We start from the raw sequence: 137,350 nt of genomic DNA on the forward strand, positions 1-137,350 counted from the left end.
TCAGTAGTATGTGTGCACGTCTGGCACACACATGAAGCAGACCGGTAGTAAAACCGGGAGCAACCCACCTCTGTCCAGGATCCAATTAAATCCATTAAGTTTCCATCTTTGTTTCTGGCCAGGACAGAACTCCAGCATGCAGAATTGACTCATAATCTAGAGATAATGTATAGTCACAGTTCCTGCTCAAAAAGAAGATGGGAAGCAAGAGGTTTTTACCTGCTTCCAGCTTGTCTCCCTTTTATGGTAATTTCTGCGTCAGTAGGCTATGCTAAGAGGCTTTGTCACCATGTCTTTTATTATTGCAATGTATTCGACTTGTCAGGCAAAACTTGATTTATATATGCTGCTACACCTACATTTAGAAAATTGCATTGTTTGCTATTCAATTAGTGGCACATTTCAAAATGCTAGATATCACCTTTAAAGTCACATATGGCTCAGGAGCTGGCTATGTATGAGATCACCTAATCCAGGGATGTTAAACTCGCGGCACACGCCCCGGATGCATCATTCGTGGACACACCCACGCCCAGTTTAGCAAAAGGAGGAAAAGTCACATTATGTCATGTGACGCGACCATGAGACCACAAGTTTGATACCCCTGACCTATCCAAGTATCAAACTCCCCCAAAATGATTGCTCTGGGTGTAAATCTCTAATAGCCATTGTGATTGGGGAATATTTGGCAGATCTTCTCTGTCACTACTACTCTTCTTTAAAACAGCATATGTCAGAGATTAGAGCCCTATCCTTGCTATGGCTCTTAAGGGCCATTAGGATCCAGTGCTTCTAAAGGGCCTCTGAGCGTCTGATATGAATATTTCTTTGTCTTTGTCACTTTTGTTTTGACTGGCCCTTAGTAGCTATTTTATGATTTTAACCATTTTGTTGGACATTGGAGTTTAAGTGGCTCTGAGTCCTTTGTGACAGGAGCAACACATAAGTCACAGCAAATAAATAACTCACCCAATGTCTAGTTTCAAACTAGTTGAGCATTTGCTTTGGTACCAGTGAAGGAGATACAGAAGGATGTTAGAGGTAGAAAGAAAAGGCTTATTTAACTGAACAGCACAGATCACAGCAACAAATTATCCTAATGTGAAAAACATTTGAGAGGAAAAGTTAATTAATTTGATGTATTCATTGTTTCGATATTTTGAGTTTACCAACATTCTTTTTAGTCCAGTTGTGTCCAGATCTGCAGCAAAATGATTACAGATACTTATCTTAAATATAAATGGTCACAAACAATCATAGTATCAAATTTACCTACAAAAATCATGTAAATACTATTTATGTCGAAATGTGTGACTTGCCTTTTATTTTCACTGTAATTTTAAGTTAAGCACAAATCATTACTGAACACTGTGGAAGTTCAGAAAGTACTGTAGTATTGTAGCACTTTTGTCTGCTGATCCAATGAATTAGATGTTGCATGCAGATATACTGAACTCTTTCCCAATGCCTTGGATTTTGCCTTTTCCCCCTCTCTTCTCCAAGGTCTTATCAACAGACAACAAGAAAGCAACCTGACATGGAATAGTTAACCATTTTCTGACAAGTTCTTTTCCATGTGGAAGAAAAAGCTGCAATTTGGAGGTGTTAAACTGGAGCAGAAAAAAGTCTAATCAAGAAATGGCAAAGTCTATTGGTTCCTGTCCCCGCTGCCCCAGTGGGTGGGTACCAAAAAGGTATTAAGAACAAGTTGCACACATCTATCAGAAATATCTATTTTTGTTAAAATTTTTATTAGACTAAAACTAGTCCCCAATGGTCTGAAGCCCATTACAGCAATAGAAATTGCCTACACATGAAGAAAAGAAGAGGAACATAAAACATATTTTATATTAGGTCATGTTAAGTAGCTAGTACATTAAGCCCTGCATTATAGCTAGTAAAAAATTCCTAGGGTACTTGGCAAAGTCTTTTTTTTTTTAGCTCTCTGGCCACTTGATTATTTTAATTGGAATCAATTAGACTGAATCAGGAATTTTCTATACAATATGTAAAGTATGTACTTTACTAGTCAATTTACTAGTTATCCCTGTTGCTAGACTTTCAGCTGCCTGGAGTTCTGTCAATGGACCAGTTTGGAAAAACAAGCATGTTGTTCATAACTTTGTATGCATTTTTGTATAATAGACTGCAAATGCCATCTAAAATCAATTTTAAAAGTTATTAAACATGAATAATTTATTCCAGATGGTTATTTCTTGTGTATGATAAGTAGTATCAATGGTGTTTTCTTTGATTTCTATTTACTATATTCATATAAAAAAGCAATTAAATCAATATAACAGGCAAATTTTTGTACAAAAATACAGCATTTTAAAAGCTTTAAAAGTATATTCTATATTACTGATCAGAACTGGACTATATATATTTATATATAAAATTTATATAAATTTATACATGTTTATTTATATAAATTGCCAATATTTGGGAATTTAGCAAGTGGCTGTTTTGTTTACACAGTAGCTTTGTATTTTTTTGTCTTCCTAGAGTAGTAAAGTCAGAACTTGTAATCAGCTTGCTATTTTCTAGTTCTTACCAGAACATATCTTCTGCTTAATGACTGAAGAGATCTACAGGTAGTTTTGTCCAATTACATTTTCTACCAACATGTTTGTGCAACAGGTTGTAAAGCCCCTGAAAAATTAGAAAATGTGGAAGACAAATTGTGCTGATGAAGTTTATTCATCAAAGTTCTCAGTGCTCCTTTTCTTATTTGGGTGATGGTTCAGTCCCAGATGAATTTCTTTGCAAAGAAAATGTCAATCTCTTGGCCTATTACAATCCTGGAGGCTGAGCTGGAGTGAGAAAAGAAAATTAACAAGTGTTACAAAGGTAAGAATTGGCTTTAAAATCCAGAAACGAATGCCAAAGTTGTAAATTGCATTGGTAAGTACTGCTTTCCAAATCTGTGTCTGACCATAACCAGTCAAAATGCAAATGGTATGATAAAGGTAGGAAGATATTTAATGTGAAAATCAGTTTGTACTAATTACAGGTGACGAAAGAAAGATCTCCAGTCTTTCTACGTAATGTCAATTGCCATTTGCCAATAAATCCCAAGGGCAGATCAGTCGGTTTCACTCTTGAAATGCAGACGTAGGAGGGGAAAAACTTTCAACCCACTGAGTCATCTTTAGAGGTAATCCCTCTCCACCCCCCACCTCCATAGTCTTATTAAAAGACAATTTTGGTTCTAAAAAAAAATCACCTACATGCTGACTATTGTTAACATAATGAAATATTGGGTTCTTTGGAAAGATTGCTGTACCACCAGAGAAAAGACTTGTCTTTATTTAACATATCTTAATTGCATTGTATACCGTAGTTGTTTAATCTTCTCAGAGGGGCGGTTATAAAAGGAAATGTCATGCTGTTAATCATGTTGTAAGGTAATTGAAGAAGGGGCAAGGGAGGGGATCCAATAGGGACCAGGAATGGAGTGCTGATGTAAAGGTCAGGGGAACTAACTCTTCTTGTATTACTTCATTGTAGAAGTTATTTACTTTGTAGGAAACAGCACCAAGTAAACACAAATAGATTTCTAACAATTATTTTTCTAGATGTTATACAGAATACATTTTGGTTGCAGCAACAACATGTTCCAGATATTAAAAACTGCTGAAATTTAAACACACATGAAAGTTCTAACTGAAAAATTCTCCAAAGCACCTGAGGGCAGAACAAGAAGCAATGGGTGGAAACTAATCAAGGAGAGAAGCAACTTACAACTGAGGATAAATTTCTTGACAGTTAGAACAATTAATCAGTGGAACAGCTTGCCTCCAGAAATTGTGAATGTCCCAACACTAAAAGTCTTTAAGAAGATGTTGGATAGCCATTTGTCTGAAATGGTTTTCCTGCCTAGGAAGGTCCCTTCCAACTCTGTTATTGTATTGTATTGTAAATTTAAATTCAGGTAGCATATTAATTTAATAAAGAAGGAAGGCTGATTCAAGAGAGCCCTATGTTTGCTGTATATTTTTCACTTTCTTTTCTGAAGAAGTTCAGATGAGCACTTCATCCTAACCCCAGCTTTCTTGTTAGGCTGAAAGGGGGAAAAAGCAGAATAATTTGCCCAAAACATCCAATGAATTTTATGGTAGAACTGCCCACCCCCAACCTCAAACCCTTGGTAATAAATTAACCTAAGGGTCATATATTAACAATTTATCTATATAATTGATAATAACAAAATACAAAGGCAGAACTGCATCTCGTTTTTCAAGTTTTCATTTTCATGTAAGGTACAGAAATGATTAATGAAAGGAGAAGCTGAGCAATAACATCTGACACTTCATCCATTGTCTTTGACTATTCTTATGTGCTATATCTTGGGCTGCTCTTTCAAGTTTGGTTTTTAATAATACTTTTAGTACAGCAGTATTTTAATGAGATATTTATCATTATGGCTCTAAGTCGAGCTGTGGTAGTGCAGTGGTTAGAATGCAGTAGTGCAGGCTACTTCTGCTGACTGCCTGCAGTTTGGCAGTTCAAATCTCACCAGGCTCAAGGTTGACTCAGCCTTCCATCTTTCTGAGGTTGGTAAAATGGGGACCCAGATTGTTGGGGACAATATGCTGACTCTGTAAACTGCTTAGAGAGGGTTGTAAAACACTGTGAAACGGTATATAAGTCTAAATGCTATTGCTATTATTTGGGGGAGGGAAGGTTGCATTCCACTTCGCTTTATTTTCACCAGAAAGGAAGTGCATCACTAAATATTCTTTAAAAAATCTTCAGAACATTAGGCCCTATTGCTTATAGCTTTCAAACTGCGTTTTTGAGTTCTGAAATTGCATTACTATCTTTTTGGTGTTAACTGGGAAAAATAAATTAAATTTAAAATTAAAATTTAAAAAATAAATAAAGCATTGCTTTTTTTCAGAATTAGCTGGGCATGTTTTTGAACACTGATTGTCAAGTGTATGTTACCTAGGAAGAATACTGTGTAATCTTGCCAATAGTTTAAAACTCAGTGGCCTGAACATCAGAAGCAGCTAGGGAGAATATTTATACACAGATACTAATAAAGATTAATCTCAAATTCTCTTCCAAGACCTTCTATCTGTATGAGTAGGATGTCCAATTCCCTCTCGTCCCAGCTGCGGAAATTTGATTGGTAATAAACCTTTGTAATAAATGTGAATGCATTTGATTCAGAAGCTTACCATACCTTTTTCTACATCTTGTTCACAAATAAAACTATTAACATCTTCACAGTGAAAGTCATTCCAGAGCCCAGCATGGATTAATCCAGCACAATCTTCCCCTGGCCCATGTCCATGTTTCCAGTTATCAGGCTGTCCAGCACTCCAGTTTCTTGCAATAAAAAAAAGATCATTTCATAACTAAGCCATCATATGACAGTATGACAGAAGAGATTTGTAATAGTAAAAACAAAACAAAAAACCAATCTCTCCTAAAGCAAAAACCATATTCCTTAACAAATAGTGCATGACTTTTTCTGGAAATTGAAAACAGCTGGGCTTTAGAGATGGGAATCAATTGGACAAACTGCCAAAGCTCAAAAGTCTAAAATTGGACCAAAATTTCTGTTCTGGTTTTGGACTGCACATAGACACATGTACAGAGTGTAATCTTTCAATGGGGTTGTATTTGTTTGTTTCGTCTACAGTTGCAGATGATCTACTAGGATATAAGCACACCTTCCTGTTGGATTTATATATGCATTTCCATAAATTTGCATAATTAGAGCTACCAGATCTAGACTGCAAAACTCCAGAGCAGAGATTCTCAATCTATTAATTGCCATCTAATGATTCTTCAGATTTCTGTAGCCTTTGTATTTATTTTGTGATGTATCCTCCTCCTAGTAAATTATCCTTTGGTTGGGTTATGAACAATCACTTTAAGATTTCGTAAGGTCCTTAAAGATGCAATTATTTAAGTTACAAATGTGGAGATTTCATCAGGATAAGAAGGAATTAGCCAAAGATATCAATAACATTTCCTTAACCTAAGCTCCAGTGCTTAACTGCAATCAAACTGAGAGACTGGAGAAAAAAGTAATAATTTCATTCAGTGGGAATGACAAATCTTAGTCTCCTTGATCTATTGCTGATCCAGTTCATACCCTGATTCCCATTAAAAAGAATTTGGCTGATATTTAGCTTCAATGATAAATGAAGACACAAATTTGGTACCAGCAACAATTTACAACTGATGCAACACAGAAGTCTTGTTTTCTGTAATCAGCCAAGCAAAATTGACCCTTTCTCTTTCTTTATTTGTTCTCCCTCCTCCACCCACATGTTTATATAAAAGTTGTTTAAAAAAACCTGTGGTTTCTCTAGTCTAGTTTGCTATTAACTCTGTAATAAGCATCTTAAGGTGCTGTATTATCTTCTGTTACTGGTTATTCAGGATTTATTTTCTGGCAATAAACATATTGAAATCAAAGAAGTATTAATGTTTATAACCGTGATGATGAACCTATGGCACTCATGCCACAGGTGGCACACACAGCCCTCTGTGGGCATGCAAACTGTTGCCCCAACTCAGCTCCATTTTGCATGCTTGTGCCACTCCTGCTGGCCAGCTGATTTTGGGGTCTCTGCCACACATGTGTGAGGCACATGAGAGAGATGCACATGCATGCGTGGGGGCAAGGGTTCAGTGCAGCCCCACACAACCCGTTTTTGCTCCAAAGAGGCTGCACAGAGGCCTACTATGCCCAAAATGGGGCATGGGGGAGTCGCGTATGCAAATATGGGGAGAGCGCAGGGAGGGTTCATGCGTGCATGCACAGGGGGCGGGTCACACAGGGGTGTGGTCACACACATTGCACATGCTTTCAGCATGCAGCGACAAAGAGGTTAGCCATCACTGCTTTATAAGGTTGCTGCACTGTTTCCTACTGGCAGATGCTTAGAAACAGTTATAGCAGAAAGCAGTGAATGTCCTTCCTGCACTCACATGTATTCTGGTAGGGTACCATCCAGCCACCGCCACTCATCTTCTTTCACTGAGTCAGTGAGGCCAATCCAGAAACTGCCTTTTGCAATAACTTGTTTTTTCAACCATTGCTGTGTATAGAAGAAGGAATCGGTCACATTATTTCACATTCCAGGGTTTTTGGCTCCCTTAAAATATGTTAGCCTCTTGAAAAGTGTGACTGAGCATTAACATGAATTTATGGGCAAAATGAACCTGGAACTATTTCTGAGTGCATCTCATTTGATCTAAGCACCCTTTCAAACACATTCTTCCTTTAACGCTCCCAATCTCAGTCCAATTTCCTTTTCACCATCCACCAAGAATTTCTATTTCACAACCAATTTTCAGGTTAAAGAAGGCACATTGATAGTAGCAATAGCCAGCTATTGGATATGAGGTGAAGAGAGGGACTTTTTAATGGAAATTCTGCAAAGTAGATTGTGAGAAACGCTGCTAACCACAGGGTCTGTTTGCCACGTGGTAGGCTCTGCAGCCAGAATGAAAAGGGATTATCAAAGAAACTCTCCCTTGTTCCTTTCCCCTGCTTGCTGTCACAAGAGCATCAGCTCAGTAAATGCTGACCAAGCATTTTAGTTTGTCTGCCTCAATACAAAATGCTGTCATTATATTTACAGTGGCTCTTTGTAGCATGATGCAGCCATAGTTGCCCTGGGATCAAATTTGAAGATATCTAATAAAGAGCTATTTCAAATAAATAGATAAAATAGTTTGTGGCTCTGAGGTTAGGGAGAAGGGAAATTGGAGGCTGAATGGGAAGGCTTTGTTAAATTAAAATCCATTGGGGACAGTATTTGATTAGTATTCATAGGATCAAACCAGGGGTGAAATTCAGCAGGTTCTCACAGGTTCTGGAGAACCGGTAGCGGACATTTTGAGTAGTTCAGAGAACCAGCAAATACCACCTTTAGCAGGCCCCCAGAGTGGGGTGGGAATGGAGATTTTACAATATCCTTCCCCCAGGAGTGGGGTGGGAATGTAGATTTTGCAGTATCCTTCCCCTGCCATGCCCACCAAGTCACGCCTACAGAACCGGTAGTAAAAAAAATGTGAATTTCACCACTGGGTCAAACTACATATTGCTTATGTTGCCTTCAACTTTGTTTTGTCATGTAGTAAAGCCTAGCTATCCGGAAATGTCATTTTATTAAAATGACAAAATGGACAGGAAGAAGGTATGTATTCTTTTTCCAGTCCTCACCTTTGTTGAGTCAACCTCCTAACCTGCATTTTGCTTTAGAAAAGAAAATCAATTTGGGCGGGGGTGTGTGGGGAGGCATAGGCCTCACAATATCAGCCATGTAAGAAAGAGAGATAGATCCTCTTCTTCTCATGGACTGCTCTGAACAAACTGGCAGCCTCTGACAGCTCCATTTCAAGAAAGAAAAATCAACATGGATTTTCAGCATAATATTCAACCCAAGTAACAGCATCATATGCTCCTATAACAAGTGATGGCTGGTCTTCCATGCAAGTACAAGTAGGAGTGGCAACTCCGCTGAGGACCCAGATTGTTGGGGGCAATATGCTGACTCTCTGTAAACCGCTTAGAGAGGCCTGAAAGGCCTATGAAGCGGTATATAAGTCTACTGCTATTGCTATTGCTATTGTTAAGCAAAAATAGTTGCTAGTGAAACTGCAACTGTGCTTATAATCTTACTACAACTTTCCTTTGCTTAATAGCAAGTAAATGCAAGGATTGGTCACAACGTTACATTTTCATCACCATTGTAACTGCAAATGGTCATAAAATAAGGCAGTTTCTAAATAAGGAGACTACTTGCATTTTTTGTCAACTTTTTACAGTAAGACTGAAATCCCCCGATCATCCCTCCTGATTATCTTTAGTCAGATGTTTATATTTATGAGACATTGACACCTATAAAATGAATGAAGGCAAATATATGTGTGTCAGGGTAATGTTAGAGGATCCAATCTGGGTTGGTCATGGGGACCAGCGGTTGAATCTTCTGTGGTCACACAAATTCTGGTGAGAGACAAGTTCCTGAAGATGGGCTCCAGCTTGAGTCCAAAAGCTTGTAAGACTAAACCTCTGGTCCCAGAGGATCAGATTGGATCCTGCAATGTATAAGATGCTTTCTTTCTGACTGTCTTGTCTAACCTACTCAATTCCAATCATTGTCAACTGGCATGGCTGGAAGTAATGATGTTCCATACTTGCTCTTTTGTACTTTAAATCTAACAGCATGCTAAATGGCATTTTATACCTGTTCCTCTTTGCTATTGATGAAAACCAAATGAGATGATTTTTCGTCGCAGAAAAGCTTTGCATCATCAAATATGGCTCTTTCATTTGAAAAGTAGTAGCAGTTGCCTGAAAAGTTCTTCCAGTAAGCAGGACAACCTGTAACATGAAACACTTGCATATAAACCCTCACGAGAATGAAAATGTAACCTTCCCCTTAGAAATTAGGGCTCTGCACACTTTGAAAATGACTTGAAAGAAATGTTTCAGACCTCAGGGACATACAGCAGCATTCTGTTGTGCTATATGTAAAGGCAGCCTGATTTTTTTCTAGGCTTTAGTATGGCCTGAAAAAGATGCCTCTATTTTAAGAACCAACCCATTAAAATCAATGCCACTATTAAAACACCAGCATATTTTGTTTTCAAACTCACACAGAAGCCTGAGAGTTTTAAATAAACATCAGGGACACTATGCTCATGTGAAACCCAAGAAACGACTTTTGATTTACTCTTGAAGCAATCATAACCCTAGTAGATATAGTTTTGAATAACATTATTGGAAGCCAAGTAATTTGAAAAACTATCTATTCAGAATATTGTTGAAATGGAATTTCCATTATTGAGAGTTGCAGCCATCATTTTCTATCAAATTGGCCTTCAAATCATTTCTATTTTATAAAAGAAAAAGGAGCTCAGTTTAATAATATTACTGCAGGATACATTTTGAAAAGATTTTTCCAGATTTTTTTTCATGTATCAAAATCATTCTTCTAACACCATTCTGAGTAACTTTGTATGCAAAGTTTGAAACAAGTATTAACAATGAGATTTGAACAATCCTACACAATTACTTATCAGGTTTTAACAGGAATACTGGCAATATACTATGTTTTGCTCACTTTCTCCATATAATACATAACATTTTCCATTATTACAAGAGATAGATATTGGTCCTCATGTATGTATATGGGTTCTGCAGCAACATGGAAAATACTTTGTGAATTAAAAACTAAGGAGAAAAAAGCCCAATGAAAAATCAGGATGTTCAATGAACTTTAGATATCACTGAATGTATATGACAGTTGAAGGAAGAGAGATAAAAAGATGGGGAAGAGGAAGTGGTCAACATGAGGTTCTACTTTTTTATATATAATAGTACAACATACTAGGACTTATAACAAGGGTCACAATTACTTATTGTCTTCTTAATACTATAGAAAGAAGCTTTAAAAGGTGAGCGAGAAAGACAGAAAAAAAATGTGCTTCATGGCCCCAGACCATCTCCCTGTGTATAATGTGATAGATTAAATGGCTGGATTTAATTAACTGCTGTGAAAGAGAATGTGAGGAATTCTGACGGGAGGGGGGAGGTAACAATTGCTTTCTGTACCTCCTTAGAAATCATGGATTTAAAAAACATGATATTCATTTCATGCTTCTTGGAGGCTTGAATAGATAAACTTCCATTGCAATGTGCACACAGAATACAATACAATCCAATAGTCAACATACCGGTAGTTACAAACTGTACTTTTATATATTGGTAATAAATATACAGTGAAGCATGCAGACAGATAGCGGGTTTGTTAACAGCTTACCGCTAATTTCGCCTTGTAGTGCCATAGCTATTGCTGGACCTGGCGGTCCAGGAGGACCAGGCTCGCCTGGAAGACCACGTAGTCCAGGTACACCTGGGAAACCAGACAACCCACGAGCACCAGGTATCCCTGGTTCGCCAACAAATCCTTGAAGACCTGGGGGTCCAGGTGGGCCTTGTGGGCCAGGGGGTCCATCTTTGCCAGGTGGGCCAGGGAGTCCTGGATCTCCACTAGGACCGGGCAGCCCAGTCTTCCCAGTTGAACCTCTCTGGCCTTTAGATCCAGGTGAACCTCTGGAACCTTTTCCACCTTTTTCACCTGGTATTCCAGATGGGCCACTTGGTCCCTTTTCACCTTGAGGTCCTGGAGGTCCTGGTTCTCCTTTGTCTCCTTTTTGTCCCTTGGGCCCAGTAAGTCCAATTGGACCTTGGGGTCCTCTGTCACCTTTGGACCCTCTTGGACCTGGAGGACCTACAATAAAATGGATATGTGGAGAAGGTCAGAAGAATAATAAAATAATATACTGTAATAAAATTAATAAACTGCAGCACCTGTTAGTACTAAGAACATATACCTACTTTAAATATAAATCAATTTCAAAGTATTTTTAAAAAATACTGGGCTCCTCCAAAGAACTCAAGAAAACTTAATCTATAAGTATGCCTTTATCACAAGTCAACAAAAAACTAAAACTTGATAGATGTTTACAGCTTCCTTAAAACATTAAGTTTCTTCAAGTTGTTTAATTGTGTTTACATGATTGTTGTTGTTTACATGATTCAGTGTTGCATCAAAGAATGTCCAAAATCTTACCAAGCATTCCTCTTATTTATATTTTTGTTATTTTGAACAGGTATGAGGGTGATTCAATATCTATATTTTAATTTTTCCTTGCTTTTCTATTCATTACGTCACAAAACAAAACAAATTTTATTAACTTTCCAAATTATGAGAAACATTTATAGAAGAAAGTTTTAAAAATGATGGAACTATTATAAAATTCATGTTCAAGGAAAAATTGTATTAGGTTAAAAAAAAAGTATTAAAACTATTAGAAAAGCTTTAAAAAATTCTAGATCTTTCCATGTTCTCTAGCTTGCAAAGATATCTAGAAATCTCAAAAAGAGAGAAATCTCCATTTCAAGAAACTGAAGAAGTTTTTGAAAGTTGCACTAAATAAAAAATATCTCAATTTCATGAAGTTGTCAAAGATAAAAAAAACCTTTCACTTACAAGGAAAAAAAACTTTTGCTAAGTGTCTTCAAAACGTTAAGCTATTTTTCAGATAGTGACACATTCTATTTATGGCATATGCATAATGCAATATATACATATACATATACGTACGTACGTACGTACATACATACATACATACATACATACATACATACATACATTTATAGGATAGTGAAAAATTGTAATGGAAACTTTAGAAATAGAAGATATTTACATTTCTCTTCCAGAAATGGGGGAAAAAATAGAACACCAATAATGATTGACAATATATATGAAATAAAGAAAGGCATGCCAAACACTAAAGATCAGTTCTGATGTGATGTATGTTTCCTATTTTATTTGTTTTATTTATTTCATTTTATCCCACCTTCATTATTTTTATAAACAACTCTAAGAGATTGACATACCTAAAGTCCTCCTCCTTTCTATTTTGCCCATGACGACAGCCCTGTTGGGCTGAGAGAGAATGACTGGCCCAAAGTACTTTCCCCTTAACACTTTGGTGATTTAATATAAAGCCTTCATATATTTCAGTATGCTTTTCCATACAGTGACCAAAAAAATCACTCCTGGAATAGTTTAAAAGTTTTCATTAAAGCTCTCCCTATGTGTCTGAGGCCACAAGGACTGTAAAGTTCTTTTTAGAAGCTGGGCTAAAGGTAAAAGTTCTTGTTAAGACAGCTAAGATACAACACAAGTATGCAGACTAGGCTATGTCAGGAAGTTCTGTCTAGTTGCAGCCTAATGCAATGATTTTTTATCTGAGAGAGACTAGGGGGGAAAAGAGGCCCATTAATAAGATAAAATTATTCCACCTTCCTGCTTGTAACATAAACCACTGATTGGTAACACCAAGGCAAGAGTATCTGAGTGTTATCCACCAAGAATGCAAATTTAGTTGGGTGTGAATATGGATTGGCTGGAAGGTATAAGCATTAAATGTATAAAGTTAAGTTGTAAACAATATTTAATGATGACTCATCAATGCAATGACTATTCAGCATTTGTATTAATTATCTAGAGGAGGACATAAATGGAGCACTTAAAATATTTTGTGATGGCACATATTTCCCTGGAAGATTAAAATAAAATTCAAAATAATAGGTTAAAAATATAAGCTAAAAATAATAGGATGCAGTTTAATAGAGAAATATTTGAAGTTATGCATTCAGGAAAAGAATCAAAATGCTGAACTACAGGGTGGGGAATAGCTGGCTTACCAGTACTGGAAAAGAACTTGGAATAATAGTTTTACATTCCGAGTCAATAATATATGAATGCAAATAAGAAAATGCAATTTTAGGCTGCATCAAGTGAAGTATAGTTTTCAAATCAAGGGAAATATTACTTCCTTTTCCTTCCTTTGGCAATCCCACTAGAGTATTTTGTCCAGTCCTGGGCACCACACTTTAAAAAGGATTCAAGTGAATTGGATAATCAGAGATTAGAAACCAAGTATTATAAAAGAGAGATTGAAGGAGCTAAGAATGTTTGGGCTTGATGAGAAAAGACTGAGTGGGAATATGATAGCACTCTTCAGATCGGATATTACAAAAGTTTAGGATACTAAACTATTCTCTGTTGTTCTACAAAACCCGATAAATTTTACCTGGACTGAGTAAAATCGAAGTTCTTTGGGGCCAATCATTCAGCTCAATACCTCAGCACATTGTTGTGCGGAAAATGAAATACAAACTTTTATATATATATATAGTGTGTGTGTGTGTGTGTGTGTGTGTGTGTGTGTGTGTATATATGTATATACACATACACATACACACACACACACATACATACACACACACACACAAACCCCTTGAGCTTCAAAAATAAAGGCAAAGATATAAATATATAACAGGTAAATAAATATCGGCCATTGATGCTTTAATTTGGATTCCTGGTTTGAGGAGTGGACAGACTTGATCACCTAAATAACATTTTTCATCTATAATTCTAAGATATTTCAACATAATCAGTAAACCAAAATGTCACTTTAAACATACAATGGACTAATTTTACCTTGCAGTTATTTTTTAAATTGATAATGTTATAAAAACTAATTTGCAGGATAATGTTATAAAAACTAATTCAATGCAGCATTCTTCTCTTTAATAGAAATTGGCATTTTAGACAATACTAATCCATTCAATTATTATATTTTGTTTTAGAAATTAGTTCCGAAAGAAAAGTCAGATAGAGGAATATAAACTTAAGAATAGCAAAAAAATAACAAAACCAATCAGCCCTAACCATACTACATTAATACTACATGTTCACATAATCTGTATTTTAACTATCCAATGAATAGCTTATAGTGTACACCAGTGTTTCTCAACAAGTGGCATCCAGTACCACAGTAGTTTAAGACATACATTTCTCTTCCAAAATCATAAAAAATGCAAGCGAGGAAAATAGGGCAGAGAAGGAAGACTAGAGAATTTCAATTGAAAGTTTTGAGGAAATTCCAAAGGTGCTTTATCAAGAGGCAACTGGACTTTCTGTTGAGGTGGGAGGGATACAACATCATCTATCTCCAGTCCACAACACAATTCTTTCAACAGTTCCAAGAAGGCTCCACACTCATTTGAACTACTCAGGTGACCACACAGGTAGACCTCCAAGTTGCCTCAATGACTATAAAAAATGAATGCAAATGACCAGCTGTCTGCAAAGAATATAAATCCTTTCATTCCCTGCCATCTAGTTAGAGTTGAAGAAGCTTCTTGGATGAGGAGCGAAACTTCTTCAAAGAAAAACCAGAAAGTCCAGTTGCCTCTTGAAAAAGCAGCTTTGGGAAAACCATGACCAGCATGACTGAGAATCTCTATAGACATATTGAGGAATCCAGTATTTTCAGTGTTTCTTAGAGCCCAGAATTGCAGCAGCCTCTTTGAGGACAAAATAACATTTATGCTAGTTTGTTTCTTCTCATTATTTAATTATTTTTACTTTTATTTATTTATTTATTTATTTATTCATTTATTTTGGCTTAAAGAAAACTTTCCATACTGGCAAACACTGCTTCAATCCCCATGAGATTACTCATTAACCTACCTATTATAACAGGAAGTTCAACAGTATTATTGCAATGTTTAAGTCCATAAGAATACCAAAACAGATACATATAGTAGCAGAATATTTGTCAACATATTATTGTTTTCAAAAAATAAGATTTTGTGGTTCACAGTTTTCAGGACCCAGGTTCTTTGATATAGGAAAAATAATAATGTGAAAACCATTGGTTTTGACCATTGTAATTTGTACTGCTTAAATGAAATGTTGACATTTGTGTAACTTTTTCTATGCGGCTTTCAAAAGTATCCATATATCAACCCTTGTTCAACTGTTCTTCCATTATTACTAGATCTTCCTTAACTTTGGAACCATCACTAAAACGTATGCTATCTAATTCTATAGCTAAACTACATGTGTTTCTTTATATCTATATATATAAAAGTGAAAACCACTCACACTGCATCATGAAATCTCCAGAACCGTAAAGCCTACAAACTTGAAATGTGGCACATATGTTCCTCTTGGCTTCTAGGTGCTCCCTTAGAAAGGATTTTTCAAAATGACCATCAGATCATTAATATTTCTTATATTATTATTAACATGCTCTGATGCCAAGGAGTTAGACATTCCACTCCCCTTCCTAACCTGAAAACTTCCTAACTGAAAGCGTGGCCAGCACGTGACTCATCCAGCCTGCTGGCTGGGACTTTGGAGAGGAGCCTGAGGGAGAGAAGGTAATAAAAAAGGAGGTTTCTGTGGGGTAAGACTGAGGGAGCGAATGGGAGAGGAGAGGGTGACTGCTATCTGCAGTTCGGAGGTTCAAATCTCACCGGCTCAAGGTTGACTCAGCCTTCCATCCTTCTGAGGTGGGTGAAATAAAGACCCAGACTATGGGGGCGATATGCTGACTCTGTAAACCGCTTAAAGAGGGCTGAAAGCCCTACGAAGTGGTATATAAGTCTGCTATTGCTATTGCTATCATAACTACTCATTATTTTTCAAGCTGTGTCAATTTATCAAGCGCAATCACATAGTTTCATAGCAGAGTACAGGTATTCAGCTACTAATATGATATCAGAAAAGAATAGCTCTAATGAACCTGAAAAACTGACCTACTATTTCTCTTTAAACTTCTGTTCCCTAGCAACTTTACAGAAAGCTAGGAAGTGGAGTGATGTAGTCACCATATTTATTTTCCTACACTGCTTCTGAAAGCCACATGGAGCTGGTAATCTCAGACAATATCTTAGACAATTTGAAAATCAATACCAATATCTATTTTGGAAAAGTCATCCAATACATTTCTTACCTTGCAGTATTGTGAAATTTTTAATCAGCTGGCCATGTTTAGAATCCACCAGCTTCATTTCTTCCATTATTACTGATAAATTTGCTACTTCAATATCTAACCGTGTCCGCATCACATCCTGCTGCATTCTTAAAGTAGTAGCATCAAAACGAATATTAGTTAATGTGTTGTTCATAGAAGTCAGCTCATCCATATGCTTACTAAGAGTATCTGTGCACGTTGTCCTGGCATCATTGAGATTGCTGGTTAGTGTCCGTAACTGATGGGCAGTGTAGCTAATATTACTAATAATGTTGACAATATCTGTCTCAAAGCTATGAAATTGGTCTTCTTGCTGGTTAAATTTGGCAGATGTTCTGTTTTCATATTCTTTATAGTGTTCTTGGAGATCCTTCAAACTTTGTTCATTGGCTTGAGCAATAGTAGTGATATTCTCCATCTGTCCACTGAATGAGTTTAACTGACTGCTCACATCCTCAAGTGTATCATTATTAGCTTTGGTCATAACTGAATTGTTAGCTGCTAATACTTGTAAAATCTGCACCTTCTCTTTAAGCCAATCAGTATCTTTCCGTGCTTGGAGGGCAACCTGCTGAAGGTTTTGAAAGTCATTTTTGATTCTTTGAATAGCCTGACTTGTGTCATCCACCGATCTCTGCAAAGCACTGATAAGATTTCTTTGCTGAACCTGTGTCTGGTTAAGATTATTTAAATTCAGTATGACAACATTATGTGAGTGCATTTGACTTTGCAAGTTTGTTTGAATGTTATTTGTGTCTTGTTGGAGATCACTGATGTAGCCATTGTAAGCTTGAAGAGTTTTGTTGATATTTTTGATCATGAAAGAGTTGCTGTCCAAAACACCATTCATTTGACTTTGCCTATCATTTAACATGCTACCAGATTCTTGTAACTTTTCCAGTGTATCTTTGTTCTTTGTGGTTTTCTCTGAAATCTCATAAAATTGCTGGCGGAGGGCTACAATATCATCTTTGAAACTTGAAAGCTCTGTGTTTGTGGTCATAGCTTTCTCTTCAGCTTGATAATCTGAAAGAAGCAGGAAAGTGATAAATATTCACATTTGTTACTTATCAGAAGAACAGTTTAACAGAGTTTATTTCATCATACAAACAGAAGGATAAGCCAATACATAAACAAACTTATTTGAGGAATTGCTAATGAACATCAGTTTTCATTGGGCAATTCTGAATTAATACAAACTAATTTCTATTTACAAGGCTGATGGAAGGGTCACTGAAACACAGAAAATTAAAGGCATACAAAGAGCACACGAATCCCCTTTTAATGAGAGACCATCAGTAAACCTAGATCAGCATCTGTTTTCACTCTCAGAAGCTTACCATGATTTTAGACAAGAAGAAATCTGTCCTATTGTATGTTTCCAGAAGGGTAAAAACTGTGTTTGCTAATATCCCAATTACCCAAGAGATTCATCTTAGCTTTAATAGTCTTAACTCATACTTTAGTTGGTTTCATAGTGAGTAAATGCATAATTCGAATGTGGATTAATTCAGTATAACACTGTATAAAGTGTAGGATTCAGAATTTGAAATTAGTTTAACAAATTAAACTAATCTTTTAAACAATCTATTACCAGCTACTGTAAAAAAATTACTACTGGTTCCAATTTTAGTATGTTGATGACTTCTATGACAAAGGTATAATAATTTCACCATTTACTTAACCAGTTCATTTATATTAATTACCCAGTTTCTTTAAATCACTTTTAACTTCTGAAAGCTTCTCACTGCATCGTTGGCGTGAATCTTCCATGTCACCAGAAACATTGTCCATTTTTTCTACAACTAGAACAAAAAAAAATTCTTAGCAGTGATCAAGATTGATAGATGCAATCCAACAATCTATGGAATGAAAATTCAGGTTTTCCATTCCCAATTATATGTTAATGTATGCCTAAAGAAACCATAATAATCTTTCTACTGGCATATAAAAATAACTATAATGAGATTGTTAATGCTAATAACAATATTAGCAATAACAATATACATTTATTATGTGCTGTTTTTTAAATGATGCTAGCAAAGTAGCATGCAACAAAATAAAACCATATAACATGGTCCATAAAAATGTTTAAAAGAAACAAAAAAACAGAACTAGACCGAAATCAAACAATAGCAAAAGGCAATTATGTTAGATTAAAACTAACAATAAAACAAGGGATACACATTAAAGCCTGTAGAAATACATGGTTATTCATAATTTTAGTGAGATACACAAAGAGGAAATCCAGAAAATTTGATCTAGGACGACATTATAGGTTTACTCATACCACTTTATAGACATGGGCACCTGTCTCTTATGAACTTTCATTGAATCTCTTAAAAATGGAACTGATAGAAAAACCTTGAATACTTAATGTATAGGAAAAGCCTATTCTGGTTGAAGGCAATGCAGATAGTCCTTGACTTATTATCACAAATGAGCCCAACATTTCTATTGTTAAGTGAGAAAGTTATTAAATGAATTTTGCCCTACTTTATGGCATTTCTCATCACAGTCGCTAAGCAAATCACTGCAGTTGTTAAATCAGTAACATGGTTGTTAAGCAAATCTGGCTTCCCCACTGACTTGGCTTGTCAGAAGGTCGCAAAAGGGATCACATAATCCCAGGACATCGCAATCGTCAGAAACTGCAGTCAGTTGACAAGCATCTGAATTTTGATCACATGACCATGGAGATGCTGCAATGGTCGTAAGTGCGAAAAATGGTCATAAGTCACTTTTTTCAGTGCTGTGGTTTAGTGACTTTGAACAGTCACTAAATGAAGTCAAGGACTACCTGTACCTGTACTGTGACTTTATTGTTTTTTAGTTATTCATTAAATCAAAACAAAAAAAGCTAAATTCCTTGATGCCTTCCAGACAGAAACATAGAATTGAAATAAAAACAATATAATAATATTCATAAATACATCAATTGAAATTTGCAGTTATTCTGATGGAGGGAAATCTAATGACATGTGCTGGTATTATAATAAAACTACATGTTACACAGGAAAAGCCTGTTGAAAATTGTTTTGTCCAGTGGATTCTGTACTTTTTGAGACTCTATAGCTAATCTTAACTGTTTTAATGTCACATTCACTATGAAACTGTGGTAGGGCTTCCCCCCCCCACCTTTTAAATAGTTGCAAAGTATGAGAATTATCAGGTTTGCTTGACTTTTCATATCAGTTCAAAGCATGCTGCTGCCTTACACCATCCACAATGGACACACTGGGGCTTGGAGCCTTCCCTCTGGCTCACAGAGGAAGGTGCACACAGGGTACTTCCTCACAGAGGAGGGCACAGGCAATGTTCCCTCTAATTTTTTTCCAGTGTGAGCGGAAATGTATAGTGTTTGAGCTGCACAGTTTCATGCCTGAGCACCTAAGAGAGCAACAGTTTGAACTGCTGTCATGTCTGCTGGACATTTGCGCAACATTCCAAGCATCAAGCGCCGATTGCGAGCGAGGTTTCAGCCTGATGAATGCCAGGCATGAGAATGTGCCACTCAAACACTATACTTTTTCGCTCACACTGGAAAAAAAAAAGGCTCTCTGCTCAGCTTTTACATTGTTAGACTGGCTAGAGAGAGACATGGCACCAACAGCCTGGGTCCTGGCATTTTGCAGGCAACCTGTCCTCTCACATTCCTTTGGAATGCAACCCATCACATTTGAATTAGATTTTGCCAATTATCCTATTAAAAGATAATCCCATTATTCTAAAATATGACTAACTCAATATTAAAAACTGTAAATATTTAATGCTGATAAATAATAGCAGTAATTGTTATTTAGTATGATTAAAATCAGTATTGATGTATCAATATAATATATATCAAAATTGACAATAAACACTAAAATAACAATACAAATATATAATTTGGAATATAATTGTAATAAATATAATATATAAATGCAACATAAATGTAATAAAATAATTTATCATGAAACTCTCCCTCTTTAAAGTAGTAAAATCAATTAAATAGTCTAGCAAGTTTGGACTATATGCTATATGTTATGTTACTTAAGAATATATATATACCTCAGAATCAGATACAACATCCACATCATTTCCAACTGAGTCAATAAAATCATATGCCATGCCAAAACTATTTTAAATAAAGATATGAAATTAATCAAGTATTGCATTTATTTTTCAAAATGAATGTACAATTTTTTATTATTTAAGTTTTGTACCCCATCTTTTCATCTTCAAGGTATTCAAAGCAGCTAACAGATTTTTTTTAAATTGAAATCTACTTAAAAACTGGTGTTAATTTAATTCAAAAAGCCTGGCTAAAAAGGGAATTATCCTTTTCTAAAACCAAAAAAGAAAGAAGAACTGCCACAGGATTGTATTCCGTAGTATTTAATCAATGCATAGCTTTCAAATGTAATCCAAATTATATATCTAAACAACATTATAAATCATTTAAATATCAGAAGATTCGAGCATTGTTTTTTTCTGATCTCTTGGCAGAAAGAATTTGTACTGGCATTTTATGGAATTTAAAATGATTAAGTCCATGACACAAATTGCACAATAGGAAATCCAGGCCAGAATGCATTTAACTCATTGTATCACCAGGGACTAGAATTTAGCAGGCCCAGGAAAAAAAAGTAGGTAAAGCCACTTTATAGCTAAATTTGATACCATTAAAAATTAAATAGGATTAAAATCTGTGGTTTATAATTTACCAGTTGTGCCATGTAGTCCACCCCACTCCTTTCACCGGCGTTAGCCCGCTGCACCAAGGGGGCATGTAAGAGGAAGGGGAAAAAACAAGAGGAGATACGGCCACAGCTAAGCACGCAGCAACCTCGACGTCTAAGTGGGCGAGTCCACAGCATGCGCGCCTGCACGTCCGAGACAGGGCATAAAAAGGGAAGAAAAGGCATGATGACTGGACCCAGCTCTGTTTGGGGCGCTGGCTTGCACGCAAGCAAGTCCCCCAGCGCAGAGTGGAGAAAGGCTTTATTGAAAGATCCGAAGCGCAGAGAATCAGGAAGTGCCACCCAGGTGCAGCTGCATAATAAATCGCACCAATTCCGCCCAAACTTTTTTAAAAAAATGTTGACAAGACTCCTGTTTAGCTGGAAGGGGTTTCGTTCACGATTCCACGGCCATTCTGCAGAGTACAGAGACTGCAGTCAATGTCTAGCAAACGATACTGCGCGGCAGTGGGAAACTACTGTGCAATGTTTACTTGCCATGTGCGCGGCCGCGCGGCCACGTACCTTAGAGGGAACAGTGAGCACAGGTGTTCACAGGGTACCTGGTAGCAATTGTTAGAAATGTTGAATTTTATATTTGACTTAAGTCACAGGCAATTTTTAGAATCATGAAAGTACACAATGCAAAGTGGTTGAATTAAAAAAAAAACATAGACAACTGCAGTTGGATGAAGAAGTGATAGAAAAAAGCAAAAAAAAAGGTCACAATGAGATGACTGTACAGCTATCTGTTAGGCACACTTAAAACCTTGTTGAATATAGTGCTTTTCATTTTTATTTAATAAGACAGAATTTGGCAAATATTCTAGTTTTTGATTTACTACTGGTCTTTTAATGACTGTTCTAAGTTATGTTGGACTCCACACCACCCACCCAAAATGTACTTATGATCTGGTTTAGAAATTCTGGTGGCCAGTACCATCTCTCATAGTCTCGTGACCACATTTTGGGTGCTTGGAAAGTAGGCTGCAATTATGATGTTTGCAGCATACCCCACAGTAATGTGGCTGCCATTAACAATGCTTTTGATGGAAACCGGCATTTACCTGCAAACTCCCCATAACAAATAATATATTTGCTTATCGATCATGGCACTCACTTTATGACCATCATGTTTGATTTATGATGGCCACATTCATTTTATGATTGCCATGTTTGTTTTAATGACCTTGCCAAAAAAAAAAGTAACTTTAGGTCAATCATGTATTTTATGACCATCACAAATTATGACCATAATTGCTGGGCTCAGTTATGGTCGTAAGTCAAGCATTACCCATATAAACAAAATAACAAATTTACAATCAAAAGTCAATCCAGGGTAGAAGCCAGATATAAAACAGAAAGTAACTACTGGAGAAAGAGCAATTTTTTTTTACAAAATAGGCTAAGGAATTTCAGAGAGCACACAGTATCATACTGAAATAGTGCTTTTGAAAGTTAAAATGCCTTTTCACACTTTAGCAAGTACTTTATGCCAGATTCTAATGGCATTTAATATTAAATAAAGCCCATTGCGCCACTAACCATAGCTCATAAAGGCTTAAGATAAAATAAAACAATTAAAATAACTTTGCATAAGAATAATTTACATAATTATTGGGCCACTGTATTGAATGTCTTATCAATTTTATGGATAAAATATTCAATTAAGAAGGATTAAAAAGAATTACTTTCTGGCAAGGTAACATGACACTGGAGCCAGTCATGGCATGGGTATAAAATGAATAGAAAATGAAGATCTTGTTAATTATTGCAAAATGAAGAAAAGGGGTAAGGAATAATAAGCCAAAGAAAACTAAAGGCATAAAATAAGAAAAACAAAACGAAACATTGGGAAAAATATCTTAACACCAACACATTCTCTATACCTTTCTGTTTCCTACACTGCCTTTTTTGTTCTTTAAACTTCTTGCCTCCCACTTTCTCAAAACTTTACTAACTTCATACTTCTTTTGTCTTTCCTTTCCCTTTGATCCATTCATTGTTTCTACATATATTAACTCTGCAAGTCTTTCATTGTGTTATTCAACACCCTTCTTTCATATCCTTCTCTTTCATATTCAGTGCATCATCTGTATTTATCACACATTCTGAACTCACTTATCTTGTCCCAATTCACGTCAACTAGTGGAATATTTTTTTCCTGAATCATATTCATTTCTAACATTATATACTTTTTCCAGAAATAATCTCTCTTTTTTAAGATCATTGTTTTTTTATCATTTACTGCGGCATTAACATGTAACTATGATCAATATATAATTCTTACTTTCCCATAACAATTTTCATAATGACATTTCATATTTATGACATTTATTTTAGTTCTTTCATTTATTCATGTAATTATGTTGTTGTTAGTTGCGAAGTCATTTCCGACCCATTGTGACCCCACGGACAACATTCCTCCAGGCCTTCCTGTCCTCTACCATCCTCTAGAGTCTCACGCCTACTGCTTTGGTGACTCCAGCTAGCCACCTTATTTTCTGTTGTCCCCTTCTTCCAAGGTGGCGCAGTGGTTAAATGAAGCACTGCAGGCTACTGCTAGATCAGCAGTTCAGCGGTTCAAATCTCACCGGCTCAGGGTTGACTCAGCCTTCCATCCTTCCAAGGTGGGTAAAATGAGGACCCAGATTATTGGGGGCAATATGCTGACTCTCTGTAAACCGCTTAGAGAGGGCTGAAAGCCCTATGAAGCGGTATATGTCTACTGCTATTGCTATTTTGCCCTCAATCTTTCCCAGCATTAGGCTCTTCTCTAGTGAGTCTTTCCTTCTCATTAGGTGGTCAAAGTATTTGAGTTCCATCTTCAGGATCTGACGAGCAGTCACGGCTGATCTCCTCTAGGACTGACGGGTTTGATCACCTTGCAGTGCAAGGGACTTGCAGGAGTCTTCTCCAGCACCATAGTTCAAAGACCTCAATTCTTTGGCACTCAGCCTTTCTATGTAATTATAATGACTTTATAAGCTCAAACCTCCTTCAGTCAGATCCACTACATCATTTCCCTTTCTATTAGACTCACATTATGCAATATATTTATTTTTCTTTTTAAACCATCAATTGTGGCTTTAGTCACTTCAGGATTTTACATAATGATTTTTTACTAAAATAGAAAAGGATTATCAGCCTTAATTGTATGCATATCATATGCAGCATCCCTAGCTAATACAGGTAGTCCTTGACTTAAGATCACAAATTGAAACTAGAGTTTCCATTGCTAAGCAAGATGGTTGTTAAGTGAGTTGCACCTGATTTCATGACCTTTATTGCCATGATTGCTAAGCGAATCATTGCAGTTGTTCAGAGAATCAGGGGCTTGGTAAATGAACCCAGCTATTTCTACATTGATTTTGCTTGTTGGAAGCTGGCAGATGGTGATCACAAACACACACATCACATGACTGTAGATATGCTGCAACAGTCATACATACCAGGACCTGTCACAAATAACTTTATTCAGTGTCATTTCAAGCAGCTGAATAATTGTTAAATTGAGGACTAACTGCAATATGGAGAGTACCTTCCAGTATTGGTATTTTGGCCAGAATGCAAACCTTGCTTTTCTATATATTTTTAAAAATGGGATCTATAATAAAGAAAGGTAACATTATGTTTACCTGCATTTCAACAGTAGGCAATATATGTAGAGTACTGACACATTAAGATTTTCCAACCCTATTGATGTTTAAATATTATCCATGTTGTATGTGTGTATTCATCCAGTCCTTAAACTGAAATCAATGAATAAGCTACATTTGAAGTAGTCAGTGAAATTTAACTGAAATACTGAACTTCTGTTACACACCTGTTTTCTAAATACAATAACATTATGAAAAACTGATGTATGAAATAGATTGATGGCAAAGAGCAACTATCCTTGTTTTTCCTAAACATTAAGAGTTGCTTACATTTTTATAATTTAATAATCTGAAATTGGTAATCTTACCCTATTTAAGTAGTTATTTAGGAAGATGAATTAACTGATAGGCTAGCATGGAAAATAATGATTAGAATTTACTTTTATCTGAGATATATTCTGAAATCACACTGATTTAATTAAACAATTACTTTTTTGTGGTCAATTTTTCTTGGACTCAGTACACAGCTACTGTTATAGATACGGAACTTACCTTTGTATCCCAAGACAGCTACTGTTATTGCTAGCAAGGCACATAATATATATAAAAGTATGATAGAAAATTTCAGTGCCCAGTTACTTTTACACTTGGTGCATTGTGTTCCTTCTTGAATACCTATAAAATAAAATTAAGAATTTAGATTCCTGTTTATATTTAATTATTTTGTAATTAGTTAATACAAAGATTTATTTGCAAGTCTGCATAAGGCTAAAATTAAATGTGGTTTACCAATAACCCATAATCAATTTATTGGTTTGATAAGAGACAGTCATGCATTATATTCAATGTAAAGTCAGCCAATTAATCAATCAGTCTATCTATTTAGAATAGATAGAGATAGTTATTCATACATAATGTTCCATGTATATACTGCGTATACAAAATTTTATTTATATTTTATGTTTCTAAACTACCCATCTCCCTCAAGTATGGACGATGTATGAGTTCATACTAAGATTCCTGAATGATAGATAGTCACATATTAATTTGCATACCAACAGTTATTTCTTCACCTAAAAAAGGTATGGTAAATTACTATCCTTTACAGTGTTTTTAAAATATTCAGGTTCCCACATGAATAAATGCCACATACACACTTTTTAATCTTATGCAGTGTTTTTCAACCACTGTGCCGCGGCACACTAGTGTGCCGTGACATAGTGTAAGGTGTGCCGTGGGAGAATTACTTTATATATAGTCAATATAGGCACAGAGTTAAATTTTTTTAACATTTTCTAATGGTGGTGTGCCTCGTGATTTTTTTCATGAAAAAAGTGTGCCTTTGCACAAAAAAGGTTGAAAAACACTGATCTTATGAATAAGAGTTTTGATTCAATCAACTAGAAATAAGAAACATCATGGGTTTTACCTAGAACTGAGCTTTTCAGAAAAGTTTATGTTCTTCTTAAAACATTCAAACTATAGGTTAACTACTTACCTAACAGTTAAAAGAAATACAGAATTAACCAACAAAAAACATTAGTATTGGACTTTAGAATTGAATATATGCTAATTTGGCCAAATTAGGAGCAAACAAAAGTAACAAAAAAAATGAGACAACTGTAAGAAGGACACTTGTAACTGTAAAAAGGACACCTTGTGCCCTGTTGCAATTTATTTGTCCTTCTTATGGTCATATATTGTCTCATTTTTGTTATTACTTTTTTTTCCTCCTATTAAAGTGAAATATGTCAGTCCTGAATCATCTCTGCAAATGTAAATAAAATGAATGGAATGTAAGTGAAAATGGGGAGGGCTTTAGTCCCTGTCTGCTTTTGTTAGGAGGAAAAGCTGTACAGTGAATTTCCCAGTATTCATTAGTAGGTCAAATGTTAGTAAGACTATTCTGTAGTCTTGAAGTCTAAATTATGCAAAATTAAGTTTAAGCTTAATTGGAGCTTTATCTGTTCACATTGGTTTGGTTTGGGTCCTTCCTTATGTAATCTGAGCACCCAGCTTTAATGATGGGCTGCTTCCAATCCTTTGTCACCAGTTGAACATACCAGAGTGTCCGGGTCATTTCCGGATACTGCACATTTCTCCCTGCTGACTTAAACAACCCTTAATAAATATCAGATGGGATACAATGAGCCTTCTTTCACCAGACACACTTTTCAGTTTCCTGGCTTATTATAATGCAAGATCTGTTTTTTCTTTGTCCCTGTTGGAAGACATCTGGCTAAACAGACTGAACTTTAGTACAAAGGGTGTATCCAGCTGATACATATGTTTTGGGGGACCCCTTTTCTCCAGGAGCCAAAATGGTCACAAAAAATCCAAGCTTGAAAGACATCCTCCTGCTAGTAGCCTTTGTAGTATTTGTTTTTCTTGGATTACATTCCAGTGACTGGGGACTTGGTTCTCAAATGAGGGTCTCCATCTGCAGATTTTTTTTGAGGGGAGGGAGACTGCAGATAAACAATTTAACTACTGAGGAATGAAAAAAAATATTTTTGCCTTTTCTTTTTTTTCAGTAAGGCTTATCAGTAATTCTAAGAGCTTTTATTTGCATCTTTGAAAGTAATCCTATGTATTTTTTTACTTACTGAATAATTGCTAAGACTTTTCCACCAAGCTATTTCTTTATTATCTTGGGTGAAAAATCTGTTCCTGTTTTCCACAAAAGAAAAAAATTGAAGTAAAATTATCTAAAGTACTTTTGAAATGGGACCCATATAGTCATCTATCTTACCATTAAGTTATTTGAGACAGCATACAACAATTAAATAAAACAATATAAACACAATAATAAAAACTTTCATTATAAAAAGGGGAATCATTATTAAAAATTAAAATATAATCAAACATTTAAAGTATACAAATGGGGAGAGATATAGCAACCATGTGTTATTCATATTAGGGGAGCCATCATAAAATGTCACCAGTTTCCTGGGACTCCCAAATTTGGAGACATAATCAGGTCTTGGGGGGGGGGGGGGCTTCCCAAACATTAACAGGGATGGAATTAATCTGACTTCTTGGGGAGGGGGCGTAGAATGTTTCTCAAGATGGTTGATGTAATCAGAGAGATACTATCCATCAGATCCTTGTCCCATGACATGAAAGGCTTTAAAGGTAAAAATCAGTACTTTGAATTGGACCAGAAGGAAATTGGCACCCAATGCAGCTCTTGTAGGTGGTGTGTGATATGCGCTGTTCTGGTGGAACACATAACTGCCTTTGTCACTGCATTCTGCATCTATTTCCAGAAGCTTCCAGATACAGTAGAACCTCTGGTCATGAAAGCTTCTGACCACGACCAAATCGAGTTCCGACCAAAAAATTCACAATTCCTCTCCCCCCCACCCCCACAGCTGATTTATCCTCCTGCACCATTTTTTGGGAGTAAGCACCAAATTTCCAAAATTAGATTGGGGTCATGACCAAATCAGGTTGTGACCAAAGTTATGGAACTAATTATGTTGGTGACCAGAGGTTCTGCTGTACTATGCAAGACCACACTCCAATAATCCAATCTCTTTCCCAGGTAAGACCCAAATCTAAGAAGTCAGTCTGCCCTTTCCTTTATCAAAGTTAGAAAAGGTAATGACAAGCAAAACACTCACACAGATTTAAAAATAAACTATAAAACTGAAATAAATAAAATTCTCTTTAATAGGCAGTGATTTAGTAGGCTTTAGCATGCAGCATCAGTTAAATCCAAAAATGATAGCATCTGGAATTAATAAAACTGCTCCATTATCTCTTATTTCTTCCCCAAAGTAAAATCTCTTTTTCTACTTAATTGGAAAGCAGTAGGTGTGCGTTACAGAGCTGCTAATCACAATTTAACTATATGAAACTGTTTCAATTATGCTTACATTTCCTATAAAATGTGAATTATCTAATCCATTATAATAAACAGCAACAAATTAATGTAAGTAAAGATTTTTTCCTATGGTTACATCTTTATAACTGCTCTATCAACATTTTATTTTTTCCAGAGAAAGACTTGAAAAGCTTAATTGTTTTAATTGGTTAACCAGAAGTGGTTGAGACCTTTTGTTTCGGTTAACAATCTCCTACCTTCTGCCAGTATCTATACTACATAACAATACTTTAGAGTTATTATAAAATAAATGCAGAGGGTGTTTTTATGATTTGGGACATGCAAAAAACAAGGCTTTAAGCACAGATGACACCACTAGGTGTCAGCCATGAACACTAAAATAAAATGGCTGAAAATCTTGTAATTGTTGACCAGAAAGTGGCCAATAATCACAAGATTTTTGTGTTGCATGAGATCCTCTGAGATTATAGTGGTTTAATTTTTTTCACTTTTTTAATTAGTACCCATTACATCATTTCAAACTTTTATTATGCTCAAACACCAGCATAAACCCATATGAGGCAAAATAATGCACTGCTGTCCATTACATAAAAAGCTTGATAATTTCTGCTAAGAATTAAATTTTAGGCTGCAATAAATTCAAATATTTACATTTGGAACAACCTTGGAATAATACTTCTACTGAATATCTAAGGTATTTTTAAAGATATTATTTTCACAAACTCTTAAACCCCTTAAATACCTTGTAGCCTTAATTTTTAAACTAATTCCTTGCTTACTGCACCTATTGTAATTTTCCAAATTAAATGAGGCTCTATTCAAAGATAGAAAAGATAGAAGATTTCACTTAAAAGCGTTCACAATAGTACTGAGCTGTGATGTGGTAGACAGAGGAACTTTCAAATGAGATCAACATCATGAAATATGAAGTCATGTGTTACCTCAAAATCTGAGAGAAAGACAGAGAGAAATCTTTTACGAAATGTCCAGGGTTTAGAGCATGAAGAGTAGACTTTCTAATTTGTAGAGATTCTGCTAAAGTGAGAGTAAAAAAAACCACACACTACCAAGAGCTCCTTAGCAAACAGTTAACTACTATAAAACCTTCCTGGAGTTGGCAGTTAATAACTGAATGAATGAATGAATGAATGAATGAATGTCCTGCACAGCATAGCCATCTGGATTTCTATAGGATATGTGAAAATATTGGTTCCATTTTTCCCTTCAAAGAAAATAGAAATCTCTCTCAACAGTTATGTGTCTTCATCAGTGGTGGGTTGTAGGCAGTACACCCTGGTATGGGCATACCGGAGCCTGCCTGGAGCACCGGATACCGTTCTGGTATGGTGCTCTGGAGGGCACACCTGCGCTCCTTACCTGTCTTTAAAACCCTTTGCTGCTTCCGTGCACGTGCATGGTGCATACAGCGCTTGTGTGATGCTCCGCTGAGCAGCTGGACCATCGCAGCGGCTTGTGGAGGCATCGCTGGATGGTAAGATGCATGTGTGTGTTGTGCGAGTATGCGCGCGCTGTGCGCGCTCATGTGGAGGACGCTGGGACCTGCTGCAACCATACCAGTTGCAATGGGATCTGGAACCCACCACTGGTCTTCATTAATTCCTTCTTTAGAATCCACAAAGGCCTCCATTATTCTCAACAAAGGGTTTCAACAAATATTTTTGATTGCATGCAATGTACACAAAACAAGTAAAGATTGTCTTTAACAGAATGCAGCTCCTGGTGACTATTAAGGAAACAGCCAAGCAGTTTTCCTGGCATATGTATGGAAGCTTGCCATTGCTGTCTTCAGGATATTTTTTTTCAATTCCAATCTAGCCAACAAGCTTTTTCATAAAGAGGTAAAGAATCCTCATTATCAAGCTTGGTCATAATCTTTATAGCACAATCACTTCATTTATGGTTTTGTTTTTGCTCACAGCAGGCTCAAGGATTCAGAATGAATTGTTAAAAATCCTAATTACACACTTCAATAGCCATGGGCATGTAATTAAATGGAACAATGTCATACTGTGATTAACAACAAAATACAATATTTTAACCGACAAGAAAGAGAAGATAAATTGCAAAAAGAGGAAATAAATACACACATGCAAACTAACAAGAACTTTTCCCCTGTATACTTGATGTATTAGGAACTGAAGAGTGCTTTTGGTTCATTTTCTGACTTTTTTTCAGCAATATATCTGGCCACAAAAATAGACCAAGACTCTTTAATTGCTGGAGCTTATTTTCCTCCTTGTCTTCTACTTGCTGCCTTGTAAACTGTTAAAAACAAATAATTATAAGCAAGATCACATAAAGAAGCAGGGGGAGGGAAAATAGACTCAAATACCCAATAATAGCAAAGTCATACATCTTCCAAATACATATAGAAAAAGGTAGGTTTTTAAGTGAAAGAAAAAGTTTAAAAGGTAAGCTATTTATAAAAGGTATTTATCAGTTCTCTGAACTACTCAAAATTTCCACTACCGGTTCTCCAGAACTGGTCAGAACCTGCTGAATACCACATCTGATCCTTTTTGTGATTACTTTTTAAATACAAACTGCAAATACTTTTTGTAATGAGAGATGTAGGGATGGAACTAAACACATTTTCATGAAGAAAACCCTGTGCTTACTTTTACCAAACATTATTGTTCCTCTGTAACTGTAATGTTTGAAACTTACTATATTTGTCAGAATATAAGACACATCTTTTTCCCTCAAAAAAGAGGGTGAAAATCTGGGAGGGGTCTTATACACTGAATACAGCATTTTTTGCCTCCTGAAACCCCACCACCTTCACCAAAATATCCGTGCATTGCCTTTAGAAGGCTTTCAGAATGCTCCTAGGGGCTGGAGAGGGGGCAGAAATGAGTGAAAAATGGGCCAATTTTTTGCTCACTTTTGCCCCCCCCAGCCCCCAGGGGCACTCTACAAGTCTCCTAAAGGCTATTCATGCCCTTTTTAAAAAAAAAATGGGCCATTTTTGGGAGGTCTGCAGAGTGCAAAAACTTTTTTTAAAAATTTGCCTCTTCAAAATCTTGGTGTGTCTTATATTCCGGTGCGTCTTATACTCCGAAAAATATGGTATTTATGAGCAGCCCTCTTTATAATACCCCAGAGAGCATAATGTGGTGGCAGCTCAAAACACTTGATAGCTCTGACCAGCTTCTATCTTCTATTGAAAGACACAGGAGAAAGAAATACACTTATTAGATTGCAGCTTTCACCTGAGACGCCAAGACAAACTGTAAGCTAACAAGTATAACTGGCGCACTTTCTGGGCCCTTTTTGGTCAGAATAACTAGCCACAGCCAACTCACCTTTTTTAATTTAATTTGCCACAGCCAATTTGCCGTGGCCAACTCACCACAGCTAATTTACCACAGAAAAACTTGACATGGCCAACTCACCATGGAAAAACTTGCTGTGGGACTATTTAAAAATTCAATTTAATTATTTAAATTGTATATTTATGGTTTAAAAATTATTTTATTTTTTGTCAGTCACATTTCCTTTTGTCCCTCTTTTGGCATCCATTCGTTAATGATTCTATTCCACTATTTCTTCAATATTAGCTAACTCTTGTCCAGTGAATTTTCCTGTGGCAAGTTGGCTGTGGCAAATTGTCATAGACCTCCTTTTTAGTATCATCCAGAGTCCTCATTATTCCTTCAGTCCCTTTAACATGTGCTATAATTCTATGCCCCCATGTAGCTTAACACTGCATAATGGTTAAGGAAGTCAAGTAGCACTGGGGTAACCAGGATCTAGTCCAACTCAATCATGGAAATTCACTGGTGACTGTGGGTCAGTTGCTTTCTCTTTCAGCTGGTCTCACCATATAGCATTGTTGTGAGGACAAATGGTAAGAGGAAGCACTATGGACCAGTGGTGGGATTCAAAAAATTTTACTACTGTTTCTGTGGACGTGGCTTTGTGGGCATGGCTTGGTGGGCGTGACAGGGGAAGGTTACTGCAAAATCCCCATTTCCTCCTGATCAGCTGGGATTCGGGAGGCTGATAATAGATGGGGGCAGGGCCTGTCAGAGGTAATATTTACCAGTTCTCCGAACTACTCAAAATTTCTGCTACCGGTTCTCCAGAACTGGTCAGAACCTGCTGAATACCACCTCTGCTATGGATACTGCCCTGAGTTCCTGAACAAAACTAGGATATACATTTAACAAAGAAATATCACAAAAGCCTTTTGGAGTATTTCTTGTTTTGCTATTTTAGGTGCCTGTTTTAATGACTAACCTTAGCTTTTATTATATTTAGGATTTATCAAGAATGCTAGTTATTGGTACTCCCAACTTGAATAAACCAATTAATAAATTAATATATATTCCTTTAATCCAAGGATCTAGAATTTATCTCCTAAAGAGCATTAGAGATTTCTGAAAAACCAAGCAAATACTTGTTCTACTTTATAATCCTGCACTTAACAGAGTTGTCTTCAAAGTACTTAAATATTTCATGATGAATATTCCATTTTGACAGATTAATTTATGTTTACTAGACTGATTGTATTTTGTTGTTGGATTTTTTAAACTAAAATCTTATTCACACCATAAGTATATGAACATTTTGCTTAGAAACAGAAAAAGAAATATAAACATATGTTGCTATTTGCCCAAAGTACTGTTGAATACTAGCAGTATTCAGCAAAGTACTGTTGTTCAACTCATTTGATTCAAACAAATGGCTGCTGCACAGCTGTCAGAAAAGGAGCATCATGCACGGCCACATAACACAATATATTATGCACCTTTTCTTCATCCACATTTCATGATGCTTGCCCTGGCATTTTATATTTTTCAGTTCTCTCAGAACTGGTGTGGACTTTTCCAAATAACAGGGCAACCTATTATGATCCATGAAAAGTCAACCTTTGTGACTTTAACTTTACCTCTAATTAACTGACATTAAAAACCTAGAGGGAAATGTTCACTAAATAGTCACCTAGAATTCTTTCTGTCATTTAATTTAATATTTCAATTTTGAGGCTGTTTGATTCCACAGCGACTCTGGGCTGTTCACAATTAAAAGATAATTAAGAGGAACACACATCTATCAAAGAAAGAGAGTATAAGATAGTAGGTTCCAGATTCTGTTCCAACCGGTATGGTTGGAATGGCCCCAGTGTCACCCACATGGACGCGCGCAGCGCGCGCAGGCCTACAATGCTTCTGCAAGCCTCTGCGATGCTCCAGCTGTTCAGCGGAGTGTTGCGCAGGTGCCATACGTGCTATGCACGTGTACGTAAGCACCAAAAGCTTAAAGGACAAGTAAGGAGCTTGGGCGGGCGGGCCCTCTGGAACACCGTACCAGAACGATACCTGGTGCTCCGGGCAGGCTCCGGTACGCCCGTACTGGGGTGTACCACCTGCAACCCACCACTGGTATAAGAGAATGTACCCCCGGTCATATAAATTTAGCAGTGACGTGCAGTCAGGGGAGGCAGGGCCTCGCCCCTGTCATCATGAAAAGAAAAAAAAAAGAAAAGGAAAAAGGCTGAAGTAGTTGCTGCCAGAGTCACAGTGGATGACTCTGCTTAGTGCTTAACTGTTTAAAAAAGGCTCTAAAAAAGTGCCCTCTGCAGGAGAAGGTGGGAGAACCATGTGCCTCATTTAGTCTATCTTTATGAACACTTGAGCAGAGTTAAGCAAGGGTTAAAAGCTGAAAAATTCCTTATGTAGATGAGGCACATGGTTCTCTCGCCTCCTCCTGTAGAGGGCACTTTTTTTAGAGGCTTTTTTTAAACAGTTAAGCAGAGTCATCCATTGGAGGCTCTGGCAGCAGCTAACCCAGCCTGGCCTCAGCAGCTCTTGCCTTTTTCTTTTTACATTTTTTACATTTTCATCATGGCAAACAAGAGCAGAGTTGAAATCCTCTGACACGGCTGGAAAAGGTATGTGGGTCGGAGGGAGGAATTCAAAATTAATGTAATTTATAAGTAATTGTAATTTGTATTATTGTAAGTAATTTGTGTGTGTGTGTGTGTTTTACCCGCCTTTGCTGGCGCGCAGGCTGGCACTTTATTTTTTATGTGGAACATAGCGACCAGCAGGGTTTTTGGACATAGTAGCAGGCCAGGACTTTAATTTGGACATAGCGGCAGGGCAGCTTTTGCCTCTAGTGCCAGGGCGGCAGGGCGGCTTTGGTTCCATCCAGCATTGATTCTTTGAAGCTTTCCATAGGTCCTCTCTGCTTTTAAAGTCTGGTTTTAAAGTCGTTTTAAAGTCTGCTTTTAAAGTCGTTAGTCTAAGGAGGTTGTTCCTCTATGGTGGACATGGTGCCAGGACTTTAAAGCCCTGCCGCAGTGTCCGCCATACAGCGGGACATGTCCTACATGGTATCGGACCTGGTTATCTGAGAGACTGCCTCCTGCCAGTCACCTCCCAAAGACCTATTAGATCCCACAGACTAGGCCTCCTCCGGATTCCATCTGCCGGCCAATGTCGGCTGGTGACCCCCCTGAGGGAGGGCCTTCTCTGTAGCTGCTCCGGCCCTATGGAACGATCTCCCCATTGAGATCCGGACCCTTACTACCCTTCCGGCCTTCCGCAAAGCAGCTAAGACCTGGCTGTTCTGGCAGGCCTGGGGCTGTTGAATTATCCAGCCCCATCCTATGTTATGACTGTTGCTGAATTTTTAATTGTTGTTTTTATTTTTGTACCCCCCTTCCCTTTTTATTGTTAGCCGCCCTGAGTCTTCCGGGAGTAGGGCGGCATATAAGCTAAATAAAACTCAAACTCAAACTCTATGGTGGACACATCCCGCTCTAGCGGACACTGCGCTGGGACTTTAAAGCCCTGCCGCCATGTCTGCCATAGAGCGGCTTTTGCCTGCTTGCCTCACCAGCCATAAATCTCACCGCACGTCACTGAAATTTAGATACACTTTTTTGCCATGGTAAATGTGTTGCCAAAACAAGTATTGTCTGAAACAAAGCACCATTCTTGACAAAACATTTATTTTTATCCCAGAAAATCTCCCCAACAGAGACAATTTTAATTTATCTTATCTTAACATGTATTTTTTAAATTTCACTCCATGTCTTAATATAACCAGTGGAACAACTTGTCTCCAGACATTTTGAATTCTCCAACAATGGAAGTTTTTAATAAGAGTTTGGACAACCATTTGTCTGAAATGGTATAGGGTTTCCTACATGAGCAGGGAGTTAGATTAGAAGACCTCCAAGGTCCCTTCCCATTCTGTTATTCTATTCTGTTCTGTTCTTCTGTTCTATTCTAATTATTTTGAAATAATCTACAATTCATATTTATCATAATAATATCAACATATTTTACTTTTTCCCAATCTTAAAATTTGTTTTTTCTATCCGTTTTAACTTCTAGTTTTGTATTTTTAGTTAAAAACTGTGTCATCTGATTATTAATCTTAAAACCTGCTAATATACTAAAGTCTTTTAATTTTCCAGTAATGCTAACTCCCTCTAGTGGATCTTCTAAAATTAATATCCAATCTTTGACAAATGTCCTTAATTTATAAAAATATCAATGCAGCTTGTTTTTCATTATGTTCTAAGAATTCAAATATTTCTAATATTATCTCACTGTTGTAGTTTAGGCAAAAATCCACACTGATCTTCATGAGTAAATTCTGTAAAATTATTTTAAATCTTTCAGCCCAAATCACAGTAAACAGTTTATAATCATTATTCAATAATGATGTGGTTTGATAGTTTCTTGTTAAAATAAAATCTTGTCCTTCTTTAGCATTAATTTTATATTATCATGAATCTATTCTGCAAAACAATATTCATCATTTGTTGTAAAGGTTTTTAAAACTCATCTTCAAAACATTTATAATAAGACCCAGCAATCCATCTACGCTACATACCTTTTCAATTTTCAATTTTAGTCTTTTGGATAGCTGAGCACAGCTCTCTTATTATTATAGTTCCATTCAAAATTTGTCCGTCTGTAGTCTTTAGTAAATTCTATTTGTGCAAGTATTCATCCATTTTTTTCTGAAGCAGCTTCTGTGCATCTGTATAAAGTAGTATAATACTGATGAAATATTTTTCACATATTCAGATTATCTACTATTATGGTGTTCCCTTCTTGTACATTTAATACCATTTCTTTTCTTTTTCTTTTTGCAACTAGTATGACAATCATCTCCTTGATTTACTTGCAAATTCAAAATTACCATATTTTTCGGACTATAAGATGCATTGGTGTATAAGACACACCAAGATTTCGAAGAGGTAAGTAAGAAAAAAGGTTTTCTTACTTACCTCAGAGAGGGTTCGCAACTTGGGAGTCCTCCTGGATCCACAGCTGTCATTTGACCACCACTTAACGGCTGTGACCAGGGGGGCATTCGCCCAGGTTCGCCTGGTGCGCCAGTTGCGACCCTACCTGAATCGGGAGGCTCTCACAACAGTCACTCGGGCCCTTGTGACCTCTAGGCTGGAATACTGCAATGTGCTCTACATGGGGCTGCCCTTGAAGAGCATCCGGCGACTTCAGCTAGTGCAGAACGCAGCCGCGCGAGTGATTGCGGGTACACCTCGATTTACCCGCATAACACCTATCCTCCGCGAGCTGCGCTGGCTACCTGTCGATCTCCGGATGCGCTTCAAGGTGCTATTAGTCACCCATAAAGCCCTACATGGCAGTGGATCTGGATACTTGAGAGACCGCCTTCTGCCAATTACCTCCCTGCGACCAATAAGATCCCATAGATTAGGCCTCCTCCGCATTCCATCGGCCAGCCAGTGTCGGCTGGCAACTACAAGGAGGAGGGCCTTCTCAGCAGTAGCCCCGACCCTTTGGAACGAGCTCCCCGTGGAGATTCGTACCCTCTCCACCGTCCAAGCCTTCCGCATAGCCTTGAAGAACTGGCTCGCCCGTCAGGCCTGGGGATAATGATAGTTACCCCTCCCGAATGATGAATGTATGTTGCCTACTATTTTATTATATGTTTCTATCTTAATGTCTGTATTCCCCCTTCCCGGTTTTGTGTGAGCCGCCCTGAGTCCCCTCAGGGAAAAGGGCGGCCTACAAATACTAATAAAACTCTAAAAAAAAACTCTTTTGTTCTCCCTGGCCCCCAGGAGCACTCTGCAGGCTTCAGCAGGGCTGGGGGAAGGCAAAAACACCTCTGGGTTTTTTTGAAAAATGGGATTTTTTTTGGCATTTTTTTTGAAAAATGGGCAGAAAATGGGTCATTGGAAAATGGGACTGGATTACTGTAACACGCTTTACATGGGGCTGCCCTTGAAGAGTGCTCGAAGACTTCAGCTAGTCCAGAATGCATCCGCGCGAGCGATTGTGGGTGCACCTCGGTACACCCATGTTACACCTATCCTCCACGAGCTGCACTGGCTTCCCATTGGTCTTCAGACACGCTTCAAGGTGCTAGTCGTTACTTTTAAAGCCCTACATGGTATTGGACCTGGTTACCTGAGAGACCGCCTCCTGCCAGTCACCTCCCAAAGACCTATTAGATCCCACAGACTAGGCCTCCTCCGGATTCCATCTGCCAGCCAATGTCGGCTGGCGACTCCCCAGGGGAGGGCCTTCTCTGCGGCTGCTCCGGCCCTATGGAACGATCTCCCCATTGAGATCCGGACCCTTACTACCCTTCCGCAAAGCAACTAAGACCTGGCGGTTCCGGCAGGCCTGGGGCTTTTGAATTATCCAGCCCCATCCGATGTTATGACTGTTGCTGAATTTTTAATTGTTGTTTTTATTTTTGTACCCCCTTCCCTTTCTTATTGTTAGCCGCCCGAGTCTCTCGGGAGTAGGGCGGCATACAAGGTAAATAAACCTAACCTAACCATTTTTGCAAAAATGAGGGCATTTTCTCCTTCCCCCAGCCCTGCTGAATCTGCAGAGTTCTTCTGGGGTCTGGAGGAAGGGGAAAACGCCTCCATTTTTGTGAAAAATGGCCTCTTTTTCGCCCCTTTTTTGCAAAAATGGGATGCAGGGGAGGAGTTTTGGGTCTGTCGCTCTGTAAATATATGCATCAGGGTTGTGTTTCACCTCAAGGGGGCATGGGCAGGTTGAGCATGGCCAGCTCGACGTCACTCGTGTCGTGGCACCTATGGTAGCACTCTGCCAGTGAAAAGGGAGCTCTGTTTTTGCTGGCAGAGTCACTGCGGGCTGGTCCTTCGCTGTTTCCAGGGCAGCCCCATGGGCCAGATCTAAACACCTGCAGACCGGATCCAGCGCGCAGGCCTTGAGTTTGACACCCCTGTGCTAATTCAATTTCAATGAAGGCTGCATAGCAGTTTAGGATACATTGTAAATCCTTCAGCTCTCAAGCTGTTTGAACCACAATCATCCACAGACCAGTCACAAGAAACTAAATTCCTGCAGTTTCCTTGCAAGGAACTGGAGCCCAAGTAGGCCATCCTCCAGTTTCTCTTTCCTCCAGAGAAATTTCTGTCTGCCAGAACTGTGGGCTAGCTGGCAATTCCACTGCTGTGTGGCCTCTGCTTGTGGAACCATTTGCAGACATCTAACTGGCTGTAACATCTCACTCGGAAACCTAGTGGGTGCATTTTTTAAAAAGAAATCAACACTTTAAGAACTTTATATTCAACTTTTTCCATTAACGAAATATATTTTTGTGTTCATTTCCACTGAACTAACAGTTTAATGAGACATACATAATATAAACAAGAAAAAACTTACTATGGAAACAGAGAACATTTATTTATGCCTGATTTATCTCCTGTTTTAGTTAAAATTTTCTCTCCTATTTCAAAGAAACAGCCCTCTACGAAAATGCCGTGAGGTTCCACTTGAAAAGCTTTCAATTTAATTTCATTTTAAATCTATTACAAAAAAAAGACGTTTTCAAATTTTATTTATCTATTTAAAAGATTTGAATTAAACATAACTGTGAGCAGCTCAAACAACTCATGCCTCTCATGAGTTAATATCTGGAAATCTAGAAAATGGTCATGTGATCAGATTCCTCCTGGCATTATGTGCATTGCAATACCACTTCAATTATAATAATTTTAAATGTGAATATATAAATAAAAATAGGTCCATATTGGGGCAATTATAAAAACAACATTCCCTCCAAATTCCACCCAACAATTGGCTGTTATAGTGACAGACGTAAAACTCCAATTAATTTTTGCCAATAAAAATCATTTAATAATGTGAATGACCATGACTTGGAGCACACATATCATCCCAGTGCTGTGTGTATTTAGCTGGATGTCTCAAATTCAATATCGGGGAAAAAGATGACTGGCCATAGATTGCTGTTCTGGCCCCCTTCCATCCGGTAATGAACGCAGGGACAGGCTTAGCTGTTTGCCACTCTTTATTCACAGCAATTATAATCCTGTTGGCTGAAAGCCCAGACACGACTCACTGGCAAGAAGTTGGCAGCAACCCAGACTCCAACAAACACGGAAACACAAGGCAGACCAGATAAGGAGTTCTCCAGATTATTACGAACGGTTGTGTCCGGCAAAAGGACTCCTCCCAAAGTCTCCTCTTATATACTCTCTTGGGAGGGGCCAAGCCACAACCACATGTGCTTGATTATCTCTTATGAGTCAGTCTCCGTAACTGCTGCTTCCATTTCTCCGCCCACCGTTGCCTGGCGTCAGGGACAAACTCCCTTTGATCTTCCCCACTGCTCCATGCCTCAGGCGCCTCCTGGTGGCCAACCAGCCTCTCTGGTTCCTGCTCTGAGTCTGATCCCTGCCCAGGGTCCTCCACATCTCCCACAGCAGACTAATAGGGCTCCTTGCTATCAGAGTCCATCGGCAGCTCCAACGGCTCCTGCTGGGCCACAACAGATTGCTTAACAGCCATTTTTGCCATGTACAAAAGGCTGTGGCAGAAGGAACTCTGCTTTTGGCTGCCTAATCCCAGATGCTTGTGCATTAAGCTCCTCACTTACTGAATAGCAGAAGAAGATCTGGAATATCTACCCCTCCTTCCTTCCTCTGACAAATGTTATTTAAAGGCTCAAGAATTCATAAGCTGCAACTCATTTCATCAGATGCATAGAGTGGCTTGAGCAATGTAAAATGTATAACCGTATTTTTTTGAGTATAAGATGCACTCCCCCCCCCAAAGAGGGTGAAAATTTGGGTGCATCTTATGCATCGAATATAGTCCCGCCCACTCCCATCCTTTGGCCTCTGCCTCCCAGCAATTTTTCTCCTTGCATCAAACAGCAAGTATCTTGTTTCAGTTTCAGCACAGCCTGATTAGCACAAACAGCTGGTTATTAGTTGGATTGGCCTCCTGATGATCAGCTGTTTCAGGCTGCGGGGATTGCTATTGTCTATTGCTGCCTCTGCGTGCCCTGTTTTTGGCCTCATTTTACACCTATTCTGATCCCCGCCACCCAGAATGGGTGGAAAATGGACACACAGAGGCCAAAATTGGGGCGTGCGGAGGCGGCAATAGGCTATAGCAATCCCTGCAACCTGAAACAGCTGATCGTAGGGAGGCCGATCCAACTGACAATCAGCTGCTTGTGCTAATCAGGCTGTGCTGAAATTGAAACTGAAACATGCTTTTTGATGCAAGAAGGCAAATTGCTGGGAGGCAGAGGCAGATTTTTTTTCTTGTTTTTCTCCCCAAAAGCTAGGTGCGCATTATACTTTGGAGCATCTTATACTCTGAAAAATATGGTAGTTGTGAATGAAAAATGACAGATAGATAGATAGATAGATAGATAGATAGATAGATAGATAGATAGATAGATAGATGGGTGGGTGGGTGGGTGGGTGGGTGGGTGGGTGGGTGGGTGGGTGGATGGATGGATGGACGGGTGGATAGAGAGACACACAGATAGACACAGACAATGTATGAAACTTTTTGTTTTGTTCCTTTGGATTTATTATTTTAAACAAAATAACAATTTTTTTAAAATCTATTATCTGGAAAAGGTGCCATGTTATTTCTATTTTGGGAGGGAAGGGCTACCATAAAGTATCACATCTCTTCTACAACATCAGCTTTTCTAAAATTATTTTCTCACTGGCAGTAAACTGGTTGAGAAGCAGGAGAAGATGGAAGAAAAAAATCAAAATTGATTGTACTTCTGGATGTTATTGGTTTTATTTATTAATAGTTATTATTATATTGTTGAAATATTATGTTTCAAGTACTTCACATGCAATTGGGGTTTTAATCTCACACTAGAAATTATTGGATAAACTTTCTGACCACATTTATTTTTCATAGTGTTTTTTGCCTAACCATACCAAACTTTTGGGTTATAGAACAATGCAAACAGGTTGTAAACCAGCATTTCCTTATTAGTATACAATGAGTATTCATTTCATGTTGCAGCAAGCCATCCAGTACTTGCTTAGAGGTTAACATTTTCTAGTAAATCATCTCTAGCACTGTAGAATCACACACAATTTCTTTTCTACTTCATAGATTATAAACAAACTGTTGTCTGCAGTTAGAAAAGAGATGTTACTTTGCATCTAGGATCAATTTTGAGCATCAACTTACAGTCATAAGAAAAGTATTTTGGAATTAATTTCCTAATGTGGTATACTTGGTAGGGCTGAAAACATGCTGTAATTCTTTAAACCTTTTATATCACTGACTCTTAGAGTGTGATTGACAGGTTGACAGATCACTGGTGGTCTTTAAGAGTCTATCAAGATCCCTACAAGTATGGGATAGAGTCCACTTACCACCTCGTTCCCTGTCTACCTGGTTGGCAAGAATGAATTGGTCACTGTAAAGTGGTTACCAATCACAAATGATAATAAAAGTATCCACATACAGTAAATATTAACATCAAGTATACAGATACATTAAGGGTGTCAAACTTGCAATGACCCTTGTCATTATGTGACATATCACAACTTTTCCCCCTTCGCTAAACTTGGGGTGGACATGGCCAGTGTGTGATGCTTCTGGCCCTTGGGCTGCGAGTTTGACACCCCTGAGATAGAGGAACAGGTTTCAAATGGAGAGATTGATTGAGTTTCCATGTACAGGGCGGGGCATAACCTTTTCCTAGGGGGTCACAGCAACACTTGTAATAACAACACAAATAATTCATACACCATTCGAAAGCCCATCAAAAACTGAGTTTATTGACACGATTTAATAGTCAGTATGACCACCATTAGCCCTTCGAACAGCATTCAAACGAGGTGGATAATAGCAGTAATAGCAATAGCAGTAGACTTATATACCGCTTCATAGGCCTTTCAGGCCTCTCTAAGCGGTTTACAGAGAGTCAGCATATTGCCCCCAACAATCTGGGTCCTCATTTTACCCACCTCGGAAGGATGGAAGGCTGAGTCAACCCTGAGCCGGTGAGATTTGAACCGCTGACCTGCTGATCTAGCAGTAGCCTGCAGTGCTGCATTTAACCACTGCGCCACCTTGGCTCTGGATAAGAACACAACAAATCTTCAAACAGTTCCGTTCGATTTTCCAGATTTTTCAACACAGTTTCCAAATTCATTCTCAAAGTTTCAACCGAATATCGATTTTGACCTTGCTCCTGAATCATCAGAGCTTCCACTTCATCCTTAATTATGGCCCCAATGTTCTCTGCCGGATTGAGATCTGGCGAATTTCCCGGCCAGACGTCATTGCCCCAAAATTCGACATTGTTTTCCTTTAACAATTGCTGAGTCGCATTTGCACGCATGCAAGGAGCTTTGTAATGAAGAAAGACAGCCTCACCAACCACCAAGACATTGTCTGGATCACTGAGAAATGGAATGACATTCTCCAATAAAATTTTCTCACAGAAATAACTGCCATCCCAGGATTCCCCTTTATCCTTCAAAACCCAATGCAGTTTCTTGGCTGTGAAAATGACGAAAATCCCGATGCAAGTCGGATTGCGAACGATTTGTCGATATCGTTCATGTTTGGCGATGTCGTCGACGTCTTTAGCCCAAATTCGATCGTTCTGGAAATTCGGTTTTCGAATGGCATAAACGAAGAATTCGTCAGATGGCGCCAAATGAAGAAAATCTTCCTCGGTCCATTCAGACAACCAATCGCACAACCAAAGCCGATCTTGAACGTGTGTTTGAGTTTTCAATGGTTTGCAAATGACGTGGAATGGCTTCAAACCTTCTCGTTCTCGATATCGGCCAATTGTCCTTTGATCAACTCGTTTTCCACGAATTTGAAGGATTTCTTGGGCCACTTTTCGGTTTCCTTTTCGTTGTTTGCGACTGCTAGTTGCAATGATGGCTTTGCTTTCTTGGGACAGTTGCAGAGGACGCCCTTCTCCAAATTTTGTGAAACATTCTTGGGCTGTTTTGTTCCAATTATCAGTAACCCAATCCGGATGACGTTTCAATTTGTTTGCAATCCATTTTCGATTGATAAACGTCGCTCCAGCATCGCGAGCCTCTCGAAAGGCAATGCATTTTATTCTGTCAATGATCCTTTGTTCTTCCGAATCGAATTTTCCAGCCATTCTTAAAGCAAATTTAACATTTAATAGCTCATTCAATTCAGTTTTTTATGGGCTTTAAAATGAGGTGTCGCGGAAGTTGTAAACTGCTGTCGATCTTGCTGTGACCCCCTAGGAAAAGGTTATGCCCCGCCCTGTATTGTGCAACATGGATCATATTTTTACACAAACAACTCATAAAAAAGGAAATGTGATGATTATGGCAAAAATAGAATTTATCGAGATCTCCACTTGCCCCTAACCTCTTATTCCTTAAGACATTCTTTACCAGCAAATTTATGCTAAGCGTTTTTATTATATGCCATGACTACATAAAATAATTGACGCAGTTCAGAATAATTATCAAAGAATAATTTAGGGATGTTTAATTAGACAGTCTATGCATTTTCTGAATATTTATTTAGTGGTTCCCATGTCAGGTTCCCACAGGGGGTGGCAAAGTTCCAGTTTATAGGATGTTAATCAACATTATTTTGTGAGACAACATGGCACAAATGCAGTAAAAATGCACAACTGAGTAAGTTTGTTTTAAGTGAAATTACAAACAAATATTTACAAAGTTTGAGACGAGAATGGAAAGGAATTTCTACCTTTTAAAATATACTGAATAATGGACTTTAATTCCTCTTGGTAGTTTACATATAAAGTTAAAATGCTTCAACAGATAGTGAAGAACCAATGTTTTACATGAAATAAAATGCCCTTTCAAAATTGTATGAGATTGGATAAAAGCAAACTCATATTTATCCGTTTTTTGAACCTGTATATTTTTAGGAAAAGGGATATTTTTTTGCTTGAATATGCTCCCTTTATCCTAATGGTTATCTAAGTGCCAAAAACAGTTACAACTGGAATTATATCATGCCTACTCAAATCAGACCCAACTACTGCACTTCCCTACCTATTTTTTTTCTTTTTTTAACAGCACACTTCACATCTGCTTGTTATCAGTAGCTATCTCACAGCAAGCTTCTGAATCATTTCGCAAATTCAAACCACATGCTAAGCCTGCTGAGGAATTAGCCATGACTGGGCTATTTACAGGACCTCTATGACCTGAAAAACACCATATGAAGGAGAAAAAATGACCAGAATTTTCTTTCAAGGGTTTTCCCCACAGTGTCACATTTAATTACTTCTCAGTTTTTTAACTCTCTCTCTCTCTCTCTCTCTCTCTCTCTCTCTCTTTCTCACCCTCTTTCTCTTTCTCCCTCTCTCTCCTGAATATCAGGGTGTGTGAAATTATGCCATAAAACTGCAAAGAGTTTCTCTGCCATGCAGTCTTTAAATGAAGTTCAGGAAGCTTGCCAGTCATACGGCCTGCTGTTCAGATGGCGAAGCTCTTAAAAGCCATGAATTAATTTTGCCTTATATTTTTCTTGGTCTGAAGTAGCAGGTGGGCCCAACGTATGTATTCTCACATACATATCAATTTCACCAATAATTCCATTAAAATAGTCATTCTCCCAACAGACAAGATTGCCATGTTGTTGTAGTATATATGTTATATATTTAAAAAGTCAGATCTGTTTCATATTGGAAAATGTACACTGTCACTGCAGCATCAACAAATACAAACACTGTATGGATATACATAAATGAGAAAATCCACTCTCAAAAATATACATCTCTCCTGTGTGAATTTGCTCCATCTAAAAATAGAATAGCAGACAGTTTTGCCAATTTCCATAGGATAACTTAGACATTATCAATTATGGTGAATATACATGTCCCAGGATAATGTCAGTGACCCAGATAGGATCTTGTATTATCAAATACATTATTTTGTTTACTGCAATATACAAATTCATTCGGAATCTCTAGTATTGAACAAGCAGGGAAAGAAACAATTGAACTAGGAAAGACATTATATATATAATCTTCAAATAATATTATATATATTATTTTATATTATTATAAATAATATACGTTCCTGATATACATACATACATATATATATATATATATATATGTGTGTGTGTGTGTGTGTGTGTGTGTGTACACACACACACATACATACATATACATACATATACATACACACACACATACACACACACACATATATAAAAGATTTTTCAAGTAAACAGAGGACAATTTGTATAATTAAGCAAGTGTAAGCTTTTTTATAATAATTCATAACCCCAAAAGAGGGGTAATGGTCATGATCAAATGCCCCATTTCAGTAGAAAATAATCTTTAATTAAAAAATAATTTTTTTAGTCTTAAAGAATGTTTTTCATCAACACAAAATGCTGGTTTCAAAACAAAATGAACTAGTATTTGTTTTATTCTATTTTTTATATTATGGTCTGTGTGTGTGTCCCATCTACACAGGTAGAATACGGTCCCTCGCTTCTTAACCAATATAGCAAGAATTGGCAGCCTATTGCCAGGTTTGTTGAACTATAACTCGCATCAGTCTCAAAAAATACAACCTATAGTGAGTGATGCTGGTAGTTGCGCTTAACAACATCTGGACGGCCAAAGGTCTTCCCTCCATAGCCTGTAACAAATGAATTATGAATCAATATAATTTAGAAACTAGCTCTAGATGGGGATGATGTAACTTACAGGTGCTGCTGATATATTACTCCAACATCCTGTTCAGGATAACCCATTCCCTCCTAAATAGGAGGGATACGGGTGATCCTTTGCAGGGCAGGGCTGAGGACTACGTCCAGTTCCTCGCGGATAAAGTTGCTCGGTTTCGGGCGGACCTGGACTCCAATCCTGCAGAACTAGCCGAGGCACTAAGGGATAATCTGGTAGGTCATCGCTGGATTGATTTTCAAGCTGTTACCCTTGAGGACGTGGACAAGGCTATGAGAGCTGTAGGTGCCTCTACATGCGTGCTGGACCCGTGCCCCTCCTGGCTGGTTGTTAACAGCAGGGAGGTGACACGGGGCTGGATCCAGGCGGTTGTTGCCGCTTCCCTCCGGGAGGGGGTCCTTCCCCCCGCTTTAAAGGCGGCGGTGGTGAGACCCCTCCTGAAGAAACCATCTCTGGATCCAGCCGTTCTTAACAACTATCATCCAGTCTCCAACCTCCCCTTTGTGGGGAAGGTTGTTGAGAAGGTGGTGGCCTTTCAGCTCCAACAGTCCTTGGAGGAAGCCAGTTATCTTGATCCATTCCAGTCTGGCTTCAGGCCCAGCTACAGCACAGAAACCGCTTTGGTTGCATTGACCGATGATCTCTGGAGAGCCAGGGATGGAGGCCATGCCTCCATGCTGGTACTCCTTGACCTCTCTGCGGCTTTCGATACCATCGACCATGGTATCCTTCTGCGACGACTGCGGAAGGTGGGGGTGGGAGGCACTGTTTTACGGTGGTTCTCCTCTTACCTCTCGGACAGGTCGCAGTCGGTGTTAGTCGGAGGGCAGAGATCGACCCCTAGGCCCCTGACATATGGGGTGCCGCAGGGTTCAGTCCTGTCCCCCCTACTTTTTAATATCTACATGAAACTGCTGGGCGAGATCATTCAACGGCACGGGATAAAATACCACCAGTATGCGGACGATACACAGTTGTATCTGTCCGCCCCGTGCCAACTCAATGAAGCGATGGACGTGATGAGCCAGGGCCTTGAGGCTGTTAAAGACTGGATGGGGGTTAACAAGCTTGTACTCAATCCAGATAAGACCGAGTGGCTGTTGTGCTTCCCTCCCACTAATTGGCCAAGTGTTCCATCTCTCAGGCTGGGGGGTCAAATATTACGCCCCTCAGATAGGGTCCGCAACTTGGGAGTCCTCCTGGACCCACAGCTGACTTTTGACCACCATTTGTCGGCTGTGACCAGGGGGGCATTTGCCCAGGTTCGCCTGGTGCACCAGTTGCGTCCCTACCTGAACCAGGAGGCTCTCACAACAGTCACTCGTGCCCTTGTGACCTCTAGGCTGGAGTACTGCAATGTGCTCTACATGGGGCTGCCCTTGAAGAGTATTCGGCAACTTCAGCTGGTCCAGAATGCAGCCGCGCGAGCGATCGTGGGTGCACCTCGTTTCACCCACGTAACACCTATCCTCCGCGAGCTGCACTGGCTGCCTGTTGATCTCCGGGTGCGCTTCAAGGTGCTAGTTGTCACCTACAAAGCCCTTCATGGTATTGGATCTGGGTACTTGAGAGACCGCCTACTGCCAATTACCTCCACTAGGCCAATAAGATCCCATAGATTAGGCCTCTTCCGAATTCCATCAGCCGGTCAATGTCGACTGGCAACTACCTGGAGGAGAGCCTTCTTGGTGGCTGCTCCGACCCTATGGAACGAACTCCCCATGGAGATTCGTACCCTCACCACCCTTCAGACCTTCCGCGTAGCCCTTAAGTCCTGGCTGTCCCGACAGGCCTGGGGCTAAAGACTTCAACCCCACCCGAATAGTACGACTGTTGTGGTTTTTTTTTTTTTGGTTTTTTTTAACGATGTATTGTCTTTATGTGTACAACTTGTTTTGTACTTCCCTCCCCCTGAATTGTGAGCCGCCCTGAGTCCCCCCAGGGAAAAGGGCGGCATACAAATAAAGTTAAAATCAAAATCAAATCAAATCAAAACATCTTTCAACTCCATCAGCATCCAATGTGTGACTTACAGTGATTTTAATCCTTACTCCCCAACTGTGAACCTAATCTTGATCCAACCCCACTGTGCTTTTTATTTGCATCAGGAGAAAAAATTATGTTGACTTCTTTTGCTCTAGTGCAAAAATCAGATATAAAATCTCAGTCTAAATCAAGACCAAAGCAGGAATTCGGAGGAAAGGATTATTGTGTTTTATCTTTACACTTGTTCCTTTGTTTTTAAAAGCCATTCATATAATTGCTAATTATGGGTGGTGCTTCCTTAATCTGGATGTAATAGAGAATACTGAATCCTGTGGGTGCCTCATGTATCTTTTAAACTTAAAAAAAATACTCTTGGACATGTTAACGAATTAATACAGAAGATCTTTTCCCCGCTGGATTATCTTAAATGATTTTACAGTTGATTCCAGAATGCTTTCATAGCCTGTGGAATTGAAGAAAGGAGAACAAAGAACAAGCCACTGGTTCTATACCTAAGAGTCTCTAACCAACAGACTAAAACAGACCTCTTCAGCTTCAGCTTCAGCAATACAAGGGCAAACAATTGATACAAACTCAAGGTAAACCACTCCAAACTTGATTGCAGAAAATATGACTTCAGCAACAGAATGGTCAACGCCTGGAATGCTCTACCTGACTCCGTTGTTACATCCTCTAACCAGTGGTGGGTTGCAGATGGTACAACCCGGTATGGGAGTACCAGAGCCTGCCAGGAGCACCGGATACCGTTCTGGTATGGTGCTCTGGAGGGCCCACCTCCCGCACGAGCTCCTTACCTGTCTTTTAAGGCTTCCGCACTTCCGTGCATGGTATGTACAGCACCTGTGCGACGCTCTGCGGAGAAGCTGGAGTGTTGTGGAGGCTTGCGGAGGTGCTAAGACGTATGCACGTGCTGTGCATGTGTGCATGTGCTGCACGCATCCATGTGGATGCTGTCCGGCCCATTCCAACTGTACCGGTTGGAACGGGATTCGGAACCCACCACTGCCTCTAACCCTCACAGCTCCAGCCTTAAACTGTCCACCAGGGACCTCATTCCATTCCTAAGAGGTTCATAAAGGGGGGGGGGCATAAGCGCACCAGCGTGCCTAATGTCCCTGTCCTACTGTCCCCATCTATTTGTATCCAGTTATTTTGCTTATATCCATGTTTATATTTATACCTGCTATCTTGTACATGTTTGACAAACTAATAAATACAAATACTATAACCAAAAGACATCTGAATATCCTTGCCAGTTTCCAGTCATGAGGTTTTCTTTGCTTGCTTTCAATGATCCTAACGAATGTAGGGAAAGATTACAAAAGAAAAAAAAAGGAGAGACAAATTTGCTACTTTGCATGCTACAGTATATTGAAGGCAATAACAAACATCAATGAACAGCTCCATAATGGCATTTGTCTGAAATGCCATGACACAGTTTAAGGCCATCAATAATCTGGTAGCAATTAATGAATTGCAAATGCATGAATGTCTGCGTGAGAACAATCAACACAGGAGTCATAGCTTTTTGTTTTGAGCCATATTGGCAGCAGTACCACTGATTCAGCTGAGAACACATAATTTCTACCAAAAAACAAACAAACAGCCATAGGTCTTGAATGCAGTTCTTGTGCAATGTCAGAATTTGATACTTGATTCTGTCTCATCCAAAGCAAATAGGGCTTAAAACTCCAAAACTGCAGACAGAAATGTTTCCACACCTCTCTCTCTGCAAACAATATTTTGGATTACGGTGTCAAATTCTACTCAGAAACTGCACTGCATTTAATTTCTGACACTGAACTTGCAGGTGCTCATCAACTAATCATAACCATTATGGAAGCAGAGAAAATGGCTGCTCAAGGAACTTGAAGAATTTTCAGATTGGTCTCAGTGTGAGAAGCAACTGCTGTTCAGTTTTACTGGGCTGAGAAATGGAAGGGGTCCAGAATCTAAGTTTATTAAAATAGGCAATGTACACATAACAAAATCAAACAAGGAATTCAGCAAAACACAGGAGGGCAAAGTTGAGAAGAAAGGGCAATTCAATTACAAAGATGCTGAGGACTCTACAGAATCAGGAGACTGTGTGTTATAGCAGGAAAGAAAAAGTCTGTGTACGTCAGGTGATAATAGGAAGTAAAGCCTAATGCTAGGAAAGATTGAGGGCAAAATAAGAAGGGGATGACAGAAAATGAGATGGGTGGAGTCACCGAAGCCGTAGGCGTGAGCTTAAATGGACTCCAGAGGATGGTAGAGGACAGGAAGACCTGGAAGAAAGTTGTCCATGGGGTCGCGATGGGTCGGACATGACTTCGCAACTAACAACAACAAAGGAAAAGGCAAATAACAAGAATCTTAGAACCTACATGAAATTTCTGTCATATGTCATATTTCAAACTATCTCTACCACAGTTTGAGACTTAGCAAAAAAGCGAGTGAGGCGAAGATTTAAAACAAATAAATGAAAGGGCTATTTCACATAATACATGACTCATTATCATAAAATAGTGATAGCAGTGAAGAAGGAAGGCTCTTAATGGTCCGGGCTTAATTCATGAGAGGCAGGTCTACCAATGGCTATTACTTTGAAGGCTCAGTGTCGCCCCTGGGTGGGGCAGAAGCTGTTCCAAAGAGAAGATGATCAGGAGAAGGGCATGTTTTAATCTCCTGATGTGAGCTTTCAGAATCATCTGGTGTGAGAAATAAAAATTAGGACGAGCTTTGCCTGCCTGATCCCATAGGACTATCCTTACATTTAGTAGTATTGAGAATGATAACTTTAAAAAAAAAGCAACTCAAACTAGAAAGCCACAGAGAGATCTATATTTTCATGTGCTATTTTGAAGTAAATAAGTAAAACTATGCACAATGTGTAAAACTTCATAGAATCATTTCATAGAATTTTTAAAAAATGGAAGTAAGATAGCAATTTTCTTTCATAACAACATGGAATGATATAATGTAATTTATGTTCCAGACATCTGCTCCTCTCTTTTGTCATTCCAGGACCCCCACCATTCTGTTCTGTTTCTTTGAAGAAAGGTTAAACCATCACCATACACACAATACATTCTTAGCATTCCTAAAGAGTTCTCTCAATGCAATCCGTATGAATATATTCAGCTGCATAATTTAACTGTTTCAGAACTAATTGTTAGCATACTTGAAGAAGTTTGATGTGCAGAAGAAATAGCAAAAGCACCTACACTTATATACTGCTCCGCAGTGTTTTTACAGCTCTCTCTAAGCAGTTTACAGAGTCAGCATATTGCCTCCAGCAATCTGGGTCCTCATTTTACCCACCTCGGAAGGATGGAAGGTTGAGTCAACCTTGAGCCAATGACACTCAAACTGCTGACAGCCGGCAGTCAGCAGAAGTTGCCTGCAATACTGCATTCTAACCACTGCATCACCACAGTTCTTTTAAATAAAAATTATTTGACTACTCACAGGAAGGACGACTGCCTTTTTTCTTCACATATATTAAAAGAAAGTCTACATAGAATACATAAAAGTATTATATCCCCTGTTCCTAAGTTTTAAAAGAGTGATAAATCCCTCCCAGGAGATAGGAAAAAAGAGTGAATATTTTACTAATATTATAATGAGTCCTTTTCTTTGCTAAATAGACTGCATTTTGTCTTTTAAGGGAAAGATTGTTAAACTACATTAGCACTCTGTGTGTGTGTGTGCGTGTGCGTTTGTATGTCCTATCATACTTGTGTTATAGCAATATTATTGATTTTTGAGCAAATCTCTATGTCCTGCTCAATTTCTTTCCTAACTGGCCTTCCCACTAATTCTTTCTTTGCAAATAAGGAGTAAACCTTTTCTTTCCCACATTCTAGAGCATCCTACTTCAATTCCCACAACATCTTAAGGTGACATCTGGAGTCTACCTGGTTTGTTCTCTATGCTTTGTGTATGCTAGCAGTTCCATTCCCTTGAACTTATTTTCTCCCCTTTTTCCAATCCCTAAAAGCAACCGCAGTAAATGTGCTGCTTTCTTTCCACACAATCTATAGGATTATTTCCTAGATACCTGGATTTACCAGCAGCTCATATCAGAAGTAGGTTGCTTCCCGGTTCGGCCCTGATCAGGAGGCTCCACCCACCCATCCGGACGCTTCAACTGGTGGTGTGGTAGTATGAATGGCAATGGGCATGCCTCCATATGCCTAAGTAATGCCAATGCTTCATGATCTGCACTGATTGCCAGTTTGCTTCTAGATCAGTGGTGGGTTTCAAAATTTTTTAGAACCTCTTCTGTAGGTGTGGCCTGCTTTGTGGGAGTGGCTTGCCGGCCATATGACCAGGTGGGAGTAGCTTGCCTGCCATGTGACTGGGTGGGCGTGGCCAACTTGTAAAATGTGATGGAACTCACTTAACAACGCTCTTGCTTAGCAACCAAAATGTTGGCTCAGAAACTCTGGCATTTGAAGCATGCAAGTCTTAAAGCTGTCAAGTTTCAAGACCCTTGCACCCCTAACCCTTTAGAAAAAAACCCCAGGGATGTTGAAACTTGATAGCTTTAAGACTTGTGGACTTCAGCTTCCAGAATTCCTCCTCCAGTCATGTTGGCTCAGGGGTTCCACCACAAATGCGCGCACAACAAAAGTGCGCCTGACTAAACCGCGGTGTCTAAACCGCGGTGACAAAACCGCGCATCGAATGAGCGACTAATTAGCCCTAAAGCGCGCCGACAAAAGCGCGCCGACAGAAGCGCGCTGTAACGTAACCCTCAACCTAACCCTCAACCTAACCCTAACCCTAACCCTAACCCTAACCCTAAACCTAACTGTAAATCTTACCTTAAATGAAATTGCGCTTCTGTCGGCGCGCTGTTGTCGGTGCGCTGTTGTCGGCGCGCTTTTGAAATCGCGGTTTTAGCACCGCGGTGTTGTCGGCGCGCTTATGACGTTCGCGCTTTTGACGGGTCACGGGCTCAGGAACTCTGGCATTGAAGTGTGCAAGTCTTAAAGCTGTCAAGTTACAAGACCCTTGTACCCCTAACCCTTTAGAAAAAAATACCAGGGGTGTTCAAACCTGACAGCTTTAAGACTTGTGGACTTCAACTGCCAGAATTCCTCCTCTCACTCTTCATCTTGATGATGTGTGGATGGGCGGGGGAGGGAGCTCGAACCGGTTCTAAACGGCACTGTAGATTTGTGGAACCTCTTCTATAGAAGAGGTTAGAACTGGCAGGAACCCACTCCTGTTCTAGATGCAACTGAACACTAAAATTGCCTCCAGACATTTTGGGTGTTCCAACACTGAAGAATTTTAGGAAAAGATTGGATGACCATTTGTTTGAAACAATATATGGTTTTTCTGCTTAAGCAGGGAGTTGAACTAGAAGTTCTCCATGGTCCCTTCAAACTCTGTTATTCTGGCTGACCAGTTTGATCTATATGGCATGGAGACAGTGTATTTCAGAGACCATCTTTCTTTCATTATTTCTCCCTGTCCCATTAGATCAGGTGAAGTGTACCTTTTCTGTAATGGCCCCTTAGCCCCTGGAACACCGTGCCAACCCAAGGTTAGGTTTATCCTGACATTGCTCACCTCTCAGAAAGACATAGTTCCAATAGAAGAGAATATTTGTAGTTCAGGATTTAACTGTGGGGGTCCCTGGTGCTCCCTGAGCTTTGTGGTTTTCTTGCAGATGCTTTCTTGCTCCTGATCATTTTCCTTAATTTGGTAATGAAAGGTCTGCAAAAAAAAGCTACCAAACTCTGAGAGCACCAAGGATCTCAAAGACATGGTTGTTTTCCTCGCCCTAGAGGTTAGGAGAATATTTGTTGTTGGTGTATGGTGTCAGTCCTTTGTGTCAGTCCTTCAAGATAGGCCAGGATAGGAATCAAAGCCACACATGCTAATATAGGTAGTCCTTGGATGACAATGGTAATTGGGATCAGAACTGCCACCATAAAGTGCAACATCATGTGACTGCATCACTTAGTAACAGGAATACTGGCAGTCCTCATTGCTGTCATTAAACAAGATCTGTGGGTCCTTAACCAAGGATTTCCTTGCAATTTCATGCCAGCTTCCAATAACCAAAATCAAATGGGAAATCCCAGGAAACTTGCCAGTAGGTTGGTAGGCAAGTAAGTGGTAATTGCAGGGCAGGGGAATGTACATGAATAGTGCAGCACAATGCTTGGGCTAATGTAAAGCAGGAGAGAGCAAGGGAAGCTGGGGTGAGGTGGGGTGCTTCAAGATTTGACATGCCTGCTGCTGGGAATGGGTGACCTAAACAAGCAACCTGCAACTTTCCCTACTGGCTTCCCCATTAACTTTATTTGTGGGAAGGGGGCAGAGAAGGTCACAAATGGTGATCATGGGGCATTGCAAATGTCATAACTACAAACTGATTGCATGTGCCCCAATCATGATCATATGACCAACAAGGACTGGTTGTTAAATATCATTTGTTTAGTCAACTTTGAACAGTTGCTAAACAAGTGGTTGTTAAATGTGGGCTACTTGTGCTACTTTTATTATAAGGTTCTAGTAACAGAATCTTGGAAGTCTGAATATACTTATTACCATCCCAGTCCCTTTATCTTCATGAGAGCTAGGGAGATCTTGCTTGAGATGCTTGCAGTACTCAGGCGCAGTATACTACACAAATCTAGACTTAGATTTCTTTTATCTGTCCATTGTCTTGGTTGTGGCTCTTTGCTTCAAGGTTATTCCTTCTTCCCATTACAGTTTGGCAATTACTTTGTGTTTTGGTTAATTCTTATAGTATTGTATTTATAATCAGTCATGCATGCTAATATAGGTACTTACTTCTGAAGAGGTGGGCATAGAAAGAATTGTTAACATTCATAGACTTTTTAAAATAATTGTGAAAATCTAGAACGTAATAAGTAAGAAGACATGAATATCGTATTGTAAAAAATGAAACAGTATTCCTTATTTAGGGGAAACGGGTTGGGATTGGTTACTTTCGTCTATTGTTTTTATTATAGATACTTGAACCAGCCATTTCAAGTTGATATTCCTAAAATTTTTATAATAAGACCTTCTCTTACAGACCTTTCTTTTTTCTTTGAAGAGGAAAGTCTAAAAACCACATTTTACTGCTATGTAAAGGATGGACAAGCCAAAATATTATTTACTTTTGGTCAGTTAAATTTCATTAAGGTAATTATGTGGAATTTTTCTGACTATCATCCTGTCTCCAGCATGTAAAAACAAACAAATGGACAGCCATTTTAGTGTAAGGGTGAAAGCAAGAGGCTAGAAACGATGAGACTGTAAATTCTTAGATAAAAGCTAGTTGGGTAATCTCTGCCAGTCACTCTTTCAGCCTGAGAAATGAGGCAATGCAAATCAGTTCTGAAATCTTGCCAAGGCTTCAGAGACTGCCAGGAGTCAACAGTGGTTCAAAGATGCACCCGCGCGCATACACATACACATACACATGATGGACGCATCCACAGACACCAAACCTATTCCCAATTGTTCAAAAGTGTATCCTTCTAGATACAACTGAACATAATAAATATGTTGCTTATAATAAACGTAACAAAATATTAAAAAACAAACAAGAAATATTCCCTCACATACGTCCAAAGGATTTTCACATATATACAACTAATATATTTTCTCATATATGGCAGTACATATATTTTGAAACAATATTAATATATTACATTTAAAAATCTAGCTTAAAATAAAAATTACGTTAAAACCAAAGAATATTTCCATTTCTTATTATTTTCTGAAATGATCTATGAGCACCACTCTCCAATTCCCTTCCCACAAAACCATTTTATATAAATCAGATATCTTTAATTTAGAGGTGTGCCTTAATGTTCTCTCAGCAGTCTGAAGTCTCTTTTCCAAAACCTCTTTTCAGCGCTTCATTTAACCTAAAAATGCATTTCTAATAAAACCAGATGAGAAATAGCAGTCCAAACCGAAAACAAGATTCAGTCAAAGGAATTACATATTTTATTATTATTTGGCAAGTTTGAGTTAGTGTTTGATTTCCATTGTCTTTTGACTAGCTTCCACTGGCCTCTTCCAGTAAAAAAAAGGCTTTAAAAAAGGCTTTATCAAAACTAATAAGAATACAATCCCCTCCACAAAAATGGCTCCTCGTTCTAGCTGTAATGTATCTCATATTGCTAAAATTTCAACCTTAGAAACCATTTTTTCCCAAAACTGTTTAGTAAATACGTCTTGATACAGTTATCTAGACCTGTAATGGCAAACCTATGGCACACGTGCCACAGGTGGTACACGGAGCCATATTTGCCAGCAACCATCCCTTAGCTCCGGCATGCATGTGTGTGTTGGCCAGATGATTTTTGGCCTTCTGGAGGGCCGGGGGGAGGCCATTTTTGCCCTCCCCAGGCTTCAGGAAAGCCTCTGGAGCCTGGGGACGGCAAAAAACAGGCCCAACGGCCCTGTTCGGGAACGATTCATTTCAGCCTCCCCAGGCTTTAGGAAAGCCTCCGGAACCTGGGGAGGATGAATACTCCCACCCTCTGGGGGGAGTCACATGTGCATGCACAGGGGGGGTCACGTGCACATTCGCAGGTGGGTGCGGCTCATTCCATTGTGGGACTGGGCACACGAACAATAGCATGCATGCGCACAATTTTGGCACACCTTTAGAAAAATGTTAGCCATCACTGATCTAGACCATAAAAGATCTAGACCCCTTTCAACAGAGCAATCTACATCTCGAGGTCTGATAGCTTCTAGTATCAGACTGGGGTAAGACTCCCCTTTGATGGGAATACAGTGTGACTGTTTCGGAAATGGAGTTACACCTATAAAGATGCAGCTTTTTAGATATAAATCTATAGTCATTATCTGGGACTCAGAAGCTATCTACGCTATAGCATCAGTTATATGCAGCATTATATCATTAATATGGACCAATTTTGTCTAACAAAGTCCTGGATGGGGATGCTATAAATCACTAGCCTGAATAACCTCTATTACTACATTGTCTCCTTTTGCTATTTCATATGCGGTCAGAGGTGGGTTCCTGCCAGTTCTAACCTCTTCTATAGAAGAGGTTCCACAAATCTACAGTGCGGTTTAGAACCGGTTCCAGTTCCCTCCCCCACCCATCCATACATCATCAAGATGAAGAGCGAGAGGAGGAATTCTGGCAGTTGAAATCCACAAGTCTTAAAGCTGTCAGGTTTGAACACTCTGGGGTTTTTTTTCTAAAGGGTTAGGGGCAGCGTTCCCTCTAAGCTGTGTGCGTGCGCGGCCATGTAGGTAACAAAAAAACACCGCGCACAAGTTTCAAACTGCAGCGCAGTGTTTTTTAATGTCTTTAAATGTGACTAAAAATATCCCCCCTCCCTCTCTTCTCTCTCTGCACCGAAATCTCTCCTCCATCTGGTGATTGGTGAAATCAAGGAAGACTCTGCCTGGAGATAGATGACGCTGCAGAAGGGAGAATTCCCATTGGTACTCTGGGGCTTCGTCAGTTCCTGGGAAAATGGGATTCGCTGGTTGTAGCCTGCGTTTCTCTGCACGTCCGGGGTTTCTCAGGCATTGCCTCATCTGAAGCCCCGTTCTGGGTCAGCCTTTTTTCTGCGATCCCTTCGCTTTGGGGAGAGAGGGAAGCAGCGTGGGATTGGACTGCCTGAGCCAAAGGGGTCCACGGGATCTTGAGACTTGATTTTTGAGCAGTACCAATCCTTTCCGCTCTTTCCTTTTCCTTTCTGATCTTCTTCTAACTTCCTTTCTTTTTCCTTTCCTTTCTCTTTTCCTTTCCTTCTTTTCCATTTCCTTTTCTTTCTCCTTTCCTTTTTCCTTTCCTTTCTCTTTTCCTTTCCTTCTTTTCCTTTTCCTTTCCTTCTTTTCCATTTCTTTTCTTTCTCCTTTCCTTTCCTTTTTCCTTTCCCTTTTCCTTTCCTTTTCCTTTCCTTCTTTTCCATTTCCTTTCTCTTCCCCTTTCATTTCTCCTTTCCTTTCCTTCTTTTCCTTTTCCTTTCCTTTATCCTTTCCTTTCTCTTTTCCTTTCCTTTCTTCTTTCCCATTTCCTTTCCTTTTTCCTTTCCTTCTTTTCTATTTCCTTTCTCTTTTCCTTTCCTTTCTCCTTTCCTTTCCTTTTTCCTTTCCTTCTTTTCCATTTCCTTTTCTTTTTCCTTTCCTTTCTCTTTTCCTTTCCTTTCTTCTTTCCCATTTCCTTTCCTTTTTCCTTTCCTTCTTTTCTATTTCCTTTCCTTTTTCCTTTCCTTTTCTTGTTTCCCATTTTCTTTCCTTTACCTCCCCCTCCCTCCCCTCCCTCCCTTCCTGGGGGTCTGAGGGAGAGGGAGGGGACCCTTTTCCTCCTTGCCCCCCTCCCAACATCTGCTCTGATGGCAATTATGGCTAAAAAAAATTCAAGTGCTCAGGCATGAAAATGTGCCTCTCGAACACTATACTTTTCCGCACACACTGAAAAAAAAATTAGAGGGAACATTGGTTAGGGGTGCAAGGGTCTTGTAACTTGACAGCTTTAAGACTTGCATGCCAGAGTTTCTGAGCCAACATTTTGGTTGCTAGTGAGTTTCACCACATTTTACAAGTTGGCCCTGCCCACCCAGTCACATGGCTGGCAAGCCACTCCTACCCAGTCACATAGCTGGTAAGCTACTCCCACCCAGTCACATGGCCAGCAAGCCACTCCCACAAAGCAGGCCACACCTACAGAAGAGGTTCTAAAAATTTTTGAAACCCACCACTAAATGCGGCTGATGTGTTCTGGGAAAAGGATATTAAGGAAGAGTAATGACAAAAGAAACAGTTGCATTGTAGCTATAATGTTTTGGGCACATCAAGCATAACCTCTTCTATGTTGTAATATCATCGCGCAGGAAGCATGGACTGAAACCAGAGGTGGGATTCACTTACCTTCTCTACTGGTTCCCAAATGTGAGCACGCTCTGTGTTCCCACACACAGACACACACACAAAGCTATACCTTTACCATGCTAAGGAAATAATATTTAAGAATACAGTAATGGGTGGAGCCTGAGTTGGAGAAAATGTATTTGAATTCTACTAATTTTCATCAGGTGTATTCCATCACAGGACTACACTATTGATTTAAGGTTTTTAGTGTATTAGCCCATTAATAATAATAGATGGTGTAGAAGGATAGGAAGAATTAGTCTTTTATGGGACATCTGCCAATATGTTGTTCCAAACTGGAGTGCTAATTAAAAAAAAATGGATGAAGAAGGCAATAATTCTGCAAATTATTAGAACATTCAAAATTAATGTTTTTTTTTAACTTCAGCATATTGAAATTATTCAAATCTCTCTTCAGGCCAAATACATCTTTATGTGTCTCTATGCAGAAATTCCAATGTATATACAAGTGCATTCCAATATCAGGGGTCTTGACAGTAAAATTCTTTAAATTGCTTTGCTTATTTGAAAAGAAGAAATAGGATCAAGACACCAATTCTTTTACATATGGTTTTGGTTTGCAAGCAGATCATTTCTAGATTTAGTTTAGCCAGCATATTATGGATCAAAAAATTATGGACATTTTTCATGTTTAAAAAGTATAATCTAAGAATTTGTTAGGATAACTTGGTTTAAATAAAGATCATATTGTCTTCTTTAACAGGAAGAAGGTCTCTTCAAATCTACTTGAGAAATCAATAGAATATCTACCTAAAAGGAAACACAAGAGGAACTTGGATAAATGAAAATTTACAGGATCTCCCTGCTATAGGACTATTCCTGATGTGTTAAAATGAAAACCACTATTTCAGGGCAACCACTATTTTTCTTTTTAAAGAAAAACTCTCCACATTTAAGAATCCACTATTCATAAACAATTTGTTTAATTTGAAAGTGAACAAGCACCCTTCCCAAAGTCCTTTCTATCGTTTCTGATTAAAGAAGAAATAAAGAATACTCTGTAACATGAATTGAATTAGTTTATGTTTAATAAATGTAAATTTAAATTAAATCAAATTAGTTTTTAATGTAATGCCACCTTCTTTTGAGAATGTCATTTTTGGGTAATCAAAGGCTTTATGTAGTTTTCAGCCAAGTAAAGGATGTACTAGCATGTTCATCCCTTTTTAGTTGAGTTTAATAAAACAAAATTATATGAGAAGCATACTAGCAATCACCATGAAAATTCCCATGTGATCATAGCATTTTCTCCGGGAGGAGAGCTTCTACTGGTACTAAATATTTCTGGGAAATTTTATTTATGAGAACCATAAATCATAAATGTAATAGGATACCAAAAATTCAGATTTCATTACCCCAATTCAGAAATTGTGGCAAATATGCATTAGGATTCTGTGGCTGGATCAACCTCAATGGAGAGGGTTTGCAGCTGGAATGAAAAATAGGAAGCATATGTGCCAAAAAGTCCAGCTAGCAATAAAAAACCATGTTTGTTGATCTCCACTGTTGATTATATATTTCTGGAGATTATATCAACAAAAAATGTTGAGAAGTAATTTTTTGTAGTTGCCTATAGTCTTTCACAAATATGCTCCAAAAGTTTGGGGAATTTTAGAGAACACTGCGGAATGGGTGGGACAATCAATGGAGATTAGTTTTTCTTCTCCTGCATTGATAGATAAACTGGAGTTGAAGAATATTCCATCAGTAGACAGATACCAATAAGGTGGTTCTATAAGATGAGGAAGGTGGCTCAGTGGGTAAGACGCTGAGCTTGTTGATCACTTCGGCAGTTCGGTGGTTCGAATCCCTAGTGCCATGCAACCAAGTGAGTTCCTGTTACTTGTCCCAGCTTCTGCCAACCTAGCAGTTCGAAAGCACGTAAAAATGCAAGTAGAAAAATAGGAACCATCTTGGTGGTAAGGTAACAGTGTTCTGTGTGCCTTCGGCATTTAGTCTAGCCAGCCACATGACCATGGAGATGTCTTTGGACAGTGCTGGCTCTTCGGCTTTGAAACAGAGATGAGAACCGCATAGAGTTGGGAACGACTAGCATACATGTGCAAGGGGAACCTTTACCATTACCTTATAAGACAAGGATAGTACTGCATTGTTTTAGATGATAACCATTTAATCGCATTTTCCAAATTATTTGCATCCCAATGGGATTTGAATTTAACAATAGTTTTAAGAATTGTGGCTAGCCTTGTTCCCTCTCTAGTTTTCTTTTTTGTTGAAAAGTACACTTTCTTAGTACTGATATTGGTTAGCTGTTCTGTGATATTTCTGACTAAGTGTATTTTTTCTTTAATTTAAATACTTATAAAGTGCATATCTAAAACTGCCATGAGTTTGTCAGAGTATTATAAATGTGTTCAGGATCTGATTGAAATGTTTGAATGTAATGATATAAAATACGAGGAATTTCTTCCTGTGTTACATTTAAAAAGAGATATAATAGCATTGTAAGTTACATGGATTTTCATTTGTCTCTGGATTAGATTAAATGCTATTTGGAATTTCATAACTGGTGAAATTTGTTTTTCACCAGTTTCATGATTCATTTTTACGTCATTCTCCCATCAATTTAGACCAAAAGTTGTATGTCCAAAGCAATTCCTCATAAATCTTGGTTCTTTTCTGCCAATATTCATATCCAAACTGATTGTTTTATAAGGAGGAGATAAATTCAATTGCAATTTATTGCCCATTATGGTTATGAAATTCCAAGCATTTATAAGTAGGAAGTATTGTTGACGTTTGCAAAACCGATAGTGCTAAAAACTTTAAATATTCTTAAATATATATATATATGCTATTTTTGGGAAAAGGCTAAATATCTCCATCATTATTTTGAAATGTTGGTCCTCAGGTTTATTATTGTATGTCTACATTACCAAACAAGATTGTTTTTAATTTTTTAAAAACATTATCTTTTGTATTTTTATACTGTTTAATTTTTGTAATGTTGAATACAATTGATTAAAGGAATTTAAAAATGAATGGAGACATTAAAAATTACTTTGCTCAGTAGCTACTTTATGTCTAAATAAAGTTGCTTTTGTTTCATAGTAGCACACTCAGTTCAGATGTGGATGTGTAAATGTACATCTTAAAAACCATCTGAAATTTGCACATGGCTTTTATTTATTGCCAAATGATACTCAGAAAAGAGTATTCTTATCCCATCTAGCCTATCCCAGGTACTGCTGTGATAATATTTTAAAAGTTAACATTGAGCCAACTTAGCAAAACTTCTAAAACCATAGTGCCATACTTTCCTCTGAAAAATCTATAGTAACACACACAAATTATTGTGTATCATAGAATAGAATAGAACAGAATAGAATAGAATAGAATTCTTTATTGGCCAAGTGTGATTGGACACACAAGGAATTTGTCTTTGGTGCATTTGGTCTCAGTGTACATAAAAAGACAAGATACATTCATCAAGAATCATGAGGTACAACACTTAATGATAGTTAAAGTGTACAAATAAGCAATCAGGAAACAATCATTTGCAGTGCAGTATCATCAGTATAGTGCAGACTATTGAAATTTTCACACGAGGACAAGGAAATATTTTGGGATCCCTGTGCTTCTAAGGACATTATATAGATCATCATTCTTGATACAATTGAAAGCCCTTCAATCAATGAAACATATGCGTTTATTTTTGTTTCTATATTATCTGGCTTTCTCAAATATCCCACATGTAATAAGTCTCTTGTTTCTCAGTCTTTTGTAATGCCAGCTTGAACATCTGGTATTTCCCTTTCCATATTGGATGTCCTAAGCAATATTTTTCTAGCATGTGAAATTAAGAATATTCTAGTGTAGTTTGCCCATTCCGTTAAGTCTCTTTTCTTTGGCATTAGTAGGTACACTGACCTCTTGCAATTTGTTGACTACTATGTCTTTTTCCAAATTTGCTGGCATAGTTTAGTTAGAACTTTTATTGAGTTTCCTACCGCTTCCCATATTTCCATAGCTACTGCATCTATTCCTGTAATAGGTAATGAGGAGTTTTTTATGCCTTGAGCAGTAAACAATCTTCTGATTGAAAAGTGTCCGATTCTATCTAATCCATTTCAATTTACTCGGGCCTAAAAGTCAATGTATACTTGTTTCATCTTTCACTGTATTAAATTGTCCCATATGGATGCTTCTTACATTCCATGTCTTTTCAGCCTCAGATTTTCTTGTTCTATATGGAAAAATCGGTAACTAGATGCCCCAAGGACTTGTTAAACTATTATATTATTTGGTCTTCTGTGACATGTGAACTCAGTCATTAGTCATGACTAAACACTATTAGTACAGGCAGTCCTCGATTTATGACCACAATTGAGCCCAAAATTTCTGTTGCTTAGCAAAAAGTTGTTAATTGGTTTGCCCCATTTTACAACCTTACCACATTTCTTAAATGAATCACTGTGATTGTTAAATTAGTAATACAGTTGTTAACTGAATCTGGCCTCCCCATTTACTATGCTTGTCAGAATGTCGCTAAAGGTGATTGCATGACCCTGGGACACTGCAACCATCATAAGTATGAACCAATTGCCAAGCACCTACATTTTGAACACATGACCAAGGGAATACTAAATCAGGCATAAATGTGAAAAATGATCATACATCACTTTTTTTGCTACAGTAACTTTGAATTAAATGAATTGTTGTAAGTTGAGGGCTACAAAAAATCCTAAATTCTTCCACAGTAGCATGCTGAATGCCATCCAACCTGAGCAGATGATTATATGGCAATATATTATCAATATATTGTCTCTCGATGTGGGGTTTGGGGTACTATACAGGACTGATTTCTGCACTGCCTTTTCCCACAAAGTATGGAATGATAACTTTGCCATTGTTACTAAAATGATCATCTGCTCTCACAACTTTCTATACACTGCTGCCCAATATAGATAGATGCTTACTTTAGCTAAGCAGCTGGGATTATATATGATTTTGGCATACACTCCTGGCATTGTGAACTCTTCCTTCCCAGGAATCCATCCTGACTAAGATGGAACAGCACAGTAGATTGTTAGGAGACCTACCCCATCTCTTCCCAAACAGATTTCCATTGAATATGATGCTTTAACAGCTTCCACTTGACCTTCTCCAATGCTAGGATGAAGAAACATAAACAGATTTTTCACTCCACGCACACACGGAAATGACTAGTTTTTCTTTTTCTTTCTTTTTCCTAATTACTTTCATAGGGATTATTCTTTATACTATTTATGTAGTTTGTATTTGTGGTTATAAATTGCACCAGTGAGGCTAAAAACAATTTCATTGTATACATGATGTACAATGACAATAAAGGCTACACTATACTATACAAGGCAATGGAGAATCTAAGTCTGCTTCATTCGTGTTTTGGAACAAGATGAAGGCAACATCATATGGGAATTGTTGTATTCAAAAAAATTGCTGTGCTGTGGTTAAATGCAAGAGGGGATTTAGCTTTTCTGGGGGCAAGAATAGAGTTTTAAATTTAGACAGTGTGTATGTGTGCATAGTTATGTTCAGTTAACAAGCAGAGCCATGGTTAGGATAAATAAACCACTTAGAATGATTTTAATTATAATGATCTTCAAGATCTGACCTCATATGTCACAGAAGACCAAACAATATAATAGTTTTACAAGTCATGCAAAATAGTTTATTGAGTTTAAGAGTTATACAGGCTTATGAGCTTACATTTCCCCAGAACTATGATTGTTGAAATAACATGAACTATAAATATTTCCTGCAGAAAGAGCCTTGAGATTATTCTACCAAAATGATAAACTTTGATCAAGATAAACTTCTTGGGCTGCTTATCTTCTTTCTTCCAAAAATAAAAAAGTGTAAAAATACTAAATATTAATTATCTGGAAGGAGTTTCATCCTGTTGGCCTTGATTAAAGGGTCAGCATTCCTGTAACTGTTAGTTTGGCTATCCCTGTTTTAAATCCATAGTTAGCTAAGGACTCTTGCAAGGTGACATGTGACTGGGTCTTGGCAGTGGTGTATTCTCCCTTTGAGAGAAGTGGTGGTTCCACCAACTCTTAAGATGGCAGCACTTCACCCCCTTTTCCAGAGGCCTTTGCTGGACACAACTATTCTACACATTTTTTTTATCCATTCTCTAACCTTTGCTTTCTGGATAATGTTGTGTAACATGGTTGCACAGCAGCAACAGAGGACTTTGGAAAAAGCAGATTACCTTGATTAAAGTTCAGGTTCAAACCTGGGTATGGGACCAAGACTGCATTGATTGGACTTCTGACCTTTGGCTGAAGCAGGATGGATGGTATGTCCATCCAATTTCCTTTTGACCTCTCAGCAGTTTTCAATATCATTGGTCGTGTTATCATTATGGGTAAAATTTTGATCATGTGGACCATGTCGGTGCTACTTTGGTTATAAGTGCAAGAACAGGCTGTAAGTCACTTTTTTCTAGTGCCATTGTAACTTTGAAAGGTCACTAAAGAATGTAAGTTGAGGACTATCTGTGCAATATCTATCCACTTTTATGTATATAACATCAATAAAATATTCTAAACTAGAAATGTATGATGTAGTTTAATTAAGAAACTTCAAAAGCATTCAATGGATAAACATCACATTATTTCCGTACTGGAAGACTAAATATTGGCATACAGTTTGGAGAAGATCAATCTTCCCTTCCCATTGCAATATCTAATAGCGGAACTTTCTTAAATACATCAGCTATAATTAAAGATTAACTAACAGTGACATATGCACAAACAAGCATTTGCAGCGAGCTGCACAAATTAGGACTGTAGGAATAGACACAATATAGAACAATCCTGTCTCTTTTGATGTAAGAAACAATGGGATGACTATGTTTCTTTATGTTTATTAGGTCAGATAAGAACTGACAAATTCATGGCTTCTACAAGTGCAAATCATATAATATGATATTATATATGTGCATGAACCTCAAATATGAAATCTCAAATTAAAGTTTATCTATTTGTTCGGGTGTATTCTAATTATGAAACATACAAGGACCAAAACAATTAGAAACTGTACTCTTGATAAGATACGAATAGACACTTCACACATACCTACGCACACATAGTTAGATTGCTTGCCTGCCACCAGAATAACTGGAACCAACAAGTACAACCAATTCTGCCTTAATATGTTCATCTGTCCTGAAACCAGAATGAAAGAGATCTAGATAATTCACATCCTGTAAGGGCCTGTGGAGTTGTAAAGGGGAAAAAAGGCTAAAAAATGGAAGGTTGGAAACCAGATGAAAATTGTCCAGTTCTGTTGGATCCAGAGACAGTTCTTGAAGAAAGGGCAGACTAACTTTATCTTAACAGTTGTGGGAAGCAACCCTCCTGTCAAGGATATATTTACTACCATATGCACCGAACCACATGACACCATCCTGGAGTCTTTAACCAACAAGGGACATTGTCATCCCAACAGTGTCTTTTTTATGAAGGCCCCTCTCTCATTTTTTGGATCCCAGATCCTTTACCAATACACTTAAAATTCATTGCCTTTTGGTTATGCGTAGTTTGTATGTATGATTGTGTACAGCCTGAAGTAGTGGTGAATTTTTCAGCTAACAAAGGATCTGGGACAGCAATGGGTTGCTAACTAGTTTACTACCAGTTTGCTTATACATGTGTTCATGCTTGCGCGTGCTCAACACTTCTGCGCACGCACAGAAGTGTCCGGGCGGGCAGAGCATCCCATCTCTGCCACTACTGGTTTGGCCAAACCAGACTGAACCAGCAGCAACCCACCTCTGATCTGAGACCCAAATAAACAAAATACAATAGATAATAAATAAATTTAAGAATTTAAGAAGCACAACAATAAAAGAGAAGCACTAATTAACTTGCTTAACTTAACATCTAAGGTAAAGGTAAAGGTTCCCTCACACATATTTGATTCTAGGGGGCGGTGCTCATCTTTGTTTCAAAGCCAAAGAGCCAGCGTTGTCTGAATACATCTCTGTGGTCATGTGGCCGGCATGACTAAATGCTGAAGGTACATGGAACGCTAAGCCAAGCACCCGAATTTTGATCATGTGACTGTGGGGAGGCTGCAACAATTGTCAGTGTGAGAATTGGTTATAAGACACTTTTTTCAATGCCACTGTAATTTTGAGCAGTCGCTAAACGAATGGTTGTAAATCAAGGACTACCTGTATGACACTAAGAGTGTGGTATTGAAAAATCTGTAATATTAGTTTAGTTTAGTTTAGTTTATTTATTTATATGCCACCCTTTTCCCTGGGGGGACTCAGGGCGGCTTACAACTCGAAAATATTCTATTAAGCTCTTCTACTACCAACTGTTCTGAAAAGAACTCACATAATTTACAATCCACTACACTTGCAAGATTACTCTTCTTCCAACGCTATTCCGGTTTTGTTTGGAAATCTTGCAAAAGACATGGTTCAAAAGCTTTTTGCCTGAGTTCAATATCTATACAACTTACTGGAAATCCACTGGTTATTCTTTATTGCTTAATTTGAAAAGACGCAATGTGAATACCAGACTTTCCAAGCAGACAAAGAAATATGCTGACTTGTTACACTGACTCTCAGTGGTGGTCAGCTCTGGCAGCCTGAGAACAATCAGATCAGACCAGAAAGCATCAAAGCCCTGCCAGATGTCCATCTCTCTGACAAAGAAGAAAGAAAACAAACAAACAAAATTAAGCCACTAGGGAAGGTATAATTTTCATACACCCAACAAAGGAACTAGAAAACTGACACTACAAAGGCAGTCCTAGAGTAAATTATCACTTAGGTTTATGAAAGTAAATAATCAGGGAGACTATCATCTCCAAGAAGACAGAGCAGTTATAAACATTTCAGTTTTGATCCAGCAGCATGGTACTGCCAAAAGCTACATACAACACTGTTAGGTCTATTGCTAGCTGAGATATGGCAGATGAGGCTATAAAACATTAATTATTTTTCTTCACCTATCTGCTGATCACTTTGAGATTCTTCCTAAAAGATGGTAGATTCAATTAGAAGACTCATTCCAATTTCACTCATTCTGTTTTAGATGCTTTCCAAGGCATACATTAGACTGGAAAGCAAATTCCTTTTTAAAATTATTATTGGAAATGTGGCTTGGAAATAATAATAATAAAATCCTGATTGTGCCGATCTCTATTCAATGGTGTTTCAGATTTAAGCAACATTTTATTTCAGAATTCCAAAGTTATCCAGACAACTGACAGAATTTACACCATTTGCCTCAAAAGGTGTAATTAATTTTACACCCTTTATTTAATTATTTATTTTAATTAGTTAAAATAAGCAATTAATTTTCAATTATGTAATTACACAATTTAGACAAATGTAAGTCAAGTCAGTTGGGTAGAGGTAGTCCTTGATTTATAGCCATTTAGTTAAGTGACAATTCGAACAATAGCACTGAAAAAAGTGACTTATGACCACTCCTCGAACTTATAAACATCACAACATCCCCACAGTCATGTGATCAAAATTGATGATGGTTGCAGGATCCTCGATCACATAATCACCATTTGCGATCTCTTCATACAGCTTCTTACAAGCAAAGTCATGGGAGAAAGCCAGGTTCATTTAATGATATGATTCACTTAACAACTGTCCCTCCAGATATTTTATTTTTTATTTGGGCACTTTACGTACTTGATTTCACAAACAATCAAGATTTTTTCTTCCTTCACTATAACTATAAAATTACCAGAAGTAGCCAAACAACAGCAAGCACAATAACAGAATGAAAAAAACCATGCTGATTTTAAGGATACCAGATTTGAAATGTAATTTTAACATATATTTCACAGAGTTCTACACTTCTTGTTGGGAATTAAAGTTCAGCAACATTTGAAGAGCCCTGTGTTTTCCCTGACCCTGTTTAAGGCTTTAACTCCCTAATCTATAATATTTTTCAATCTTTCCTATACTAGCTGGGAAACCTTAGCAATTGTCCTCGTGCAATTGGACCTCACCTCATTCCTAAGAGGTCCATAAAAGGGGGGGGGTGTGCATAAGCGCACCAGCATGCCTACCATCCCTGTCCCCATTTACTTGTATTCATTTCCTTTGTTCATGGCCATGTTCATACTTATACCTGCTATCCTGTACATGTTTGACAAATTAATAATAAATAAATAAAATAAATCCCTCCAACTCATTATATATACTGCCTCTTTCTAATGAAGGAATAATATGGGCAGGAGCTGTCCAGCAGCCTTCCTCCCAATATATCTGGAATGCATCAAAAGGACGGACTGACACACCCACACACTGTGTTGAGGTTGAACATCATAGGACTAGGGGTTTCCCATTGTATGGAAGCGTTACACAAATCATCCTCATTTAACAATCACAACCGGCACAGGTAATTTGGTTGTTAATCAAAGTGATTGCTAAGTGAAATTATACCTGTGCTTATGATTTTAATTCAGTTTTCGATTGCTTTACAGACCTGTGAAGATCACAAATGTGAGAATGGTTGTAAAGTTATTTTTCATCACTCTTGTTAACTGTGAATGATCATTAAAGAAGACAGTAGCTAAACAAAAACAACCTGTGTATATATACAGACCCAGACCCTTTGCAATTAGTTTTAAACAACATAAAGAGTGGTGGATACTGGAATGGGAAGATGGGGCGAATCCATGTAGCTTCTTTACCTCCTTATGTTTTTTCGTGCAAAGATCGGTTTTGTGAAACTCCTCATGTTTCCTATAGTGAATATTTTATTTATTTACATCTCATGTTTATTATATTTTTACATAGCTCAGATGGTGATTTTTTCTCTGTGAGGTCGGTTGGGCAGAGAGAGGGAGGGAAAGAGGGAGAGAGAGGGCGGAGGGAGGGAGAGTGGGAGAGGGACTGGCCCAGTCATTCAACCAGTTTCCATACTTAAGGTGAGACTAGAGCTCAGATTCTCCTGGTTTCTAGCCTAAGGCCTTTACCATTGCTGGAGACTTTCTGGAAATGTCCATCGAGTTTCCTTGGCAACGAAACAGAGATATCTGCCAATGTTTTCATCCCAAATTTTTTAAAAACTTCCTAGGAAAATCTGTCATTTAACCCTTAATGAGAACAGCCAAGAATGTGAGGTGCTCTGTACACAGGAGCTTGACATCCCCGAGAAATCTGCTGAGAACCTGTCATACCTATTACTATCCTTTGTAATTTTTTTCAGGAATTTTCCATATAAAATAGAACAAGTTTATAGAAGATCATGCTTAGTGAAGTCTCCAGTAACAATTATTTGCCTTGTCTACTAAACAGGACATTTTAAATATAAACAGCATCAGGTTAGCCTGGTGGGATTGGTAAAAAATGTAATACATGGTATTCTTCATCTTACAACCACAATTGATCCCAACATTTCTGTTGCTAAGTAAGACATTTGTTAAGTGAATTTTGCCCCGTTTTATGTTTTTTCTTGCCACAGTTAAGTGAATCACTGCAGTTCTTAAATTTGTAACTCTATTGTTAAATGAATCTGGCATGATCTTAGGACACTTTGATGGTCATAAATATGAGTCAGTTGCCAAGCATCTGGATTTTGAACATATGACCATGGGGATATTGCAAGAGTTGTAAGTGTGAAAAACAGTCATAACTCACTTTTTTCAATGACATTGTAATTTCAAATGGTCACTAAGTGTTGTGGCCTGCCAGCAGCCAGTGGAGCTGACAGCAGATTTGGACAGTGAGGAGGTTGGGAAGGAACATGGGCCAGTCCTGGAGTCTGGGGAAGGCTCTGATGAGGGCTCTGTGTCGGAATCAGAGAGCGGGCCAGAGCTGTACGCCTGTTATCAGCTGCCTTCAGAGTCAGACATCAGTGAGGCAGGTGAACAGCTGGAGCCTGTTCCCAGTATGAGCATGCACAGAATTGTCAGACAAAGGGAACAGCTAAAGAACGGGGGGGGGGGCTGACTTGGGAACAAGGCCACAGGTGGACTATAAATGGTCCCCCCCCCTGAGGAAATAAAAGAGGAGCGAAAGGGGAGTGGAGTTTGCAAGAGACAATTAGTTCGCTTAATTGGTTCATGACTCTCCGAGACTCCTTGTCATGTTATGCAGATATCGGCCTGTCAGTTCTCCAAGCCAGATAAGTTCTGTGACTATAAATCCTCCCTTGAAAGACTTTGCTAGATGTGAATGAGCAGAATTCACAGTAAATTAATAAAAGCGGTTTTTGTTGGGACAAGGAGTTTGCTGCATGCTCTTGGGAAGCCTAGGTCAGAACACTAAGTAAACAATTGTAAGTCAAGGACTACCTGTATAGTATCCCAAATTAAGGCATCCATTTGTGTGACTAATGAAAATAAAAGACAGCAACTGTCCATTCCACCCAAAGCCTTCGCTGACAGCACAGCTTTAAACATAAATTAATAAAAATATGTTTTGGGATTCTGAGAGCTCATTAGGAGTACGTAAAAAGTGGGAGGTGAAGCCAGCAATTCTTGGCCTGCTGACACAGACCTAGTAGACTCATTCTTATTTGCTGCAGCTCAAAGTGATATTCAGTTACAGTGGAGAAATCATAACAAAGACGGGAAACAGATCAGCACTCTCTGGATTTAACACCCTCTCCAGGGACCTAGTTTTTAAACTGCAGATGTTTTTAACCTTGTCTTAAAATGCAGTTGTACCCTATGCCCTATTCTGATGAACTTAAGAATAGTGTATAAACTGAAGCAATTCGAGTGAGAGAAGAGAGGGAGGCTGGCTTATCTGCCAATTGGAGCAGCTGACCTTTCAAATAATATCCTCCACCACTGTAACGATACATTATTCAAAAAATGTCCAAAACGCCAACATACACACTTTGCAATATGGGAATAAAACCAAAAAACCCTCAGCAGCATTTTGCTTGGAAACAGCAACTGGTTGCTTTTTTTTATTTCTAAAGAAATATTTTTCATGTGAAGGAAACATTAGGCTCCTCCATCAACCACAACTGTTTCTATAACTTCAGCTTGTCTGTGTGCTCTGTGGCACTTTGTTCTTCGGTTTTGCTGTCCTCAGCAGTATACACATCAAACACAGGACAGAAAAATAATACTTCATTCTGTTTTATTAAACCGCATGTCAACAAAAACCCAACACTGGTGATTGAGTTGAGCATATTTTAGCAGGGAGATATAGGCAGTTCTTTTATGAACTAGAACAACACTGAAGTTCTGGAAGTATTTACTTATAAATAATTTTAGCCAACTTACATAAACATTTGTCAGATTTCATCACAGAATTTGCATGTGAAATTTGCATTCCGTGGGGGATTTCCAGTGAAGCATGCCCCTTGCAGGCTCAATTCAAACTGTCCTGGCTGCTACATAGGCCTGGGAAATCTGTGATTTGTTAGATCCGGGAAGTTGTCAATGCTTCACTATGGAATGGTAATGGATGATGCCAGCAGCTTTGAAGGAGGCTGAGGGGTACCCACTCCTTTATAGGTCCTTCCTGGATCTAATCGTGTTTGGGCATTATTGCCCATTACTCCAATCTTTTGGGGCAGATCACCAAGCCTGTGATAGAAACTGATTCAGCTGCACAGCATTCTAAAGAATTGGATTATCTTAAGCTTTTCCATCAGGTTCAGGTCTGAGACTAAGATGAAGACAGCTTTGACTGCTAAAGTTGCTTACATTTACCAGGACCTTGATAGGGTCCCATACTTGATCTAACTGGCCCGGAGGTAATATTCACCCGGTTCTCTCTGGTTTGGGCAAACCGGTAGCGGTGGCTGTGGGAGGCTCTGCCCACCCGTCCCAACGTAATGCAAAAGCACTGCGTATGCTCAGAAGGCAGTGCACATATGCAGACGAGGTGCATGTGAGTGAAGCAAGCTCACATTTGTGAACTGGTAGGAAGGTAAGTAAATCCCACCTCTGAACTGGCCCTCTCAAAGATTTAGAGTTCTTGCAAGCCCTGCTCTATTTTTGCAGTTCTATTATTAACTCAGTGGGTGATTCCAGGTATTACTAGTGTGAGAGAGATTGGTCCAGTGTTTGCCTTCCTGTGTAATGGATCTGTTTCCTCTCTCCCACTTTTTAATATCTTTATGAAGCTACTGGGAAAGTTCATATGGAAGTTCAGGCTGCAATACTATCAATACTCTCACTCCAAGGCCAGTTGAAGATTCTTTCAAAGTCTTGTTTGGACGCTTGGGGGATGTTGGGGGCCTAAATGGGAGGAAGAATGCTAAAGCTGAACCTATATAAGATGGTATTGTTTGTTGTTTGTACAATGTAATTCTCTGCCAATTCTCAAAGGGCTTGCATTGCCTCCAAGGACGCAGGCCCAAACAGAAGGGGCTGAATGGGGAAATAGAGGCTGTGATCATCAATCTGCTGGTGAAACATTTTTAAAGGTTTTTTTTTACTTTATTATTTTTTTATAAATAATTCAAGGTGGTAAATATATCTAATATTCCTTCCTCTTCCTCCTTTTTCCACAACAATCCTCCGAGATGGTTGGGGCTGAGAGAGAATGACTGGCATCCAGATGGCTTTTATACCTATGGCAAGACTAAAACTCAAGTCTCCTGGTTTCTAGCATGGTATGGAAGGACCTTGCTATAATAACTCATGGCCTTACCATTATTTGAGTAGACTTTTGTAATGCACTCAACCTCGGGGTGTGTTGGAGGCCTGGCACACAACACCATAGTGTTGATTATATATCCCTATTTTTCTTGGCACCAAAATATCTTCAGGTCTTCTTTTGGCACTCTGAATCAACTTGTCCAAGGAGATTCTTTTGGGCGCATCTACCATGGGTAGCCCAATTCCAAGCGGTGTGATGTGTGAAGGACATGAAATCCTGCTTCACTGCAATTGCACTTATATTTTGTAATAATTCTTGAAGCTAGGTTAGCCTGTTTAGTATTGGCTTTCCTGAAGTTGGTAAAAATTGGTCACTAACAATTACTTTATCTTTATTATCTTCGTTGTTTGCATAGGGCTATATTATGTCATTTCTTTTTATTGTATTGTATGAATGTTGTAAGCCACCATAAATCCAAATGGTTTAGCTGCCCACACATTTAATGAATAATAATTTCACAAAACTAATTAAAATCACCAATGCTATATTATTTATTATTAATTGTTAAAGGTATACCATGCCACACTTTTAGGAACATAAAATAACATTTGGAGTTTGACATTGTCAATGAAAATGCCAGACAACATCCACAGAAAAAATGCTGTTGGAAAAAGAGGGAAACATTACTTTAAGGTAGCTAATGGTGCTTTTAGCTGGGAATCAAATGTATGAGGATTTATTTAAAAATGGTCAGAAGAATGTTTGGTGGATGTGAGCATGAACCCTAAGCTTTTCATGTTTACAAAAAGAAAAAAGAAAACGTGAAATTCAACTTAATCAGTTTTAAAAAAATTAAACACACCGAAGCTTGTTAGTTGGAAATGTGCATATAGTTACATTTTGTATTTAATTTTAAATGCAATCAGATTCTTTAAAAATGTAGCCATAATTAAGGTGTTAAATATTTAATTAAGGCATTGATTAACAGTATTCTCTTCCTTAGTCAAATTTTCTGTTAGAGGGAAGTTTTTGTAATAATGAATTATTATTATATAGGTAAGGCAAGCTGGAGCTATAGATGTTGTAATCTTGAATAGATTAACTATTATGATTGTACTGAACTTTGTTGTGTCAAAGCTTGGAATCGCCACAGTAATAAAATAGCAACAAATAACCATAAATCTGAACACTTTTCTTAATTTAGAAATGTGAAGAAATCTCTCTCTTAGCTCAAAGATGTAAGAAATCATATTCAAATTATGTATCCAAATCAAATCCTATTGAGATAATCCATAACTTTCTATGATGAAGAAAAGCAAGTTTTCAAAAGCTGAAGTATTGTCTTTAAAAAGGAGAGTTGAGAAGAAACAAACATAAATTTAAAACATGCTAGCCACATTTCTATCAAGTAACACATTTGAGCTTGTATGGGCCGAATGCCACATATTTAAAAGAGCACTGTGTACATTAGACATTCTTTTGTGACAACTAGAGTGGCAAAACGCATGTATTTTTCCACTCATTGCATCTGCAGAGACTTGGCTAGTAGCCTTTTTTAACATGATCCATTCGCTGTTAATGAGAAGGAGCTGCAAGAAGAGATACAGGGTCTCTTTGAAGAATATTCTTAGTATCTGATAGATAAAATTCTGAGCACTTTGAGTTGATCCAGGGAGACAGGCATGATCTTGTATGGTTATCTGGGAGGAGTTTGTTCCTGTAACAGTTGTGAAAATGTACAGAAACCTTGGATCTGTTAATCTTTCCACTTGCTTATTTAAAAAATTCACATCTGTCCTTGTTACGGAAGGAAATACTGTATATGTTTTACCCAGGTAGTGTTCACTTACTCTTTAAGGAATGGGATGGTTCAGGCTGCCTTGAAGGTGGTGATCATGGGCCCTCTATTCAAGAAATTATTGCAGAACCCAACAGCCGAAAACAACTTTCACCCAGCTTCCAACTCCTTTCTTGGGAAGCTGGTTGAGAAGATGGTCAGGCTGCAGCTTCAGATGGATTTAGAAGTGAATTATCTAGATCAATTTTTGTCATATTTCAGTCAAAGAATAGTACTAAAATGGTATTGATACATTTGTTGATGGTCTCTGGTGTAATTCTGCTGAGATGGTACAACAATTCTGGCTTTCATGAATCTCTCGGCAATCTTCAACACCATCAATCATGTAGCCTTATGGACTTGTATACAAGAATGGAATGGGAAACATAATGTGGTAAATCTCCATTCTTCATGGATAGTTCAGTTGCTGTTGGCAGGAGTAGAGAGATTGCACCCTTAAGTTGCAGGGTGCAAAAAGGCTTGACACTTATCCCTTTCTTGTTTAACAACTAAATGAAACTGCCGGGTAAGGTCATCCATCAAATTCTGATGATTCTCAGTTTATATCTCAACTCCTTGAGATGATGCTCTCAAGATTTTGCCCTAGTGATAGAAGACTGGGGAGGAACAAACTCATCCTAGTAGCTGTGGATACATGGATCTTTAAATCTGGGATCTTGAATCTCTACTTGCATCCCCCCCAGATGGAACTGAAAGGAAACCCTGGTAGAGAACCACAGGGATGACCTGTGGAAGTCTAGGCAGGACCAGGCCCAGTTATACAAACAAGAGCATACTTTAAGCCTTAGAAACAGTAAAAGTGGGAGAAAGAAGGTTGGATGGACTCCTTCCTCATTTATTAGAGTATAAGACGGAGAAGGGAAAACTCAAGATTTTGTTAGTAGCTTAATAATACATATTATTATGGCAGCAAGAATGATCTTTGCCCCAAACTGGAAAAACAAGGAAATTCCACAAGGAGAAGAAGTAATTAGGAAAATTCTGATTTGTGCTGAAATGGATAAAGTGACGTGGGAATTGAAGAACAAAGACGAATCAGATTATAAGATCTGGGATAAATTTTATCAATGGTTGGAACAAAAAAGGAAAGACCCAAAATAAGCAATGACTAAGATTTATAGAATGGAGATTAGAATTATGTAGGAAATCAGAACAAAGCAACATGGATGGAAATATGATATCCTTATATTTGTAAATACTGAACAGACCAATTGTAAATAAGCAAGGTGGTTATAATATTTAATTTTATATTCTAATATGTGTGGCAAAGACAGGACGTTACACTGTATCCAATCTTTTTAATGTGTGTTTAATAAAAAACTTTTTAATAAAAAGCTAATGGCCTTTTAACTTCTAACATTATCCTCTCTAGTGAGTGCTGAAAATCTAGCAGTCTATTCAGTAAGCAAGAAGCCTTTGTGAATACGTTAACATTCTGATTAGAAAATATTTAAGTGTTTGTAAATTTTTACAGCATAATATGTGTGTGTGTCTGTGTGTATAATTTAAGAGGCAATGAAAATGTGTATGTCGCTAGGTGATCCTGCAAATACTATAAGCATAAGCAGCAAATATAATTCCATATTTGAAAAAAAATGCCTCTCTCAAGCAGCCACATATCTTATCAAAGCCTGTTATGAAGAAGAAAGATCTAGAGTACTTGACCCTTCCAGCTGTAGGCAACTTGTATTGTAAATCTTCATTTCATTTTATGAGAGCAAACAGCTGTGTGTTACTAAGGTCCTTGTGTCCTGGCTCTGAAAAAAAGGGAAGCTGAAAAAAGAAACTAGTTTTACTAAATTGCCTAATTCTGAAATTTCCATAGAGTAATCTTACCCACCACATTTCTGGTTTTTGTTAACTCTTTCTTCAAGGGTATATTGTCACCCTAGCTAGCCCATTCATGTGTGATGGTGTCACACATCTCCTCAGTTAAGTCAGAAATCATATAGAAGCATGAAGCTAATGATTGTTTCAATCTTACAATTCAAAATGATTTTCTTCTTCTTTATTCTGGAAACATTTCTTTCCTCCATGCTGTAAGATCAATGAGATTTCCTCCAAATACCTGTTTTTTTATTGCGTAGTCTTCCAAAAATGTGATGCTATTCTTGTTAACTCAGCAATGACACGTTCCTAACATCAATTGGAGGATGTATTTTCTCAAAATAAAGAGAGAATGTTCCAAAATTGTAGGCTAGCTACATACCAAATGTACAGTACTGAAGAGCAAACCACTGCAGTTTCTTTGAATGATTCAATACGCTTTTACATCAAAGAACAACTATCAAAATATCTAAATTTTATCCCAAGTATTTTTTCACGGGCGCACTAGCTTGAATCTTTTAACTCTGGGGAGACCACTTAAAATTGAGAGTTTTTACAAAGTGGAATATATGTGTTCTTTATTCATTGTTTGTTATGTTAGTCTCATTCCAACTAATATGTAACTCTGGGATTGTACCTGTTGAAGATATTGCTTTTTAAATATTAATTTTCCCTCAATTTGCTTGCCAATTTAAAATAAAATAAAAGGTGCAGTGGGATTTTCAGAGTCAAATCTCACAGTAATCATTTTGTACAAATACAAGAAGTATTTCTCAACAGGAAATGCCTGCCTTACAAAATGATTAGTGCTGGTGGCAGTTTCCTGAAGAAAAACAATGCACATACATTTCTAGTTTGTTATCTAGACTAGAGAAGATGACTTCAAAGAGGCTGCTCTGTGACTAATGGCTATCTGAGGGTGAAAAGAAAACATGCTTTCTCAAGCACTTCATCAACCTCGCAAACCAGAGAAATGATAATTCGAGTCAGCAAATAGTTTGGTTTTGCCAAGTGTATATAACACTTCCCAACACCCAGTGGGATACGCATCCCATTCTGTCACTAGAACAGGATACCCTTAGAAGCAGCAGAATTATTTCCAAGCAGATAAAAATCACCAGATCGAATCAAGTCAGTCATCTAAATAGCATTGCATTCTTCCATCTGCTTGCAAAACCCAGCTATCACAGGAGCCTTTGAAAAGGGCTTCAAAGGAAGATACATTTCTACAGTTATTTTCTTTTTAATCTTTTGGTTAGAAGAATATGGCACTGTAAAAAAAGTGATTGTTGTTCTACTTATCATGAGTACAATAGTATTGTATTAGAGTTGTGCAAATTATTTGGAGGAGCAGTTACACAAAATTACCAAAATATCCCTTTGAAGCTAGTACTCAAGATTACCAAGGCACTACAGCCAATCAGAGGTCTGCCAGAAATTTCAAGGCACAGCCCATGATTTCTGGGAATATGATCACATACATACATCTGAAATTAATTACTGACACCAATGTGGTTTAAGGCACCAGGGTAGAAATCAGGAGACTGTGAATTATAGTCCTGCCTTAGGCATGAAAGCCAGCTAAATTCCGTAACTCTCTTAATCTCTGTGTCTTGATTTCCAGCCTGATGTGTTAACCACTAGACCAAACTAGCTCAATTGCCATCTAATTTTAGGATAAATTTGAAGATTTTTGCTCGGAATGAATTAAGGAATTTTAAGTAAACAAAAAAAAGTGGTGTCTGCTAAGCAGGATTTCTGTATCTCAGTTCTGTTCATTCCAAGTTATAATTTTGTATATTGTTTTCTATTCTAAATGTCACTTAGGTAAGAAGATGGATGTACAAAGTTGATAAATAAAAAGAACATATTCAAGCATATCTATTCCAAACAGCAGGGTTATTCAGAATGCAACAATGTAGTCACAGTAGAAATAGATGAACAGTAGAAATATAACAAAAATTTATATAAAATATATAAATTATATAAATTATAGCACAGCTCTTAATAGATCATACTGTATCAAACATTCTTCTATTTTTCTCAGATAGTAACTCAGAAATCCAAAAACCTGATATTTTATTATCATAATTAGATCATTAAGAAATGGTTCTTTCACAGGAAAGTGAATATACAGCCTGGTGCTGTCCACTTGCTCTGAAATTACAGTCTCAGTAGCAATAAAGCACAAAGGCTGCAATTCTTGCATAGTTAAGAGTAACCTACAATACAATACAATACCAGAGTTGGAATGGACCTTGGAAGGCTTCTAGTCCAACCCCCTGCTTAGGCAGGAAAACCTACACCACTTCAGACAAATGGTCATCCAACATCTTTAAAAATTCCAGTGTTGGAGCCTTCACAACTTCTGGAGGCAAGTTGTTCCACTGATTAATTGTTCTAACTGTTAGGTAATTTCTCCTTAGTTCTAAGTTGCTTCTCTCCTTGATTAGTTTCCACCCATTGCTTCTTGTTCTACCCTCAGGTGCCTTGGAGAATAGTTTGACTCCCTCTTCTTTGTGGCAACCCCTGAGATATTGGAACACTGCTATCATGTCTCCCCTAGTCCTTCTTTTCATTAAACTAGACATACCCAGCTCCTGCAACCGTTCTTCATATGTTTTAGTCTCCAGTCCCGTAATCATCTTTGTTGCTCTTCTCTGCACTCTTTCTGGAGTCTCTACATCTTTTCTATATCGTGGTGACCAAAACTGAATGCAATATTCCAAGTGTGGCCCTACCAAGGCATTATAAAGTGGTATTAACACTTCACATGATCTTGATTCTATCCCTCTGTTTATGTAGCTTAGAACTGTGGTGAAATTTTTGGCAGCTGCTGCACACTGCTGGTTCATATTTAAATGGTTGTCCACTAGGATTCCAAGATCCCTTTCACAGTTACTACTATTGAGCAAGGTACCACCTATACTGTACTTGTGCATTTCGTTTTTCTTGCCTAAATGTAGAATCTTACTACCTTGCTGAAGTTATTTAATTTATTTCAGAATTCACATTTTTACTATTGTTCACTTATACATTCTGTCCTTCAGATAAAATAATTCCAAGACAGTGCAAAATATAATGTATTCTGTGCATCATTGCCAAAAACACACAGAGGCTTTTTTTAAACAAAAAAAAATCCCACATAAAAGACAAGATAGATATAATCTGAAGACAACTCAGAGACACATTACAATCCAAATAACTGTAAAAAGGAGTTATTTATATCTCAAAACATTGCCAAGTGGGGCCGATCTCAAGTTTTCTCATTATGTGCCATTCCCACTGGAAGGAATCACACATAGGGCCTAACTAGTCTTAAAACTCAAATTTAACATTACTGGAGAAAGCATTCATTATATATTCTTGGTTCTTAAATCGTGAAAGGATTTACACACATATTAAGAGCTGACAAATTTCAAAATTTATAGGCTCCAAAACATGAGACTCATAACCCAATAAAAACTATAATGTAGTTCTATATATCTATATCTAAGAGCCAGCAATATGATTCACTTCCAAGCATAATTTTATACACACATTGTTAGGTTTTCATGGATATAACAATGCTGTCAACTAATAGTTGGCAACATCCAAAATATGTAAAATGGTATTATTTAGCTTTCCTCCTAAAATAATAGAACTAAAAAGTATGGTCTTGTAACACTTTTTTTTATAGAAGGTGCAGAACATCTTTAAATTGTTCATGTGGAACCAGCAATATAGCAATAGCAATAGCAGTTAGACTTATATACCGCTTCATAGGGCTTTCAGCCCTCTCTAAGCGGTTTATAGAGTCAGCATATTGCCCCCACAGTCTGGGTCCTCATTTCACCCACCTCGGAAGGATGGAAGGCTGAGTCAACCTTGAGCCGGTGAGATTAGAACCGCTGAACTGCAGATAACAGTCAGCTGAAGTGGCCTGCAGTACTGCACCCTAACCACTGCGCCACCTCGGCGCAGAGATATGCAGTATCTCTTTCTCAATCTTTATTAACTGGCGATCTTTGTATTTTGAAAAATCACTGGACACATTTCATAACAGAGCTAGTGATTTTCCAAAAGAATGGGGAATCAATATTTATTAGGAAGTTGCATAATGTTTGAATGATATTTTACAATGAATGGTTTGGGTATTACAGGAGCCAATATGTCCTTGGAAATGAGATATGTTGTTTTTCTTGCAGTCTAAGTCAAAAGGCCCATAAAGAGCCATGATAAGTGACCAGTGGTGAAGGGCTGTGCCCGGAGCAAATTCAACTGGATGAGGTGTCATAGTCTGGCTGGACACCAAACTATATCAGGAAAAAAAACAAAAAAAGTTCTTAAAATTGAAAAAGTCAAACGTAGCCGTGTTGGTCAGATTTATTCTACAATTATCAACATTTGAGATTTATTTTCCACAGACAGACTGGTAGCTTGAAAACAGCTTTGTAATAATTAGATTTATTTTTTTATAAACAACCTAGTATCCTTTTCAGTTATAATCCAGTAGCGACTCATGGCCAACTAGTATTTTTAAAGGTCATGTTGCATTTTAACTATTACATGTGGAGTCAGCAGATCTAAAATATTGCAAAATATTACTTTTTTATTGCCATGTTCTTAAGTGTAATTTTCATAGTAATTTCATTATAGTTCAGGTACAACAATGTAAAAAGCATAAAATATATAAACCTCAGCTAATGAATATATGGAATATTAATGGTTAATAATATCCTTAATAATATCATAACAAACATTATAAATGAACCCTAGAATCTAGCTAGCTTGTAATTTGGACTGCTGACAGAGAAACATAAACATTGAATGATTAGAAAGAGACATACAAATAACATTTATTTCCTATCTCTATAAATATCTCTATACAAATTCAATATAGGAAAAAATGAGGAAGAGCTTCAACATTCAAAATCCAAAAGACAAATGCATTCACTAAAAAGTGTGTCTAATCATCTACCTGATCAGATGTGAGAGCATTAAAACATGAATTTGAAATTCTCTACAATAATTGGGCATGATTAAAGTGGTAGAAAAACATGGTGATTTTCACCTCGGATTCAGTTTCCAGAATTTCAAAATTTGGATTTGCCACTTCAACATTTTAGCATGTTAATCTACAGAAGTGCTAAAGGAATGCTTCTCAAAAAAATTATGCTTATTAGAAATTCCTTTTTGCCCTATGTAAGTAAAACCCTTCAAGTCAATTTAAATGAACCTATTGAGATTGGGTAATGAATTTATTTGTCATTAGCCAAAGAAAAACCACTTTTATCCAATTGTCGGCAATTTATCTCAGCTTGGGAAACACTGTGCTAAATTTTCACATCCACATATTTACATGAGGAAGATACTCTTAGTAGTTACTTAGTAGTTACTGATTGGTACCCTATTGAACATCAAAAAGGCTATCTTTTTTATGTTTAATGGAAACGCAAATCACTTAATTAGGCACTTTTTAATGATGTGGCAACTCATCCTGCTATTGAGAAAATGATAATGACAAATGTTGAATGGTAATTACTAATTATCATAGTATCATATTAGTTTTGAATAGCAAAAATAGTAGAAGCTTTTATATAAATAAATACATGCTCAAAAACAAACCCTTCTCAAAAATACATTTTTGTATTTTTGGTATAATACCAGTGAAGTAACCAATGTTCTTTATCAATCACCCCACTACACATTTCTTGCCTCTAATGGCAAGGAATATTTTAATGTTTTAACCATGTTTCAAGTAACATATAGAGAGAATTCATTTGGGTAATTGTTTTGTCTATATTGTGAAATTTTGAAGGTGCTGTCTAACTTACCAAACCGCTTATAACCAAAGGACTGAACCTCTTCCTCTTCGGCAAAGTCGTCTGTTAAAAAAAAAAAATTATGAACATCAATGCTATATAAATATCAATATAAGAGATATTAGGATACATAATTTAGATATTGTTATGTATTATAAATATATATAAAAATACTCCAGAGCTACTAAAAATTTCGCATAGAAACTGCATCAAATGTAACATTTGATACAAAGTAGTATGAAACATATCAACGTTAATCCCCTCTTAATGCTATTTATTTCCTGGCTGGTTGTTTTAATCGGGAAGCTCTGTTTGCCTGATACACAAATATATCATCTGGTCATACTCAGCAGTCTGTGTATGGAAATTATTGGGTGGTCCAATATGTAGTGTAATAGAACAGTCCAGTTTTTCTTACAAAACAATATTTTAAAAAGAAAACTACATTTGGCTTAAAATATATTGTTGTTGCCAACTACAGTAACACTAACAAAGAAAAATATTTAACCCCATCCTGATTTGGAAGAGGAGAAAAGAAACCCAGATGAACAACAGAGAAGACCTCCTAGTAAGATATTTGGAAGTTTCTCATTCATTCACAGACATTCTTCTATAGATTTTTTAGAAATAGGTGCAAATAAAATTGTGGTCAATAAAATTGCCAAGTTTCCATTTTACCACTTTTGCCATCATTTATTATATCTACATCTGATAGACATTATGCAAGATTCATGACTGTTTGGAGATTTGCATGGGAAGTTCGGAGAAAACTTGTAAAATGATCTGAAGAACTGCCTTAAAATACAGAACCAAAAAATGTAAACTAATATAATTACTTTATTTTTGGTGTATAAGACACACCGGAGTATAAAATGCACCAAGATTTTGAAGAGGCATTTTAAAAAAAAAATTAGGTAGGTAGATAGAGGGAGGGAGGGAGAGAGGGAGGGAAAGAGGGGGGAGAGAGAAATACAGTAGGTAGGTAGGGAGAGAGACAGTAGGTAGGTAGCTAGAGGGGGGGAGAGAGATATACAGTACGGTTCCACCACAAATGCGCGAACGACAAAAGCGCGCCTGACTAAACCGCGGTGACAAAACCACGGTGACAAAACCGCGCCGATGAATGAGTGCTGAAGCGCGCCGACAACAGCACGCCGACAGAAGCGCGCTGTAACCCTAACCCTAAACCAAACCCTAAACCTAACCCTAAACCTAACCCTAAACCTTACCTTAACTTAAATCGCGCTTCTGTTGGTGCGCTTTTGTCGGCGCGCTGTTGTCGGCACGCTTTTGACATCGCGGTTTTAGCGCCGCGTTTTAGTCGGTGCGCTTTTGACATTCGCGCATTTGTCGGGTCACGATACAGTACATAGGTTCAGAGAGAGAGAGAGTAGGTAGGTTGGTAGGTAGGTAGGTAGAGGGGGGGATAGAAATACAGTAGGTAGGTAGGGAGAGAGAGTAGGTAGGTAGGTAGATGTTTATCCGTGTACTGGAGAAGGAAATCGCAGCACCTATGCCTTTGTTTCTGCTGGCAAAGCACTTGATCAATATAATTCTCAACTATGTAACTAAAGAGCTTCCCAAAAGGGGGGAAAAGTTTTTGCACTCTGCAAACCTCCCCAAAACAGTCTGTTTTTCACGAAAACGGGCTTGGTTTTTTTTTTTATATAAAAAGGGCATGAATAGCCTTGGGGGGGGGCTTGCAGAGTGCAAAAAATGGCCCATTTTTCACCGAAACGGGCCTGTCATCCTTCAATGGCTGGGCAAGAGGAGGGGGGTTGGTTTCCCCAGCGAAAGCCGTTTCCTTCTTTTTCTTTTCAGAGCCTCTGGCAGGTTTTTCTTCACGTCTGGGAGGGGGTTGGGCAGAGAGGGGCAATTTAGCCCGACAGTCGGGGGCGGTGTGCCCAAGCTTGCCACAGCGAAAACATGTTAAAGGTCTGGAGGAGCCAGAAGGGGGCCCTCTCGCGTCGCCTCGTCGTTTGGAAAGCGATTGAGTAGTAGGAGGGGAGAGGGACTTGGCAGCCCTTTCCTTCCGCTTCCTTCTTTCTTCTGTGGCATAACGCAGACGGATTAAGTCAAGCTCGGCGTCTGCAGCATGCTCAAACCAAGTGATTAAACGTCTCGGCAGGTTACGATTGACACATTGTTGATAAATGTCTGCGTTCACCCCTTCAGCAAATCTATCCAGAAGCGCATCCTCCCCCCAGCCTCTCATGTACTGGGAAAGACACTGAAATTCCTGGATGTATTGGGCGACAGGTCTATCGTCTTGGTCAAAGGTTAAAAACTTCAACTTGTTCCGCTTCTCAGTTAATGGGTCATCAAAACGTTGGCGGAAAGCATCCATAAAACGGTTGAAATTCCCCAAGAGGGGAGAACCAGACATGTGCAAAGCAGTCGACCATGTAGCCGCCTCACCATCCAAAGATAAAAGAACCATTCTGACCCTTAAAGTGTCAGATTCAAAGTCCCGGCCATAAATCTCCATGTAGTTAAACACTTGCATAAGAAAGGAGGGAAGGCTAGCAGAAGCCCCATTAAAACGCACAGGCAAGGGAGGGATTTTAGCCATTTGATGTCTTCGGGGGGGAGGCTGGGGGGGAGGTCCTCTTTGATCAGCAAAACCTCTAGCCGCAGGGGGTGACACGGGCCGAGGGGGGGGGTGGGGGAGAATCCTGGCGTGGGTAACGTTGCCAATTTCTCCAGTCTCTTTCCTCCTCCCCCCTTCTCTCCTCCAAAAATGTTTGACCCCAATAATCAGGTAATTCACTCCGTTGGGGTTTTCTCATGGGCCCCTGGTGCTGATAGCTTCTCCATTCTCCTTCATCGCCCCCTCTTCTTTCCCCACAGTACCTTTGGCTCCAATAGTCAGGGAACTCACCCGCCTGAGGTTTTCTCACGGCACCTGGCTCCAGCGAAGTTTGTTGAGGTGGTCTTTGGGTGAGCCCAGCATTCCAGCTTGTCTCTATTTCTCTTTGCCCCACTGAAGTTGACCAACGGGGTGGGGGAGAAGGTTCAGGCTGACTGGAAATTTGCAGTTGAAATAAATCTTCGTGCAAAGGTCGGTCAGGCGGGCTGGGCTGGTGTAAAGAAAGGTCGGGAGGTCCTAGTTCACTGGAATCCGCCCCTCCAACGGCGCCCTCCTCCTCTCTGGTCGGAGAAGACATTATTTCCCTTCTCGGTAGACGTAAATCTCCTGGAAAGGGATATTTTCAGATTTTGCTTCTTGTCACGCCCCACTCCATTCCATAATTAGGAAAGAAGACTAAGAGACTCCATGAGTTGGAAATCCAAAGTACTTTTACTAATTATAAATGGTAAGCGAGCAGTAGTGAAGCAAAATCTGAATAATATGGCGCGAAAGCAATTGATATATAGCAAAGCCCGTTCCCCCCCCCTTAGGATCAAAGCTCCAGTCCAATCATAAGTCCTTCAAGTGTCAGGTGTGAGATAACTTCAAAAAGACAGGCCGAAGATGGAATGTGTAGGCCGTTGATGCAGGCGGGAAACACGTACGCATGCGCAATCCCAACGACTGGTACATCCTAGAACATTCCTCCAGCAGTCCTCCAGCACATCAATTAAAACCCTCCCACATACACGCCCCCCCCTTCCCGTTTCATGGCAGCTGAAGCACCAGCAAAGCAGAAGCTGACACATGCATAGCCTTATGGAGGTTTATAGAATGCTGCTCGGGGCTGGGGGGGGGGCAAAATTTAGCAAAAAATGGCCCGTTTTTTGCTCATTTCTGCCCTCCCCAGCCCCCCTTGACCTCCCTGAAAGTCTCCATAAGGCTCTGCACGGCCATTTTGGTGAACGGGGCGGGGCTTTAGGAGGCAAAAAATGCTGTATTCAATGTATAAGATACACCCAGATTTTCAGCCTCTTTTTTGAGGAAAAAAGGTACGTCTTAGACTCTGAAAAATACGGTACAAAGAAGGAAATCCCACCTATAGCAAAGCCAGAGTAAAAGAAAAAAAGATTAGAGTCTTTTTCATTTAATGATTTGGTCACACATGTATGCATGAATACCTATCAATACTGATATCTACTCTTTACTTGAATCACCCCAAGCAGATTGCATTGATTTAACACTCCTTTTACTAATGTGTTCCCCTCCAGATACATTGGGGCACAATTCCCATAAATGCAGTCACTGGGGCAAGACACAACTGGGAATCTTGTATTTTTTGTGTGTGTGTGTGTAAATATGTTTTATTTCCATTTCATTCCGTACAATCACATGTATACTGTGCATAACCGGGGCATAAAACATTGAACAATAAACACAGCCCTCCCTCTTGTCGACAATACCCCCCAAAATACAAACCCAATATACCACCTTGACCCACCATACACCCTCTTTCACCCCCTCCAACTTTCGTTCTTCCTTCCAACATTCCCCTCTACTTCCTACTTCCCCGCCCCCTCTATCACTCCTCTCTCCCAATACATTCCCTCCCTTCCTTCTCCTCCTCCCTCCAATCCTCTCTCCCACCCTCTCTACCCCTCTTTCTTCTTTCCTTCTACTCCTCCCTTCGGTGTATTTCTACTGTTTATCAATATATTCAGCTTGTCCTATTTTTACACTAAAATTAAAGAGCCACAGTATACAAGTGCAATCATGTTACTTTAGGATCTAACACATACTATATTTCCCCCCTCCCCCCCTCCCCCCTAAGACCTCACCTGCCTCCCCCCCCCCGACTTCCCAGAGCCCGTACACGGTATAGCTTTTTAACAAACACAGTCTAAAATATATTAAAACAAAGGAGATTAAAGAAAAAGAAAAAAAAGAAAGTCAATAAGATCTCTACGTTGGACTCAGCTTCTTGCTGTTACCCAAACTTTAAGCAGTTTAACTTATTCCTAATCTTAAACATAGGCTATCTGGAATTTCTTAGTCCTATATTTGTTTTGTGTATAATCAATCCATTTTTTCCAGTCTCGTTTATATCTCTCATTTGAGTGGTCTTTAAGATATGCTGAAATTTTAGCCATCTCGGCTAAGTTTGTAACTTTCAATGTCCATTCTTGAGTTGTAGATACGTCTTCCTTCTTCCAGTATTGCACCACCAACAGTCTTGCTGCCGTTATTAAGTGCAGAACCAAATTGGTCTCTACCGCTGTAAAGTCAGTACATATACCTAGTAAAAATAGCTGAGGAGTGAATTTTATCCTTCTTTTGAAGATATTTTGCATGATCCACCACATTTTTATCCAAAATGCCTTAACCTTTCGACATGTCCACCATATATGAAAATATGTAGCATCAAGAGAACCACATCTCCAACATTTAGGCTGTACATTCGGATACATAGAAACCAGCTTTTTGGGATCTAAATGCCATCTATAAAACATCTTATAAAAATTTTCTCTCAAATTTTGTGCTTGTGACACAACTGGGAATCTTAAGGGCTACTATCTCAACACAAGTGGACATGTATGAAATGGAGTGGATTGTGTAGATTGGTTTTTGCCTAAAAATTAGATAGGTGGGCTGCCATAAAAGATGAAGAGAAGGGGGTAGGAGGAGGGGAAAGGAAAGGGAAGGGGTTTGCATCAGACAATTTTCTATTCAGTAGCTTTATCAGTTGATTAATGGTTCCAGGATATTTTTCTTTAAACTACAGGTTACTGCACCCTCTCCCATTTGAAAATTTCCGCTTACATTATAAAAATATATCCATAATATGAAAGATATTTTTGTGTAATGGTTAAAGTTACCTGGCTAACTGTAGGATCATTCTAAAGATGGTCTCCTGAACTAGGAGACCTTCAGCTTTAGTCTTGCCTTAGGCATGAAGCCATCTGGATGGTTTTAGGCCAGGAACTAACTATGAGAAGAAGATAATGGCCAACCACTTCTGACAAAGAGTGCTAAAAAAACTATATGAACGTAACAATATTACTAGGATTCAAGAATTGAAAAGTATAAATAAATGAAGGAAAACAATTTTAATTTAAGTTAAATGTGGTGAAAAAAGAATAACTAGGAAAGGAAAGGAAGAAAAACCATGACCCAATGGGGAATTTCTTCCAATGGCCTGGCAGCACTATATAAAACAAGACTTCCAACTGTCGGTCCCTGCCATGAGCTCCCCAAAATGTGGAACAATCAGCTGCATTTCCAATCAACTGCATGATCCCAACTTTGGTAGTCAGATGTGATCTTGAGATAGTTTCAGGCCTGCGGGAATATATCTTTAATTATGGCAAACTCTTATAATGATTTTTAATTAAATACGATGCAACATTTCATTGTTATATATGTAAGATAGGAAATTCATGTTCCATTCATGAGTCTCAAGATTTGTTGTCTGGATTCCAAAGAAGTTTTTAAGGATTCTGAGAAATTCAATATTAATGATTTGTGAGCAGAAACGGATATCCAATTAAACAATTAAAGATGAATGCTAAAGCTTTCTTATGCCAGCATAAGCATCACAAAGCCAGACAACTGGAAGCTAAGGTGGATGCCATAACAAACAGATGTGACCCATAATCAGTAACAAAAGGATCAGTTGCTTCCTCGGGCTGTATTGGACAAACACTATGCAAGCTTTCTGGCTGGTTTCAGCCACTCCATCCTCCCGATTTGAATTGGATCTTTGAAATGATATGATCCTCAAGTAGAAATAAAAGTATAAAAGAACAAGGAGTACTGTATTTTTCACAGTATAAGATGCACCGGAGTATAAGAAGCACCAAGGTTTTGAAGAGGCAAATTTAAAAAAAAAACTTTTTGCACTCTGCAAACCTCCCAAAAATGGGCCTGTATTTTTTTAAAAGGGCATGAATAGCCCTTAGGAGACTTGTAGAGTGTTCGGGGGGGGGGGGGCAATTGAGCCTGTTTTTTACTCTTTTCTGCCCTCCCCAGCCTCCAGGAGCTCTCTGAAAGCCTTCTACAGGCTCTGCACGTCCATTTTGATGAAGAGGCGGAGTTTCAGGAGGCAAAAAATGCTGTATGTGATTTATGACTATTTTTCAGTTACAACCTTTGAAGCATCCCCATGATTATATGATAAAAATTGGCGAAGACGCTCATCTTGGATCGGGATGCGGTCCTGTAGCTGCCTGAGCCACATGACCATTGTGCGGTTGAAACAGGATGCTGCTGCGGCTGCCTTAATGGCCCAGGCAGAAACGTTGAAGTTCTTACAAAGGATAAGCTCTGCACGCTTGTCCTCTGGCTTCAGCTTGTCGGCCACATCACCCGAGACTACAGTGAATGCGTTAGCCAAAAGGGTCACCGGGGTATCTACCGTGGGGAGTTGCAGAGCCTGGGAAAAGGCCTGCTCCATATTGTAATAACACTAATCGTTGCTTCCGAGATTGGGCAAGGAAGGCCTCGGCCACTGATTATGTACCACTTCCAGGAAAAGGGGAGGGGCTGGAACCTCCTCTTTATCTGTATTGGGATTTATAAACATGGCTAAGTTAGGATCCCTGTGCTGGGAGACTGGTGGAGCCCCCGTGCCAATCTGAGTAGACTTTTTGGCCTTGTGTAACATAGGCTTGAAAGCGGAGGGAGGAAAAAGCCCCCAAAATGCTGGGGCATCTGGGGGGGCAGAATCCTCATCTTCTGAAAACCCCAAGTCTGGGTTTGTGACCTCCCCCAAGATGGAATCCTCACTGACCACTGAGGGGGAAGGAGGCCTAGGATTATTGTGTCCTCTAGAGGAAGAGGGGGACCTCTGCCTGGAAACGACGTGTGATCTAGACACCCCTTGGGAAGAACTGTCCCTCTGGGCTAGGCCTGAGGAAATACCCCTAGATATAGCTGTGGAGATGGGTCTCATGATGCTATCTGGCAACTGGTCTAAATCCTCTAAATCCTCCTCAGAAGGACCTCGTGAAAGAGGCCCTTGGGGGGTGTAAGTTAGGCTGCCAGCAGGTAGTCCTGGGATCCCCTTTTTCCTGAATCCTCCACCCTTTTCCTTTAGGCTCTTTTCCTTTAGGCTCTGGGTGAGATGGGGGAGAAGGGGAGGCCACCCCCCCCGTGAGGTCTTGCAGGAGAGATAGAAGGAGAGGAAGGGCTGAAGCCCCTAGGGGGTGAACCACATGTTTGAGAATGGGCCCCAATCGGAGATCTGGTTCTGCTGGGGAATTCAGGCTTAGTTGCCTGCGCCAGTCTTTCTGCTCTAGCCACCTGTTTTTCCAGGGCTTTTTGTCTTCTGGATTCATCCCTAGCAGCAACTCTAGAAGGGCGCTGGTCAGCTGGAGGCCTGGAGGCCGCTGCCCTGGGTCTAAGCCTGCTCTGGCCCTCCTCCGCTAGATCTCCTTGGGCCTGTAGATCTGAAACTGTGGAGGCCATGCCTCACTCACGTGTCTAAGGATGGCTGTGGGTGCCTGCTGGCTTCGATCTCTGGCTTCGCTTCATGAAGCCTGGTGCGCCTCCTCTCCTGCAAGCTTCCAATTAACTTTCGATTTGACCGCTGCTGGAAAATGCAGCAAGAGGCCACTGCCCACCAGGTCGCACCAAAAATGGCCGCCGCGTCTCGTGGTTGAAGAATCAGGCGATCGCAACTTTGAAATGACTGAGGGATTAGCCTCGTGACGAGCCGAGTCTGAGAGACTCCTGCGCCCAGCTTATTTGCAGACCTCCTGTTCTGAGGGCCGACAAATCTGATCGGCGTGCCCTCTGATGACTAAGCGTGACTAACTCAACCTCCATCTGGCATACAAGCGCTTTAAGTTGCAGTCCCTTCAGACCATTCTGGGCTGCAACAGGCAGGACAACCTCGTGACTTCCATTGACCTGAAAGAGGCATACCTGCACATCCCAATCCATCCAGCGCACCACAAGTTCCTGAGGTTCCAGTTTGCCAACCAGCACTTCCAGTACAGGGCCCTTCCCTTCAGCCTCTTGTAAGCCCCGAGAACATTCACCAAACTAGCCGCCATCGCAGCACATCTCTGATCTCTCCCAGTAAGGCTAGAATGCTACCTGGACAACATTCTCATCCACTTGTCGTCCAGGGGGCAAGCCCAGAGGGATCTCGATGTCACCATCTGAGTTCTCCAATGGCACGGGTTCTCAGTCAATGTCGACAAGAGCCACCTGATTCCACCTGCAGAAACCAATATCTCGGCACGGTGATCGACTCCAGTAACTGCAAGGTCTTCCTCACGCGGGAGAGGGTGGACAACATCAGATCCCTCATGAGAACCATCTATGCGGCAAGGTCAGCGTCCATCATCTCCCTCTCCCAGTTGCTGGGGATACTAGTGTCATGCATTTTGGTGGTGCCGTGGGCGCATCTGCATACACGGGAATTCCAGTGGTTCCTCTTGCCGATCCAGAGACGCAAGGCCAGCAACTCCAGCAGAGTTGTGTGTCTTCCTCCAAGGGTGGTGTGCTCTCTCAGATGGTGGCAGTCGGAGGCCCTATAATGGGGCTGCTCCTTCAAGGAACCAGACCGCCTGGTCATAACAACAGACGCCAGCCTATACAGTTGGGGCGCTCATCTCCAGATGCTCGTTGTCCAGGGCAGGTGGTCTCAGGCGGAGCTCACCCACAACATAAATTGGCTCGCGCTCCGGACTGCCAGTCTTGCCCTGTGTCAATTTCACCATCACATCAAAGGCCATGATGTTCTAATTCTGACCAAAAACATTGCCACAAAGGCATACATAAACACCAGGGTGGCACCTGACCTCTGGCCCTGATGGCAGAAGCAAAGGCACTGGGCCGCTGGGTGGAGCATCACCTAGCATCGCTGTGGGCAGACCACATATCGGGGGAGGACAACGTGGCTGCAGACTGGTTGAGTAGAACTATCTTTCAGAACTTGGAGTGGTGCCTTCATCCATCGCTGTTCCGTCAACTGTTGCAGAGGTTCAGGCTCCCAAAGGTCATCCTCTTCACCACTCCAGCCAACACGCACCTCCCCTGGTTCTTCACCAGGTTCCATTGCCCCACAGCGGAAGGGATGGATGCCCTTCGGTGTTGGACTATTGTACGCCTTTCCACCTCTTCCATTGATTCCACTGGTGATCAGGAAAATTCTGATAGAGGGAGTGGAAGTGTTACTCATGGCTCCACACTGGCCAAGAAGGTCCTGATTCGCCGACCTTGTCAGTCACTCAGCACTGGCGCATACCTCAGGAGCAGATCTCCCTCAGCCAAGGGGCCATTCAGCATCCGGAGCCCCAGTGGCTGCAACAACCCATTTGACACTTGAGGGGGAGCTCCTGAGAGTCAGCAGATTCTCTGATAAGGTCATCTGCACCATTCATGCGCCCCTCCACTGTCAGCATCTACGAGGAGACTTGGTCGGCCTTCTCAACCAGTCTCATCACGTCATCACCACTTCTGCAATCATTCCACAAATCCTGGACTTCCTGCAGGAAGGTTTGGACAAAGGCCTCTCTCCTAACACGCTCCTTGGCCTTGGCCACCGTCCTGTCCACAGACTCACAGCTGTCTCTTAGTAGGCATCCGCAGGTTCATAGCTTCCTCAAGGGGACTGCCAACCTCAGCCCACCTACAATTCAGATATCCAACTTGGGACTTGCTTGTTGTCTTACAGTCTCTGACCGCAGCCCCATTCGAACCATTTTGATGCGTCGGGTTGCGCCACTTGTAACTCAAGACGGCCTTTCTTATAGCCATCACCTCGGCCTGCAGGATTTCGAGCTGGCTGCCCTTTCGGTCAGGGGCGACGTTTGCATTGTGCATTCAGGCATGGTCATCCTCAGACTGGACCCAGCCTTTGTGCCGAAAGTCAACAGTGTCTTCCACAGAACACAGGAGGTGATCCTTCCCGACTTCTGTCCACATCCCAAGCATCCAAGGGAGCATGTGTGGCATAAACCTGATGTTCGCCATGCTGTACGCATCTACAAGAAACGAACTGCTTCCTTTCGCAGGTCAGAAGCATTCTTCGTGTCCTTTCAACCCGTCTCCATGGGCAGAAAGGTCACGTCTTCCACCATAGAGCGCTGGACAAGGGCATGTATTAAGCTGGCCTACGAGCAACAAGCCAGACCGGTCCCTCCTCGCATTACAGCTCACTGTAATGCAAGGAGTGCTGCAACCTTGGCTTCATGGGCTACGCAAGCGCCCATCGAGCAGATATGCAGGGCCACTACATGGTCGTCTCCATCTCCTTTCATGACAAACTACAGACTTGATGTCTTTGCGGGCCTGGACAATTCTTCTTCCCACCCTGGGACTACATACCTTGGGTATGTCCTTTGCTTGGACACTCCAAGCAGCGCCTAGGAGAATGACCATTGGCTTACCTGAATGGTCGTTCTCTAGGCACTGTGGGTGTGTCCAACCCCACCCAGGGGCTGCCCGTGGGGACATGTGTACCAACTTTGTAGGCATAGAACATTGCCATATGCATCTTCCTTTTGGGACTTATTCTTCATTTTTTAAAATTGAGCCTCTGAGGGGAGAAGAGGTGTGGCTACATGAACTTTGAACTCAGTCCTTGGGCAGCAAGCTGAAGTTAACCCATGCTTGGAAATCCCACAGGGCCTAGAGAATGACCATTCAGGTAAGCCAACGGTCATTTACAGTTCTGAGAAGGTTGTAAATGCAAAGGTTGGTCATAAACTTACTTTATCACTGCTGTAACTGAAAGGCCATGGAATGATCCAGCTGTGATTAATTTTAAGAAGGACTTGCTGGTGAGTCAGTAAAACAAGACACCCAGAGAGGTTTGAAGAGCTGTTCTAACATTGTATGTCAATCAATGCATTTGGAAAAGTTGAGACATGGAGGAAATAGTAAAAAAAGGAAGTGCTACAGACTCTCTTCATTCTTGCCTCATGTCTATGGCTCGTTGGACACCACAGCTGGAAAACTCATGCAAACAAGATCAGTAAAAAGATATCTGTTAAACTTACTGAAATTTATTGACAATATAGCTTAAATAAATAACTGATAATGTTACTAATGTATACAATGTGTAGTGTTATGATGAGTATAATTGGATATGAATATTTGGTACCGATGTAAGGAAGATTAGAAACCTTTTTGGATTATGCATAAAGGTTAATAATAATAATAAAAAAAGAACTAAGTTAGATACAATTAAAGTTTTGATTATTAGGGGGAAAATGTTATGATATAGGATATAGTCAAATAAAAGAGGGATAAAAACAACAACGTGTATATAGATATGGGTATAACATAAGGAAACTGGATGTAAACTTTAAATAGTGATTTGGAAAGGAGGATTAGAAAACTTTGTTATTAAATATCATGGATGTTTAGCTAGAATAGGACATAAGGATTTAGTGTTAGTGGAGGATTTTAGAAATAGTAATTGAAAGGCCAGTATGTAGTTATGTATTAAATTTTGGTATATTTTATGATGAAGGATGCTTAAACAATTGCAGTCAAATGAAAATGGAGATATGATGTTGGTGATATGTATGAGTATTTGAGTTAAAATACTTAAGTTAATATGAATTATGTTTGTTGACTGTGGAAGAGATGCACGAAAGTCTTTTTGTAACCAACTGATACACTTTCTATAGCATGTAAAGAAAGATGTTGTATTTGTTTTAAATTAAAAATAAAAAAATATTATAAATATATATATCTGTTCACAGAAGATAAATAGAACAGGAAAGAGTTTAAGTTTCTACTCTGGGGCCTTCAGACATCTGGCCAAGATTTGCATGGCTACAATACAGGTGTCTGAGTCAGCTGCAAAGCTGACTTTACACACCAGTGGAACCACACAGCAAGTGCCCAACTCATTCCAAAGACTTGTTTTCAGGAAATCTAGCAGGCTTCCCTCTCAACAGAATGGCCAGGGTTGCCTCAGACAATCAACAAGAGACCAGGCAACTGACAACAGAAAAGTATATTTTATTCTCTTTGTCACACTTCATTCAGACTCAGGTTTGGAAATGCAATATTTGCTTATTATAGGCTTGGGAGCCACAGCCAATTTCACAGATGAGACCACAGGGCAAGTTTAACATTTCCCATGAAGTTTAGAGAAATTTATGTTATGGAAATGATTGACAGGAAAGCATTTTGAACTAGACCTATTTTGCAATATGATACACCTTTACAGCTGACAACAAATTATCATCCAGAATGGTGCTTTGCTACTATATGTCTGAGATTACTTATGTGCACCCATTGTGCTGGGTATTGATTGGCTGCAAACTCACATTACAGATGTTTATTGAAGCGATGAACAATTTCTTTTCCAATGGAAGAGAATGTATGCAGTGCATTGGTGCTCTCTAAGCTGGTTTGTTTGCTTGGAGATATTTCATTACCAGACAAGGTAGCACATTACTTGATGGTCAAGTAATGAAAATGTAAGCAAACAAACAATTAAGCTCAGAAGGCACCAAGAGACTCCACAATTTCTTTCCATCCTTATGATGTCAACAGCACTGTTTGCAAGTTTCCCATGCTTATTCCCGCTCTCCAGATATCAAACCCTTTCTTTCTTGTAAAAATACAAAACTTTCTATGGTTTGGAGGAGGAGGAGGAAGGTTATAGGTTAGGTTTAGGTTTATTTCATTTATATGCCGCCCTATTCCTGGAGAGACTCAGGGCGGCTAACAAACCCAAGGGAGGGGGATAATACAGACAAGGCAAACACAACAAGCAGGATACAGAGAAAATTTAAAAACAATCAACAGTCACACAATTCGAGCGGGGAAGGGAACTCGTCAACCCCAGGCCTACCGGAACAGCCAGGTTTTAACGGCTTTACGGAAAGCCTGAAGGGAGATGAGGGTCCGGATCTCTGCGGGGAGTTCGTTCCAAAGGGCTGGAGCAGCCACAGAGAAGGCCCTCCTCTGGGTGGTCGCCAATCGACATTGGCCGGTAGATGGAATCCGGAGGAGGCCTAATCTGTGGGATCTAATGGGTCTTTGGGAGGTAATTGGCAGCAGGCGGTCTCTCAAGTACCCAGGTCCAATACCATGAAGGGCTTTATAAGTGACGACTAGCACCTTGAAGCGTATCCGGACACCAATAGGCAGCCAGTGCAGCTCGCGGATGATAGGTGTAACGTGGGTGTACCAAGGTGCACCCACAATCGCTCGCGTGGCTGCATTCTGGACAAGCTGAAGTCTCCGAATGCTCTTCAAGGGCTGCCCCATGTAGAGTGCATTGCAGTAGTCCAGTGTTGAGGTCACAAGGTGAGTGACTGTTGCGAGAGCCTCCCAGTTCAGGTAGGGACGCAATTGGTGCACCAGGCGAACCTGGGCAAATGCCGCCCTGGTCACAGCCAACAGATGATGTTCTAAAGTCAGCTGTGGATCCAGGAGGACTCCCAAATTGCGAACCCTGTCTGAGGGGCGTAGAATTTCACCCCCCAGCCTGAGAGATGGAATACCTAGCCAATTATTGGGAGGGAAACACATAAGCCACTCGGTCTTGTCAGGATTGAGTGCAAGCTTGTTTAGCCCCATCCAGACCCTAACAGCCTCCAGGCACTGACACATCACATCAACCGCTTCACTGAGTTGGCCCGGGGCGGACAGATACAACTGTGTATCGTCCGCATACTGGTGATATTTTATCCCGTGCCGCCGAATGATCTCACCCAACGGCTTCATGTAGATGTTAAACAGGAGGGGGGATAGGACCGAACCCTGCGGCACCCCGTATTTCAGGGTCCTAGGGGTCGACCTCTGCCCTCCAACCAACACCGACTGCGACCTGTCCGAGAGGTAGGAGGAGAACCACCGAAGAATGCTGCCTCCCATCCCCACCTCTCGTAACCGCCGCAGAAGGATACCATGGTCGATGGTATTGAAGGCCACTGAGAGGTCAAGAAGCACTAGGACAGAGGCATGACCCCCATCCCTGGCTCTCCAGAGATCATCGGTCAGTGCGACCAAAGCAGTTTCCATCCTGTAGCCAGGCCTGAATCCAGACTGAAAGGGATCTAGGTAATCGGTTTCATCCAAGGACCGCCGGAGCTGAGAGGCCACCACTTTCTTAACAACCTTCCCAACAAAGGGGAGGTTGGAGACTGGACGATAGCTATTTAAAATGGTTGGAGCTAGAGATGGCTTCTTCAGGAGGGGTCTCACCACCACCGTCTTTAATAGAGGGGGAAAGAAGCCCTCCCGAAGGGAGGCATTAACTATCACCTGGATCCATGTTCGCGACCAGCCAGGAGGGGCACGGGTCCAGTGCACACGTGGAGGCACTCACCGCTCCTATGGCCTTGTCCACTTCCTCAGGAGCAAGTATTCTGCTTCCTCGTTGAGGTTGTAATATTGATTTGAATCCAGGAGTACAAATCCTAGTTAAGCACTCATATCCTGTGTCAGATGACAACCTGAGGAAAGGTTTTATTCATCCTTCAAAATCTGTAATATTTATATGGATATTTTATATACCCAACTTTTGATTCTTGCAAAATTTGCTTACATAATATATTCTTCTGTAGGTACATCTCCCTTTCAGGCAAATTATGGTCATTACCCACCACATCTTGCCCTCCAGAACTCCTAAATCTGCTATTTTTTGTGCCTTGGAGTTTCTGCAGGAAAAGCAGGCTGATCAGCTCATCTTAAAGAAGCAGCTTGATTTGGCAAAGTTTGCATATAGAAGCATGCTGCAGGCACACACAGGAAAAAAAGGTGCTTGGGTTGCAGCAGGAGATTTAATGTAGCTCTCCAATAAGTGTTTACTTTTTTCCTACCCCAAAATTTGGACTTCAAGTTCATTGATCCCTTCCCAGCTACAATTACTTGCTTCTATGAAGGTTCATTTGGTCTTCCATTGGTCACTGCTTGTGCCCGAGGCTCCCTGTTCTCTGAATTCTAAATCTGTTCTTCTCCATTTCTGGAGGATAGGGAAAGTGACCAAGCAGCAGAATGTATTATAGATTTTAAGTGCAGGAGGAAATACTTAGAATATCTGATTCACTGGGAGAGGGCTACTCTGAATGTGCAAAGTCATCGGAAAGCACAACGGATACCCATAACTTAATACACAAGTTTCATCTGAAATTCCCTCAAAGTCCCAATACCATGATCTGCCGCCATTGTGAATCTCCATATGAAGACTTGTCATGACAGAGGTCTCAGTTCAAGTTACAATGCAATAGTCAGGAACAGGGATTGGACTGTGGTAGCAAGACTCATCTAGTGACCTTTGGAGGCTAGCAAACAAGGTGTGTGTGTGTGTGTGTTTTGGGGATGAGTCTGTAGTTGGTCTTCATAACACCATGCCAGCATTTTTTTTGCAAGATAGAGCAGAGATTGAAGGTATTGGGGAAAGAAATGTAGAGGGGTAGTCAGCTCTAAAAAAGGTCTCCACAACTGTTAAGAAAACATCAATTTAGCCTAGTAAGAAGCAAGAGGTGAGAGAAAAACTCAAGATTATCCTGCTTTGATTCTTTTTGATATAAGAGAAAAGGAGACATAAACTCTGTCAGGCTTTCAATATATTCCTATAAGAATAGAATTTTAGTAGCTCTTATGGTGTTCTGTTTTCTTACCTGGTCTATTTCAAAGGGCTGTCAGGTTTAGTATTGAAGATTCAGATGACAGTATTTGTTCAAGGCTATAATAATTCCAATGATGTAAACATAATCCCAATGATTTCTGTGCAACTAGCTTCAAATGGCAAAATAAATAAAATTCTGGTTTTCACTGTTGGCAACATGCTACTGGAACATCTGAAAATGGTAATTCCATCTCTGGCATTAGGATGAACTTAGCTTTTGAAACCAGATCAGATATTTCTTCCTGAACTGCATGGAAGAACCCCAGCCTCAAAGTTATGTAGAAGATAGCATAACACATTCACTTGTTTCTCAAATTTTTCTGAACCAGTCTTGCATTCAACATTAAACCTATTACCATTCACAAGTAAATATCATCCTTATAACAGCTGCAACTATATTATGGGTCTTTGTCTTTTGCACTATGTAGGTAATTGTTTAGGATGTTTCTAGAAAACGTAAACTAAAAATTATTTTAACATTGTGAATATATCAGAATGATCTGGTGCTGGCAGAGTGGGTACATTAATTTATTATGTTACAAACGGCATACATTTGTAACAAAATGTGCATATTTTTATGATTACATTGTTGGTCAGGAAATGAAATCATGAATTCAGCAAACGAAAAGTGCACATTATAGTTTCTAATTATTTTTTAAAAATAACAGAAAGAAAAGACACAGTCATATAATCCAACTATAGCTTACTTTAAAAAGGCACATATTAAGTTTAATATATGGAACCCATTAAGCTAAAAGCCATCTAAGTCAAAGGCAAGTTAATCATCTTTTGGTTTGTCATGATGTGTGAACTTAACCAATATGTCATCACAGTCTCTGAAAACATGACAAGACATAACTTAAGAGCTGCGGTGGCACAGTGGTTAGAATGCAGTACTGCAGGCTACTTCTGCGGACTGCTGGCTGCCTGCAATTTAGCAGTTTGAATCTCACCAGGCTCAAGGTTGACTTAGCCTTCCATCATTTCGAGGTGGATAAAATGAGGACCTAGATTGTTGGGGGCAATATGCTGACTCTGTAAACCGCTTAGAGAGGGCTTTTACAGCACTGTGAAGCGGTATATAAGTCTAAGTGCTATTGCTATTGACAACTTACAAGGGCTTTTTTTCAAGTTCTACACAAGCCTCACCTGAAACTTTTTAAAGAACTTGCACATCATCCTAGCAACCATTTTTGAATGAACAAGCCCTCTCAAATGGAAGCCAATATGCCCACAAAATCCCATATGTCCACACACACCCCTTGGAGCCCTTAAATTTAATAATGGGAAAGTCAACATAAGATGGGTAGAGGAAAAAATCTTAGAGGAGTTAATAAGAATATGATTCCCAAGGCTCTTTAATAATCCAACTGGGGGTCTCCAGGTTTTATTGTTTTCAGTTTAATCTCTCTGATCCACCTATCCATGTATGCTCTAGTAAGTGTACACACATAGTCTGCATCATAAGCTCCAGGGATGTGAAAGGGATGTGAAAATGCTGAATTCAAATATATTGACTCTAACTTGAAAGTCTATGTATTAGTCAGAGACAGGCTGCATCTTCTGACTCCTAAAAATAACATTAAGGCAAGAGGAACATCAGTGCATCTGCTCATATCACTAAAGGAACAACATAGAGAACTTTCTTTGATAGATACTCAGCTCCTTTTGGGCCTGGAAAGCTAAAAGAAAGCATACTTTAACCTCATCTTTTGGCCATGAAACCAAGAGCCCCCAACAAGAGAAATTCAATCTGGCTTCAAAACCATATCATGCCAGTTGATAATTCACTGTTTCATTATTGCTTTTTAAAGCTATCTTTTCTTTGCAAATCTTTGTTTTTTTAGTTACTAAAACTCAGGGCCAAACTAGTTTATTTTTAAAGTTTGAGTCACTAGTAATTATCTAAATGCTGTGATAAAATTGCAGCCAATAACATTAAATAAATTTTTGTATGTCCATTTAATCACAACTATATTCTTGCTTTCATTTAGTAAACATGAAACAGCTGTACTTTTGCTATATGTTTACATTCCTAAGAATTTATACTGCATTACATAGTAGTTTTATAGACTCTGCTATGTTTCATTAATAAATAAATATGTGATAATATAACAAACTTAGATTTCAGATTCTTTTCCACTATAATCATTTGGCTACAGTTGGCAACCATTTGTAAAATCATCCTGTTGTATGATTTTTTCCCACCTAAATGATACAAAACGTTTATCTCGGACCATGGCCTAACAGTGGTGAGACTTCTGAGTAGGAGAACGAAAGTCATGTTTTTCGCTCATAAGAATTTTCTCATCGTTTCCCCTTTTTTCCTTTTATTGGTCAGCCATTTATGAAATAGCTGAGCCAAAAATTGAAATTTGGGAAATAAATTGAATTTTTCAAGAATGAAATCTTTCAGTATGAAATATCATGGCAGAAGGAAAAGAGTATTCTTCATCAGTGCAATTTTGCCCAATTTTGGAGGAAATAAATGCAATGAAAAACTTACGAATAGATTTATCTTATCACAGTTTATCTTTATTGTGATTCCATGTAGTTGAGCACTAGGCATTCACTAGGTTATTTTGTCACATAATATTAACATACAAATAATGAAAAATATAATATCCTTTTTATATATATTTACCAATGTCATTATTTTGATAGTTTATAGTTCTCCATAAAAAGGGATGCCTGAATAGAGACAAATATATAATACATCTAAAGTTAAATTGAATGTTAAATTGAAAAGTTCAAAGAACAAAGAGAGGCCACCAGGAGAGATAACCAAATTAGCTAAATTAGGATGCAATATTATGAAAAATTATATTCATTTTGGCACTTCAGATAATTTTTATAATATTTGATTAACTTGTTCTTTTGAAATATTCACTGAAGGATGTTTTCATAAAGTTCTAATTTTAAAATTGCATTAATATTATTCTGGGTATCTGGGAAAAACATTCCAAAATTATTGGAAGTGTTTGCAACAAGACATTAATTGTGAGTCCTGAAAGAAATGGGGAACACTACTGTAGTTAGCAAAAATCTCAAATTCTAAAAATAAAATTAGCAATAGAACTTAGGCTTATATACCACTCCACAATACTTTATAGCAGTTGCTGAGCAGTTTACAATGTCAGCATATTGCCCCTAAGAATCTGGGTCCTCATTTTACTGAGCTCAGAAGGATGGAAGGCTGAGACAACCTTGAGCAGGTTTGGATTGAACTCCTGGCAGGGGGTAGAGTTAGCCTGCAATACTGCATAAAATTTGATCAATTTATTCAGATACATTAAAAATGTACGCGATTAAATTGCTCAGGAGTGAAATATCTTACCAATGCTATCTTACTCACACCTACATAGAACTGAATTGAAATTTACTAAGTGAGGTGCCTCACTTAGCCTGCATAAACCTAGGTTAGAATTAACACAGCAATTATTTAAGGCAGAAAGCATCACTTTCCTTTAACAACTGATCTGTCTGCAAGTGGTATCTCATTTCACTTTACCATGTATGCAAGCTACATAAACACTGAGCAATGTTTTTATCATGCAAAGATCCACCATGAGCTACATTATATACAAATGCATGAATCAAGTAAAATTCTTGCTGGTATTACTGTGATGTGTTTAGCATTTGGAATAAAGAGCAAAAAGATAACATTTCCCCCCTTTCTCTATTTCAAAATAAAGCCCCCACAAAAAAGAGCTTAATCTTCACTTTCTGTGAAAATAGCTCATTAAGTTATTTACTAAGCAAACATACAATGTTTTTCATTTGCTAATGTCATCACATTAATCTTGGTAGGAGCCTGAAAAATAATATGGGCCCCTGGTGGTTTTACTGATAAAAATAATTTTAATTTTCAATTATCTCAAGCATTATAATTATTACATCCTCATTGTCAGATGATATTCAAAACTTACTTTCATGTGTGTGGGCTTAGTAGAACTAAATACTATTCCCCATAGGCTGCTTCTCTGGCAAAAAAACAAAACAATGACCATACTTGAACAGTGTTTTTATTGGTCTCTGGAAAAAAACAATCACTGTCCCTGCCTTCCTGGAATCAACAGCCCCATACCACACTTCAAACAGTATGCTAGGATTTAGTCAGTTTCTCTCACATCCACATATGTGCGTGTTTATCCACATAATTACTAAGATTATTTCTGAAAATCTACACTTGAAAGCTCAACAACTATTTCGTGTACCCTTGAAAACATTTGATCCCAGAGTGTACAGAGATTTGTGCTTACTCTGCAGATTACTTGCTGTATTACTACTTTCATTAATTAGATGAACATTGAAACATATCTTTTTTATTAAGGTCCAAAATGTACCAGAGAGAAGATTCATCGGCGAAGTTGAATGACACAAGCAATGGGACCTGAAACGCTTTCCCCTTAACGTGTGATTCAAAAGCTGGGGAGCGGGGGAACTGGATTGTAAACTCGAGCTTTCGGCATATGCAATGCACAGCAAAGGCCAAATATTTTTCCAGTCTATAGATCTTGAGGGAAAAAATGCCAAATATATTTCATAAGGCAGTTAAGCCTCTACTGGAATCTAATCACTGCCAGATGTCTAGAAGAACATCACGAAATGCTGGCAACCCCCCACTGGTCTCTCCCAAAACTGCAGAGGCAAGTTTTAAAACTTTTTTTTTTTAGATAAGTGGCCAAGAAATATGTGCTACAGAAAGCAGAAATCGTGCGGGTGAATTCTTTGCACCCCTGTACAGAGTTGTTGTTGTTTCTTAATTTAAAAATCAATCCCCAAAGATGGTCTCTAAACAACTTACAAGAATCTGAACCTGGGTTTATCTTTAAGAACAAATGGCAGCTTTCATCCTTAATGACTAGCAATCTACCCAGCTTCAGTTTCTCTTACAAACACACACAAAACATAAACCCTCTTGCAAAAATATTTGCTTTCACAATAAGCCCATGTTCACTGCTGACAAGCCTCTTGCTCTTTCACAGCCGCCCAGCAATTTCCAATGCCTACTTTCTGAAATAGCCACCCACTCATGGGCTTACCTTTCATGTTGGCACACCAGGCGGTCACATAGAAAACTCAGATGCTGGAGGAATTTGCTGCTGTTAACACAAAACTCCTTATTGGATTTCCATGTCGGGTGTTCTTCTGATCAGGAGCAAGGATGGATGGATGGATGGATGAATGGAACTCTTGACCTCTCGCTCAGCCCGTCTGAAAGAGTCCGAAATTTACACTCTCGTGACTGGCCTAAGCTCAGACGACTAGCCTATGCTGCCCCTCCTCTCTGCTCAGTTTTGGAAAGGAGAGAAAGCTTTTGGCTCCACAGTTCTCTCCCCCCCCTTAGCTCCCCTTTCCCCCGCCTCTTTCACGAGCTGGACTGTAAAGTGAAGCAAGGAAGAGACTGTAATAATAAACCTCCAGCAAAGTTTGAATGAAGAGTAGAAACTTCTTCTCTCTTCTCTCTCCTAAATCAGCCTCCCAAAAGCTCCAGCCTGTCCTGAAAAATTCCTGCACAATCAGCTGCCTTCCCTTCCTTCCTTTCCTTTCCCTGAGAGGTTGACTCTTCTCGGACAGAGAGCTCTTAAATGCGAAGCCAAAATGTTTTGGCAGAGACCTAGGTGTGTAGGCTCTCCATAGAGGCAAAACACTTTGAGGATGGAAAACAGAGAAGCTCAGCAGCCCCAGCTCGACGCTTCAAGCCTTCCAAAGTCTGGTCTCCTTCCCAGGATGCAGAAATCTCTGTTGAAGAGGGCTGTTTGTTCCAAAAGAAGATAAATAATCACCAATAACACACACACACAGTTTCATTCTGGTTAAATCAATAGTTGTGCTGCTGTCCCTAATTTTGTGCACTAGAGTACGTTTTGCCTTTGGAATATTCCAATTTCTTCCAGAACATTCCATTTTCTTCCTGGAACAGGCCCACCGAGATTCCAAGTGTGGCTTGTGAGTTTCCAGTCCTTTATCATTAGGAACAGAAAGGAGTCTACAGAACTTCCTGTTCCAGGCACCTGAACCATTCTCAGAACGCTTGGTTTGCCTGCACCATTTTGCATATCCCTAATGAACACCCTGCCCTTACAAGAAAACATAGTTGGCTTGTGCGTGGTTTGCTGTGTTTTGAAAACCCAGGCAATTGGGATAGACTTGTACAGAGTTTTAAGTCCATTTTGCACTGTACCATCACAGTTTGACTATTGTAAATCTTGAAATAGTGGAGTCTAGCGCAAATAACAAATAATGACTGCCCACAGAATAAGGAATAAGGTTAAAATATTATTTTTTTAAAAAAGGATAAGGAGTAAGGAAAGACTCTCACTCTTATTCCACAGAAGTGGGAAATAAAATAAATAACGGGCACCTTCGTCCCCACATCTGACTCATATCCTTTGTTTATGTTGGGTACAGTATATTTCTCTGGATACATGGGGGGGGGGGAAACAAAATACTCGTTTCACCCTGTTGAAATGTGTAGATTTCAACTACACATAGCTTGTGTTTAGTGACCACAATTGAAACCTGCAAGTTGGTTGTTAAGCAAAATGGTTGCTAAGTGAAACCTGTGCTTATGTTCTTATTTAGCTTTGCTTTGCTTTTCAAACCCGCAAAGGCCATAAATGAAAAGATAAGTCACAATGTTGGTTTTGTATAACAGTTGTTTAATAAGGATACGGTCGTAACTGTGAATAGCCCCTAAACAAGGTGGTTGCTAAACGTGGATTAGTTGACTAAAAATTACTTCTGCTTAATTCCATCCTGTCATATCTTCTACACAGTCTGAGACATCATGAGCTGATCACTGAAACAGCCCTTCCCTGTGGAACTGATCTCTATGGAGTCAAAAAAGTCAAGATGGTGGCCAGTACCGTGAAATTAAAGTCCAGACCATTTTTATATGCAGGATGATGAAGGCACCTCTCTACCTGAAATGACAGATACATTCCTTCAAAATACCTACTGCCGATCACCTCCACACGACCCATTAGATCTCATCGTTTAGGCCTTCTCCGAGTTCCATCCGCTGGCCAATGCCGACTGGCCACCATGCGGAGGAGAGCCTTCTCGGTGGTAGCCCCGACCCAATGGAACGATCTCCCCGTGGAGCTTCGTACCCTCACCACCCTCCAGACCTTCCGCACAGCCCTTAGAACCTGGCTATCCCATCAGGCCTGGGGCTAAAGATTGTAACCCGCCCGAATGGTATGAATGTTGCATTTTAATCATGTACTGTCTTATATGTAAAAGTCTGTTCCCCCCTTCCTTTTGATTGTGAGCCGCCCTGAGTCCCCCCAGGGAAAAGGGCGGCATACAAATAAACAATCCAATCCAATACCGTACATGTGGCATTGTATCTAAATATTTGAGCCCTAGAGTTCTGCTCAGAGCAGGACACAGCTATTCCGTTTTTCTGTGTCTCTTGAGAGTCTCTTGTGCAGGATCAGGAAATACTCTGGTACAGTCTTCTTCAATATTTTGCCTTGCAAACAATTCCCCAAAACTCTTATTTCCCATAATTCCGTGATGGTGAACCTATGCCACAGGTGCCAGAGGTGGCACGCAGAGCCCTTTCTGTGGGCACTGTTTCCAACTGCTCTTCTGGTTTCCAGCATGCTTCGTGGGGATCCGGAGCATTGGAAAACATCCTGAAAAAAATCCTGAAAATGGCCCAGAAACAACCTGAAAAATGCCCCCAAAATTTGAGATTTGAGAATTTATTTATAGGCCGCCCTTTTCCCTGGGGGGACTCAGGGCGGCTTACAACTCAAAGGGAGGGAATGGTCTGAAAATAGCCAAAAAACAGCCATGCGCATGCTGGCCAGCTGTTCTTCAGGTTTTTGGTGCTCCAGCACACGCAAAGACCAGCTGGCTGGCGCAAATTCGTGTGCCAGAAACTTAAAGACCAGCTGGCCAGTGCACACATGCGCCCCAACCAGCTGGTCTTCGGGTTTCTGGTGCTTCAGCTCGTGCACATACATACAAGCGCATTCCAGTTTGGGCACTTGGTGCTGAAAAGGTTCGCAGTCTCTGCCATAACTCATTGTCTAATTATGCTGTCTGGAATTAAGAGGTCTGTAATCAAACATTTCTGGAGAGTATTAGATTGAAGAAAATGGTGACTATAAGTACATGAATACATGTGCATGCACATATATACAGACTCACAAACAGTTAATCAACTCTTCTTTAATTGGTAGACTGTATTGGAATCCTTTTCCCCCGTCTCCAAAACACCATCGTTAAATCCAGCATTGTTTTAATTTTTTTCTTTTGTATGTACCCAAGGATGTCATATCGAATTAATACACTTGTGAGTGCATATTTGCTTAATAAGGATACAGTATTTTACCAGCTTTTAAAATGCAAGAATCAAGCCCTTAATAATTTACTGATGGACCTTTTATATCTTTCTCCACCCTGAACAAATTATTAATAAAATGCTCATGTTCTATATGCAACCTAAGAGAAACAAGTAGATGTTCTCTAGAATGCTGGAATCCAATTCCTACAGCCCATACATGTTTGCTGAAACTAATGGGAATTGAATCCAAAACATCTGGAGAATCTCCAATTGTGTATCCCTGAGGTAAGCAGAAAAGGTTCTGCAGCTTGTTCATGGTCTCTAATGTATTCATATGCTATATTGGTCTTTCAATTTCAGTTGTCCTTTTCTGGAGTTTGGGGGCCATCCTAAGGTATAATGTCAACATTTTATGTGATATATTCCTTACAATTCCAAATTCCTTAATTCTCATATCGAATCTTTTTTGCAGTTTATTTTAAGACCTGCCATAGTGTCATGCTATACATGGCTTACAAGACTGGTTCACACTGATTGTAAATTTGGTTTTTGTAAAATCTACATTCCATTCCATTGCAAAAACATGTGCTTTAATGAAGTTTTATTGTGATTGCATGTCCACTAGCATGATGATTTACACATTCCTTTTTCTGGAATATTTAAAACCTTGGGCATTTCTACATTTACACAATACTTCTAATACTGTACATTTGAAGTAGTTTATCTTTGTCTGTTCTGTTGACCTCCAAATGCAGAAAACCAGAAAATACTCTAAGAATCAATGTGATAAGGTTCTAGCAGCTAGCCTAATAAACCATGTTTAATTATCTGGGATTCTGAGGTTTTCCTGGAAACTGCGATCCTGTGGGAACTGTGATGGTTGCTGAGCAGGTAAAAGCCAATCTGTTGGTTAGTTGGTATTCCCATACCAGACTCACAACAATTCTTGTTTGGCCTTCTCATTTTTGAATGCTGTTATTTGCACTCTATTTCCAAAGTCATTTGCCAGGGGGGGGGGGGGGGGAATCAAAGAACTACTCTAGAGAAAAATTAAAAAGTTTCAAGTAAATATCCTATAGAATTGTTATTATAAAATGTTTGAAGGAATTGCAAGGAATTGTGTTACAAAATGTATAAAATGTATCGCACATTAAATATGGCACAGAAAGACTTCTTTCATGTTAAATACTCAGGGGACTAGGAGGAATAGAAATAATAACTTAAAAATCTTTAGAGAATTGGTGATTATGCAAACTAATGATGACAAACTCGTTTTCTCATAAACTGTCAGAAGTTCTAGTGTTATAAATAATATTGCTAAAGAATAATTATGCTATTGAGGATCACCAAAAACAGGGATTTGCCAATGATTTCAAATAGCCTTGGATGAAGTATTTGTTTGTAACATTTACAGCTGACTGCTGGGAAATTGAATGATAATATAACCCAGAGCTTGTAGCACTTACTCTGAAAAATAAAAGCTTAAAATAAGGCATCTTTACAATTAAGACTTTAAAACATATCTGAACATATTTCATCAGAATTTTTCCCATCCTCTTATTTTTAATTTTATGCTACAGTACAGGTAGTCCTCATTTAGTGACCATTCAAAGCTACAACCGCACTGGATAAAGTGACTTATGACCATTTTTCAGTTAACTTTGCAGCATCCCAATGGTCATGTGATTAAAATTCTGATGCTTGGCAACTGATCCATTTTTATGATGGTTGCTGAGTTCTGGGGACATGTGATCACCTTTTGTGATCTTCTGACAAACAAAGTCATTGGGGAAGTCAAATTCTCTTAACAACCAGGTTACTGACTTAACAACTTCAGTGATTCCCTTAACAACTGTGGCAAGAAAAGTCATAAAATGGGGCAAAACTCACTTAACAAAGGCCTCATTTTACAACAAATAGTTTAGGCTCAATTGTGATCATATGTGGAGGACTACCTATAATATACCAGTTTTGTGTGATCATGTCAGATTTTTCCTACCATATAATTGAAGTAACAAGAAATGGGGCATGACACAGTCAGGAATGGCACGGTGAAAGTTGTGTGAGTGTGTGTATGCATGCATGCACACATATTGTCAGAACCTCTCCATTAGATAATTAGGAAAGAAGACCACGAGACTCCATGAGTAGAAATCAAGTGTACTTTTACTAATTATAAATGATTAAAGGCATAGCGAAGCAAAGACTGATTATTTAGGCGTGAAAGCGATTGATATATAGAATAACCCATTCCCCTCCCCTTGGCATCACAGTTACAGTCCAATCATAATTCTCCCAAGTGTCAGGTGTTAGATAACTTCAAAAGGCATCACGAAGATGGAATGTCGGTGCCGTTAGTCCTGGTGGGAATCCCCTACGCATACGTAGTCCGACAGGCAGCTGAGCTCCAGAACCTTCCTCCAGCACAATTAGTAACCCCTCCCAAATACCATGCCCTCCCTCCCCGTTTCATGGCAGCCGAAGCAACAGCAAAGCAGAGGCTGACACATATGTTCATGCACATCATCATCATTGCTGAATCTACATGTCCATCCAAAAACATGTTTTATGATAGTGGCATCTGTAACAAGTCAGAGCGCCATCGAAATGACTATAAGTGCATGGCTATATTGTAATGCTAGGATGCAAATCGTGGCATTTGCATGATGATGGCATCATGCCGATGTTGTACAAAAATAATAGGATATGTATATTTGTAAGATTCCCGAGAGACACAGTGGCTGAGTGGCTAAGACGCTGAGCTTGTCGATCAGAAAGGTCCGCAGTTCAGCAGTTCGAATCCAAAGTAACCGAGTGAGCTCGTTACTTGTCCCAGCTTCTGCCAATCTAGCATTTTGAAAGCATGTAAAACTGCAAGTAGCAAATAGGAATCACCTTTGGTGGAAAGGTAACTGCGTTCTATGCACCTTCGGCATTTAGTCATGCCGGCCACATGACCACAGAGACGTCTTCAGACAGCGCTGGCTCTTCGGCTTTGAAACTGAGATGAGCCCGCTAGAATCGGGAACATATGTGCGAGGGTAATCTTTACCTTTACCTAAAAAGATTCCCTGAGAATCCTATCATGTAGAAACTTGATAGATATTTAGAGCAAGCTGCTGAAATAATCAGGAGGTAAAATCACACAAAATGAAGTTTCAGTCTGCTTCTGATGTTTGCAGATCCTTTGTAGCAGCTCTGTTTTCAGTTTCCCTTCAGAAGGATGGAATAGCTTCTTCCAGCCTTCGAAATATTTTCTCTTCTGCTGTTTTTCACTGAAAGAGAAACATTTAAAAAAAAAAAAACACTGGTCAGACAGACTTTTGTCCTCGGCTCCAATTTCAGTGGGCAGGCAGAACTCTGTAAGAAACAATAATAAATAAGTTTTGAGACTGATTATCATTCCTTTCATCTGTTACAAAGATATTCTGCATCAATCTGAATTTAATATCAAGGACTATGAGATAGGCGAGACGATATATAATGACAATGCTGCAGGAAGAGTAAACATCTAATCTGTTTGAATTGTTCTGGATTTAATTTTACTAAAACTCACACAATTCATTGAGTAGATGTGATTTTGTGGTCAGGTTTATCACTTTCTTATAATGAGGAGCCAGAAAGCATTCAAGCATTTTGCAAACTGCTTAAAGAGAGAACTGATCACATGATGTTTCTGTCAATATCTCTGTAATTTATGTAAATTACTGTTTTCCAAAATTCTGAGGCTTTGATGTTTGGTTTTCCTGGCAATAACTGCTTTAATAAGTATTTCTTTTTCTCTTCTTTGACCATGATTATTTTGGAGAGGCTTCAAAAAGAACTGACATTTAAAAAGTAAAATAAGTTGGAGGGGGGATGGCTCATACTAAAACTAACCAGAGTGGAGGTAGTGAACAATTATTTAGCATTAAGCTCAAAGGGGAGCTCAAATTGAGATACTTGCAATGGTTTGTTTATTTAACTTAACACTTTGAAATCTATAGATTCTTCTTTTTGGCCTCCCCACTCTTTTGCTATTGTATTTATGAACTATGACTGTTTGTATTTGAATATGCTGATCTAATGAAGTCTTACTACTTACTGGTACTTATATAGGCTGCCATTTTCTTGGCTTCTCTGCATAGATAATTTTCCATATTGAGACCTGAGGGTTATATTAAGGGATTTTTTCTTCATAGTGTAATGTGAGTATTTGGACAAATTGACTGCATCTTGGAGGTATCTGGACCAGGCATGTCCCACTTGCGGCTCATGTCCAACCTGTGACAGCTAATAATTCAGGCCCACAAGATCATAATAAAAATATAAAAGTATATAGGAAGTTTGCTATTTAACTATAATTAACTATATTATATATGTTATAGGCAGCCCAAGACAATTCCTCTTCACTCAGTGCAGCTCAGGAAAATCAAACCATCGGACACACCTTATATACCAGACAGCTTTGTGAGCTAAAAGGGATGGTTTTTCCAGGTTTCTGGAAAAACCTGTCTGAGAAATCAATGAGAACTAGAAGGGATCCTGTTGCTTACTTCTTTTTGTGCAACTTAAGTTTTTGTGTGTGTGACTTTGAGTCAGTGTTTATTCCAGGCCAGAGGTCGGCAACCTTAAACACTCAAAGAGCCACAAAGGTCCTAACCGGAAGCCACCTTTCAATTCTGGAGCTGACCAGAAGTCCGGTTCCCCCACCATAGAGTCTCCTACTAGCAAGGCGTCCTTTTTCCTCTACCCATCCTAAGCGGAAGCCTTATCAATTGTGGAGCCGACTGGCAACAGGGAGCCGCAGCAGAAGGATGAAAGAGCCACATGTGGCTCCAGAACCACGGGTTACTGACCCCTGCTCCAGACAATTACCTGGACTACTACTTAGAATTTTCTTAGCAAGATTTTCCAGTGGTTTGCCCTTGCCTTCTTCTAGGGCTGAGAAAGAGCAACTGGCCCAAGGTTGTCCTGATGGGATTTTTGCCTAAAGTATGAATAGAACTCACAGTCTTCTGGTTTCTAGCCTGGTGTCTGAATACTATATCAAAATGGCTCCGAACTTTAACCATAACTTAAAACAATGTGAATAGAAGCTTTGCGTCCAAGTTGAGCTGCTTATTTTGGCAATCATACTTGGCAATCTCCATATAGATTATAGGTTTGCCTCTAGATTTTGTGGGTTTTCATTTCAGTACCTGTGTTATAAATACCAATGTGGCCTTAAACAAAATCTCATCTCTCATCTACGGTATGGTGCAACTGTTATACTGCACTGAAGTAAAAAGGGAACCAACTCTTGAAAGTATTTTAGAATACTGTATTTTTAATTTTATAACAGATGAAATTTCAATATAGCATGATAATGAAATCATTTTTATGTGTTGGTTTAGAAAAACAATGTGATATGCTTTATTTTTGTGTATGTGGATATGCGTCAGAAAATTAGTCATATTTATTCAGTTGCTTAGAGACACAAAGCCTCAAAATCAGCATTTTATATTTTGGCTCGTGCTTTTCTTATTTCATTAGCATATCACTGGTTTGCATGTGTGTGGGCACAAAGGATCAAGTCGAGAAAATTCATTAAATTCTCGGACCAGAAACCTCACTGTAAATTTTGGCTAAAAGAACAAATGGACCAAATTCTTTTGCATTTTTTTAAATAGAATTTTTATTTATTTTTGAACAAAGACAAACAGACATAAAAAATCATCTTCCATTACAAATTGTAGAAAGTGTGTCAGTTGATTACAGTATTTCCATGCATCTCTTCCATAGTCATCACCTGCTTTTCATATCAAATCGCATATTTTAAATTCACCTATATTCATGTATATCACAATTATTATATCTCAACCTTAATTTGACTATAATTGTTTTTACATCTTTTTATATATAATATTCAAAATCTAGAATAGGATTATAGGATAACATTCTATTAAATCATCCTAAAATCATTCAATCGCAATACATCTTTATAACATATTATAAATAAGGCTTTTAAACCTCCTCTCATATTTTCCATGTGTTGTTTATATAAAATTTCATATTATCAAACTAATATATCTATATATATTGTTATCATTATTAATCATTATTTAACTATAGCTATTGTCACTTCATTTTATACATACTACTAGTGAACTAAATTTAGCTTAGTATTTATTATACATTTTCATTGCATCAACCTGTATCTTTGCAGTAATAGTGCAGTCTTATATCTCTTACCATTTGTAGCATTAATATTCTAGTTACATCCTTTTATATATAATGTTCAAAATCTAGAATAGGATTATATGGTAACATTCTATTAAATCATCCTAAAATCATCCAATCACAATACATCTTTATAACATATTTTATGTATTGTCACTTCATTTTATACATACTACTAGTAAACTAAATTTAGCTTAGTTTTTATTATACATTTTCATTGCATCAACCTGTATCTTTCCAGTAATAGTCAGTCTTATATCTCTTGCCATTTGCAGCATTAATGTTTTAATTACTTTTTAAATAAATCTTGTATAAACTTCTCTTGGCAACATGTTGTTCCTTTCGTATCTCATAAAAGCTTGAAACCCAGCATCTGTTCTTTCCATCAGCTTATCTTTGGTTATCGCTAGTGCTTCTTTCAAGATTTCTGTCCTTATCTCCGTCAATTTTTCTCTTTTCTTCTTCTGTGCTTTGAAGTCTGGGGTAGAGTTCCAATCCATCTATCTCCCCATTCCATATTCCGCTCTTGTCATTACCAACCACACTCACTTTGTTGTCAGTATCCACAGTTTTCTTATCTCTTTGCTCATTTTTTTCTTCATCTTTTGAACTGTCCTCCACTTTCTTCATTTAATAAACATCCTCAATTTCTCCATCAAATTTTTCTGTTTTCTATTCCATATTCTCCAATAGCTTTTCAATTCTCTCTGTCACAACTAATAGATTTTGAATTTCATAATAATTTGCAATGTTACAGTTTCTTTTTCCTGCTGAGCCATTCTTTCAATTTTGCAGACACTGTCACTATAGGGTTCAAGGCTATTTTAATAAACTTCAAACAGGTTCATTTATTATCTTTCAAGTCAAAATGTTGTCTTCCCTCCAATAGCTAGTGATGAAACTCAAAAGGCACCTGTATAAACAACTTGTGCTCTTCCTACTATCACTGTCCGTAAACAAACTGAAAGAACCTTAAATCTCAAGTGATCAAAGAGAAAGAAGAAAAAACAATGTATCCAGCCTCCAGCCTCTAAGTGGCAGTGCAACTGCTTTTCCTCCTGTGGTTACAACCCTCTTTATAATCTTTTTTATTATCTTCTGTATATTCCAAGCTTAAGAAAGAAAGAAAAACCCTTAAATGGAGATCAAAAACAATTCAATCAAGCATTATAAAAAAAAAGAATTTTAATCCATAGATGTAAGCAAAAGTGAACAAAGAAGAAGAAAGCATTAATCCATTCAGTTTAAAAAATAGGGAGCCTTTGCAAAAGTTCCATCCGTGGAAAAAAAATTAGAAACTGGACAACACACTAAGTTTAATGTAGATTAATTTTGCTGCTTACAGTCTTCTGTCTTCAATTTTAATTTAACTTAATTTTGGGGGGGAGGTAGTCTCTTTTTCTAATAATAAAATTTCCTCACCAATTCGACACACTTTCTCTTTCCACTTTCTTCCCATTCCAGAGCTGTCCCAACTTCAGCAACTTTATTAGCTGCATTTCTGTCACCAGAAAAAAAGACTATTCCTGGATCTTTCAGGGACTTTGTGGTGTCCCTGAGATCAGCAGGAGGTGCCTTTCTCAATCACCGTCTCTACAGGACAGTTTAGGTCCGAATGGATCATCCAGCAGCAGAAATTCAACTGCGATCTTGGAGCACCAAGATCACATGTCATGCCATCAGCTCTCCTCTCACCAAATTCTTTTGCATTTTCTTTTTTTTTTTTTTTTTTTATTGAGAACTTTTTTATTTTTCTTTAAAAAAAAACACAAATATGTCATCATTTGTCAATCATTAAGACATTGAAGTACAATTTTTTTTTTGTTGTGTATACCCCTCCCTCCCTCCACCCCCCCATCCCCCCTCCTCCTTCCCCCCCCCGACTTCCCAGAACCCGTACACGGTATGGATTTTTAACTAACACAGTCTAAAATCTATTGAGAAAAAAGAAATAAAGAAATTAATGACATTCTAGATTGAACTTAGCTTCTTCTTACTGAACTGACTTTTAACAGTTTAAATCATTTCTGATCTTAAGCATAGGCTAACTGGAATTTCTTAGTCCCGTATTTATTTTGTATATAGTCAATCCATTTTTTCCAGTCTCGTTTATATCTCTCATTTGAATAATCTTTGAGATATGCCGATATTTTAGCCATTTCAGCTAAGTTTGTTACTTTCAATGTCCATTCTTGGATTGTAGGCAAATCTTCCTTCTTCCAATATTGCGCCACCAACAATCTTGCTGCAGTTATCAGGTGCAAAATCAAATTGGTCTCTACCACTGTAAAATCAGTACATATACCTAGTAAAAATAACTGAGGAATAAACTTTATCCTTCTTTTAAAAACATTTTGCATGACCCACCATATTTTTATCCAAAATGCCTTAACCTTTTGGCAGGTCCACCATATATGATAATATGTAGCATCGAGAGAACCACACCTCCAACATTTAGGCTGTACATTCGGATACATAGAAGCCAACTTTTTAGGATCTAAATGCCATCTGTAGAACATCTTGTAAAAATTTTCTCTCAGATTTTGAGCTTGTGTAAATTTCACATTTCTTACCCAAATTCTTTCCCATGTATCCAACATTATTGGTTCCTCAATATTTTGAGCCCATTTTATCATACAATCTTTAACTAATTCTGTTTCCGAATCCATCTGTATTAATACATTATATATCCTCTTTATATGCATTAAGCTTTGATCTCTTATTTGTTTAAACAGATTATCCTCAACTTGAATAAAACCAATTTTTTGATCTATTTTCCACCTAGCCTGTAATTGCCCATACTGGAACCATGTTTGAACTACCTTCTCCTCTTTTAATACCTCTAAAGATTTTAATTGTAATACCCCCCTTTCCGAGGTAAGAAGCTGTCTGTAGGTAATTCTGTCCTGTTTTTGTGCTGTATTCATATTTTCAATTGCATGTCTAGGAATTGCCCACATGGGTATCTTGTCATTTAATTTATATTGGTATTTCTTCCAAACCCGCAGTAAAGCATTTCTTAAAATATGACTTTTAAAGTTCTTATCCAATTTTTTGTTGAATAACAGGTAAGCGTGCCAACCAAATACCAGATCGTGTCCCTCAATGTTCAATATTCTATCATTGGTTAAATGAATCCAATCACTAATTACAGATAATGCCACTGCATCATAGTATAGTTTTAAATTAGGTAGTTTCAGTCCTCCTCTCTCACGTACATCTTGCATTATTTTCATCTTTACCCTCGGCTTCTTTCCTGCCCACACAAATTTGTTGATACCCTTCTGCCATTCTAAAAGGTTCGCATCTTTTTTAAGTATAGGTAACATTTGGAAAAGAAATAAAAATTTTGGTAAAATGTTCATTTTCACTGCCGCTATCCTGCCCAGCAAAGATAAGTGCAATTTCTCCCATTTTTTCATCTCTGTCTGTATGCTATGCCAAAGTGGTTCATAATTATGCTTATATAACTTCCCATTTGAAATTAAAATGTTAACTCCAAGATATTTGACTTTTTTAACTACCTCACATCCTAGCATCACTCCTAATTCTTCCTTTTGTTTAATATTCATATTTATAGCTAATGTTTTGGTTTTTCCTAAGTTTATTTTAAAGCCAGACACTTGACCATATTGATTAATCGTATTCATTAAAACCATACTGGATTCCTGCGGTTGTTCCAATATTATGACCAAATCATCCGCAAAAGCGCGGACTCTATATTCTTGCTGCCTAATCTTGATCCCTTTTAAGCCATCCAAGCCCCGTATTTTATTCAACAATACTTCCAAAGTTATAATAAACAATAATGGGGACAAAGGACAACCCTGTCTTGTACCTTTTCCAATTTGAATAGAGTCTGTTAAACTTCCATTGATTATGATTTGTGCTGTTTGCTGTTGGTATATTGCTTTAATTGACTGTAAAAAATTATCTCCTATCTGCATTTTTTGCAATATCTTCAGCAGAAATTGCCAGTTAACTCGATCAAAGGCCTTCTCAGCATCCAAAAATATAAACGCAGCAGGGATCTGGTTGTTCTTTCCCAAATATTCTAATGCATTAATAATTAATCTGACATTACTTTTCATCTGTCTCCCTTGTATAAAACCTGTTTGGTCCGTATGTATCAATTGTTGAATGACCAACATTAACCTATTTGCTAATATTTTAGTAAAAATTTTATAATCTACATTCAGTAATGAAATGGGTCTATAATTTTTGGGTTGAGTAGTATCTTGATCTTCTTTGGGTATCAAAGATATAAACGCTGTCTTCCAAGATGGAGGGACTTTACCTTCCGTTTGAATCATATTAAATAATTCTCTAAGAGGTTCTACCATTTCTAACTGTAAGTTTTTATAGTAAACCGCTGTCAAGCCATCTGTACCTGGTGCTTTCCCTGGCTTTAATTGCTTAATTACCTGCAGGATTTCCCCCGAGGTTATTGGTTGATTCAATTTTTGCCTGTGTTCTTCTCTAACTGAAGGTATTTTCTCCTTGTCTAAATATTTGTCTATGTCTAAACCATTAATTTTATCCCCTTTATACAGTTCTGTAAAAAATTCCCAGAAAGCCTTTTGAATCTCTTCCTGTTGGAACACCTCCTTCCCTCTGTAAATCAGTTTAGATATATTTCTTTTGCATTTTCAATCTGTATAACTTGCTTTTGACTTAACATTTTTATTTATTCTGGCTTTGTTATGTATGACCTGATGAAATATACAAGGAGTAAAACTATTCTAACAGTCTGACAGAGTATACCAGCTGAATGATGATGGGATCATTCTTAAACGCTCTTGTGATACCACCTGTAGTCATATGATTTAGGAAGGCAAAGTGATAGTCTTCTATGATATTGAATTATGCATGAATGATATTGCTCACAGTAAAATTGTACAAAACCTGACTAATAATAAAATATAGTTAGAATGCAATGTCATTGATTGGTCCCTGGCAGCGCATCACTGGCTATAATATCATGGCATTCTTGTGAAAGAGTTAAAATATTATCCTCAATAGTATTTCAACAAAATACAATCAGTTTATAGGAGCATATGAAATACTGAAGCACAGAATTTCCAGATGGATGCCCTAGATCAGGGATGTCAAACTGATGGTCTGCGGGCTGGGTGTGTCACACGCAGACCAAGCCCACCCCAGCTCTGCAAAGGGGGAAAATGTGGTGATATGTTACATAATGGCAACGTGATGCTGTGAGTTTGACAGTGCCCTAGATCAACATCATTCGCCACTGAATGTATTTAAAAAAAACAACAACCTCTACACAACAGGAGTGCAGACATCCAATACAAACCTTAATGACATCATGCACACCATGCCATCATTGCACAAATATTGCAAATTATGTGACTAATGCAAATTGTATCATTGGCATGATATTGTCACTGTGAACAGGAAGTCACTTGCTCACACTAGACTCTGGACCCAGAAGGAATTCTGAACTTCCTTCTCCATTATTCATCAATAAAAGAGTTAAGCTTTCAATATGTTTTTTTATCTTTCATGTTATGGAGCGGTAATGTCAATTACAATATTTTGAAATAAATCTATATACAATAGTTCAAATAAACTGATTGCAAGTTTAGAAAAATCAATCAATATTATTTCAAAAAAATCTGTATAGATAACATACAGTGGTCTGAATGGGACATATGAAGATTAAAAAGGCTGTGTTCTAGCCTAACATCAGAAAGACTCCATTTAGCACTTTCTAAATCCAAAGTGGAGGATAGAAACTATCATTGAAATGTCTCTCTTGACATTTTTCCATTGCATTTCAGATGGCAGAAAAACTTGGAAAAGAGCCTCTCATGAAGATCTTAAACACATGACTCATAAGAGGAAAGATACAATACTGAAGGTACAACATATCTCATCTGCATTTGATTTAACAACATATGCTTTTTTTTGATACTCCTCAGACTTAATGTGTGTGGTGAACTATAGAAATTTTTCTCATTAGAAACTTAAATTGCGAATTTTTTCCTTGAAGAAACAAATGTGTATTTTACTATCTGATCCTTAAACAGAAATCTAAAAACAAGACTTGTGTATTTGATTTGCAAATAAAAATTTATTATTGTTATTTGCAAGCTCTCCAGCATAATCTACAATTTTGCTGTTATTATTCATATTATGATAATCCCACAGGGTAAGTATTAACCAAAATCCTTTCACCACTACAACTGAAGTATAGAAAAGGCCAGGATATCAGTATCAAGGAATTAATAAAATCAATTAATTAATATTATAAAGCTCACTAAAAAAATAACTTTCAATATTCTTTTGAATTTTTTAAATTATTGTAAAAATAAGTTTATAAGAACCTTTCATTGCGATGCTCAACACCAAAAATTCAACTGATTTTTTTTTTTAACATTTGGGTGGACCAGGGGTGGGTTTCAACCGGTTCGCGGCGGTCCCTGCGAACCGGTTGGTTGGCGAACCCGGAAGTAAGTAACTTCCGGGAACAGCAAAGGGCGCACCCGCCCGCCCGCGCTCCTTACCCGGTTTTGACGAGTTCTGCGCTTCCATGCATGCGCAGGATGCATACAGCGCCTGCGCGATCCTCCAGGAGCAGCTGGAGCATCGCACAGATGCTAGTACGCATGCGTGCGCCGTGCACGTGCACGCGCCGTCACACGTGTGCACGAGGACACCGCTGACCCCGTTCCAACCGAACCGGTTGGAACGAGGCGAGAAACCCACCCCTGGGGTGGACATAATAATTTGTCAATTTTCAAATACCTATTTCAGTGTTTTCAGATTACAAAAAGTTGCTACCTATCTCAGTCTTATTTTTTTTTTAAAGAAAAGTAGTTTAAAGACAGCTGTTCTTAGTTGAAACTTTCAGGAATGGCAAGACTGCTGTTCCCAGAAATACCAGCTAGAATGGCCCTTAGTTGACAATGTTGGAAGTCATGGTTTCAAATTATACGAGGGGGACTAGGTTGGGGAAACCTATCTTGATGGTTTTACATAAGGTGACCAGATTTTAACATTGGTAAAGAGGGACAACATTGACCGGGGGGGGGGAGGGGTTGATTAATTTTAAAAAATTGGGACTTTTCAGCCCCACTCCAAGAACCTTCCTGTAAATAGTCATAAAATATAATTATATGAATTAAATGCAGTCTTATTCAAGGATATAAATTATTGGCTATTTTTAAAAAATTAAACGTAATATAGGCAGTCCTCAATATACAACAGTTCATTTAGTGACAGTTCAAAGTTGCAACGGCACAGAAAAAGGACTTCTACTGTTTTTCACACTTATGACCATTGCAGCAACACCATAGTCACGAGTTTTACATTCGGATGCTTGGCAACTGACACAGATTTATGACAGTTGCAGTTTTCGGGAGTCATGTGATTCCCGCCCGCGGCTCTCTAACAAGCAAAGAATGGGGAAAGCGGATTCACTCAACAACCATGTTACTAATTTAACTGCAATGATTCACTTAACAAATGTGGCAAGAAAAATTGTAAAATGGGGCAAAACTCAATAAATTTCTCACTTAACAACATAAATTTTGGGCTCAATTGTGGTCGTGCATTGAGGACTACATGCACGTGTTACTTCAGTGTTACTTCATTCTGCTGTAGCATTAAATTTCATATAGAACAAGCTTGTTCTTTCAGAATTGTGGAATTGTTATGTCTACCTTTAGAAAAGTTTCTCTTGAGTTAAACTCAGCTCCTATAATTTTATTGATGTGTCGTAATTTTCTTAGCAGTAGTATGGAAATTGTCATTGTTGCTTTTGGACAATTTTTAATATTTTCCTATTAAATATACAGTACTGAGATTCCCAGGTGGGTTCCCCTCCAATTATTAGCCAGGTTCAACCTTGTTCATCTTTTTGAGAGCAGGCAAAAACAGCCAGGTTACATCCCTACAAATTGAAAGCTAAATGGGGAAAACAACAGTTTCAAAAATAACCTGGCAGTTTTTGAATATGTTTATGGTTTCTCCAGGAACTGAGCTAGACTCAAGGAAGATTATATCTTGTAAAAGGAATTATAGGGAAAACACTGAAATAGTTTAATCAGCAGAAGCATGTCTGCTTGATTCAGCAACAAGTATTATTAAATTCAGTGAGGCTCCTGTTGTCTTCTAGCCTCCTTCAAGCCAATTCGCTCAAGATCTGCACCTCTGTACTGAGACTTCAATTCCCAAAATTCTCACGCAGGCATTTAAATCTGTTGTTTAGGAATTCTGGGCGCTGTAGTCTCCATTCTGCCAAGTTGGAAAATGCATTGATACTACTGAATGTATTTACTGTAGGATCCAATTATGCTCTGCAGAGTTGTGCATACTGTATGGGAGAAGTTCTGGCAGATGGGACGGAGCGAGCCAGCGGGGGGGCTTGCAGGGCCGTCCGGAGAGACGAGCTTCCTGGAGGCTGGTCTCCCGCATCCCACGCCCTCCCCTCCAGCTGGGCACCGCCGCCGAGCTCTTTGCCACCAGCAACTCTCGGTGCTGCTGGAAGAAAGAGGCGGGCATGTAGTTTGGCCACCTCCATTGCCTGATCCCCGCTGGCCCTGCAGCCCCCACCGCTTCCCTTTTACCACACCACCTCCGCCACGCCCCTGCCTGAGACAACCACCGCCGCTCGTGGCTCTGCCAACCTCTCACCCTCCCCTAGTCCTGGGCTCTCCTCATGGTCTCTCATCTTGTGTCCAAAGGGGAGAAGTCCCTGGCCACCCACAGCCTGTTGCCCTTTCGCCCTCCACTCATCCCCTCCTGAGAAAGGAAGGAAGGAAGGAGGGAGGAGAAGGAGACCGAGAGAGGGATGGAGATAGGAAAGGAGGCAAGAAAAGAAGGAAAGAAGGAAGGTGTTAGGAATAAGAAGGAAAGAGGGAAGGAAAGGAAGGAACAAGGTGAGAAGGAGGAGGAGACAGAGAAAGGAAGGAAGGAAGGAAGGAAGGAAGGCTCCTCAGAGACAGATCTACAGAGATGTACTGCACATGGGAGAAGTTCTGGCAGATGGGATGGAGCGAGCCAGAGGGGGTGTGTGGGGCTTACAGGGCCGTCCGGAGAGGTGAGCTTCCTGGAGGCTGATCTCCTGCACCCCACGCCCTCCCCTCCAGCTGGGTGATGCCGCCAAGCTCTTTGCCACCAGTGACTCTCGGTGCTGCTGGAAGAAAGAGGCGGGCATGGAGTTTGTCTGTCCCCCCGACTGTGCCTTGCCTGGTCACACTCTCTTGCCCTGCGGAGGGCTTGCCCGGTGAAGAAGACACCTGGAGCGTTGGTGCCAGCAGGCAGGCAGGCAGGGCACAGAGGGAGGGAAGTGCCACTGCAGGTAGCTCGAGGCGGTGTGCCTTGTCACAAGTGGCTCTCCAGCCACCTAGAAGGAAACAGTGAGTCAAAGGGTGGGCTGTTGCACCCCGCGAGCAAAGGGGCCGCTGGGGGCCGTAAGACTGCTTCGTTTCTGGCGGGTAGTTCTAAGCGAGGTGGCAAGAAAACCATGTGCAATTCAGTAAGGCTTACTCCTTAATATATTAGTTCAGGACTTACAGCTTAATGACGTCGATTTTTCCATATTAGATATTTTCAATTTACTACTGCATAGCAACATTGTGAGCTATAGTGCAGAATCCCGACGCTATTGCGAGTAGGATAAGTCTTCCCTTGAATATCTAGGCTTTCTGCTTTCCGAAAGGATCAAACTGAGAGATTAAATATTTGTCTCAACAGATTGGGATGAGTGACATTCTCGTTCCTACAGAGACGGCTATTCTTTAGGTGAAGGTACAGCGCTTTTTGTCCTCCTTCGGAAGCCGTCTCTCGTGACGTTTGCGAGCCAATCAAGAGTGTGGCTTTGAAAACCTGCGGCGTGATCGTGCTGCGCGGGAGCGAGTGTCTCTCCCCGAATATGGAGGACGTAGTAGGCAACTTGTATGTATCCTAGAAAATCAGTAAGACCCACTGGCAGCCCCTATCTGCCACGGCTTTTACATTGGTAAAGATAATTTTTTTTAAAAAAAATCGGGACTTTTTAAGAACGCAGCGGGATGCGGGACAAATTGTGCAAAATTGTGACTGTCCCGCCAAAATTGGGACGTCTGGTCACCTTAGTTTTGCAGCACCAGTTGTATTTGGATACCAAGAAATGGTAGCTAGAGGATGGAGAGACAAGCTTTCTAGGAAATTCAGACATGTAAGATGATATAGATATGTAGAATTCCTGAAAGTATTGTCTATGGGAACCCCATTTTGTAATTCTTGGATTTTTTTATATCCATTCTTTCTACTATCTGATTCAGATACAATTGGTGAACTATCAGGCCTATCAGGCCCTAGAAGTTACCCAACTTTTCAGAATCTGTTGGTGGCCACATCCAGAAATAAGACACCTGTTTTTCCAATACTGATTTTTTTAAAATTAAGAACAAGTATCTGGAACTTAATCAAATAGTATGGTTTCTCACTAAAATCCTTTTGATTAGAGTCTGACTAAATTTTGAATGTCTAAATACAGTATATGGTGGTCTTGCTTCTAGCTTTCTAGACAGAGAAACTAGTCTACAATTTGCCTACTGTGCAAAGTTTGTTTACATTGACTTACATGATTATTTTATCTACCTTAAAGCAGAAGCTCGCACTCTGTGTTTGTGCTTGGCATGCACATTTCTTTTGCAAGTAATGAAGGCCAGCATAAATGTAAAATAGTGAATGACATCCTAGTGTTACCTTCAAAGGCAAAAATATAATAATGAATAGGTATGTGAAGCGCCTTTTGATCATTTGCCTCTAATTGAGGGTTCATTGTATGTCAGACATAGCATAATCGTGAGATGAAAAACCATGCAGAATTTGAGGTGGGGTAGGAAAGACTTAGCATTTCACTTGGTAAGCAAACATAGATATAACATATCATGCAATTGTTGGATGAGAAGGATTGCTTCTGTCAGCAAAAGTGGCACAACAACGCTTATATGGAACCGGCGTACAAAATCTTTGTAAGTCTTCTTTGGATGATCCCACAACATTTCAAGACAGGAGCAGGAGGCTGCAAAGTGTGAAACAATAATTCAGATGCAGTTCCATTAATGTAAAATGGGAGATACCATCAAGATGTTAGGGGAGAAGAATAAAATGGAGGAACATATACTTTACCAGGTAATCACATTTCTGTCTCTAAGCCCAGAACAATAACACAACTGTGTGCAAAATTTATTTATTTATTTATTTATTTATTTATTTATTTATTTATTTATTTATTTATTTATTTATTTATTTATTTCTTCTTTCCTTCCTTCCTTCCTTCCTTCCAACAAATTATAGCCCCTATGAGAAAAAGAAGAGCAAGTTTAAAGCAGAGTGTAATATATAGGGGAAGAAGAAATACAGAAAACATTGAAATGCAATAAAAGTGGCCCTTCTAGATTATATAGCTACTATAATAGTACAATAACCAGAAGACTGGCTTTAGGAATAGAAGTAGACCCCATGGGATTACTTGCTCTTTAAAACAATTGGCTTCCAGGATAAAAAGGCACACTTCAATGATCTCACCTTATTGAAAGAAAAGCAATTTCTTCATCTTTTATTATGCATTTATTATGTTTTTAATGAACACAATAAATTACAGTAATTTTAAAATGTTCTAAAATAATAAAACAACAAAAATAATACATGCTATAAGAAATAAGAATATATAAAATCTTTTGCCTATGGTAATGTAGAGACTTAAAATCAAAAGTAAAATGCCTGGAAGGAATAGTATCCTGGAAGAAATAGTATCACTTAGTCTGGTGTTTAAGGACATTAAACCCTTATCGATTTCTCCTCCTAGTCCTCTTCCTTTGCAAAATGGTGCTGTAGTAACAGCACTTTCTGTTTCTTCCAGTATTTACTCTATATCTTAAACTATTCATCCCTTCCAGGTAGGTGGTACTATTCTTAGTACCTTTCTTAATTGATTCAATGAGGATAAGGGGAAAAAAGTATGCTTAGGCGAATTCAGAGAAATAAATTCTGAACAAGTATCAAAACATCCTAATGAGATCTTCATTCAACAGGAAGCTCATCCTAAAATTTCTGATGAAGGAGGCTTTTGATAATAAACCTATCCCAATTTCTAGCCTCTCCTTTGATTGATGAATCACAGACTCCATTAGACCAGTTCCACTACTAATTACCACAAAGTAACATTTCCTTTCACAGCATGCGCTATAGCTGCTTTTGTGCAAAATTGATGGATGCTGTGTTCATTCTGACGGCCTAGCTTCATTTAATCTCCGTAGCAGTTTGAAATTCTTCAAATTCAGAAAACACGAAGGGCATTCATGTTTAATCCATAGGCTTAAAAAAATTACACAGCCACTTCCTTGCCAACGACACCTAGCACAAAGGGCAGTCACGGTTATGAGGTTATTAACAGAATTATTTCCTTCAAACTTTGTGTAACTGTTTCTTCTCCTATTTTTCTCAAATCATTAAGCACTGGCTATTGAACTGAAAATCTTATCATTAATTCTAGTAGTATTATTTGGGACAGCCTTAAGGCTGTTTGAGTTGATACTCCAGTTCCCAAAATCAGGATTGTTTTATTAGGGACTTTGAATGGGTTCAGAGAATAAATCTCTCTTGACATTTTAATGCCTCCTGACTCTATTTATTGCTTCTCAAAGTTCTGAAGACAAATGTAGTAATATAGCAGGATGAAGACTGACACAATTAGACATTATATTTGTTTTTTAAACAGCTCGGCCCCTGGTGACTTGGGGGAGGGGGAGAAAGCCCACATTTTAGAAAGGCAGAAGATCTAGTACGCCTGACTACACAGTAATTGCTAGCAGCCTGGCTATTTGCTATATACACTTTTGTGTCCCTTCCCTCCCAAACAGTGATGATGTCCCCTTGCTAAATTCCTTCAAAAGTTAATGCCCTGACTCAAAATATTCTGTAAAATAAATGAACAAGAATTTTTTTAAATGTTCAAATACATTTTTCACCCTATCAGTTCAAATACATTCCCACATTCCCCTGTTTCCCTGTCAAAACAGGCCACAGTACAATATTGTCTGTTTGTAACACCTTCCCAGACATAATTCAAGGCAGAAAAGTATAAAGTCTCCCTCTGTGCAACCATAGATTACCATGCTAACTTCTCTAAAACCTTGGTTTCATCAAGAGTGTATGGATGCCAAAGACACAATCTCTGCTTGCACATAAAGTTGTGAAGGATAGCAATGATCCCCATGCCCACAAAAATGTTTATACTTTTCCCTACTAAAATATCTAAATGAATTAACGATCAAGACTGTTAGAAGGAAAAGGAAAGACTATATTGGTTACTTTGCTCAGGCTTAAAATAAGACATATTTTTATAATTTGCGCATTGGAATGGCACTGAAGAACCTTCCTTTGATGTTGTTTAAAGGTGAATTCAATAGTTATGACAGCCAAAAGCAATAGTGGGATGCAAGGAGGAGGTATCTAATTAAAGTTGTAGGAACCTTCTTGCCATGAGCTGTGATTATGTAAACACTGTAGAAAATATTTTGGCTCCAGTGATAGGTCTTGGCCCATAATACGGAGCTGCATTAAGTGTTTAATGAAATTACCATAACGTTTCTATTTCAAGTTCAAACGACTGCTAGGGAATTCCTGGAACTTGGCATTCTGACAGATCAGGTATCAACAGACCATTTAAACCCCATCTACATAACATTTAAAATACAAGCCAAACTCAAGGAAGAAAGCAAAAAAGCCCAAAGCACATCCTTATCTAGATCAGTGTTTCTCAACCTTGGCAACTTGAAGATGTCTGGACTTCAACTCCCAGAATTCCCCAGCCAGCGAATTCTGGGAGTTGAAGTCCGGACATCTTCAAGTTGCCAAGGTTGAGAAACACTGATCTAGATAACTATATATAAACCTATAAAGCTTCATTCCCCCTTGTAAGATTGAAGTTAGCAAGCCTGGTAATGAAATATCTTCCCGAATAAAGCCAAGTTCAGAGAACACCAAGAATCCGACTGCCACGAGAACAAAATTTTGGTAGAACTTTGATTGTACCTTCTGGGCCACCATCTTGATATTCTTACCACACACTGCAGACTCTCTCACTGCTGTTAGGGCTGGAGAAAAGCAATGCCTTCAGCAGTACTAACAAAGCTACATGAAAGCAATTATTTGTTGTCCAAGACAATCGTGAGGCACAACAGTTCTTTCCTATTTAGATAACGCAGTCAATGTGTTTTCATATGTCTGGGATATGTATTGATTTTATGTTATATATTTTAGCATATATGAACTTTATTTCCTGTATGGATTGGTCTTAAACTAACAGAAATCTCTAAATTTACTACATTCTCCTCTAAATGATACCAATAGCATGTAGACTTATATACTACTTCACAGTGCTTTTACAGCCCTCTCTAAGCGGTTTGCAGAGTCAGCATATTGCCCCCAACAACCTGGGTGGGTGGGAGGAGCCTCTCGCTGCCGCCACTACAGGTTCGCCCAATCCGGGCTGAACTGGCAGAAACCCACCTCTGGATCTGATCATTTACTGGCTGGATGCCCTTCCTGACACCTATGCAGTGTTTGCATCTTGTGACATTCTGTCAATAAACTATAGAAACATTGTTTTGAAAAGATTGGTGAAAAATTTAATTTCAAATTACTACAGTGCATTTACCTTGGCGCATAAAAATGTATCTATAAGAACTATGAAGTAAAATTATATGTTTTCTAGACCTGCACTTTAAAAATATCGGCAACTAACCCCATAGATACATTATTGGCAAGAGAAAGACAATATATTGCCAAAAAACAAATTTTGGACTGAGAGGTCCTGTAATGGCACTTCAGTGACTGGTGCTGGGAAACTTGATGACTGTGTAATGAATTCTGCATATATTACTTCAACAGGAATTGTATCACAACTATAACATCTCAAGGGCTCCATAAAAAGTTTCAATACCACCATAAAATTGAAAGTTATACTTTGTTTTTGAAGACATTGTTAAAAATATGAAAGCCAAGGAATCTGAAACACAAGTACATCTGACTTTGTTTGTTTGACCCTACAGGAAATAAAAAGTAATCCAGAATTTATACTAATATATTTTATTTTCTGTTATTTACTAAGGGGTTTTCTTTGGCTTTCGATAGCCTTCAATAGATTTGATGAATGAAGTATGTCATTTACTTCAATAATATTGTTTATTTAGCTATTAAATTTTGTGATACTAAAATATACATTGATTAACCTGAACTTTTCACTTTTAGTACAAAGTGGTTTCAGGAGCAAAATTTTAAACTTAAAATTATAGGATTCGATGATGTCACAGGAAACTGGCTGTGCCATGGACAGATGATAAACTTCTTGGCTACCGTTTTCACCAGATAATTGTCTTCTTCCCTTTTGTAAATATAATTGGATTTGACTGAAGGAAAAAAAATCTACAAACACTGCACATTCCTTTATAGTTAAAGGAGAGCTTTAGAACTCTTACATTTCTTAAACAATTTTGTAGTGTGTGGTAGGAAAGGAATATTTCATTGATAGTTTTTATTACGTTATTCCAAATTATTGTTCATATGGGTCAATATTAAAAACACATATAAGAGTGGGAATCATTCTCAATCTGGTGCCCTCCAGGTGTTCTGAAACTGCAGGCTTTGGAATGTTGAGAATTCACTTGCACAAACTTTCTAAACAAACATCAGAGCCAAACACTGACCAGTTATGCAGGCAATGAAATGAAGATGATTTTTGCAATTTGTACATCCAAGGCCTTGCTTGAAAAATTGTTCACTTGATTAGAAAATTGAAGATGAGTTTGTTCTAAATATTCCTATTTTTTTCTTAATATGCTAAATTTATAATTTGTTCCAAAGTAGAGTATTTTCAACTGCTATCTTACGTACTGGGTAAGAATGGACCTAAGGTTACAGGTGACCCTTTAATTATATTTGATGGGCATATCTGAGGACATTGGTATTAGAGGTGATACATGCATACATGACTAATTCCACAACATGTGTACTATTCTTTGTTCTAGCCACTTCATGTAGACCTTGTGTTAATCCCAGACTATGGGATTTCCTGGGAATTTGGACTGAGATCATTGTTTGGAAAGTAGCCAAATCTTATGCTTCAGGCAGCTTCACTAGGTAAGAAAGGTTTTAATTATTTTTTCAGATTTTAATTGCTTGTGGAATTAATTGCTTGTGAAATTCAGGCAGTCTGAATGCCCTGTGGGTATTCAGTAGGAGGTAGGTAGGTAGGTAGATGATAGATAGATAGATAGATAGATAGATAGATAGATAGATAGATAGATAGATAGATAGATAGATAGATAGAGATTTGCACACTCCTATGTAACTTTGTTACTGGGTAAGCACCCATTCTCGGCTACTATTCCTAAATTATGTAATTAATATCCATGTTCTTATTTGATGGCATATTTCAACTATTAAGAAATTGCAATATCCTGTTATTGCTTACCTTAATTTTTTATGTTGTGTTGTGAAATCATCTGGATGTATACAATACAAATGGATACATCTATATGCAAATTATCTATAATACTAAATATTTCCCAAGAAAACTTTTTATTAAAACATTTTTTTTAAAAAAAATCTACCAAATGATGCAAATCTTTACTTTCAACTGATCATAGTTGCTATGTTCCACAAACACAAATGGAATTTTTCAATCACTTTTGAGTAAGGGGGGCAGTGAACCACAGTCTTCTAAAAGTGGCAATATTATTGCTCCATGTCAAGTCTGTGATTATTTATTTGTAATTAGAAACGCTGCTGGCTGTCAAAAGGACAAGTCAGCAAAACTGGCATAGCAAAGAAAGTTTAATTCCATGAAATGAGAACTCCTTAAACATTTCAGAACAGTGATATTCATATGTATTGGGATTTGCTTTTTATGTTTTTGGACATGTTAAATACAATCTAATTATTATTATTTTTTATTCTCAACAGCATTAAGACAACAATGTTAAGAAACAGACTTCACAAATTCTACTTTGAAATAACTGTTTTCTTTTATCTATAATAAATTGGCACACAGATTTTTCTTTTAAAAAATCAGACGTTTCCAGAAAAAGTACAACAAATACTTAATTTCAATAAGTAAACAAATTTCCATAGTGAATCAGTGATATACAGACTTGAAAGTGAAAATATACAAAAAGGGTTTTGGCCCAATATCCTGATTAAATGGGATACATTTGGTCTTTGATAAAAGAGAAAAAAAGAATTTTCAATTACTTTACAATATAATTTTTGCCATGTAGATAATAGGAAAAAAATGTTAATAAAAGAGATAATAATATTGTTTACATTTTGCATACATGCATAAACAAACAAATAAATAAGGAAGCAATCAATAATAGGAGAACCAGAGCAATGCACATGTAAACATTTTATATGCTGAAGGCTGCCTTCCAAAAATATATAGGTGCAGGAAAAAAGAAGCAGCAATGTCAGCCCAAAATTAAATATATTTAATTAAAATTAAATTAAAATGAATTAAATGAAGTTAATATATATATATATATATATATATATATATATATATATATATATATATATATATATATATAATTTATTTATTTATCAGCACAAATATATATATATATATATATATATATATATATATATATATATATATATATATATATATATATATATATATATATATATATATATATATATACACACACACCAAATTATAGTTGCTACCAAATATTTTGACATAAATATAACATAACATAATGTAACAACATAACAATATATATGTACACACACACACACACACACACACACACACACACACACACACACAGTACTATGTTATGTTACATTATATTGATGTCAAAATATAATTTGGTAGCAACTTTTGGAGACCCTCTTGATTATTCCTTTGATTCTGTGCATTTTAAACATAATTTGATTCATTTTGATTTAAATGCAACATTTTTCAAATATTTAAAGGCAACCTTACCTGGAAATTTGTTTTAATTTTATCCCTGCAATAAGACTTGAAATGGACTTCCTGTAGCCTAAAGGACATTTATATCAATGAAGGATGAAATGGCATTTCATCCTTCTACAATAAAACAATAACTAAGGATAGAGTAAGAGGTAGAGTCATTGTGATATTAAAATAAATGCCACAACTCTTCTGTAAGCCATCTGACTTGTTTAACACATTTCTGGATATTGCTTGTTCTGTCATAATTTTGTGTTTGTTAATTGAACACAGAAATAAAATCATTCGTCCTTTATAAATCCATCTTTAGAATATACAGGTAGTTCTCAACTTACAATTGTTCATTAAGTGACCATTCAAAGTTAGAACAGTACTGAAAAAAAGTGATTTATGACCATTTTTCATACTTATGACTATTGCAGCATCCCCCATGTCACATGATTTATATTCAGATGCTTGACAACTGGTTGATATGGTTTGTATGAGGGTTGCAGTGTCCTGGGGTCATGTGGTTAGCTTTTGTGATCTTCTAACAAGAAAAATCAGTGGGGAAGCCAGATTCATTTAACAACCGTCTTACTAATTTAACAATTGCAGCGATTCACTTAACAAATGTGGCAAGAAAAGTTGTAAAATGGGGGGGGGGGAACTTACTTAATGAATTTATCACAAGTGTAGCAACATAAAATCTGGGTCGCAAGTTGAGGACTATCTGTACAAGGGTTTTATTGAGAGAAGAAGGCCGTGAAAATATTTAAAGACCTCTCGCATCCTGGACATAAATTGTTTCAACTCCTACCCTCAAAATGATGCTATAGAGCACTGCACACCAAGAAAACTATTTATTTTATTTATTATTATTTATTAAATAGACTTATATACCACTTCATAGGGCTTTCAGCCCTCTCTAAGCAGTTTACAGATTTTTTTAGCAAATTGAGTCAGCAACTTGCCCCCACAGTCTGGGTCCTCATTTCACCCACCTCGGAAGGATGGAAGGCTGAGTCGACCTTGAGCCAGTGAGATTTGAACCGTTGAACTGCAGATCACAGTCAGCTGAAGTGGCCTGCAGTACTGCACCCTAACCACTGCACCACCTCGGCTCTATAGCTAGACACAAGAACAGTTTTTTCCTGAATGCCATCACTCTGCTAAACCAATAATTCCCTCACCACTGTCAAGCCATTCACTAAGGTTGCATTACTATTAGTCTTCTCATCGTTCCTATCACCCACCTCCACCCACTTATAACTGCATGATTGTAACTTTGTTGCTTGTATCCTTACAATTTATATTGATATTGTTTCCTGATTGCTTATTTGTAGTCTATGACTATCATTAAGTGTTATACCTTATGATTCTTGATGAATGTATCTTGTCTTTTTATGTACACTGAGAGCATATGCACCAAAGACAAATTCCTTGTGTGTCCAATCACACTTGGCCAATAAAGAATTCTATTCTATTCTATTCTATTCGAATGAGTATTGGAAAATAAATAGATGAATAAACCTTTGATGTTGTGGCTGACATTATTAGATTCTATTAAACTTTTGTAATTATGTTGCCAAAATAGATTTGAGGACAAAATTGTTATCAAAATTGTGCCTCTATTATAAGGTTTGCTAAATTGAAGAGGGAAATCTATATACTGTAGTAATATGAAATAATGATGACTGTAAAGAAGGAAGGACCATTAAAGAATAATGCCATTAGCTTCTGAGATTAATTGCCACCTTAAAATCCATTGAGAATTTCAAAGGTCTTGAACCCAATGCTGCTTAATAAAGACTCCAGCTTTTTTCCAAAATCTTAAATACTGACTAAATGAACTAAGACTTAACTAGCATGTATTGCCAAAGTCTTCATAAGAACTCCTGGGGATTTGAAGGTTGTCTCCAAGTCCAAAGTCTTGGAATTTGACTAAATCCACCACACCCAAAACATTCCTAGCAAATTAGCTCATATAAGAACTTAGAATGAGAATGTTGTGAGGAAGGATATACAAGATTCCTATTATAAATGAGTTCATACATTAAGAGGGGACAGTGTGGAAATGGTATAGTGACTCCTATTTAAGTTGATATGTAAAATGATATGCACTGCCTTATGCTTAATTGCTTTTGAGGGCAATGTGACTCAAAGCAAAGTGGTGGATTGCATGGGGAAAATGAATCTTAGCCAGTGAAAGTGAGACTCCCAATTCATGCCATCCTTTCTTCTAGCATCCTCCTAATTGTCCTTTATTAGAAACACATGAGGACAGGCAAGGCATTCCTAAAGCACAATCTGTTCTGAATTTTAACGTGACATTGGGCAGAATTAGTAATGGGAATATTATGGCAGGGTTAATAGTGGGTAGCTGTCTCTAAACACTGCTCTGAGCTATATACCTCATATAAAGCAAAATTAAAAGCATAGAGGTTGGCACCACCATCCATATTTGAATCTAGAGGCCATTTTCTAAATCTGGAGTCAAGGGAGCATTGATAATATAGCAGAAGAGCATGACTGGATATGCTGGATAAGTGGGCAAATGGACAGCTAGCTTCTAAAATAGCCCCTGCAGGGTAAAAGGTACTGCCTCGGACCTGCCTTGTATTTATTGGCCTAAATACAATCTAGCTTTAATTGCAGTAAGTCACCTCCACATTTACTGGTTTTTTTTCCCCATAAATACATTTCTTTCCACTGAATGATTAATCTCAAAACAACGCCATTATGGAAAAAATCTAAAAAGAGCATATAATTAGAAAATGAGAAATAAGTGAAACAGGATGAATAATGAAAGATACTTTGTTGGGCCTATCAGCTATAAATGTGCAATAATTCCAGCAGCAGGTTCTGAATAGCATTCATCATGAAGATGTGTTGGGACTAGATACTAGTTTAAGTTGCAATGCCACTGAATTCAACATAATTCAATTTGTTTTCTAGAAAAAAAATAACTCGCTGTTAAGTAGTATCAACAACACTTTTTGTCAGAAGTTCCAACTTTTATCAATTTGATCTGGGAACATGCAGAATAATAAACAGACCCTGAATGTAAGTTGTAAAATATCTCCCTGATCAAAATGTTCCACAGCCCTAATGACAGAACAACATCATAGTTAACAGCATTGACCTTGTAGCAGTGGTGGGATTCAAAGTCTTTTACTACTGGTTCTGTGGATGTGGCTTTGTGGGTGTGGCAGGGGAAGGATACTGCAAAATCCCCATTCCTTCCCCACTCCCGGGGGACAATTACTGCAAAATCTCCATTCCCTCCCCACTCCACTAACCTGCTTTTCAGCTCCGTTCTCCCATTCAGGGCAACAAAAGAAAATCAGCTGGGAGGAAGCAGGGGAGGGGCCAGCCTATTTGCTGGTTCTCCGAACTACTCAAAATTTTCACTACCGGTTCTCCAGAATCTGTCAGAACTGTCTGCTTAACACCTCTGCCCTGTAGCCCAGGATTTGTTAATTTGGTTCCATTCCACTGAAATCTTTGGGAGCAGCAGAGTGGGGGCAATGAGGTGGTAAAAGTATGGGAGGGCATGTCACATATAAGTATTACTGTCCCTTTTTTCCAGTTGATGAAAGGTTATTTTGTTAGTGTAGCTCTTTCCAATCCTTGTAGGCATATTGAGAAGAAAATTATTATTTAATTCAATAGCTTAAGAGAATTCACTTTGCTCCTTTATGATTAACCACTTGTAAATACCCTCTTTTATCTCCCTGTAATCTACTATTTCTATTATACTTTGGAGAAGTTAATCTTTTCTTGCTCAGCTATGTTTATATGTAAAAACATCAAAGCATTATAAAATTGTATGGGTATTGTGGTAGGGGTAATTCTAGAAGTAGTTATATAAATAAAAACTGTTAAGGTATTTTTAAATCAGTATTTTAAAGAGAAGTCAGTATTTTAAAGACAAAAATACATTCTTAATGCATTCCAAACTAGAATAACGTGGTGGCTCAGTGGCTAAGGTGCAGAGCTTGTCGATCAGAAGGTTGGAAGTTCTGTTGTTTGAATCCCTAGTTCTGCATGGCGGAATGAGCTACCTTTACTTGTCCCAGCTTCTGCCAACCTAGCAGTTCGAAAGCATGTAAAAATGCAAGTAGAAAAATAGGAACCACCTTTGGTAGGAAGATAACACGTTCCGTGCACCTTTGGTGTTTAGTCATGCCAGCCACATGACCAGGGAGACATCTTTGGGCAGCGCTGGCTTTGAAACAGAGATGAGCACCACTCCTAGATTTGGGAATGACTAGCACATATGTGCAAGGGAAACCTTTATCTTTACCTTTACCAATTGGAATTTTAAAAAATCACCCTTTTGCTACCCACATTCAATATGTTACATTTCTTAGCCCATTTTGCATCACCATTGGTGGTAAGCAAAAGCCTAGATCTGGTGCATATCAGGAAAACCATTCAACCCAGTTGAGTAGAGATCACACAATCCACTTGAGCCAAGTTGATTGAACTGCTCAAAATACAAAGTTCTGCCCACTAAGAGAGGACCAAGACAAGATTTATATAACAATCCTGTTTACAAGAAAAAACAGTAGCATCTTTTGGCCACAGAAGCCACCTTAACCCATATTTACAGGACCCCTGTATATTTAGGCTTTGGTTTGTGTAGTCAGCAAGTAAGTACTATAATTGTCAGTGGTTGAAGTCTTCTTTTCCAGTAATTAGCCCATGAGTTTGCAGTTTCAGCCCTCTTAGCCTCTATTTGAAATATAAAAATATTTCACTTGTTTATGTTTTCAGTATATTATATTTATATATTAAGCATTTTGCCAAACATTGAACTATATCTAGAGCCATTTTGTTTGAAGAATGGTAAATGTTAGCTATTTTCCAAGCTTAATGCATCTGCAGATTCCTGTCTGC

General features: G+C 38.7%; 1 protein-coding gene across 1 annotated transcript; it reads right to left on the minus strand.

Annotated features, from left to right (window-relative positions):
* Positions 1-1,721: 1,721 nt before the first annotated feature.
* Positions 1,722-105,286, minus strand: COLEC12 (collectin subfamily member 12). Its single transcript, XM_087707208.1, has 10 exons — positions 105,011-105,286; positions 83,518-83,568; positions 25,253-25,375; positions 18,087-18,185; positions 16,360-17,406; positions 10,800-11,270; positions 9,222-9,358; positions 6,955-7,064; positions 5,192-5,337; positions 1,722-2,813 (listed from the first exon to the last, which is right to left on the minus strand). The coding sequence occupies exons 1-10, from the start codon at positions 105,015-105,017 to the stop codon at positions 2,794-2,796; spliced, it is 2,211 nt and encodes a 736-aa protein (XP_087563334.1). The 5' UTR covers positions 105,018-105,286; the 3' UTR covers positions 1,722-2,793.
* Between the last annotated feature and the right edge of the window lie 32,064 nt (positions 105,287-137,350).

The sequence above is a fragment of the Thamnophis sirtalis genome, unplaced genomic scaffold (assembly GCF_051295495.1).
Source record: "Thamnophis sirtalis isolate CommonGarterSnake01/CBP01778 unplaced genomic scaffold, rThaSir2_p1.2 scaffold_2, whole genome shotgun sequence".
Taxonomy (NCBI): domain Eukaryota; kingdom Metazoa; phylum Chordata; class Lepidosauria; order Squamata; family Natricidae; genus Thamnophis; species Thamnophis sirtalis.

Excerpts from the sequence above, each read along its gene's own strand:
- COLEC12 (XM_087707208.1), bottom strand. Across the intron at positions 5,338-6,954 it reads GGTACCCTACCAGAATACAT|AAACTGGAGTGCTGGACAGC; the intron begins GTGAGTGCAGGA and ends TTTTATTGCAAG. Across the intron at positions 2,814-5,191 it reads TGAACAAGATGTAGAAAAAG|CTCAGCCTCCAGGATTGTAA; the intron begins GTATGGTAAGCT and ends TTCTCACTCCAG.